A 144,179-nucleotide genomic window follows, 5' to 3' on the forward strand; every position below is an offset into this window, starting at 1 on the left:
TAAAGGCTGTCTGGAAACCAGATTCTCACCCTTAAGACACATCAACACTGTAGTAACACAATTTCAGGAACATGGAGCATATGGGTAGTTGACAAATGTGAAAATGGCCATTCATTATTAAACTGCGTGTAGTTTTGTAAAAAGTGTGAATTTTCCTGATAATTTACTCATCCAAGATGTTCATGTCTTTCTGTAGTCGAAAAGAAATTAAGGTTTTTGAGGAAAACATCCCACTTCAATGTGGATCAATGGGTTAAAGGTCCAAATTGCAGTTTCAAAGGACTCTACACGATCCCAACCGAGGAATAAGGGTCTTATCTAGCAAAACGATCGGTCATTTTCTTCTGAAATCTGAAAATGTACATACTTTTTAACCACAAATGCTTGTCTTTCACTAGCTTGACTTTGTGCATTATATAATCACGTTGGAAATGGTCATGCATGATGTAGGTCCAAGCACCACCCCAGTGTTTACAAGCGGAACAAAGTCAAATGCACCTGTACAAAAAAGGTAAAACAATGATGTCAAACTATTTTGAAGTTGGAGGAGAAATAGAGATCAAGTTTTTCGCCCTGCCTTACCTTTTTGAACCTAAGTACACAGACGAAGAACTAACCACGCATGACTTTTCCAACATGATTGTGCAACTAAACCAGTGATGGGCATAACAGCGTTATAAATAAACGGCTTTACTAACAGCATTACTTTTTTCAGTAACGAGTAATCAAACAAATTACTGTTTCCCCTGTTACCGTTACTGACAATACAATGTGCCGTTACTATAATTTTTGCATTGCATTTTTCTGAGGTAAATTCTGACTTATTCCTCTCAGCGCGTCTTCTTCCAGAAGAAAAGTAGCTGAGATAAACTTGATGAATATTCACGTTTGTTTATGGAGGCAATGTGGACGTTTACCTACATGTTCACACGTCTCACGTAGATGTTTAAAATGTGAAAAGAGGAGCCGCTGGTGTGTGTGATTACATTAAGGATGAGTTTAGATGGGAAAAACCGGAGCTTGCGTTGGTATCATACGGATTAATTTATCAGAGAATATTCGACATGACCTACTTCATTTAAAAGTAGACATTTCAAGCTTTCTATACTTTTATTTTTCATGTCTGAGAGGTACGTATTCAGGTTGTTTTAAATGTCTGTGAAGAGAGGTGACAAAGACCGAGACGGCAGAGAGCGCACCCTGGTTATTTTATTTATTTTACAAAAGCACATTGTTTTCTTGTTTCTTAGCAGTTTCAAAATGACTAAGTATTTTTAGTTATTTTCGCACTGGTGCAGTCTTTGACCCCAGAGGGTTTAACAGTGTTGCTGTGGGATGTTTTTCACCCCAATAACGTGATATTTAGCCCCTGGAATGCATCTCTAACATTGTCCAACAGCAACATTAAAATAGTGTAGATTAGTGTACAATGTTTTATTAATTTACAATAATTCATATTGGGGGCATCCAAGTTATCTGACATATTTGAACATGTTTAAAAAAGTAACACAATAATTACTTTCCCTGGTAATATTTACTTTTATAATGATGTAACTAGTAACTATACTAATAACTTTTTTAAAGTACCATGCCCAACACTGGCATGAACATCACAGAGCATTTGTGTTTTGGTTTGTTGTTTTTTTTTTACAAAATGGCCTATCATTTCACCAGATAATACCCTTATTCCTTGGCTGGGATCATGTAGACGACTTTAAAGCTGCATTAAAACTACAATTTGGACCTTCAACCCATTGAACTCCACTATTTGGAGCAAAATCCTGTAATGTTTTCCTCAAAAACCTCAATTTCTTTTCGACTGAAGAAAGAAAAATACAAACATAATGGATAATATGGATGGGGGTGAGTAAATTATTAGGACATTTTTATTCTGGAAGTGAACTAATCCTTTAAAGGAACACTCCACTTTTTTTGGAAATAGGCTCATTCTCCAACTCCCCCCCGAGTTAATAAGTTGAGTTTTACCGTTTTGAAATCCATTCAGCCGTTCTCCTGTTCTGGCGATATCACTTTTAGCATAGCTTAGCATAGATCATTGAATCCTATTAGACCAATAGCATCACGTTCAAAAATGACCAACGAGTTTCCATATTTCTCCTATTTAAAACTTGACTCTTCTGTAGTTATATCGTGTACTAAGACCGGTGGAAATGCAAAGCTGCGAGTTTCTAGGCTGATAAGATTAGGAACTACACTCCCATTCCGGCGTAATAGTCAAGGAAGTTTGCTGCCGTAATATGGCCGAAGCAGGAGCAGTAATACCACGCAGCACATGTGCAAATGCTAAACTAGCTGGGAACTCATTTCTGATAATACTCCGCCTGCTTCGGCCATATTACGGCAGCAAACTTCCTTGACTATTACGCCGGAATGGGAGTGTAGTTCCTAATCTTATCAGCCTAGAAACTCACAGCTTTGCATTTCCACCGGTCTTAGTACACGATATAACTACAGAAGAGTCAAGTTTTAAATACGACAAATATGGAAACTCGTTGGTCATTTTTGAACGCGATGCTATTGGTCTAATAGGATTCAATGATCTATGCTAAGCTATGCTAAAAGTGATATCGCCAGAACAGGAGAACGACTGAATGGATTTCAAAACGGTAAAAATCAACTTATTAACTCGGGGGGAGTTGGAGAATGAGCCTATTTCCAAAAAAAGTGGAGTGTTCTTTTAAGGTAATTAAGAACCTTTTATTTATTGTTGCACAGAAACAATGAACATTTTAAGTCAACAACCCCATATACGGTCAGTCCTTATCTTATGCTACTAATCAAACTGTGTTCTTACTGACCCGGTAATAATTTTGATAGTAAAACTGTACAATTTGCCATGGTTTATCGAGAAAGTCAGGAGCTATGTGGTTATCGGCTAAATTGCTAATTGAGAATTGTGGAAAATGTGACCATCAAGATAATAAGGTAATCAAGATAATGTCCTTCCCTTTCTCTACTCCTCTTGTTTTTCCAGCTTTGCAGTTTCAATTATCTTTCCTCCAAATAGCAACATGGTGATTTTAAGGCAACGGATATATAAGTACAGTCTATAGCTGCCATGTGAGTTCAAGACAGTCAGTATAAAAAAAGAAGAGGCAAGAATGAAATGGAAAAAAAAGATGAAAAAAAAAAAATCCACAGATAGAAAAATAGATGTTCATGCTCTGTTAATGCGATGCATAGAAAGGTTAGAAGAAAAGACAGATGGATGAAGGAGACGAGAAAGCGTTAGTCAGCATGCAGCAGCAGCCACCGGCGTGTTCTGGAGCAATGTGACCAAGAAGAAGAGGGTGGAGGTGGGCAGGCAGACAGACAGGAAGATGATCATGTCTTGTGTGAAGCAGAGCACCAGTGTGTGCTCCGACAGAGCCCAGTCCAGCAGCACACACAGCAGCAGGTAGTACAGGTGGAACTCCTGCAAGGCCTGCCACTCCGCCCCTGCCACGCCCACGTCACCACTCACCATGGCCTTAACCTCCGTCAACTCTACCTCTTCCTTGGGACGGGCGCGCTTGCTGCGCCCCCGCTCCTCCATCGCCATTGACCTCCTGCTGTTCTCCACAAACTCCTGCAAGAGAGGAAAGTAATAAATCAAACTAGAGTCCAGTACAGCTGCTTGCTAGAGGCGGCTGTCACACTGGGTTTGATTTTTCACCAGCTGAAATCCACTATCTCTGCCACAGTATGTTTGGGTGAATGTTCAAGTCATATTTCAGCCCAAAATAAAAAAGTAATAAAATATTATTAGCTTATGTAAGAAGCATTAAGACCTTTAAATGAGAATACATATACACTGCCATTCAAAAGTATGGTATCAGTAAGACTTTAAATGTTTTTTTTTTTGTTTTTTTTTAAAGAAGTTTCTTATGGTCATCAAGGCTGCATTTATTTGATCAAAAATCCAGAAAAAAATGTAATATTGTGAAATATTATTTCAACGTAAAATAACCATTTTCTATGTGAATATATTTGAAAATGCAATTTATTCCTGTGAAGAGAGCTGAATTTTCAACAATATTACTCCAGTCTTCAGTGTCACTTGATCCTTCAGAAATCATTCTAATATGTTGATTTATTGAAAACAATTGTTGAAAACAATATTTTTCTGGAACCTTTTTTTCAGGATTCTATAAAATAGAAATCTTCTGCAACAATATAAACTACAATTTATAAGTTTGTGGTCAGTAAATTTTACTTCTTTTAAAATTTTTTTTTTTTTATTCACCAAGGATGTGTTACATTGATTAAAAAGTGATAGTAAAGACTTATATTGTTAGAAAAGATTTCTATTTTAAATTAATTTTTAATATTTAATTTAGTAATTTTTAAATAAATGCTACTTTTTTATTCATTAAAGAATCCTAAAAAAAGAATTACACGTTCCAACAAAATATTAAGCAGCACAACTGTTTCCAAACTCGATAATAAATCAGCATATTAGAATGATTTTTGAAGGATCATGTGACACTGACGACTGGCGTAATGGCGAAAAAAAATTCAGCTATGTATCAAAGAAATATATTTTAAAATGAACAAAACATTATTTTAAACTGTAGTAATATTTCACAATATTACTGTTTTTCTATATTTTTGATCAAATAAATGCAGCCTTGATGACCATAAGTATAAAATATATATAAAAAATCTTACTGATCCCCTATTTTTGAACGGCAGTGTATATATATATATAACATTTCTGTGAAATAAATATAAATATACATACATACAAAAAAATATTTAAAAAAAAATCCATTCAGAATAATTGGATTTTTTTTTTTTTTAAATATCCAAAATACACTGGCAAAAAAAAAAATGGTATAAAAAACATTTTCAAATTGTAGTTTTTTGAAGTAGAAGTAGTATTTTCTTTTTTTCTTGTTTTCACTTTTTTTCCTTATGAAATGATGATTTTGCAGAGTAAATGAAACGTCATCAATAGCAGATCACTTCCATAACTAATGGAAGATCGCCTCTATAACATTCGCAAATTTAATCCCGCATTTCTTAGACCAGATTACCATTTTTAAACAGACTAGGATACTGTTCCTCAGCATGCAACTGGAAAACATTCTTCCTCCCAAAAGCAAAAAGGTGCTGAAATGGTGCCAGTAACTGCACACTGAACAGATATTTTTACCCGAAGCAGCTCTGAGAAAGAAAGTAGTTGACATGTTCCAAAGTCTGTTGCTGTGCTACAACCTTTACTGCGAGTGACTTTGCATTTCTGAGGGCTGTGATTCTGCGCAGCACCTCAAGGCTCAAGCCTACTCTTTTGATTTCACAAAGCCGTTGGCTACACAATTTGGCTGACTATGTGAAAAGTAGAAAGCAGCTTTATAAAAGCGCACAAGAAACTAGCCTTGTGTGAGTTTTTTTTCCCCCTTGAAAAATCAAGGAGCTTTTCAAAACAAAAGTTGAAAGTTGTCCAAAGAGAATATCTGGGACACCATCTGAATCTTAAAATATTAACGTATCCAGGCCAGCAGAGAGCCTGCATTCAAAAGAAGGAACGAAGCTACAACACAAAACAGAAACGTGACTCAGATGGCAAGTGCGCTCGCAACAGTGAGACTATTTATGGTGTTCTGATCCAACGGCAGACAGAAGGAGAGAATTGCACAGATAGTCTGCAACCTTTTCTTCAGCGGTGACTCACCATCAGGGCCTTGTCCATGTAGAACTCCCTCCCAGGTGTGCCGTTGTTGTATTTGGTGTCGATGGCAAAGCAGAGGAAGAGCACGTCCACCACGATCTCGAAGATGGACAGGAAGCAGTGTGCCACCAGGAACGCGAACAGACACACGATGATGAGCGGCAGGACCCACTCGGTGTAATCTCTCTGATAGTTCAGCGCTAACACCCCGGCGAACGCCGTGCACGTCACGATCAGGACCTGCACGGGGATAGATATGCAAATGCTTAATTATTCGGTGTAACTATTATGAAAACAGCATGCAGGAAAGACAAGAATAGCTAGTCTCCAGCATGATGTGTCCTTCAAGCTTCTTAACTAGTTGAAGCATCAAGGCATCCTTGGTAACACAGCTTCATCAATAAAATGGTGAACTAGCTTAACCATTTCAATTTATAGTTAGCATACACTGCTGTTCAAAAATTTGGGATCACTAAGAATTTTAATGTCTCTTATGCGCATCAAAGATCCATTTATTTGATCAAAAATATGGAAAAAAGTAATATGAAATGTCGCAATTTAAAAGATCAGTTTTCCATTTTAATATATATAAAATATAATTTATTTTCATCAGCCATTACTCCAGAGTTCAGTGTCACATGATCCTTCAGAAATCTGAATTATAGAACTAGTAATTCTTTTTTTTAGAATTCTTTAATGAATAAACAGTCAAAAAATGACAGCATTTATTCAAAATAGAAATCTTTTCTAACAATATATACAGCTGGAAACAGTTGTGATGCTTATTTTTTTGGAACCTTTTTCAGTATTCTTTGATGAATAAATAGTTAAAAGGACAGCATTTATTCAAAATAGAAATCTTTTCTAACAATGTAAGTCTTTACTATCACTTTTTAACCAATTTAACTGAACTTGAATAAAGGATTAATTTCTTTCGAAGAAAGAAAGAAAAAAAGAAAGAACGAAAAAAACTACTGCCCCCAGACTTTGTAGTTTTTATTGTTAGAAAAGTCCCTTTTAAATAAATGCTGTTCTTTTTAGCATTTTGTTCATTGAAGAATCCTGAAAAAAGTATCAGGTTCCAAAAGAATATTAAGCAGCACAAGTGTTTCCAACACTGATAATAAATCAGGATATTAGGACAATTAAGACTGGTGTAATAATGCTAAAAATTCAGCTTTGCATCACAGGAATACATTCCATCTATAGTATAATAAAAATAGAACACCGCTATTTTTAAATTGCAATAATATTTCACATTATTATTCACATTATTATTATTATTATTGCCTTGAAGAGCAGAAAACGCTTCTCTAAAAACATAAAAATCTTAAATGGTAAAAATAAATTGACAAATTAGAAATGTAATAATTTACTATTTAAACTGGACCTGAATTATTTCTGGGTTTATTTTGTACACATGAACATATACAAAAATGTATAATAGATAGATTGTTTTTGTGTAATTTAACGTCATGCCAGCTACAACTGCTATTTTCATGATGAGAAACAGGCTAAAATGTAGAAAATATGAAAAAAACTAAATGTTTTTTACACCTTCAATACAAAGTTTAAAACTAAATCTGGCTTCACTTTTTCAATCTTGTAATAAATAGTAAGCAATAAATAATGGTTCTAAACAGTGCCATAAACTGAAGGCTACTAGCAATTAATAATGAAAAATTTAAATATAAGAAAATAATAAAAAAGACAAGGGATGCACTGAAATATTAGCTGCCAAAAGTTAATGGACAGAAATGGTATTTTTGTTTTTCGTCCAAAAAAGAAAAATATTTGGCACGCCACACAAACTAAATAAATAAATCGCATAGAACTAAATAAAAACAATACATTGATATATTTTTTTTTTAATCTGTCCAATTTTATTGCGATTTTTTCAGTAAAAAATGGGGTTATTTTATTGGCTTGTGTTTTTTAAATTCAATATCATTCAAATTATTGAGTCAAATTCATTAAAATTAAGTTAAATTAAGTTAAATTGAGTTAAATTAAAAAGTCTTACAAAATTAATTGTTATAACTATGTTATATAAATATAATTAAAAATATGATTTTATAAATATGTTATTTAATGAAATCATAAATAGTTTTCGGTTTTTGATTTCAGTTTCTGTCAAGAATTTTAATTTTGGTGCATCCCTAAAAAAACAAACAAAAAAAAAACACATACACTACCATTCTAAGGTTTGGAAAAAGCTAAAAAAAAAAAATATTAATACTTTTATTCAGAAAAAGTGACAGTAATTTTTTAAAGACAATAAAGATATAAAAAAAAAATACTTTTTTTTGTTCGAATGTTGTTCTTTTGAAATTTCTATTCACTAAAGAACCATGTATCATGGTTTCCACAAAAATATTAAGCGGCACAGTTGTTTTCAACATTGATAATAATAAGAAATGTTTCTTGAGCAGCAAATCAGCATATTAGAATGATTTCTGAAGGATCATGTGACATTGACGACTAGAGTAATGATGCTGAAAATTCAGCTTTACCATCACAGGAATAAATTACATTTTAAAATATATTCAAATAGAAAACAGTTCTTTTAAATCGCAATAATATATTACTGTATTTTAATCAAATAAATGCAGCCTTGCTGAGGTAAAAACATAAAAATAAAATCTTACTGACTCCAGAAATTCAAATAACAGTTTAAATGCTGGACGACCACTATCAAAACTCATCTGTTCTTCACCTTGCCCAGGAAGAGAACAAAATCTCCGACGGTGTTGATGGTCGCCACCCTAAGAGCGTTTTCCACCAGGATCATGAAGGCATCGCGGGCCGAGGTGCAGAAACTGGTGCTGTTTATGGCCGTCGCCGCATATGCATTCTAGAAACACATTGCAAGAATTAATACATCACACAAAAGAGCATCCGAATGAACTACAATTTTTACCTCTGCAAAGTATGAGCTATCCATCGACCAACCTACCTGATTCAAATAATTGAGGCACTTCTCCAGACACCACAGACAGCAGATACAAGCCTTAAGCATGCAGCGTGCACAAGCATTTTCCTGTGAGGTGAACATGGAACAGAATCAGAACACGCACAAACACTATTCACAGTGCATGTCTGTTGCAAATTAGTCAAGCACTTCTTTAATGCTCCAAATCTGCCTTTATAAAGCTGGCACTGATATCTATTAGAGTTCATTATATTCCCAAGATCCTCAGCTATATATCAAGTAAACGATACGTCACCTAAGTGGAACCCATGAGGACAGTAATAAATAGCTTTCAGCATTAACTTCAAAGGATACCCACCCAACACACCAAGATAATGCCAAAATAAGTATTTAGGAAAACTATTTCAGACAACGAAAGTAATGATCGCTTCACTGCTGATTCAAAAAGCAAAAGCCAATTTAACATTTTTTTCCACTTAGCTTTTAGCCATTGCATTAGTCTTAAAAACTGCATATGAAAATTGAGCCTGTTTACTTTAGTAATAAAAATAGCCGGTTTTATCATGCATTATTTATAAGTAAACAGAGAAAATGAAACACAGAGAGAAAAAAAAAAAAAAAAACGGGATCATCCACCCAGGATTATCATCTTTAATTAAAGCCATACAAAAAAAGTGTTACTTGAAAACAAAATAAACATAAGCTTAAATAAAACAAAATATAAAAAGAATTTTAATATAAAAATTAATTTTATTTGATTTAAAGTATTAAAATAACTAAAACTAATAAAGAAAAACTATAAAGACATTCACAAAACTGTTTTAAAAAGCTGGTTTTATTGTGCTTTCCTTATCAGTAAACACAGAGAAAATGTTTATTTAAAAAAAGGATTATCCACCCAGGATTATCATTATTAATTAAAAATAAAAGCATTAAAAAGATTTAAAAATTCAGCTAAAATAAAACAAAATTTATTTTAACTTGAAGTATTAAAAAACAAACTAATAAATACAAAACAATAAACTATAAAGACGTTTAATAAACTGACAAGAAAAAATATTAAAAAAGTAAAAACAGAAAAATAAAAATAAAATAATTTAAACAATTTTTTTTTACTAATTAAAATGAAACAAAATCTGAAAAATAGAAAAACATTTTATTTTAACTTGAAGTATTTCAATAACTAAAACTAACAAATGAAAATCAATAAAAACTATAGGGATTCCCGAAAAATTATAAGAATGACTAAAATCAACAGTAAAATCTGAAAAATTAAAGGATAACTATTGCCAAAATGCAACCTGGGCTGTTTTTTTACTGTAAATGAGACAAAATTATATCTAAAAGCATAATTACGACAAACGAGCCGTTTTTGAGATTGACCATGATTTCGTTTTGTGGTCAGTGGCCGGTGAATGGGAATACTAGGGGCATACATTTGAGCGCATCAAAATCGATATTTTTACAACACTAAGAAGGCTCGACACACCATGAAACTTTGCTCGAAGTATTGCCTGGGTCTCTACACATGAACTCCAGCATTGAGAACATTGTTTGTGTACACAGAGTTTACTAAAAAGAAAGGTTTTGAACAACTCATTTTCACTGTTTGGATTTCCGCTCGCGGCCGTCTTGACAGTCAAGAAGTGTCGATTTCCAAATGCGAATGAATGGACTCCACTGGGCAAAATATTAGGCTTATATGAGGCTCTTTTTACAACTAGAAGATTAATATTGTTTTTCACTTGCGACAAAACAACGAATTAGCCGTGCATTTATATGGAAATATGCTTTAGGAGCTATCCATCCTCGCACTCGGAGATCGACACCTCTTGACTGGCCAGCGGAAACTCAAACAGTGAAAGTGAGTTGTTCAAAAACTTTCTTTTTAGTAAACTCTGTGTACACAAACAATGTTCTCAATACTCAAGTTCATGTGTAGAGACCCAGGCGATACTTCGAGCAAAGTTTCATGGTGTGTCGAGCCTTCTTAGTGTTGTAAAAATATCGATTTTGATGCGCTCAAAGTTATGCCCTTAGTACTCCCGTTCACCGGCCATTGTCCACAAAACGAAATCACGGTCGATCTCAAAAAAGGCTCGTTTGTCGTAATTATGCTTTTAGATATAAGTTTGTCTTGTTTACAGTAAAAAAAAAAACAGCCCAGGTTGCATTTCGGCAATAGTTATCCTTTAAAATAAAATCTAATTCAAAATATTAGCAAAAATTACAATAGTATATATTAATTATACTAAAATAACACATATTTAGTATTAAGTTAATTGTGAATATAATTCTCCCAAAAACACCATCTAAGAGCTGTCTAGTCCTAATAAAAACTGAATGTAGTAAGCATAAATATGCATGACGTCAGTTAAGACTCTTGCAACGAGAGAGATTTGCAATTTAGATCCAACAACCCAAGGACACGTCAAGTGAGCTGCCTCCCTACCTTTCCTTTGAGTTGGTTGTGGATGTACATGAGAATGAGGCGTGGGATCTTGACGAGGGTGATGATGAAGGAGCCCTTGGCCACAGTGCCCAGGTGATACCGCACCAGCCGCAGCACTGATGACAGGATGGGCGTCACCGGGAGTTTGGTTTTGTCCCTGGATGGACATGAAATAAATTACAGCAAAAAATACATCATCTTTCAAGGTTAGAACTGTGAGCTATTTCAAGAACAACTTCATTAAGGATTAGTTGAAGACAAACACAATTACAGGCTTAAAGGAGACGTTCACGTCCAGAACAAAAATGTATAGATAATTTACTCACCCCCTTGTCATGCAAGATGTTCATGTCTTTCTTTGTTTAGTCGTAAAGAAATAATGTTTTCTGGGGAAAACATTTCAGGATTTCTCTCCATATACTGGACTTCTATGGTGCCCCCGAGTTTGAACTTTTTATAATGCAGCTTCAAAGGGCTCTAAACGAACACAGCCGAGGAAGCTGATGCTCGTATTTTCTAGCTCTGCTTGTACTCTGTGTGTAGTCCAGTTTATAACAGTTAGGGTATGACGAAAAACTCAAAAATGTCCTATATCACTGCAGAAATACTGACCTAGAGTTTACAAAGTGAACATGCCAAAAAAAAAAAAATCTGCTGCCTAGTTAGGATCTTTTTTACAAAAAAAGGTAAAACCACAATGTAGAAGCGAGCAAAGGAGTTTTGAAGTTAGAAAAGAAAATGAGATGAGAGTTTTTCGACATACCCTAACTGTCATGAACCGGAATACACAGAGTACAAGCAGAGCTACACACGACGAGCATTTGAGGTTAAAAAGTATATAAATTGTTCATTTGTTTAGAAAATAACAGATCGTTTCACTAGATAAGATCCATTTAGAGTCATTTGAAGCTGCATTTAAACTGCATTTTGGAAGTTCAAATTTGGGGGCACCATAGAACTCCACTATATGGACATAAATCCTGAAATGTTTGTCTAAAAAAAAACTATTTATTTATGACTAAAGAAAGAAATACATAAACATCTTGGATGACAAGGGGGTGAGCAAATTATCAAATTATTAAATTGTAATTTTTTGTTCGGGAAGTGAACTTCTCTAAACGATCCAGCCGAGGAAGAAGGGTCTTATCTTATATACTTTTTAACCGCAAATGCTTGTCTTGTCTAGCTCTGCTTGTACTCTGTGTATTCCAGTTCATGACAGTTAGGGGTATGTTGAAAAACTCAAAATCATCCTATATCGCTGCAGAAGTACCGACCCAGTGTTTACAAAGTGAACAAAAAAGGTAAAACAGCAATGTAGGAGCAAGCAATGTAATTTTGAAGTTGGAGAAGAAAATTAGATGAGTTTTTCGACCTACCCTAACTGCCATGAACCGGAATACACAGAGTACAAGCAGAGCTAGACAATATGAGCATTTTAGATTAAAAAGTATATAAATTGTCGATTTGTTTCGCTAGATAAGACCCTTATTCCTCTGCTAGGGTCGTTTAGAGCCCTTTGAAGCTGCATTTAAACTGCATTTTGGAAGTTCATCCATGAAGTTCACTATATGAAGAGAAATGTTTTCCTCAACAAAACAATTTCTTTACAATTGAAGAAAAAAAGACATGAACATCTTGGATGACATGGGGGTGAGTAAATTATCTGTACATCTGTACATCTTTGTTCTGGAAGTGAACTTCTCTTTTAAAGAAACAGTTCCAACAAAAGATTTACATTTGCAGAAAATTTACTTCCCTCAGACCATGCAAGAAGTGTTTGTTTCTTCATCATAACAGAATTTGAAGAAATTTAGCTTTACATCACTTGCTCACCAGTGGATCCACAGCAGTAAATGGGTACCATCAGAATTTCCAAACTGCTGATTAAAACATCACAATAATCCACAAGTAATCCACATGACTGTTTGAACTCTCATTCTGACAGCCTCCATTCACTGCAGAGGAGCCATTGGTGAGCAAGTGATGCAATGCTAAATTTCTCCAATTTGTTCCAATGAAGAAACAAACTCATCTACATTTTGGATGGGCTGAGGGTGAGTAACTTTTCAGCTGTCTCTGTATATTAAACTGTGACCAATGGAAATATTTTAAGACATCATCAAAACATATTACATACAATCAAGCCCGAAATCAGACAGTTATTTATTTTTTTGACCGGAAATGACACAGGCTTCTCCCAAAAGATAATAAGACGATGTACAAGAGGCATCATTGTGGAAAAAAATATTTCTCAGCTTTTATTTACATTTGAACAAAAAGTGGCATGTCCAAAATTATTCATACCCTTTGCAAACTGTCACAGTCTATGGGAAAATCCAAAGTTCTATACCATTCCAAATAGTCAAAGCTGTTCTAAAGCATCCTAATTACCCTGATTCATTGGGAACAGCTGTTTTAATCAACTCAACAGGTGAAAAACAGAAGCTCTCTGCTGTTGGTTTGTGGACAGTCATGGCTAAGACAAAGGAGCTCACTGAAGACCTGCGGCTGCGCATTGTGGCTGCTCACAAGTCAGGAAAGGGCTATAAGACCATATCTAAATGTTTTCCAAAGTAAAAGTTCCAGTGGCTACAGTGCAAAGTATTATTAAAATAATGGTGGTGGGAACCTAATGTTTTGGGAGTGTTTTTTAGTGGGTGGACCAGGGAACCTAATCACAGGAGCAAAAAAAAAAAAAAGGAGCGATACATCAAAATTCTCAACAACAACATCAGGCAGTCTGCAGAAAAACCTGGCCTTCGGCACCAGTGGACATTTCAGCACGACCCAAAACACACAGCAAAAGTGGTGAAGAAATGGTTAGCAGACAAAAACATTAACGTTTTGCAGTGGCCCAGCCAGAGTCCTGACTTAAATCCAATTGAGAATCTGTGGAGGGAGCTAAAGATCAGGGTGATGGCAAGGAGACCCTCCAACCTGGAAGAGTTGGAGCTCATCGCTAAAGATGAATGGGCAAAAATACCAGTGGAGACATGCAAAAAGCTGGTCAGCAATTATAGGAAGCATTTGATTGCTGTAATAGCCAATAAAGGCTTTTCTATTGATTATTGAAAAGGGTATGAATAATTTTGGACATGCCACTTTTTGTTCAAATGTAAATAAAAGATGGGCAATAATTTTTTCTACAATGATGCCTCTTGTACATCGTCTTATCTTCTGGGAAACGTCTTTGTCATTTCTAATTTAAAAAAAACTTGCTGGTTGAATAAAAGTAACTTTAAGTCAGAATATACCAGGGGTATGAATAATTTCGGGCTTGACTGTACATCACCTTTGACAACAAAAGTAGTATTTGAGAGCATTTTCCCTAAAAATACAGACCTTGTGAAATAGTAGGTTACCACAGCACCAGCGACGGTCATCTGCTGACAAGCCAGGATGAACTCGCTGATCCAGATCAGTCCCACTGCGTGGTACCAGGTCATGTACTGTAGCGCTCCTGAGAGCCTGAACTCAACCAAGCCGGTATCCTCATTCTTCTCCGGGTTCCCTGTGGACATGAGTGTACAAGCCGCAGCTTGAGATTTTTGCTTTTAAAAGAGCTTTCTGCAATAGTAATAGACATTTATATGAGAACGAGATGCCTGAGCAGAGTCGTTAATTTGTGCTGCAGTACATAAATGTCCTACATTATCTGTACAAAATGACTTGAACAGAAGGCTATTTTAAGGCTTGTACACATTGTGTCTGAGGAAAAAAATGCAAAGCAAAGCAGTTCCTAAAACTATATTAACATTTCCTTTTGCAGCCTGTAGTTCAATGTATACAGTCATGTTATTTTAAGGGACAACCAATATAATTATATGATGAGTGATAACAGACTGCTTATTCTGTTTTTAAGCAGAAATACCAAATTTACAAGGATTAGTTTACCTCCAGAATAAAAATGTCCTGATAATTTACTCACCCCCATGTCATCCAAGATGTCCATGTTTTTCTTTCTTCAGTGCAAATGAAACTAAGATTTTTGAGGGAAACCATGATTTTTTTATAAAGTGTTTTAGTTTCAGTGCAGCTTCAAAGGGCCCTACATGATCCCAGCTTAGGAATAAGGGTCTTATCCAGTGAAACGGTTGATCATTTTCCAAAAATATAAAAATGTACATACTTTTTAACCACAAATGCACATCTTGCACATCTTGCACTAGCTCAACTTCACACACTGTGTAACTATGTTGAACATTTGTGAAGTCGAGCTAGTGCAAGGCTAGCATTTGTGGTTAAAAAGTATATAATTTTTTTATTTTTTATTTTTTGAGAATGACAGATCGTTTCACTAGATAAAGACTCTTATTCAACGGCTGGAATCATGTAGAGCCCTTTGAAGCTGCACTGAAACTGCAATTTGGACTACTATATGGATACAAAAATTCGAGAAAGTTTTCCTCAAAAACCTTAATTTCTTTTTGACTGAAGAAAGAAAGACTTCAACATTTTGGATGACATGGGGCTGAGTAAATTATCAGAAAATTTTATTCTGAAAGTGAACTAATCCTTTAATATTTTGAATATCTTTTCTAATGTGAAATCAGACATATGTACATGTCAGGATGGACAACTTTTTAATACATTTAAAACCTGGCAAAAAAATCTATTCTGAGAATAAAATAATAAAACAACAACAATATGAAAAGAAAAAAAAAGAACAACATAAAATAAATCATTAAATAAACAAAAAAAGGAAATACACGCATAAAATAATAATAATAATAAAAATAACCAAAATAAAATTGTCCCAATGGCCAAACTGTTAAATTATGTTTATTTTGCACTCAAAACGTGCAAATAGTTAGTTGTTTAAGGGATATTTCAAGCAAAAAAGAAAAGTCTGACATAATTTACAGATTACAGGATTATGGTGACTTTTTTTCTTCGATAAAATCAAAATAAAAAAAAAAGTTTAAACTAAATTAATGCTGGTTTTTCTCCATGCATTGAATGCAGACTTTGATAAACAATTGTGGAAGAAAAAAGTTTGGAACAAAATAAGGGTTTGTAACTAATGACACAAGTTTCTTTTTTTAGGTGAACTATCCCTTTAAAACCAGCGTTAATTTTGTTGATGAATAATTTTTGTCATAATTTTCATCAACAACATTTTTCACAGACGAAAACAAGACAATACCGAAACAAAAACTTGTTTTTAATGTTAGGGAGGGATGATTCGGGAAGAGATGCGTACTTTTGAACTGTATCATAGCCTTTGGATCTGGCAGGACGTAAACTGGCATACATTTGCTTCATGTATCATATAGCATTCAAAACTGTCAATATCTCAGAGTACGAGAAGCACAGATAAATCTGGTGATGCAAAAGGGAACTCAGTTTGGTCTGGTTTTCTGAGCCCAGGCAACAAAGCAGTGCCTCTCACACAGCACACAAGTACTCTTTCATGTCGCATAAATGAAGAGATACACACAAAATTATGTGGAATTGTCCGTTTTGATGAGTATTCATGTTAACACACTCGGTTACGTCTTAGGTGAACAAAAGCAGTTGGGAGAATATCAGACGTGTATCAGAAGAGTTCGGTTTTAAAGGGACAGCAGCCTAATTTAGTTACTATTGTCTGTGGCATTGACGATCAAGAAACAAAAGAAAGACTGCTTAATCACTTTAGTAGCCCTAATGAAGATTTATCTAAATGCATTTATATAAACAAATATGTCTGCTAGAACGAAGAATGTGTTAAACAAGTTGTTATGAAGAATGCATAATAAGCCTATATAACCATTGATATTTCATTGAAAAAAAGACCATGTTCTTGTTTCTTTATGAGAAGTGGTTTCATTTCATTTTAATATAAAGTCATGTTGCGTGTCACAGCAGGTAAATCTGTGTCTATCAAGATAAAGGCTTAATATCAAACCTATATGAGTTTGGAAATTTTAGAGAAATGCTTAATAAATGCATTACACTGTAAATAAACCCATTCGATTTTAGCTGACTAAATCTACTGTAGATTTAGTCGATTCAAATCTTATTAAATTTAGTTGACTAAAACTTGATTAATATTAAAACAATTCAGATGACCAAAATATGACGAAAACTAAATGGCATTTTAGTCAAAAGACTACGACTAAGACTAAATCTTTAAAACCACAGGAATCTTCATCTTACCAGTTGTGCCGAGGAAAAGGAGGACCATAATCCAGTAGACCCAAAACAGAGAAAGAGCAAGGAACGTGCAGAAGGGCTGCAGCGCCAACAACGGCAGGTGGATGAACACTTTTCCTGCCACATGGAACAGGGCGATGGTCAAAGCCACTCTCTTCCTCATAAACAACATCAGAAGCAACAAAATTCCCTGCGGACCAGAAAGATGGAAATTAGCAGCATGACACAGCAAAAAACACCAGCCGAGATCTCTCTCATATTTCATTTTCCATTTCTCTGAGGGGCTTACAGTGAACACGGTCGCTGAAACGGCGTAGATGAGCAGTCCTTGAGCGTGATCTTTGGTGGTCTTCATGCCACCGTTGGGTTCTTCTGTTTCCCGCAGATCTTTAGTCATGGTCTCGTTCATTGTCATTCTATAGTCTATGTACAGCCACCACAGAACGCTGGTGCCTCCTGAGAAAAGCCAAAAACTGTCACCATATTCACAATTATTGCTGCAAACAGATGTAAGTCTAGAATAAAAACCACACTGTTTATGATGATTCAACTTTGTGTGGGATTGAATTACTGTGCATCCCTTTGGAACAGACACATAATAATTCTGGCTGACAGTCAATATGATGATATGAACAGTGATATTATAAATCTATACTGTTTAGTCTGTTTTTAAAGCAAATATACCATTCACAATAAACAAAATCTCCTTCCTGAAGTAAAATCAGAAACCAATACATTACAATATACGGTATTATCCTATTTAGAGTATAGTTTTATTCAAAAATTAAACTATTTTTGAAACCTGACAATATATATATATATATATATATATATATATATAAAATACAATAAAACAAAAAAAGAGATTTTTTAAAAAATAGAACAGCACAAACTAAAATGAAATGAAAAAAAGAACAAAATAAAAAATTTAATTACAAAATAAGAAAACAAGAAAATAACAATAAAACAAGAAAATCAAATTAGAACAAAAATAAAACAAATTTAAAAAAGAATAGATCAAAATGGAACACCACAAAATAAAATTAAATAAAACAACAAATGAAATGAATGAAACAAATGAAAAAAAAAATAAAAAAAAAAATAAATCAAGAAAACAGATCAAATTAGAACCATGCAAAACCAAATGAAATAAAATAGAAAAGGAACAAAATACAATTACTTAGAATAAAAATAGAACAAAAAAAATATAATAATAATAATAAAAAAAAGAAAATAGATCACAAAAGTACGCAAAAAATAGGAAAAAAATTAAATGACTTTGAAATAAATATAATAAAACAAGAAAATAGATCAAAATAGAACAACGCTAGATAAAATAAAATAAAGAATAAATCTAAAAAGGAACCAAATAAAATGACTTGAAAATAGAACCATGCAAAATAAAATGAAAAAAATTAATTAAAATTACTTAGAATAAATATAGAACAAAATATTGTACAAAAATAAATAAACAAAAAATATTAATAGTAAAACAAGAAAATAGATCACAATAGAACGCAAAAAATAAACAAAATATAAAATACAATAAAAATAGAACAAAATAAAAAAATCTATAAAAAAGAAAATATATTGAAATTAGGGCCGGGACTCGATTAAAAAATTTAATCTAATTAATTAGAGGCTTTGTAATTAATTAATCGAAATTAATCGCATTTTAATCGCATATAAATATTTGACCTGAGAACAGTGAGAAGTAAGTTTTTTTATATGGATTTTTATTATACCATTGAATAATGACTGAATACATAAGCTTATGCAACAAAATATTGTTTATTTTTGTTCAACCAAGTCCAACAGACCAGTGCAATATTGCCATTAAGTGTAGCAATAGGCTCGATGTGCTGTGGTGAGATGCGAATTCCTTGTTGCATAGCTTGCACACAACCATGCTCTTATCGACGCTTCCATCCATTCGTTTTTTATAACAAAATTTCCCATCCACAGGGCCAACCAAAGCGGTCCCATCAGCTTTTTTGTCCATGTTCACTGTGGTTTGTTTTGCTGCTTCCCAATTCGCCTACTTATACTATGCCCTATAAGTATGTACTCTTTTTGTGAAGAAAAGTACATACTTTTGAGTTTGTAGCAGAATAGTAGGCAAGCTTTGGGACATATACTTCGTCATAACTGCTTCTTTAACTGATGCTCTGTTGCTTAGTTACCTGAATCCTGTCACTGTTTAAACTGCCCTGTCAATCATCACAGTTAACATTATCTACATTTCGTTTATTTAATTTCCTACCGTATTAGAGAGAAATTAAGAGGCACGTTCTTTAACGAGTCTTTCATGCCGAGAACTCTGCTCTTGTGTTTGCTTAATTATGCATTTAAACGTTAATGACCAAACCTATCATTATAAATGTTGCTGCACATGGAATATAACGCGGATAACATTTAAAAAATATTTTTATCAGGTTACACACTGATTATTTATCACTCAAACCCCTTTCTCTACATGTCCGTTGGTCGCGCATATCCTCCATGTTTGTAGTTTAACACTTTTTATGCGTGTTTGTAGTTCTAATCGAATCCTCGTTCACGGCGCAGTGTGATGTGGGCAATATTAGCCGTTAGAGTGTGCATTGATCGTTAAGTAGTAGACCATCCGGGAATCTTTGGAATACTTTTTTAAACATACTACGATTTGGGACATACTCTACTATTTAGGACGGACGCAGCTTGTCTGAACGCTAGTTGGTGCTCCAGTATAATCGGTCCGCCGAATCTCATCCAGTGAGAAACGTTCCGCGGTGCAAAACTAAGTTAGATTAAAATGCGTTAAAAAATTTTAACGCGTTATTTTTGTGTAATTAATTAATCTAAATTAACGCGTTAAAGTCCCGGCCCTAATTGAAATAGAACAATGCAAAATAAAAGGAACAAAACACAATTACTTAAAATAAAAAAAGAGAAATAAAAAAAAAAATTAAAAATAGAACAAAATAAAAATAATCCAATAAAATATATTGAAAAAAAAAAAACAATATAAATAAAAAAATAGTGGCCAAACTGTTCAATTAATCAGAATGTGCTATTTTGCACTCAAGAATAGGACGTGCAAATGAAGAAAGCAAGGATGCCGTTTTCATCGTAGGAGGTGAGAAAAGAGCAGAGAAAGCAGACTTGCCCAGAGAACCCAGAACCACCAGTGCAGTGAGGATCCAAACCAGGACAGCAGAGATGTAACGAATAATCACCATGAGGATCATGGACAAAACTGCAGCATGCACAAAACAGGATTAGCAGTTAGAGGAAAAATCAAAATCAAAACACATTGCATTATGAAATTTAGAAGTGTTGCACATGCAGTTTCATGTTCTTTTAAAGAAATCACAACATACTTAAGCCTTCGTCTGATAGTGGCTCGGAATACTGCAATAATTACAACAGTGAGGCTTAGATTTAGATACTTGTTTGGTAAAGCTTAATAGTGTAGAACTTAATTAGCCTTGATTTCATATGGATATCAGGAACTGTAATTATCCATTTGGACTCATTTTACAGATAAACACATAATCAGAAAATTGAATCAAATGAGCCTCAGCAGCAGCAGCAGCAGCCAGAGAGAATAGACGGTTACCTAACGCCAGCAGACACAGCCCAACAATGATCTCTTTGCTGGCCGCCACCCCGGCAATCAGCCTGTTTAACATGCTGTTATCACTGACAAACGTGACCACCGCTTCAGCAAACTTAGCATAGCAGGAGATATCCACCGGCGTGCAGCGGTTAAACACTGGAAGAGCTTTGCTGCAGAGGTAGAAAAGGCCAGAGGACAGAGGACAGATCAAGAGAGAAAGGAAATGTGCTGTACAGAGAGTTAGTTTGTCAAGAATTTGTTTCATACCTCTCTGGTACTGGAAGTTTGGGACACTTATCGAAGCGCTCAGGAAGGCTTGGGTACTTATGACCAGGTAACTCATACGAACAAAGCTCAGACCCTAACAGAGGAGAAAAAGATGCATTATACTCCACATATCACCCCTATAAATGTTATACATTTGATTACTTTATACAATGTAGCATTTCTGATATATTTGTTCTACTGTAGTTTTTTGTCCTATTGCTTATAATTAGTTTAAGGGGGCCTTAAAGGAACACTCCACTTTTTTTGGAAATAGGCTCATTCTCCAACTCCCCCCCCAAGTTAATAAGTTGAGTTTTACCATTTTGAAATCCATTCAGCCGTTCTCCTGTTCTGGCGATATCACTTTTAGCATAGCTTAGCATAGATCATTGAATCCTATTAGACCAATAGCATCACGTTCAAAAATGACCAACGCGTTTAGATATTTGTCCTATTTAAAACTTGATTTTTTTTTTTTTAATTAGAACAAAACACTGATTCAACATGTTGAATTGGGCACTCCCAGCTAAATGAGCCCAACGAGAGCCGACCTGTGGCCCAGCCTTTAATCTTTTTTTTTTCTTTTTTTTTAAATTGTTGACTCCTTTTTTGTGATATTGACACTTGTGACAAGAATCATGAAATTTGAATGTTTTTATCATTCAATTTTGATATTATAAATACATTTTTTAAAGCAAAAATAACTTGTACCAATGTCATGATATGTCATCCAGGATGCTTATGTCTTCGTTTCTTCAGTGGTAAAGAAACTATGTTTTTTAAGGAAAACATTAGAGGAATTTCCCCATATAGTGGACTTCATGGGGTCATCTGGAGCCCTTGAAGCTTGAAACTGCATTTTGGAAGTTTAAACTTGCGGGCACCATAGAAGTCCACTATATGGAGATAATTCCTGAAATGTTTATCTAAAAAAACATTGTTCCAAACGACTGAAGAAAGAAAGACATGAACATCTTGGATGATAACGGGGTGAGTACATTATCTGTAATTTTTTGCACTGGAAGTGAACTACTACTTTGAACACTGTGATTTAAGATTTTGGTCATATTGCCCACCCCTATATATAGTTATTACTATTGTTATTTACAATTACTCATACTATGATATAAATCTTTGGTCATATTGCCCATACCAAAAAGGACCAGCCAGAAACCATATAAAAAGCAACTACCATCAGACACTGCTTTTAGCTAGATTTTTTCAGCAGGGATGAGAAAATTAGATTTCTCCAAAGCATTAGTTCATTCCTGAACTAAAATTTCCTGAAAATTTACTCGCCCCCATGTCATTCAAGATGTTCATGTCTTTCTTTATTTAGCTGAAAAGAAATGAAGGTTTTTGTTAGGAAACATATATTTTTCTCTATATAATAGACGGTTTGAAGGTACAGGTTTCAATGCAGTTTCAAATGGCTCTACACGATCCAAGCCGAGGAATAAGAGTCTTATATAGCAAGTACTACTAAGTAATTTTCTAAACAAAATAAAAAATTATATACTTTTTAACCACAAATGCTCACCTTGCACTAGTTCTGTGATGCACATCTACAACTTCACAGTTCACGCATTGGAAAAGTCACATGCATACATTTTATTTTTTTTAAATGTTTTGCTAGATAAGACCTGTATTCCTTGGCTGGGATCATGTAAAGCCCTTTGAAGCTGCATTGAAACTGCAATTTGGACCTTCAACCCACCGATCCCCACTGAAGTCCACTATGTGGAAAAAAAATCCGGAATATTTTCCTCAAAAACCTAATTTCTTTTCGACTGAAGAAAGAAAAAGAGACATGAAATTCTTGAATTACATGGGGGTGAGTAAATTATCAGGAAATTTTATTTCTGGAGTGAACTAATCCTTTAAATCACCATCAACTCACTAAGCATTTAATATGAATGTGAACTCCATAATGAACTTTCCTTATGTACAGAAAACACAGTGAAACTCCAGGGAAACAATGATGCCATTCAAACTCTCTCTTGGTGTCAGATGGGACGTGTCAAACCCTATAGACAGCAACACTAGACTGTAAACAACAGAGACCCTACAGCAAGACGGGTCAGTGGAACCTTTGTTTAGTTAGCTCAACCCTGACCGGGTCTTACCGGCTGTGCCTGACAGGAACATATGTGTATATTTATGTGTGTGTGTTGCTCTTGTTGGAGTAAAGAAACACTGTTTAAAAGACAAATACTGGGGGTCACGGCCATATATGTGATGAACGCCTTTGTCTCTTCCATGGGTAGATGTCTAGTCAAGGTCTTGCCATTATATCTGTGAGGATGACGTTATATGCCCACAATAGCTAGCTGGTTGACCGACTCACCGTTCATCATGGCAAACCTCTTGAGGTCGTAGTAAGTGGCCAGTTCCTCGGTGGGACACTGTGACACGCACAGCGCCATGGACTTTATCTTCCTCTGAATGATGTCTATGTTGCACGGATCCAGGAAAAAGACAAATCTGTGAACAAAACAACAAAGTCTCAATTTTCATGACAGGAAGAGTATCTAAGCTCAAATCTGATGACAAACCAAATACCAAAGCAGGTTGTTTACTTCACGGAGTCTGATCTGATACCACCGTGGGACTTAAAACACGGCATTGTGCGATAAAGATCAACTCTGAACAGCAGATATTTTTTTGTCACAGGACCGTTCAGCCCAATTTTTTGGCAGAGGGGTACTGAGAGCTTGTTTCTGAGCCAAGCCTCCTCTGCGGCCGTGGCTTTACTTCAGCTTTTCATGCGGTGTGAAGTGGGCACGGCGACCACGCGGGGACGAGGGACCCATTGTCTTGTGTGTTCAGCACAAAAACAGACTGTCAGTAGCAGGGGACGCACGTGCTTGAGGAAAGAGCACTTCAGCATTAGCATAGAGCCTGTCAAAACAGCCTGGCCGAAGAAGAGGTTTACTGTAAGAATGTAGCCCAGATCTGACCTGAGGCTTGTGTAACGCGAAAACATTGGAAGAAATAGCATTTAGATATGCAAATTACAACTTCTGGCAACTAGAACAGCTTTATCTTTTGAAAAATAGGATTAGAGACTAAATTAGTTTTTTAAGGTTAAAATTAAAGCTGCAAGCAGCGATGAACGGGCCCTCGCCATCTGCGCAGTCGCCATCCCAATGGCATCAGGAAAACGGTGCCCAGTTGGCACATACATTCACAGTAACCCTCTGCCAGTTTGGATTTTTCTTGCTTGTTATTATTAGCTATACTTCTACAATATATAATTTTGCACACTACTAAATGCTCCTAAAACACCATGATATAAAACTTTTATGCATAGCTTCTGCACTTTGAGCATGTATTTTTTCTTTTTGTTTTAAGGGCATTTTACGATGATGAAGAATATTTACCTTTACACCTTTCATTACTACATAAAATAAAAAAAGAAGTTGTATTTTATGCAGGACTGCTTTATCTAAGCCAAATATTCATATAATGTATCTCATAACCTTCTACTTTAGTTACATCTGATCAAATGCACAAGACTGCCTGAAATGTTATGAACAGCAGCTATGCTAATTATTCTCCTTTTGATTTTCTATTTGTACCTCAGGATACCAATTCTGAGCTAACTTGATATTACTCAAGCACCAGTTTAAATCTAGCCTTTTAGAAAGATCTTTGATGACTCCAACACATTTGAAGATATAAACCTAACCCCTGCAAGGTCTTCAGATAATGCCAACTGTGAACCATAATATAAAACTGATACATTTTCCCTATATTCTGATGATGATAAGTACATGTAATTCATGATGATAACAAAATGTTATTATTGCTTGCATTACATCCACCATTTCTGCTTAAATGTCATCATTACCTATCTGTACAATTTGTATGTGGATATTGCTTTGCTGGTGACTCCTGTTATAAGACATCACTCTTAAGCGCTACATAACTAAGAATCAAAATAGCCCATAAGTAATGTTATAAGATTAATGTTTTAAATTCAAAACTCTGAATATAGAAATATGTAGGAAAAGAATGTAATATGATGGGAAACTTAAACCCGCCAGCAGGTGGCAGCAGTGTTCATGATTGAATCACTGAGTCATTCAAACGATTCATTCAAAACAGCTGAATCGTTCAGGAGTGAATCAAATGACTGTTTTTATGAATGGCGTAGTGAATCAGTGATTCGCCCAAACCAACACGGATTCGGATTCGAACACAGAAACTAAACAAAACATCTTGCTGACATCTTGTCATATTTCTGAACTGCAGGAGCATTTTTTGCTGGCAAATATTAAAAATTCCAAGTTAGCAGCTTCTATATTAAAACGTATTTATTTATATTGTTTAAAAATATACATATATAATGATTGATAAGAACCAAGTGCAAAGCAAGTATGTTAATGAATGGAATTGCATTCATTATCGCAAAGATGCTTCCAGAAACGAATTATTACTGTTCTAAAAGTGGCCAAATTAATAAAAATACGAAAATACTTTCTTGTAAAACATTTTGATGTTTAATAATTGATTCTTGAGCTGCTATTTTTTAAATAACATTAGACTGTCTGAATCAGACACTCTCTTCTGATAAACTGCAGCATGAACAACGTGCGCATGCAACTTCTCATTTCAAACTAAACCGAAGTGTCGGGAAATACTGAGTTACAGCCTGTACTACACAAAGCACAGCAGAAAGACATTTTGGCAATCAAGTTGTAATGTTTCTGCTGGTGTGCATGTTCAAATGATCGTTTTACACAGTGTTCCTGCCGTGCATACAACATGTCTTACGGTGCTACCGTATGGACGATACTACCGTTTCAAAAATGCAATGGCACCGCGGGTATTTTTAAGCTTTAGTATCGTGATACTACCGTAGTACCGGTATACCGTGCAACCCGATCAAGAATTAAACTGTGTTAGAACAAATTCATCTTGATAATGTCAGATAACTTTGATAGAAAGGTATGTAACAAATCATGGTCAGGTCAAAGTGTCAAATCAAATTTTTGGTCCCAAACTGTTATCAATTTTACTGGTAGTCCACTGTATGAAGAATTTTTTGGTATAATATGTCACAGTTTACCTTATATTGCTATCCTCATTTACAAAAACGTACTATAGTGTCTTGGACCCAGTAGTTAAAAAAAAATAAATTATATGTGGTGTCTAAATTTTTGGTTTGACTTGTAAGACTCAAATGTATGGAAGTCAATTTCAACCACTGAATAAAAAAAAAAAGTAACTGCTTTTTTTTGAGTAAAAAGTAGGAATTGCAAAATACGCAATAAGTTACAATTGCGAGTTACAAAGTCAGAATTGTGATATACAAATGCACAATTCTAAGAAATGAAGTTAGAATTGCAAGACATAAACTCGCAATTCTGAGAAATATGGTCAGACTTGAGATATAAACTCACAATTCTGACTTTTTTCTCAGAATCGCAAGTTTATATCTTACAATTGTGAGTTTTTTTGTCATTCTGACAGACTTCTCGCAAACTTGCAATTCTGAGAAAATTTCTCCTCAAAACTGGATTTTATAATTTGCAATTGCATGTTTATGTATCACAATTGCAGAAAAAAGTCTGAACTGAGATATAAACTGGCAACTGCGATAAAAAACTCTTGCAATTCTGACTTTATAACATGCAATTTTAAGTTATCAAGTCATAATTGTAAGATATTAACTTAAAATTCTGAGAACATATCAGTCTTTTTTTCCTCTCAAAACTGGTCTTTATAACTCGAAATTGCGAGTTTCTCTCACATTTGCGAAAAAAAGTCATTATTGTGAGATAAAGTCGCAATGACATTTTTTTTTTGTTCAGTGGCGCAAACAGGCTTCCATACTTATGCCTACCAAAACTGGTATTAGTTATTTTATTAAAATACAGTAAAATGTGAAATACTGAGAAATATTATTACAATTTTAAATAAGTGTTTTCTATTTAAATATATTTTAAAATGCAATTTATTTCAATATTGGAAAAGCTGACTTTTCATCATCCTTATTCCAGACTTCAGTGTCACAATAACTGTCAGAAATCATTGTAATATGCCGATTTGCTGCTCAAAAAAAACATTTCTTAGCATTGTCAATGTTGAAAACAGTTCTGCCTAATATTTTGGAGGAAACCATGATACACTTTTTCACAAATATCTTTGACTAAAAAGAACATGAGTACGGGGGGCGCTCGCGGACGCTGGAGAAGATGGCTGCCTAAACTGTAGCTCCGCTCCTAATTGTTTAATAAATTGCTACCCTCTATGATCTAAGATAAGGAATCTCCTAATTATAAAGATTAACACACCACTAACATGTCCAAGACTCAAGATCCAAAGGACTTTCCACTTTTCGCAACCTCCCGGGCACAGAAAAAGAAGAAACATCTTCGACTTCAACTGAACAAACGGACCCAATTTTGAAAGAAATACGAGCGCTTAGTACTCGATTGGGGAATATCGACGGTCGTTTCAATACTATTGAAAGTCGTCTTGATGCTATATCGACCTCAGTTTCTGCAGTTCATGAGACTTTATCCAATTTGTCACAAAGAGTGTCTTCGAGTGAATCCCGCTTAATGGAAGCTGAAAACAGAATCTCTACCACAGAGGATGCTCTGCAGGCCCGTGAAAGTGAACTGTCTGCTTTGACACAAACAGTTACTCAGCTTCAAGCTAAAGTGGATGACTTAGAAAACCGTGGAAGACGTAAGAATCTGCGAATCGTCGGTTTACCCGAAAAAGCTTAGGGATCTACTCTGCTCCCCCAATTCTTGAGGGAAATGATACAGAAATGGCTCGACCTTTCTTTTGATCTCAGGCTTGAGATTGAGAGAGCGCACCGATCGTTCGGACCTGCTCCCGGAGTCAATAATCCACCACGAATCATACTGGTCAGATTTCTGCGCTATGCGGACAGAGATCGCATTCTACAGGCAGCACTGAAAAAACAGGAAATTGTTCACGAGGGCAAGCAGGTGTGCTTCTTTCAAGACCTTTCAGTGGATGTGATGAAGAAACGGAGGGAATTCGACGCTGTGAAGAAGACTTTAGTCGATCGCAAAATGTTCCGTGGATTCGCGTACCTGGCCAAGTTGTGTTGCCTTCATGATTCAGAGCTTCGTATGTTCAGCACAGGGGCCGCGGTGGAAGAGTTCATAGAGACTTTGCAAGATAAGCGATAAAGGGAATCTTACTTATTCTCTCATCTTTACCATAATCGGAGGTGTAGTGACTTTAATTTTCCCGGGTTCTCACATGCCATTTATTTGTTTCTAATCTGTTCGAAATGGCAAATGTGACTGTTAGTTCATATAACGGACTTCTCATATTTTCCGTCATTTTTCCCTATATGAGTACTCCGAGATGATGTCTATTTTACTGGAGCGGATTAACGTAGCGTTTCTCAAAATAGGCATGATCCTGAACCGTTTGTTTGTAGTGGGTAAATGTTTTTTTTTTACCCGAGTCCAATGGGGTACAGAGACCTATGTTTAGGGGGACTTATTTGGCCCTGTCAGTTGGGGACAGAGCCGGGGGTGGGGGAGAGGGAGTTGTTTTTTGTTACCTTTAAACATTTGCCCATTAGATACTTTTGTTGTTTTACCTTTTTGTTGAAAATTACATTAACAATCTCTTATTTTCTCACACCTCGCTGTAATGCAGAGCTCGACTAGATTTATGACATGGAATGTTAAAGGATTAGGGCATGTGATAAAAGGAAAAAAAGTACTGACTTTTCTAAAAAAAAAAAAAAGGAAAAAGTTACAGTTGCAATGCTTCAAGAAACTCATCTATCTGATAATGAGCATTTGAAATTGAATCGAGATTGGGTGGGTCAAGTGTATTTTTCTTCATGCATAGCTAACCCTAGGAAAAGAGGTACAGTTATTTTAATTAACAAACACTTGCCATTTATTTTTGAAAACCAAGTTAGAGATACTGAGGGTAGATTTATTTTGGTCACAGGCTTTATATTTGGCCAGCATATTACAATGTTGAATGTTTACGCACCTAACAAAGATTCTCCAAAATTCATGTCCAAAATGATTTTGTAATTTAACGAACACTGCAAAGGTCTAGGAATCTGTGCTGGAGACTTCAATTGCGTGATGGATGAAAGACTAGATAAATCTTCATCAGGTACTCTAGTCAATCCTAAATCTTCTTTGGTTCTCAAAAAATTATGTAAAGAGACGGGTTTAATTGATAGCTGGAGAGAGATGAACCCTCTCACTAGAGACTATACATTTTACTCCCATCCCCATGGTTCGTATTCAAGAATTGATTATATATTTATTCCCAATACTTATTTAAATCTTGCATCTTTTAGTCAAATTGGTTCAATTGCCATTTCACATCATGCTCCCGTTCAAATAGATATTACATTCACTCTCAAAAAGGATGTGTTAATTTTTAACACATTGTTTGTGCTATGTCTATTTTAGCACATTTTGTGTTATTTTGTGTTAAATGTGTGTTAAAAACAAAAAAGAAAAAAGAAAATATCTAACACAGTGTGTCAAACACAATATGTGTTAAATATCAGCCAATCACATTGCTGCTTGCGTCACTTCATGAGCCGTTATTCTACTGAGACAAGCAAATTTCCTCGTGCTTCAAGTTTTCATCGTCAGGACATAACTTCAATGTGTGAAGGTAAGAAATGTTTGTATTGGCCATTATACGTTTTTAAAATGTCTTTTGTGATCGTTTGTGGACGGTCGAGGGGTATTTGGCACATATACGTGGTAGCCGGAAAACTGCCTCACGAATGGCGATGTGAGCTGCGCCCATGCCTTCTGCAGATCTCGGCTGTGGGAGCTTATTTTAACAAGCTTTATAGTTTTTTTTGTTAGATTTATTGTGAACAGAATCGCTTTTAATTAATCATTGACACGTTGTAGCGCTTCACATGAGGCGATCCATGTCGTTCATCGCGTCTTCCTCTTTGAAAATGAACAGATTCGTGGTGCCACTTATTGTGCAAATTGCCCTAAGACGCTAACATAATCTCTGATGCTTAAGCTTTTCTTGCCTTTTTAGCTATCGCTATTTTACAATATTCGTTATATGTATCCTATAAATAACAAAAGTATCTTTATTTTACTCTTGCAGCTTTGAATGGAAGACACTCCTGAAGCGCTTGTGGCAGTTACTGACGAGACAGGAGACAAACGAGAGACTTCATCTCACGACCCTCACCATCACTTGTATGCAGATGAAAATATGTAAATAAAATGATTAATGCTTAAGAGGTTGTCAAATACCACATTTTTAAAAAAACTTTATAAACCATTAACAACTTTTCACTCAAGGAACAATTAAAATGTTGAAATGACTGTATTTTGATTGTTTACCTCTCTTTTTTTAACCTTTTTGAGTTATGTAATTGTTAGTAACAGGTTTAATAAATGGTGTACAAACTATACGTTTGCTGTGTCTTTATTGCATACAAGATTTGTTCAAAAATAACACATACTTGACACAAATTGTGTATTTATAACACACAAAAAAATCAACACATTTTCTGTGTTAGCAGGAATAACACACTGGTTGAGTTAAAACTAACACAAAATGTGTTGTCCTTAACTAGACACAAAGGTGTGTTAAGAAACAACACAGGCTGTGTTGTTTTTAACACATCCTTTTTAAGAGTGTAGAAACTCCACTAACAAGAAGCAAGGTATGGAAACTGAATTCTTCTTTGCTGTTGGACCCAAAATTTTGCAACGTTGTAAGGGAATCAATACAAAATTATTGGTCAGATAATAAAAATTCACCCGTTTCCCCTGCAATATTGTGGGATGCAGCTAAGGCTACAATACGCGGATACATTATTTCTTATAGTGCTGCACATAAAAAAGCCCTTATATCTAAACGGCAAGATTTAAAAAGGAGGTTAAAAGACTAGAACACCTGCATAGTACAACCCCCACACAAATTAACTGGTCCGCTTTATGCCATGCTAGAGCCAAACTTAATCTTGATCATACTAATCATATTAAAAAAACTACTGTTTCTTTCCAAGCAAAATTACTATGAGCATGCAAACAAATCTGGTAGACTGTTAGCATATCAGATTAAAAAGAAACAATCTGAGCGAGCAATTAAATCTCTAAGGATGCCAAATGGTGTCACTACATACAATCCCATTCTTATAAACGACACATTTCGGTCCTACTATGAATCACTCTATTGTTCACAAAACAGTGCCTTACAATTAGAATTTCAAACTTTTTTTAATAATATTTCTCTTCCGGTTATTTCAGATGAAGACAGGGTTTACCTTAATTCGCCTATAACATTAGAAGAGGTCCTGGCTGCAATAAAATCAATGTCATCTAACAAGTCACCAGGACCCGATGGTTTTCCCACCAAATTTTACAAATCATTTTGGCCCGAGCTTTCTTACATTTTTATACCGGCTTTACAAGTTATTTTAGATCAAGGCACAATACCTGAAACATGGAATATAGCAAATATCTGCGTAATACTCAAGAAAGATAAAGACCCACAAGATTGTGCATCATACAGACCAATCAGCCTACTTAATACAGATTGTAAGATACTGACAAAAGTTCTGGCATGTAGGTTAGAGAGCATACTACCCAAGTTAGTTAAGCCGGACCAAACCGGGTTTGTGAAATCGCGTTATGGCACAGATAATATACGCCGACTTTTAAATGTCATTAATTTTGTTCAAAGTGAAGGGCGCCCTGCACTTGTCTTCTCCCTTGACGCTGACAAAGCTTTTGACAGAGTCGAGTGGGACTTTTTGTTTGCCACTCTTAGAAAATTTAACCTAGGGAATAACTTTATTAGGTGGATTCAGTTGCTTTATTCTGATCCTAGGGCAACAGTAATTGCGAATGGTCTCACTTCTACTCCGTTCTGCATAGGGAGAGGTACAAGGCAGGGTTGCCCTCTCTCACCTTTACTTTTCGCTCTAGTCATTGAACCCTTAGCAGAACTCATCAGACAGAACTGAAATTTTCATGGCATTATAGTGGGAGGAGAAGATCATCAAAACATCACTTTACGCTGATGATGTACTTATATTTATGTCTAAACCAGAGCAATCCATTCCAGTATTATTAGAATGCATTTCCTATTACAGTAGTCTTTCTGGTTATAAAATACATTTTTCCAAATCCATTTCATTACCTTTAAATGTATCTTCATTAGAACATTTAAAATTAATTTCCCCTTTCCAATTATCAGAAAATGGCTTCAGATATCTAGGCATTCTTGTCACAGTTTCACTTAATGGTCTTATAAGCAACAATTATATTCCTCTTATAGAGAAAATCAAGCTTAACTTGAAAACATGGTGCTTACTCCCAATTTCATTTCTAGGAAGAATAAATGTAATAAAAATGAATGTGCTTCCTAAGCTTTTATATTTATTCCAGTCCATACCTAGTTATTTAGCAAATTCATTTTTCAAAGACCTAAATAAACACCTCTCAAAGTTGATCTGGAATAATAAAAGGCCACGGATTAAATTTTCCAAATTAATGAAGCCAAAAGATAAGGGTGGGATCGGTCTGCCAAATCTTCAGTTTTATTATTGGGCAGCCCAGATAAAAAACATGATCAGTTGGTGTAGTGAAAGTAGAGCTGGGCGGTATGACCAAAAATTTATATCACGGTATTTTTCAAAATTATACGGTATCACGGTATATGACGGTATTATTTTTTTTTCATGCATGACTAGGTGTTAACCACATTTCCTAATAAATTAGAGAATAATTACTGCAGTATATTGGCTTACATTGACCGGACTAGTATTAACCCAGGTTTGATTGGTCTCACAAAATGCTGCTGTTCACAAAGAAGTGACAGTGGCACTCATAATTGTAATGAGGTGAAGAAATCAGAATTCATGATTTGCAGTCAAAATACACAACACTTTATTGTGCATTCTTCACAAGTTCACATTTACAAGTCTACGCGTTTCTCTTCCAGCAGGAGGCGCTGTCAGAATGGTAGTATACAAAGTAGCGCAACAAATGACTTTGAAACGTGCAGCGCTCATATTTATTCAATGGATAGCCTTTTGAAGTTTCATGGCAATTCTTGTCTTTCAGTCCCCACATTTTAGACCACCTGAAATCATAATTATGACTTTCATAACCCCCTAATAACACTGCAGTCATCAATGAAAATTAAGAGCTTTATTTAAGACTTTCAAAAACAAACCTTACACAAAATACGTTTCTTTTTTATTTATTTTTCCCACCATGTTCGGGGCACAAGAAAAATATTAAGGGACTAAATTAATATCAGCATATGAAGTATAATCGTCTCTCATTGTCTGAAAGAATGCACATCAGATGCTGAAAGTCAGTTTTTACTTTCACTTTAACATATTGATCAGTTTCCACGTTGCTTGTGTGATATCCATTGGCTTTAAAGCATAAATATTAATAAAAATACAGTATATAGAAAAGACATATCTTTAAAATATTGCGACGTAACACCAACATAAAGCCATTGTTTTTCTCTCACTGAAAGCTACATCTGTCTGCGCACAATGCGCCGATCTCTGCTCTCATCTCTGCAGACACACCCCCTCTTGAAATTTCGGCATTACAAGTTTTGCAAATCGCTAACCCTGGGTCTTTCTCAGATATACTGAAATACGTCCACACCTCAGATGTGTTGCTTCAGACAAACACGTGCAAGCTGCGGTTTCTGTTTGCGTCAACATACGTGTTCCCAGCGCTTTGTACGCACACACTCACCGGTATTGGGGTATATGAAAAATGAATATCATTTTTTAAAAAAAAAACACCGGTATTCGGTATGAAAAGGTATACCACCCAGCCCTAAGTGAAAGGATCAATTCTGTTTGGTATAAGATGGAAGAAACAGCTTACCAATTAGATTTTTGCCATTTGTTAAGAACTATGCAAAGCGAAAAAAGGTTTCAGAGCATTTTACAATAGCAAACACTCTTCGAGCCTGGAGGGATGTTAAGACATACTTTAATAATTTCTGCCTCTCTTTCCTTGTCTTCCCCACTTTCTTTTAATCCTGATTTGCCTTTAACGTTGCAGAAGATTGGTCTTTCAGCATGGCTGAAACTGGGAATCTCTCAAATATCTTGTTTGTTTTCTGAGAGCACCCTAAAGTCTTTCCAGCAGATTGTAGAGCAAGATAAAGTTCCAAATTCCAATTTCTATAAATATCTTCAACTGCGGCATTTTTTAAAACCAAAGATAGACAAAGAAGAGTTGAGAACCGAAACAACAGAGATTGAAGACCTTTTACTGAATCCTACTTGTTTAAAGGGATTAATATCAAGGGCATATAATATTTTGTCTAGTAATTGCACTTCTGCCTTGCCGGGACTGAAGAGTGTTTGGGAGAAAGATATTGGTCAAGCCATTGAAGAGAACGACTGGGATATTGTATGTGATAATATGTACCCGAATTGCAGTTCTCTTGGGATCCATGAGCTCAACTTTACATTTTTTAATAGAATTTATCTTACACCGATGCGTATTAAAGAAGATGTTTATCAATGCCACAGGCCTGTGTTTCAAGTGTAAAAAAGATAAAGGTACATTCATTCATTGTTTTTGGTACTGTGATAAAATTTTGCCATATTGGAAAAAAATACATAGGGTAATGAAAGATCTTTTTGAACTAAACTTTGATATGACCCCAGCTTTGTATTTATTGAATCTTAATGTGAACAGTTTGTTTAAAAAAGATGCAATACAGTTATTTATTGTCCTGGTATATTTAGCAAAAAAATGCATATTGTTACTTTGGTCTGCATTACTTTCAAAACGTGGATATCACAGATTGTCACGTGGTTGCCACTTGAAAAGCTCACTTATGATAAACATCAAAAATCTGACAAATTCTGGCTGATATGGTCTCCCCTTTGGGAATACATAGAAAAGCTCTCCTGATGTACATATAACAATTATTTAAACTTTTATTTTCCTTTCATTTTTCTTTAATTCTTTACTTAAGGGCTGCTTTGAAACGGTGTGACCCTTTTTTATCATTTGTTTTTTCTTTGCTTTTTTTCCATTATTTTTTAATTCTTATGTATAGGGTTTTGAACATTCTGTAACATGAATACATGATGTGATATTGTTAATGTTATTTGTTTCTGTAGGCAAACAATAAAAAAAAAGAACATAAGTACAGTGTCTATTTTAGAATAAAAATTCCCCCCCAAAAAAGCCCAAACCTCGACCCAGCCTGATGAACAAGAGTGTGAAAATCAGTGACATCTGGAGGTTAGCCAATTATATTAAAGTAATGACAGTTTATAACAAAAAATCTATTTTGTTTGTATATAATGTGGACAGCACACTATACAGTTTGTACTCCATAGGAACAACACTAATACAAAAACACAACTTTAAGCTTGTAAAATAGATAATTATCATACTGACAACAGGAAAAATGGAAAATAAACACTGAACCTAATCTAACCCAAAGCTTGCTGCACAAAAACTGCTGACATTCTTTACAGTATGCAATAAACTCAGTGAACACACATGAGAGGCAAAAATGGTCCATAACCCCATTAAATAGAGATGGATAAAGTGAAGGATCATGGGCAGTGGGAGCGGGCTGCTGGAGCACGGTATTAGCAGCTGAGAAAGTAAAACTAAGCTAAGTGCATTAACCAGATGAACTTTGCTCGGCTAACAACATTTGCTTGCTAACTCAGACTGTCTCCTGCTCACACATTTACACCCCCAGCATGTACTTTATCCACTACAGCTAGTAAAGGTGTTTGATTTCCTGTTTTTCTGAGTCAACCCCGACCACAGGAGTCGATGGAATTGACTCCATAACTCAATTTACTTTACATCAAAACAGGGTCAGGAACAGAATACAAAACTGCATTTTTACACACTAAATATCTAACTCCTGCTCTGTTGTGAATCAAACATCTTGTCAGTAAATTTAGTACAAACAAGACCTCAGTCTACTATTACTCTCGTCTGAATGACCCACAGGCCTGTGCTAATCTAGTCCATAAACAAAGCAGGCTAAGGTCAGATGTCAAATCTTCCTAACGAAGCACATAATTACTACTTACATGGTAAGTGCCAAGTAGAAAGGTAAAAGTCCACAGATCACAACCCTCCAAGCCAATTAACTGTGCTGTACATATGAGGCTAAAAAAAAGTGAAGGTGTGAATTCGGAGCTATTCGAAAACAACAGAAATTATGAGAACAATTTGACCTTAAGTCCAAGACCTTATGTTTTTCTCTTTTCTTTGACTCATTAGGCAATAGCGATATACAACCCAAGCTCACTGGAAGCGTGTGAGGCGACATCTCTGCTAAATAATATTATAATGCTTTGTGCATGTTTAGTGACACATTCAATGCAAAATGTTCAGGGACTGGCACTAAAAGTGGTTCAGAAAGCAAATCTGGCAACATTTTATTATGCTGGTTGTTGTTCGTATTGCAGTAATTCAGAAACGTCTGGTGAGTGGCACTGAATGGTCAATTTTGTGTTTAAAAATATTGAACCACTTACACTAAACCCCACTCTTAACCTAACCAATAACATCAACAAAGGTAAATGTAACATAAAAACACATTTGCTAAAGCAACCATTCCATTTTTAAAGGGTTAGTTCACCCAAAAATGAAAAATCTGTCATTAATTACTCACCCTCAGGTTGTTCCAAACCTGTTGTGTTCTGTCCATCTTCGGACACAAATTAAGATATTTTTTTGATTAAATCTAAGAGCTCTTTGACCCTCCATAGACAGCAAGGAAAACTTCAACAAAACAGTCCATGTGACATCAGAGGTTCAATCAGAATTTTATGAAGCTACAAGAATACTTTTTGTGCGCAAAGAAAACAAAAATAATGACTTTATTTAACAATTCATCTCCTCTGCGTCTGCCTAGCTCCATTTTGAAGAGTATTACAACGCTAGTTACTAGTACCGGTACCGGTTCAAAAAGGAAAATTGGATGTTTATCTGCTTACCCCCAGGGCATCCAAGATGCAGGTGACTTTGTTTCTTTAGTAGAACACAAACAAAGATTTTTAATTAGGATTTAGAATTAGGATAAGCACAAGTAATTACCATTTTGAGTACCCGCTATGCACTGTGTAAACAATGAGTTATGCATACGCGTGACAAATCGCTTCCGTGTATGCATCTACTATGTCAGATAGCTGTTGTGAACGCGCTTAATACAATTGAACACTGCGGTGGATCAGAGGTAAATAATGATATAAATACTGTTCTGTTTCTTGCACAAACCGATCGTTTTGTGTCTTAACACCTCAATGTATCGTCACAAGCTGCAGGGTTTAATTTGGTTTTGTCTGTGTGGTTTTCTTTTACTCTCAAAGATTTGGTGCCCATTGACTGCCATTATATGACTGACAGACTGCAACGGTTTGAGTTAAAAATCTTTGTGTTCTACTGAAGAATCAAAGTCACCTACATCTTGGATGCCCTGGGGGTAAGCAGATAAACACCAAATTTTCTTTTTTGGGTGAATTATCCCTTTAAGAATGCATTTTGATAAGAGCAATAAATCCTGAGTAAAAACCTGTTTATTTAGGGCCCTATGATTACTGTGAAGTGGAAAACGCAAACGGAGTCACGGCATACAGTCAAAAAAATGGAATTTACTGTTTAACGCGGAATATCACAGAATTGGTCTGTGTGGTAATACAGTACATTGGGCAGGGCATCCAAATGCTCGACTATCATTCATCAACCTCAAATATGGCTTATCGGAAATATGCAAGTATTAGCAACTTTACATGGCCGCTCAATCTAATGTAGGGCTGTGCAATATATCGAACGATATTGTGAGGCGCGTTTAGTCAATGAAGCCGGTGCGATATTAAGCTCGATATGGCGTAGCTTGTCAGAGATTTACGTCTCTGTGTATCAATTGCCGCTCTAGCAGAACCTGAGCGGAACGCACGTGATGGAGATTTACTACTAATCAAAGCACCGGCTTCATTGACTAAACGCGCCTCACAATATCGTTCGATATATTGCACAGCCCTAATCTAATGTTACCCTAGAAAAATTGCTCTCCAAATACTCCCTCATTTTTGGTCATACAGATAAAAGTAATACATCATTCAAATCTGTAAAGACTATACATTTATTTGTGTGTGCTCACAATATCAACGAAACATTGTGCTTTTGTTTATAAAAAAAAAAAAAGCAAAAAGGATGCGCTTTCTGCCGTCTCAGTCTCTGTGAAGTTGAGCACGAAACTCAGAAACTCTGCGTACTTGCCTTACAGTCATGAAAAAAATATATATATATAAAGAGTGAAATGTCCACTTTCAAATTAACCAATTAAAATAGAAAACAAATATTCTCAGATTATGTAATCGTATGTAACATATGTAATAGTATAGGCGCATCCACTACAGCGGAGATGACAAATCAATGTTGCCAACTTTATCTCTTATAAAAGTTGAAAACAAAAAAGGTACCCCTTGCTGCTCCATAGACAGTAATAGAGTAATAAATGATGGAATTTTCTTTTTTGGGTGAACTATTGCTTTAAATTGCAGTGAATTGATATAGCTATATTTGTATTGGTATGTTTTTGGAGTTTGCAAAAATGTATGCAGAGACATGTATCCAGCATCAGTTGTTAATGTGTGTGTGTGTGTGTGTGTGTGTGTGTGTGTGTGTGTGTGTGTGTGTCTAAAGAGAGAATGATATGGAGGCTAGTGTAGTGGTGTTCAGGGGTGATTACACGTCTCTAGTGGTTCTGTATTTGGAGCCAGAGTTAAAGATGTAATAAGAGGAAGCCAAGAAATGAGCAGTCACGCCTCTGACTCCTCTGTAGGAACAACTCACTCCAGGTGGTATTTACCACATCCTTCTCTTTTATGACATGAATAAATGAAGCAATTACTCAGAGCTATATGCTTGTAATAGGATAAGCAAACACCTAGACACGTACTAAATCACACACAGGCAGCATCACCCTTATGAAAAAAAAAAACTGCTAAATGTGAAACGCCAACATAAAATCTGCTAATCACAAAAAAATGATTTTGTAAATGGGCAGTTGACATGACATGTAATTTTGCTGTCCTCCAAGGCTATAATTTTATCTTTTATTTTCATCATGGCTGGACAGCAAAGAACATTCTTAACATAAACATAAAATGATCTACTCAAATTATGCATCGTTTTATTAGCAATTTTACGTCAGATGTGACTTGGAAATTGTCCTGTCCTGTGATTGGGGGCATCATGAACTGTGAAATACAGACACATATCAAAATGATGAACATGGATGGTAATGCTATTTAAATACACTACCATTTGAAAGTTTGAGGTTCACAAGATTAAAAACGAAAAAAATAATCTCTTATGCTCATCAAGTCTGCAGTAAACAAACAGCAATGTTGTGAAATATTACATGTTCTCAAATAAATGTTTCATATTTGAATACATTTTAAAACGTAATTCGTTCCTGTGATGACAAAGCTGAGTTTTCAGCATCATTACTCAGTGTCACATGATCCTTCAGAAATCTTTATAATATGCTAATTTGCTGCTTAAGACACATGAATTATTTATCAGTGTTGAAAACAGTTGTTCTGCTTAATATTTTTGTTAAATTATTTTATTCCAGGATTCTTTGATGAATAGAAATTTCAAAAGAACAGCCTTTATTTGTGTTACAGTAGTGCATGTAGACAATTATTATTATTATTGTTTTTTTCATGACTGGTCATGATTTAGGTACATATTACCGTTCCGTCCATATAAGCTGTTAATGCTCCACATACCCAGGCCATCTGGGAGAATGCGTTCACGGGTTAATTAATTTAAACATGATTATTGAACCCTTGTCATTTGAGATGTAACTTAAAGCTTAATAAAGAGTTGGAAAAAAGTATGTCAAATTATTTATTTGCCAAACAATAGTAATTTTCTGTGTCAGTTACGAGAGCTTCCGGGCAAGCAGATTCTCTGCAGCTTTCTCGCCTCCGCTCTATTGCTATGACTCCTCAGGATTGATGCGCATTCTCTGTGTTTTGCTGGCATGCATGTGATATAATGGACTTCTTTGGTGCCCCCGAGTTTGAACTTCCAAAATGCAGCTTCAAAGGCTCTAAATGATCACAGCTGAGGAAAGAAGGGTCTTATCTAGCAAAACGATCTGTTATTTCTAAAAACAAAAAAAAAATTACAATTTATATACTTTTTAACCTCAAATGCTCATCTTGTCTAGCTCTATGTGTACTCTGTTTAGAGATTAAAAAGTATATAAATTGTAAATGTTTTTATAAAATAACCGATCGTTTCGCTAGATAGGACTTCCTCGGCTGGGATCATTTAGAGCACTTTGACGCTGCATTTAAACTGCATTTTGGCACCACAGAAGTCCATTATATAGAGAAAAATCCTGAAATGTTTTCCTCAAAAAACGTCATTTCTTTACGACTGAAGAAAGAAAGACATGAACATGGATGACAAGGGGGTGAGTACATTATCTGTAATTTTTTGTTCTGAAAGTGAACCTTTAAACCATTAGTAAATAAACTACAGAATGTTATGTTGTCTAATACATGCAGGAATTGTATTCATTCTGACAGCGCTGCACAAGCTTGTTCAGTAGTCCAAATCATGAGGGAAATCTGCATTATGAGAATCATTCATAAATCTGCTGCTGTCAGCAAAAAGTAGTACTGAGGTCTTCTTGCGGGTTTCCGCCAAAATAAAAAAACTCAACATTCATAAATGTTAGTATTGTAAATTTACTGTTATTCTGTAAAATCAAATAAAAAAGTAACACAAAAATAATGATAATAATTATTACAACAGCTCTATTAATACATTTATTATAACATTCTCCTTTGCTCAGCAAGGCTGCATTTATTTGAACATTAAAAACACAGGCCTGATTCAAGAAGGGGGTCTTAATAATGGCCAAAGAATATTATTTTACTAACGCATTTTAAGTTAAATTGTGCTTTGTTGGTAGGCTTTTCTTTGAAAAGCGAGACAAACTGTAAAAAGCTAATATTGGCTAATTCATTTATGCAATGGTGAAAACATTTGGCAAAATACATGGGGGAAAAACACGAAAAACCGTGTTCGGTAATCAGCTTTCGGCCCAGTGTGTAATTTTGTACTGGCCAAGAATTTTCATTTCAGTGCATCCCTAAAATTAACCCAAACATTCTTTAATCATTTAATTAGGTCATTGTAATCCTTAAGACTTTATTTCTTCTGCAAAACATAAAAGCAGATATACTGAACATCATCTTTTGTCTTCTACAGGAAGTCAGACAGGTTCGGAAAGACATAAGAGTGAGCAAATGATGCAGAGAATTTTGATTTAGGAGTGAAGTATCCCTTTAACAGCTTTAAAAACCGCATTTGAATGAAGCCTAAACACCATTAAACACACAGGTAAACCGCACGCCCTCTGCTAGCGCAGCCATCTCTCTTTGACAGCTCCAGCAAGACATTTTCAAGCCATTATTAAGTTCACGTCTCCTCTGACAAGCCAGTGAATACTCCACCAAATGACTCGCTCTGCCTTGTGATGAGTCAGATCTCAGAGCCATCTCTAAAAAGCTACGTACAACTCAGTTCAACCACACCGGAGAGCCAAAAAATTCATTTGACAGCGCTGCAAATGAAATGGCCCGCAATACCTGTCTTTCCTGCAGGCTAGCACCCATTAAGGGCCGCACACTGTGACAGTACCCGTCCTCGGGGCCTGTACTGAATTATTCAAGGCTCGTGTGTGTAGCTCAGATAGTCCTCAGCCATCTCGAGGTGAAACGCCAGCCGTTTGACATTTGCATTGATGTGATAATCGAAGAGCAAGAGCTGGGGTGCTCTGATTTCACCACTGACCATTTACAACAGAGAAAAACGGGTGTGTAAAAGCAGAGAATGAGAAGGAGGGGGAAAAAATGAGGGTTGTGATGGTGCATGCGAGCTGAGTGTCGGAAAAAAGGGTGAGAGAGGGAAGAAAGGTGAGCTGACTCACTTTCTGTCAGTATGGTCGAGACCGCTCAGCCGGACCCCTTCGATGGGCTCGTTGCGTTGGCCACATGTGTTCCCATAACTGTCATATCCGAAGACGAGCCTCGCCGCCCCTCCAGTCGCGATGGTAAACCCACAGATGCCACACTGGAATGAAAGTGAATTAGCAAGAATCGTGAAAAGTGTTTTGTTTTTTTTTAAATGTGGGAAAACTAATTTGCAGCAAAGGCTTAATAATTCACAGGATAGAACTAATTATAGAAAGATTTACCACTAAATCAAAATATTCCTGTGAGCTTTTTCTTCTGGCGAACATCAACCTCATTGCATAAGACAAAAGCTAAATTTATTCAGACACCAGATATAATTTTTTACTAGTGTGCAGGACACTATAGTTCATTTATGTAAGTGAGGATAGCAAAATAAACTGTGTGATTTATTATTCCCAAAAAAACAAATCATAGAGTGGACTACCAGTAAAACTGATAAAAATTTGGGAGCAAAAACTACACTTTGACCTGACTATGTTTTACTTAAGTGTTTTTTCTTTCATTGCTAATGTGACCTTTTTTCACCACAGACTGAACAAAATTAAGCATTGCTACGTAATTGGTCAACAAAGTATTGATATTTGTGTAAATACTGTCATACTAACAGAATTTTGGGTTGACTGTAATCCATTTCATACCTTTATATAAAAGTTATCTGACCTTATCAAGATAACTCTGAGTTCTTTTCAAATTTTATTACTATTTTCTAAACTATAGCGAATAAACTGTGATAATGTGTCTGAATAAATTTTGGTTTGACTGTACATTGAGACATACACTAACACAATGTCTAAAGTCGTTGCGAAACTGCTGTGAGACCACATACGATCACAACCAATAAGAATATAATTCACTTTTTCAAGACAGTTATGTGGAACAGGATTTTTTTGAGCAGTGAGATTTCACACTGGGTGGAGGTACCCTGGAAAACACCACAGAAATAGAAACCAAGTGACGCTCATCAGGGCTGTTCGCAAAAACCACAGCGAGGTGAGAAAACACTATTAATCAAAAGGGACATTTCAAGAAAAAAGCTGAGCCATTTTGGAAAGATCTTTACGTTCTAGATTTGCTGTGCTTAGTTGTATGGTTGCATAATTTGACCAAAATGTATAGATTATATATCACAAAATACAAAATATTACAATTGTAATATAATATATATATGTGTGATCCTGGACCACAAAACCAGTCATAAAGGTTTTTTTTAATTGAGAAATTGTTATAAAAAGCTGAAAGCTGATAAATAAGCTCTGCATTGATGTATTGTTTGTTAGGATAGAACAATATTTGGCCGAGATACAACTATTTGAAAATCTGGAATCTGAGGGTGCAACAAAAAATATCAAAATATAGAGAAAATCGCCTTTAAAGTTGTCCAAATGAAGTTCTTAGCAATGCATATTACTAATCAAAAATAAAGTTTTGATATATTCACGGTAGGAAATGTACAAAATATCTTCATGGAACATGATCTTTACTTAATAGCCTAATGATTTTAGCATAAAAGAAAAATCAATAATTTTGACCCTTACTATGACCCATGTATTGTTGGCTATTGCTACAAATATACCCATGCTGTATAACTAAGGAAACTAATAACTGTTTTATTTCACATTTAATACTAACATTTAAGGATGCCTTAATTACTTCATTTCTAAACAATAGACAATCAAACATTTATTTAAACTTTCTAAGCTGCTCTTTTGTTGATAAGCACTTATGAGAAGATGGCTGCTGCATGTTGTGTTTTCAAATGCACATTAAATCGACCTAAACTCAGAGCACATGCAGAAACGATTTCACATGGAGCAGCATTCACTGCAAACCGAGCCACTTTGAGATGCTGCAAACACCAGCGGATAAAGAGTTGCTCATGTCTAAGAACACTCTGAATCACACCGCACATTTATTTATTAATTAAATCAGACTAAGCCATATTGCCATTTTAGTTTTATTTCAATTATTCCTGCAGCTCTAGCATTAATTATTGTTTAGTTTATTGTTTTATTGTGAGAGGATAAAAAGACCACAGTGTCCAATAATCCTAAATATGCTTTTTACAATAACAACTTAACAAATGCATTAATATGACATCTGTTATTAACATCTGACTACTGAACGCCAAGATAGAGCAATTAGAACTATAAAAAACAACATTAGCATATCTAATCTACTCAGTATCTGTATATGTAAACACAAAGTAACATGAACACTGTAATACACAGTGTGACCACAAGTACTGCATCTATGAACATAATATTGGCTATAAATTATGAATAAGGTGAACTGTTGACTTACCATTCCCACAAGGAACAATGTAAATAACAGGAACCATGGCAGATCCGTGCAGCTTCGGTCCTCCAAAGGTTTCCATTCTCTTTTTGGCCTCTGAAATACCAATACACAATGCTTAGTTCAATCATGCTTTAAATAAAATGCCTCTGCATTAAAGATAAACTGATAGTCAATACTGTCTTAATTGGTTCTAAAATATTAGATAAAGAAATATGAAGAATTCACTGATCAATCATACAGTTTTGGTAGGTCTTTTAAAATAACACATTAAATCTTTAAATCATTGCCCTTTCAATAGAAAGAAAACATCAGTGAATAAATACGTTTACACAAGTTATTTATTATTATTGTATTACTATTTGAATATTATTATCTATATACCATCATAGGTGAGCAATGATAATGAAAACATTATTGTGTCACATACTGGTTATCAATCACTTAAATATAAAAATAATCATGAAAAACAAAATTTTCGTCCATTTCTTCTTTACATAACTAGTTAACATGCTAAAAGGTTAAACAATATTTTCATATAAAGCCTCGCAAATGTAACCTGTCAAAAGGTCTATATTCAAAAATCTATTTCACATAACAAGCACCGTCCATAATTGATTTCCATTTATAAATAACCCCGTTTGTGTAACCAGTGTGTTGTAAGACAGCAGTGCCTGTAAACATGTTTACTAACACACTACACTATGATGATGAGCAGCAAAAATACAAAGACAACGGTCTAACGCGTTGTGTTTTGATGCAAAGGCGAAATCATCCTATAACTGTGATGGTCAAATGCATTCATCGCTATGTGCGACCGCACAGGACATAATAATAGGATTACATGCAGTGCAAGCGACAGTACAGTACTTGATTGGCCCGTCAAAGGCGATCAGCCGTGAAACAATGTATCACAGCGCCAGCAATAATGTAACAATGTATCAACACATCCGCTCGAGATTCGATAAATTGTATCACGTATTGTTGCGGGCAGCATCGCTTACCTCTGCGCTTCCACAGCATCCCATTGCCGGAGGGAGGTTAGGACCGCAAAAAAACTAAACGCTACACCGCAGGAAAACAATAACCCCAACTTGCAGGGAGTTGACGGTGTGTTTTCTACCCTGCATTAATCGCGCGCGTCGATCACATGAATCTAATCGGAGGGCTTTCCCCGGATACACTGCATAATAATGTTTGTTCGCTCCTCTCGCTCCAGGTAAAAGGGATTATTACTTTAGGATTTATCGCCCAGCACTTCCTGGTGGGTTGAGCAGGTGTAGCCGGAAAAGAACGGCAGCCGTCCATTCACAGCACGAGCTGGATGAGGAGGAACGCGCGCTGAATGTAGGGACGCTGGAGGAACCCGGGAACTTTAAACCGCTCTGACTGAATTCTGGGATTTTTTGTCTAGAATAAATCTAGTTTAAAAGATAGCGCTTCATAGAACATTAAATAAAACAAATGTATTTTATTTATGTTTTATTTAATGTCGTGTTAACAATCACATTCTAAACAGAACTGCTTCCCTGCTCGTTTTTAAGAGATTATGCAGAACTACATGCCAACATTTCTAATTTTAGTCAAGGCTAACATCTAAATTAATTGAGAATGATAATTGTTCTGTGTATTTAAGTCATTTTTTCAACCATGTTTCCAACAACAAGCTATTACCGTGTCTCACAGTCAGTGTAAACCTGGAGAGGGGAATAATAAAATTGTGCTTTCCAGGCTTGGAATCACTAAAACAAAAAATTAACCAGTAAATGTCCCTGAAATTTTTATAGTGGATTAGCTCTGAAATGTTTGTGTAATCGTAAACAAGTAAAAAAAAAAATCAGCAGTAAAAAGTTTAGGTTAAAGATTAACATACATCGTAAAAATATAGGTTCCTAAAAGGTGTTTTTGCAGTGATGCCATAGAGGAACCATTTTTGGTTCCCCAGAGAACATTTCAGTGATTCAGAAGATTTCAAAATAACCTTTTTTGACTGCAAAGAACCTTTTCTGCATTTGAAAGCTTCCATGAATGTTTAGCTTCTTTATGGAACCATCGATGCCAATAAAGAACCTTTATTTTTAGGAGATTTTTGCAGGTTCTGCAAAATGTTAATTATTTTACCGAAATAAGAAGGATCATACAAAATGCATGTTTATTTAGTACTGACCTGAATAAGATATTTCACATAAAGTCATATAGTTGAATTTATAAAAATGACCCTGTTCACAAGTTTACATACACTTGATTTTTGTTTAGTGATAGTTGTTCATTAATCCCTTGATTTTGAGATCCATCTTTTCACACTGAGGACAACTGAGGGACTTACATGCAACTATTACAGAAGGTTCAAACACTCACTGATTCTTCAGAAGAAAATAGGATGCATTAAGAGCCAGGAATGAAAACTTTTGAACAGAAAGAAGATGTGTATATTTTTCTTATTTTGCCTAAATATCTTCTTTTTTTTCATTTTGTACTGCCGTTAAAAAACTACAGAAGATACTTACATGTTTCCCAGAAGACAAAATAAGTTAAATTTAGCCTGATCTTCAAATTCCAAATGGTTTCTAAATGGTTTCAAGCTCTTAATGCATCGTTTTTGCTTCTGAAGCAGGTCAGTACTAAATAAAAAATAACATGCATCTTGTATGATCCCTCTTATTTTGGTCAAATAATTACCATTTTGCAGATTCTGCAAGGCGTATGTAAACGATTGACCTCAACTATACTATACAGGAATAGTATAAAGTTTGCTGAAAAGTTTGTTTCTTCATTGGAACAGGTTTTCCCTGCTCACCAACGGATCCTCTGCAGTGAATGGGTGCCGTCAGAATGAGAGTCCAAACAGATGATGAACAACATCCCAGTAATCCACAAGTGAAGCAAACATTTGCAAGAAACAAATTCATCATTAAAATGTTTTGCTTCTGGCAAAAATACGAGTCATCTATCCATAATATTGCTTTCTCCAGTGGACAAGTCGTCTTGTCTGAATTAGGAGAGAAATATGCATAGATCAAGCACAGTTTACAAACAAAAAATGTTCTAAACAATATATCAGTGGATTCCGATGTGAAAGGAGAACAGGGGATGTACTTTTTCACTGAAGGAAGAGTTATTATGGATTATGGACTCATATGTTGGTTTTTATAATTATTTAGTTACTTACAAACACACAGCCAAATGTGTTCTGATGAAGAAACAAACTTTGTTTATAAAGTATCCTATTGTGTACACAAGGAATTTCATTACATTTTTCAAGATGTTATGATGACGTCACAGAAGGAACTAATCACATTCGCAGTTCCTGCAGGGAATTTTTGTGTTTCTCAGAAAACTGCCCATTTAGAAAGAAACTAGTGGGTCCAGCTAGTGTGTTGTGATCTGAGACTGCCAAATAGAGCCATGAATATTCTTTCCCTTTCAAAGCGTGGAAAGGTCAAGAGAAAAATCATGGAAAGCACTGGGTAAAATGTGTGGGAATGACAGTCAAACACATTTGCCCTAACAATAACTGTATTAAATATAATATTTATTATGAAAACTAAAGTTGGCTGTAGCTTCATAAGAGATTTAGTCATAAACATTCCTATCTGGTGATATAAACATGAAATTACCCTAATTGATAGAGTTTAAAATTTTAAATTGGCCTTTGGCCATAACCAGACCTCAATGCACATTTATAGATTTCTATAAAAACAGGAGAAAGGTCAGTGTTTGCTTGACCCCTATAAGCAGCACAAAAGCACAAACGTCAGTCCATACAGTCATCATCACCACCCTGCTGGGAATCTGCGTCACCGCTGCCACTCAGTGTGCTAGTCACTGTAAAAACTACACTGAAACAGGCACATTTATATAGGAAATCGATTTCCACCCAAACTCTTCTTATACTTTACTCCACATTTTAAACAATGCTAGATGATAGTAAATGATCACAGTAGTTGATAGTGTCTTTAAGATTAGTTTAAGAACTACAAAAACAGTTTAAACTCAGAATATTCAACCTGTCACCAAGTAAACTAAACTTAGAAAGTTTATATACATACACTATAAGTGACTTTATTTCTAAGTTAAATCAAAGTGCTGCAAATCACAACCAGCTTTGAAAGTTAACCTCATTGCTTTGTAATTATTGTTTGAGAAATTCTATAAAGTTTCTGTATTGTAACAAGTTAAACAGATGCACATAGCCTAAATATGGATTTGTTTTACAGCGTTTGAGACAGACATACATTCGTGACAAAAACAGTGAGAAATCTTATTTTTTTTCTTCCACGCTTAGTTACTTTTAGAAGTCGCACTTTTACTTTTTGCCTGTTTTAAACTCGTCAATCACTTGAATTGTATTAAGACAACGTCCCACCTTTATCCAGCTAGACCTCGGCCGATAGGAGCTTGATGTTGACCGTCTCACCTCGCTCATCTTCGGCGGTGTGCAGCATCACTGTGCTCAGTCTGTGAGGGGTAGAGCCTCAGCTCAGAAAACGCCAGCCTGGGCCACAGAAGAGCTGCATTGTTCCATTGTTCTTTGTAGTACCAGGGAGAGAGTGAACATAGTGAGTTATTGTGTGTGTGCGTGTGTCACGGAGAGTGATAGGGAGAAAAAGAGAAAGAAAGAGAGAAAGAAAGAGGGGAAAAATCCTCCCACATTACTGTAAACAAAACAAGTGAGTTTATTGTCAAACTAACTGTGATTTAATGAGTCTATCCACTAGAGGGAGCACACATACAACAAATACAGTATGACTCAAAACGGACCCTTTCTTATGCATTTCTTTAACAACCATACCTGTCAGAATATGTTTATCCACTTTATTTTTCCCGTAAGAGGGACACATGGGCCTGGCTTCCGGTCCCATCCGAGTCCAGCTATTTTTAGCAGTACAAAACAGCTCGTTTTGCTGCTTGATATCGCAAATTGGTGTATCCTACCATATTATTCTAATGTATTGTCTTAATTATGAACACACTTGTTTGAAGTTCAAACAGTTTTACCATTACTACACGTTGTTATTCTTCTCGTTGTTTTCCTACAGCGGTGTTGAAGAATAATAGCGTTAATATGTATCATTTTTATAGTTCTAATTTAATAGTTTTATTTGTTTCAGAAACGCATTCCATTCTGTTTGTTTCCGAATTGTATATTGCTAAGTATGGCTAAATTGCAAAGCTGTTTTCTTAAACCTCATCCACAGCTTAATATTAACTAAAATCTGTTTGTTTTTTCATTTATTGTTTCATTGTTTTGCTCGTACTTATTTAATGCCAGTGTGTTAAGTTCTCATTATCTCTCTCTACGTGCTTGGTACTGTAAATATAAGGGTCATGACCAACATTATCTCTCACGACTGGGTGAAACATTCAATTTACTTGCCTACTCTATGTTTATGTGCAATCTTAAGCAGTTTTAGAAAACGTCTCAACTTATTATGCAGAAATTATACATTTTAGAATAGATTTTCAAGTCTCTACAGTATCTAGGAGGCTGTTTTGCTCTTATAACCAAAACAGGCCTTTTACTCCCTAAACCAATGTAGTCTGAACTTTTCCCTTGAATATGATGAAATAGTATTGACGTGTCTGTCACACACTTCCGAAGTCAGCATGTTTGATCTGTTTTTCTAGTTTATTAGTTCATTGTCAGCTATTGTGCTATTACTGTTTCTTAAGAACCTTTACTCTATTTCTGACAAATAGTAATGTGATATTTATGTTTGTATTAACATTTAAGCTCTCTGGTTTGCCTTCCATGTTTCTTTTTCAAGAAAGCATCAGTGTTGCTCATATTTTATAGAAATGAAACCTTGCAAGAGCGTGCCGAAGATGGCAGGTATTTCCCCGCAGGACACACTGACCTCAGAGCTGAGGAATGACCCACTTCACTAAGAAACCAAACTCTATAGCAACTTATAGGAAACTATTATTAACAAAATATTCTCAGACATGAGCCTCACAGTTTATGTCATTTGTATGATTATTAATTCAAAAAAACAGCATATTAATTTGTTTTATTAGGGTGGCCATGGAAAAAGGACCGGAAAAATGATTTCTAAACTGCCTAACATGTCTGGGGTTTGGCTTTGAATGTGAAACAAATCTGAAAAAAAACTTATACTTCAAAAAATCTTTTTAATGAATATCTCTACTAAAATATTTTCCAACAAATTTCCTACAGAAAAAATAGTCAAGCCTAAAAGAAGGCATACACCATAAAATATTTTTATAGTAGCATCTGTACGTTATTGCAGCCAGCGTTTCCAAAGTCAAACCTAACCGACTTCATCTGGTGAATTATGACGTTGGCAACACTTTCTAATCATTTTTTAATGGTAGCAAGTGTAGAGCATGTGTTTCCAGGGGTTCCAGAAGGATGTTTTACATTATTTCATCACCCTCCTGCACTAAAAATGTCAGAAATCTTTCATTACTTCCTTCACCAGAGGCACTGACAGTGGTGGACTGTATGCCAACAGCTGACCCTTCCTCTAGAAAGTGAGATCACAGACAGGTTACTTAAGGTCAGTGGCTGTTTAGAGGTTTTTAAACCTTCGTATTGTCTACTAGATCGGACTGTGTACTAGGAAATCATTTTAGGATTATTGTGTACGAATTGTTAGTGAATTAAAATGTCTGTTTTGTTCTGCTAGTATTATGAAATACCTTCCCTGCCACTAGAAATAAAGATATCACTGGATTGTAGAACATGGGTAAATTTGGATACTGAGCTCTGCAGCGTTTCTGAAAATTAAGATGACTCAGTGTTTGTGTTTCTCACAAAACAAGAATACCGGATCCCAGTCCAGGATTTTCCAGAGTTTCACTAGCTTTCACAATGTCAGTTACATCTATGTTGCAACACCACTGAACACCAAACACAGAAAAGGTACATCTTGGCATATGCCATGGCATTATATTGTACACAGTTTGTACTTGACTTTACTCAATTGTGACCCTGGACCACAAAACCAGTCATAAAGTCTCCGAAATTTCCATCGATGTATGTTTGTATAGGACAATATTTGACCTAGATACTACTATTTGAAAATCTGGAATCTGAAAATGCAAAAAAAAAAAAAAAAAAAAAATCTAAATATTGAGAAAAACTCTTTTACAGTTCAAATTAAGGTCTTAGCAATGCATATTACTAATCAGAAATTACATTTTGGGAAAGGAAATTTACTAAATATCTTCATGGAACATGATCTTTACTTAATATCCTAATGATTTTTGGCATAAAAGAAAAAACTATGATTTTGACCCATACGATTTATTGGTTACTGCTATAAATATTCCTGGTGCTACTTATGACTGGTTTTGTGCAGGGTTACAAATGGTTTATGGAAAATAGCTCCCTGATGAGGATTTAAGCATTAAGAACACAATAATAAGTGTAAGTACATAGCTCAGTACATCTTATTCTGGTCTAGTCCGAAGTATCCACCTACATTTACCAAGAAAAGGCACCAAAAACAATACATTGCCTACCTTGCCATCACGAGCACTCATGCAGATACACCATATACACGATTCCTGATGCCTGGACATTGAGTCCATTGAAAGATGACCTTTGTCACTATTCCCATAAATGGTCTTTTACTTACCACTCCATGTTTGCGTTCATGTATCATTTCCCATAAATACAGATGATTAAAGTAAATCCAAACTGAATGGTAATATTAACTCAATTTACCATCCAATAGCCAAAAAAAACCTTTTCTTTTATGACAAAAATCATTAGGATATTAAGTAAAGATCATGTTCCATGAAGATTATTTTGTAAATTTCCAACTGTAAATATATCGAAACTTATTTTTTAATTAGTAATATAAATTGCTAAGAACTTCATTTGGACAGTTTTAAAGGCAATTTTCTCAGATCTCAGAACAAACCATACATCAATGAAAGCTTATTTATTCAGATTTCATATGATGTATAAATCTCAGTTTCAAAAAATAGACCCTCATTGTCACGTATCTGGTCTATCTTGTCATCATGAACTCTTGCACCACACTTCATGGACTTCATTCCCCACAAGCCACTGCACTAATCACTGCATTCACCTGCTCTCACTTTACTGATTACCGCTCACAGCTGCACCTCATCACACTGACTGCATTTAAGCTTCTCACACACACAGCCACTCTGCGAAGTCTTATTGTTCCTTCTGGTCTGTATTTCCGAGCGTTTATTCCCGTGTTTGATTTCCTGTGTTTTTGATTCCTGGACTCCTTCCCGTGTTTTGATTCTCGCTGCCAGCCCCGACCTTTCTGCCTGTTTTGACCACGATTTCTGCCTGCCTCTTAGTGTTTGTTTTGTGTTTGTTTGTTTTGTGTTTGAAATAAATGCTGCAAATGGATCCGCACGTCTCTGACCCTCCTTGTGACAGAAGACTTCGTCGCACCAGGATCCGGCAGCCTTATCCCACCACCAGCGCAAACATGGACCCAGTCAACCAGCTACTTAATCTGCGACAGGGAGATCTACCCATTGATGAATATGTTCACCAGTTTTGTGAGTTGTCCAAGGAACTACCATTTTACGATGAAGCGTGGCTTAGGGGCCTATTTCGTTATGGACTTAATGAACCTGCCAAATCAATGCTGCCTGGAGGGGAATTTAACTGCTCGCTACAGGACTGTATGCAGTATGCGCTGTTGCTATGTGTCTCACCGTTAACTGTGGGTGTTTTAGAGGAGCCACAGCACAAGATGTCTGCCCTTCCAGAGCCTGTTCACAACATGGCTGCCCTTCCGGAGTCTGCACCCAAGATGGCTGCCGCCACGCCAGAATCTGCACCCAAGGTGGCTGCCGCCACGCCCAAATTTGCACCCAAGACTTATCAAAGATTAATGTCTAGCGTGGAGGACCCACCACTGCTGTCGGCTCGAGCAGCTGGTCTCCCAACCAGCCTTCCAGAGCCTCCGCTGGTTCAGCCCGGCCTTCCAGAGTCTCCGCTGGTCCCGCCCGGTCTTCCAGAGTCTCCGCTGGTCCCGCCCGGCCTTCCAGAGCCTCCGCTGGTTCAGCCCAGTCTTCCAGAGCCTCCGCTGGTTCCATCCAGTCGTCCTGAGATTCCTGTCTGCCCGGTTCTGGTCACAGAGCTCATGCATGGACTGTTCCCACCCACCCTCCCTGCTGCTCCAGTCCCGCCACCTCTGTCTCCTGACAGTCCCTCTGCTCACCCACATCCCACCTTCGGTGCAGAGGACCTCCATCTCCGCCGGGGTCGCCAGAGCCTTGGGTTCCGCCTTGGTCCTCCGGATCCTCTGTGTCGCCCAGGACCATCGACTCTCCAGTTTCGCCTCGGGCTCCACCGGCTCCACCTCCGTCGGTCGGCCCCAGGCAGGAGCCAACCCTTCCTCCACCATGGCTTCTCCCTCCGTTGGCTCCGCCTCAGTTCGTGGTTCCAGTACCCCTACATGGACCTGGCCCTCCATCCCTCCCCCTGTTCCGCCTCCGCTCCACCACCCTCCAGGTTGTATTAGGTGGTTAGAGCGTCTGGAAGCCGCTCCTTGGGGAGGGGCTCTGTCACGTATCTGGTCTATCTTGTCATCATGAACTCTTGCACCACACATCATGGACTTCATTCCCCACAAGCCACTGCACTAATCACTGCATTCACCTGCTCTCACTTTACTGATTACCGCTCACAGCTGTACCTCATCACACTGACTGCATTTAAGCTTCTCACACACACAGCCACTCTGCAAAGTCTTATTGTTCCTTCTGGTCTTTATTTCCGAGCGTTTATTCCCGTGTTTGATTTCCTGTGTTTGATTCCTGGACTACTCCCCGTGTTTTGATTCTAGCTGCCAGCCCCGACCTTCTGCCTGTGTTTGACCATGATTTCTGCCTGCCCCTTTGTGTTTGTTTGTTTGTTTGTTTGTTTGTTTGTTTGTTTGAATAAATGCTGCGAATGGATCAGAACGTCTCTGACCCTCCTTGTTACACTCATGACTGGTTTTGTGGTCCAGGGTCACATTTTGTGTACTCAGTGAATGATGTTCACATGTATTATTTATTATTTGATATTTTCTTAACAGATTGTGGTCATTTTTGCATTCAAATGCTTAATATAGTCAGGCATGGTTGAGTATTTTATCCCATCAACTGTATTCAAAGAAATAGATCCCAATGGAGTAAAAAGAGAAAGTGATTGAGCCAAGTGTTGTAATATGCCTGCTTTTAAGACCCCAGACTGCATAAAAAATACTTTTTTATCATTTAGAAACTTAATAATAAATCTTTCAAATAAGATTCTGTCATTTACGGCCATTAAAAGGCAAACAAAAAATCGTATTTTTCCAAAAACACAAGTAGATGAGGCATGTTTCATCCCTGTGTTGTTTTCATGGCATTCGTTTGTCTGCAGATGTTTGCAGTTACGCCGTTTAAGAGCTGTTTTGGGCTCCACGTGTTGATCCAGACTCAGTTAAAATGAGCAGCACACTGCACTGGATGACCGAGAGTAACCCCGGCGCTCAGAGCGGATGCGCTATAAAACCACTTCAAAACCCTCAGATGCTCCTTCACACGAGAACCACCGGCGTCAGAATCCAGAGGGACGAATATACATCCGATTTATTGGAATTACAGCGAATGTCCATCAAAGGTCATCAGCTGTCTGGTAAGATACATTTATGTTTGGTTTTCTTTAACATCGTTTATGTGTTTTTTAATGTTCTGAGGAGAATGAACGGCAAACGAAACGTTTCAGGTGGCGTATTATTGAAAACAATACAAATGCCATAACAATATTTCAGTATTTTTGACGAGAGAGTAAAAGTTGTCAAAGGAAATCACTGAATGAAAGTTCATTCCATTTTTTATTGGAATAACTTTAAATGAAATTCTGCGACACGCAGTTTTTATTTCGTCTAACTGAAGAACAGCTGTTGAGCCTCAGAAACAAAACCTGACGTTTTTAAAAAGCAAAAATAACGTCAAAATAACAAAAGTTTACAACGTGTGGTTCTTTATCAGAAATATCAGAAGTGCTATTTGAGAACAGTAACAGAACAATGAACCGGACAGACAAAGGTTCAGGTCTGAATGTGTAAAAAACACGAAAAACTTAGGTTAAGTGCCTTTAAGTATTACAGTAATTCAAAGTGATGGCAAATCTATAACCTGCAGTAAAAGTTAACTAGACGTTTGACTATTTTGGGTTGAATTATAGATCAAAACATTTTAGTAGAAACTACAGTCAAGTAGCCTAGAAATGACAGAACTTACTGTGCCAAGCTAAACCAGTGGAAATGGATGTTGAAACATGACAAATGAAAAAGAAAACAGTTTGTACACTTTTATGTGACCCTGGACCACAAAACCAGTCTTAAATAACACAGGTATATTTGTAGCAATAGACAAAAATACATGTATGGGTCAAAATGATCAATTTTCTTAATGCCAAAAATCATTAGGATATTAAGATCATGTTCTATTCACATGTTTTGTAAATTTCCTACCATAAATATATCAAAACTTACTTTTTGATTAGCATTATGCATTTTAAATAGTATTATATCATTTGGACAACTTTAAAGGTGGATTTTTTTTACACCCTCAGATCTTCAGAAAAGTTGTATCTCGGCCAAATATTGTCCTATCTTGATAAACCATACATCAATGGCTTATTTATTTAGCTTTCAGAATTTGCGGAAATCTGAATTTTAAAACAAAATTGACCCATGACTGGTTTTGTGGTCTATCTATAAAAGTGGAAGACAAAACACGTGCAAGTAGGGAAGGAAAAGCTGTCTGAGTTCTCAAAGTAACATGCAGCCTCAAGCATTTCAGCTTGAACATAAAGGGGAAACGCCTGGAATTAATAGTTAATGACCAAAAGAATGTATATATAAAAACCCATAGAAAGCAGTTTGTGTTTGTCACAGGTGCAGTCGTGTTCTTTCTTGATCTGTGCATGGTGCTGGGATTTAAAAGGGCCAGCAGGAACATTGTCCTGGGTGATGAATTGTGTGATAAAGGGTGCGGGCGTGAATATGGTTTTAGAAATTGATAATTGTTTCTTTTTGACTTATTCTTAGATGTCTCAGCTAAACCTAAATATAAATGTGTCAGCTGGTGACATACAGTAAGAGTATAGAGTGAATGATAAGCATAAAATGAATGTGGATAGCAGGTCAGGCCATAAAATTTGATGAAAAACTGATGGGAATTTGTCATGTGAAAGAGATTTTTCAAGTAAAAGTGTCCAGTTGATATTACTGTATATTTCTTTATCGGCATCGATGGTTCTGTGAAGAACCTTGAACATCCATGGAACCTTTCAAATGCACAAAAGGTTCTTTATAGTTGAAAAATATTTTTTAAATGTTGTTCACTGAAAGGTTCTTTGGGGAACCAGAAATGGTTCTTCTATGGCATCAAAAACCCTTTTTGAACCTTTATTTTTAAGAGTGTACCTGTGGCCTGAGGTGATTAATCCTATAAAACCTACTGGATCATATTTAATGCTTTTTTTAATTATATTAAAGCCTCAGCATGATCGAAAAACTTTGCTTAAAACCTGTTGTACAAACCTGTGACAGTTTACACTTTAAAACAAGTAACATTGTAAAAACATCATACCATTTTACTATTATTTCTAACAGGCTTAAGTTTCGTTTTCATCCAAGCTCATCACAAACCTGATCATTTCTGTTTTGGGTTACCTGATTGAATCACTGAAAGACTCAGACAGTGAGAACAATGTAAGCGTTAGATGAAGATCACTCAAGAATGTCTGGACCCGTTTCGCATTTGAATAGCGCCGTTAGCATAGAGCAAGGACACCGATTCGCTCCCTGACTTCCAGCAAATCTGTGCATTTTAAATGAAGCTCTTTGATCAAACGTGGCCATTAAGAGTGAAGCTACCTACCCCAGAGACCCTAATGGCCTGTGAAATTCCTTGCTTGATGATTCTCTGACACTACAAGGTCCACCACTTCCAGGAATTCTGGGAAAAAAAAAAAGGTCGGCCTTCCCTAAAACGAGGCAGGAGAGGAGAGACGAAAAGGGAAGACGTGAGCGAGCAGTAGAGAGGCTGATAGGAGGGCTGCACTTTGTCCTGGACTTTTGAGCTGCTCTGTTGGTCGCTGCTGGATGCCTTTTTCACTCCGCGTCTCCCTTGTGTCGTTGCAGTTGAGAGCTGAGAGTGAAGAAGGACCCGAGTGAAGATGTCTGTCTTTACTCAGCTGGGTCTGCTGCTGTGGAAGAACTTCACCTACAGAAGGAGGCAAACGGTAAGGACAACAGATTTAATATCTATACATCTTTCAGGTTTTCTCATTGATTTTAATCTGCGATCATAAACAGGAATAACACTTATTCAAATGCAAATATTTGTTTTTTTAGTCATTGTAAATTTAATTGATCAACTCTTAATTCCAGATAATATAATTCTAGATTCTTGAGATGTTTACTTTCCAAAACAATCCACATATCAAGTCATTTGAATATAATTTCAATACAGAATGCTGTTATATTATGATTCTCAGGACCACCTGGACCACAAAACCAGCCATAATTTTCCATTTCAATTATTTGAAGCTTTCCACTGATGTATGTTTTTTAGGATAGGTCAATATTTGGCCCGAGATACAACTATATGAAAATCTGGAATCTGAGGGTGCAAAAAATCAAAATGTTGAGAAAATCGCATGTAAATTTGTCCAAATGAAGTTCTTAGAAATGCATATTACTAATCAAAAATTAAGTTTTGATATATTTACGGTAGGAAATTTACAAAATATCTCCATGGAACATGATTTTTACTTAATATCATCATGATTTTTGGCATAAAAGAAAAATCTGTAATTTTGTCCCATACAGCGGATTTTTGGCTATTGCTACAAATATACCCATGCTACTTAAGACTTAAGGTACTTAAAGGGATGGTTCGGAGTAGAAATGACTTCATTGCCATGCACTCCGAAGCCCATGTAAATACCCCATCCGAAGTTTTTTTTACCTTAGTCAAACATTTATGGAGATATTAGAGTTTTTCGAATTGCTTGTTACAGGAGTGAATGGTACATGTGATGTATCTCGTAAATTGCACCACTAAACGTGCAAGTAATCTTACCAAACTTGTACAGTAGTGTAAATAGGTTATGTACTCACAAAACGCTGCATCGGAACATTTGTAAGTCCACCATGAGTGTTTTAAAAACACGTTTTACCCGAGAACTACTAGTCGAAAAAACTACAAATGGCGACACGTCGACGTCACTTCCCTGGTTTGAAAAAAGCACGTAAAAGTCCTACAAGTTGACATGCAGACAGATGTAGTAGGAGGACTTTTACGTGCTTTTTTCAAACCAGGGAAGTGACGTCGACTTGTAGTTTCTGAGACTAGTAGTTCTCGGGTAAAACGTGTTTTTAAAACACTCTTGGTGGACTTACAAATGTTCTGATGCAGCGTTTTGTGAGTACATAACCTATTTACACTACTGTACAAGTTTGGTAAGATTACTTGCACGTTTAGTGGTGCAATTTACGAGATACATCACATGTACCATTCACTCCTGTAACAAGCAATTCGAAAAACTCTAATATCTCCATAAATGTTTGACTAAGGTAAAAAAAACTTCGTATGGGGTATTTAGATGGGCTTCGGAGTGCAATGAAGTCAATTCTACTCCGAACCATCCCTTTAAGGTTTTGTGGTCTAGGGTCACGTTTATGTGGCTCTTCTAGCAACAAAAGTGATGCAAAAATTGGCAGACATAGAATTCAAATCGCCATCTCCTCAAAATGGTATTTTACTCTTTAAACCTTCAAAAAAAAGTTTTTTGGTGTATAACATGCCAATGTAATGTGTATATTTACAAGTTACTTCCAAGATGTCTTAAAACATGGTTATTATATAATACATGTCCATAAAACAGAATGTGGTATTTTTAAAATCTTAAATCCAGTGCTTAATTACATTTTCTATCATTTAATGATTGGAAATGCATCAGTACTGATGCATTTGCATTTTTATGGTTTAAAATAAATAAACAAGTAAGGGAGAATGAGTGGTCAGTTGGCTTACATTTCCCATTGGATCTCAATAGACATGCCATGTTCTAGGGCTGTAACGATACGCGATATGAAACCGAAATCGCGACACTTAGATCCACGAGGAGAATCGCGACACACCCCGTGACTACCTTTCCAATCATGTGACGCCTGCCTGCAAAAGTTGAGCTAGTTGAAAAAGAACGTGAGGAAACATGGTAACCAACCGAGAGATTGCGGACCCTCCCTCCTCATTTAAGGCAGCAGTATGGCAACATTTCGGAGCTGTGTGATACATAAAATACGGAGAAAGACTATTAATAAAGAAAAAAAATCCAGAAAATGCGTGTAGTACAGCCTGCGCAGTAAAAATACAATTATGTGTAAAATGTCATAGTAAACTGACATGAAAACCACGCTAGTCATTGTCCCATAAAATGACAAATAGCAAATAACATATAGTATTTTCTTTACATTTCATTTATTTTGTTTTTGTAAAGTAAAATGAGAGCTTGTTGTTTGCAGCTACGTTTACCCCGAGACCGCGTCGCGAACACCAGCTCGACCGCAAAACACTTTCACTATGAGAGAAAGCGGCAGCCGCGCAGAGATTCCACCGCTTGATGCGTCCCATGTCAAATGGCTTTTAAACGGTCTTCAGACAGAGCGTGAACACAAGCACGGGACAGTTTGAGAACAGCGTCAGCGTGTACCGGATTGAGTCCAAAGAGCAAATGTCACCCGCACTGCACTGACAGATAAATATTATTCCACCGTTACGTCAGGTATAGCGGTTCACCCGTCGGGTAGGACTCTGTTTCGCACACATAGAATCTTGCATCGCTAGCAGGTTTAAAGAATTTGACATCTTGACAATTTTATCACTATCCTGTTAAATAATTAAAAAAAAACAATCAGTGACAGACAGACCTTATCAGTTGTTAATTTTAATACAGAAGGTTTTTATTAAACCTTGTGACCTTGTATGTAAAACTGATTGAAATTGAATTTTTTTTTTTAAATAAATCTGTTGTTTGATTTTCAGTTTCATGTTTTAATTTTTGTTCAAAATATCGTGATACGTATCGCATCGTGAACCCAATATCGTGATCGTACCGTATCGTGACCTAGGCATATCGTTACACCCCTACCATGTTCCCAGCGGATGTCTCTCTCTGCTGTTGTACTATATCTGGAGGGTCTGATCGATCCTCTGTCATGTATTAATAATAAATGTTGTTAATAAAAACCTGCCCTTGATGACATGACACACCAGAAGCCCTTACCTTAGACATTAGAGACTTGAGAGCTTATTTCCTGAGAGCTCTATTAGTCATGTTTCTCCGGGGCAGAAGATGGTCTCTAGTGTCTGCACTTACAGAAAACACTGACCATTTTTGTCCTCATGTATTTGACTTGAACAGCTCCAACTGCTGACGGAGATTGTGTGGCCTCTCTTTATTTTCTTCATCCTGATCGCAGTGAGGTTGAACTACCCGCCTTATGAACAACATGAATGTGAGTATACTCAGTTTTGTATCTGTGAAAAGAGAGAAACACATTTTAGAAGACATAATGTTGTTAAATTCCTGGTTTGGCATTGGAATGGCTTCCACGTGTTTCATGCAAAACAACTTTTGCGATGCATCCTGTGCATATGAATTCCATTGTATAACCTACATGATACACAAAGGGCGAAAACGCACGTTTTGTTTCATTGCATGGTTTTTTATGATGTATCATTATCAGATGTGTCAAACTTGCAGGGCGTTTATTGGTAATATGTCAGTCACACACAATGTGTATAAAGATAGGGTGATGCTATCAGGAGCATGCTGGGATTTAAATAGCACCCTATAGACAAAGTAACCACTATTTTGGCACAAACAGGCACAAAATGGTCTATATTTTAATATTAGCTAGTTATTTTATATTGGAGTGACTTTGATGACTGCATTTATTAGCTTAATTATAAGCTGCTTTGTTCACTCTGTCATTATGTCTTGTTTTATAGTTTTTATTGTGATAAAAACTATAAAATGCTACTCATGCCAGGCTGTAAACTAACCAGGAATTCAAAACACGATCCTTGAATAGCAGCATTTGAAAAGACATGCTACAAAACAGATGATGTTGTGAGATTGTGAATTTTCTGTTCTACTTTGTGGAGCGGGAAGCCTTGATCATGAGATCTTGTTGACGCACAGATGTGTCCGTGCGCTACTGCTTTGGTTTATACAGGAAATAGGAGGTCCTGTGGACAATTTCACTTCTCTAAGTCTGGAGTGTGCTGATGGACAAATAGATTTGTCCTATGCAAGTACAGTCATGTTGCAACCTCTCTTGCTGAAGTGATTAAATGGACAGAAAGAACAATGTCCATCGTGTAGTTAAAAATCAATTTGAAGACTTCAGCACCAGCAATATTAAGTTCCCTACAGCTGTAAATGAAACATTTAATTTCCTAATATATTTATATATGTTTAAAGAAAATTACTACATTACACAAACATATTTAAGACTTTTTTTTAATTGGGATATTTTTGACAATTTATTTTTATGATGCAAAAACCAGCAATATTAAGTTCCTGCTGTAAACACCGAATAATTATCTTCTGCTCACCAAGCCTGCATTTATTTGATCCAAAATACAGCAAAAGCAGTAATAATATTGTGAAATATTTTTCCTATTTTAAATAATTGCTTTCTATTTGAATATATTTAAAAATCCAATTTATTCCTGTGATCAAAATATTTTTTTTTAGCATCTCTTTACTCCAGTCTTTAGTGTTACACGATCCTTCGGAAATCATTCTAATATGCTGATTTGCTGTTCAAGAAATATTTTTTTATTCCTGTTATTAACAATATTTAAAATTCAGGATTCTTTGATGAATGTAAAGATCCAAAGATCAGCATTTATCTGAAATAAGAAGCTTTTGTAACATTATACACTATACCATTTAAAAGTTTGGAGTCAGTATAATTTTTGGGGGGGAATTAATATTCTATTTCAGATAAATGCTGTTCTTCTGAGCTTTCTATTCATCAAAGAAACCTGAAAAAATTCTACTCAGCCGTTTTCAACATAATAAGAATAATACATGTTTTTGGAGCAGCAATCCAGAATATTAGAATGAATAAATTAGAATAAATAGTTATTTTAAATAGTAAAAATATTTCAGAACTGTACTGTTTTTGCTGTACTTTGGATCAAAAAAATGCAGGCTTGGTGAACAGAAGAGAATTCTTTAAAAAACATGAAAAATCTTACTGTTCAAAAACTTTTGACTGGTAGTGTATATATATATATATATATAAAGCAAATAATTACATTAAACAAAACATTTAAGATTTTTTTGTATTGTGATATTGTTGAGAATTTATTTTTATGATGATTTAATTAAAAGAAATCATGCATTACAGTATTCTACAAGAATGTGTTTTTTGTAATGACTTTTTAAATTAAATTAAACATATATTAAATGTAGTACAACAAATATTATCACGATACATAATTTTTAACTCATTAAAACTGAAAAAATTGCATTACATTAATGAACATTTGATGTTTTTTGCATTACTGTAATGATAACTTGTGCTTGATTTTAGTAAAAAATAAATAAATAAATTGACAAAATATTTTAAATTAAATAATATATGTGGAATTAAACAATTAGCCTCTGAATTGATTACTTCATGCTTTAAGTATCTTATCTTTGCTGTGCTCAGCAGCGGAGAAGCTGGCACTCTTAAGGTTGACTGATAGCAAAACCGCATATTTGACTCATTAAAGAAATAACAGTGAGTATGTGCGGGGCCATAGGTCACATATATACCGCTTAGGTAATCACTCGATAAGGTCCCCTCGTAGAGTACACATCCTCCAGCACTGGAAAGTCAGATGTTTGCGTTTTTGAGGTCTGTGGGAAGATAAGACAGTCTAAGGGTACACGTCAATTATCTGTACTGTACTATATATAGGATTGGGCTGTAGCACTGGAACGAAAAAATAACGTAAATCTCAGGCGGTACATCATGTCCATGCAGTTGGATGTCAAGCCGATAGCATATCTGTGCTATCTAGAACCCCTATTATCAGAATCACTCGTCATATAGGAAGCAAATGCACTTTTGAAGTCAAAGATGCATTATCTAGAAGGGAAAAAAAGATGGATTATGGCTTCCCTGGTAAAAAATGCTTTTCGCAACTTTTTCTGATATTATCACTCTACGTCAGTGTTTTGATTATGCTGGTTTTATCGTGTACACTTTATTCTCTTCTGCTCTTCGAGAAAGCCTTAATGTGGAAACTCTTTTCAACCCGTTTCAATGAGGTAGTTCATTTTGTCTCCCTTTGTTTGTTACAGGTCACTTTCCCAACAAAGCCATGCCCTCAGCAGGCACCCTGCCCTGGATCCAGGGCATCGTCTGCAATGCCAACAATCCGTGCTTCCGACACCCAACCCCTGGGGAATCTCCAGGAGTTGTCGGAAACTTTAATGATTCCATGTAAGTTGTTGCCTACAGCTGAAGATTTCGCAAGAACACTATAAGGTGGCCAATTATGTGTAATATAAGACACAGAGTGCAATTTGGCAATAATTCAGACTTCTTTTTCAGAATCTCACGGCTGTTTTCTGATGCCAAGAAGATCTTACTGTACAGTCAAAATGACAAGAGCTTAGACGGATTCAAGGAGCTTATCAATGCAGTTAAACTCATGCAAAACAACACAGCTGGTGAGTACAGTAGAGTTGCCTTGAATAAAGATATCACTTTTTCTTAAAGAAACACAGTTGAGGTCAAAAGTTTACATTCACCTTGCAGAATCTGCAAAATGTTAATTATTTGACCAAAATTAGAGGGATCATACAAAATGCATGTTATTTTTTATTTATTTAATTTATAAAAATGGCCCCATTTAAAAGTTTACATGCATTTGATTCTTAATACTGTGTTCGTTTTGTTCATGAGTCCCTTGTTTGTCCAGAACAGTTAAACTGCCTGTTGTTCTTCAGAAAAATCCTTCAGGTCCCACAGATTCTGTGGATTTTCAGCATTTTTGTATATTTGTACACTTTCCAACAATGACTGTATTATTTTGAGATCCGTCTTTTTACACTGAGGACAAGGGAGCACATCTTCATTCTGTTCAAAAGTTTACACCCTTGCCTCTTAATGCATTGTTTGTCCTTCTGGAGCATCTGTGAGTGTTTGAACCTTCTGTAATAGTTGTATTTGGGTGCCCCTAGTTGGATCTCAAAATCATAAAGTCATTGTTGGAAAGTGTTCAAATACACCAAAATGCTGAAAAACCAAATTTGTGGGACCTGAAGGATTTTAATTTACATTTTGCAGATTCTGTAAGGTGTATGTAAACTTTTTCAACTATAGCTCACCTGAAAATACATCCTCATGTGTTTCCAAACATCAAATGTTGATCTTTTCCATAAAGTGAAAGCATAAAGCTCTAAAAGGAGAAAGGAACATCATTAGTGACCCCTATGAGTTGTGTGTAAGTCTTCTAAAGCCTTATGCTAACTTATGATATTCATTTATATTCCAACTTCGAAAATCCTTTGACAACTCCACAAGAACTAACGGCATGAATATCACAAACGTGACGTTTTCATCAAGTTTGAATATATAATTGACCAAATAATGACTAAAAATACTTACATTTTAGCTTGTTCCTTTTTATGTTCCACCGGGGAAAGAGTGACGTAATAGTGCATAAACGACATGTTTTTTATTTTTAGCTGAGCTATGTCATGTTTTTTTTTTTTTTTTTTTTTTGCCTTTTTCATCAATTCTACTCTTCCTTAGCAAGCATAAAGTGACTAATTTGAATTGTCCTTGTGAATATATATGTGAAAGGTCGAAGCCCATCAGTCTTTGAGGATTTGTTGGGATTGTGCAATTTTTTCCATTGGGGAGAGTAGGTGGCTGAATGAAGGATCAAGCCTTTTATACAAGCCATGGCAAGTTACTTTCAGGGCTAGTGTGGGTGTAAATATGCACACACATCCCAGAATCCAGTGCTTTAGTATTACCTGCCCTATTCACTTAGTGAGCAGCATGAATTGTCTCTTCCTGTTCACAGACTTCTCTTCTCACGCTAAGTGAGCTTTAATTACATTTCTCTGCCTAATGGAGGAAAGGTTGCACAGACGCCATCACAGTCTGCAGTAGCAATTTATAGAATGCATTTAACCAAAAAGTGATGTGCGATGACATTTTTAGGTCTGTGAGAGAGTGAAATTGCTAGATGACTTAATTGTTTTCAGAGGGTCAAATGGATCCAAAATTCCATAATAATGTAACCATAATACACCTTCCAATAATTTAAATATTTGAATTCAGAGAAAAAAGAGCCATGTCAGTCCACCTGTTCAAATTAAAGCTTCATTATTGTGTCTTGCACTGTCGTGCATGACAATAGGAATGCTTTGAACTCGCTATCCAGTCATTGTGGGGCTTTTCGTGGTATCCGCATGCTGCGATCTTATTCATTTCTGTCTTTTGATTACAGCTAATGACAACAGACATGAAAGAGTTGAGGTCTTTGGGTTTAGGTTATAGTTATAGCTTGAACCCATTCGCACCTAGATTATTTGCTATGATTAGCTGCGATGCTGAATTCACAAAGAGCTTTAAATAGCTGCTTTACATTGGCCTCATAATGGGTTGCAGTGTTTATGAAAAACAACACGCCCAAAATATGATGCTAATTGTTGTAATGGCCTAAAGAAAACTGTAATGGTTTTCTCTTTGATTATTGAGGCGTATGACTTGTATAGTCACCTAGCTGTCCTGATGGCTGCCACTTTCGTGCATGGTTTGTGCACTTTCTTGCAGTTTTTATTTAGCGAGGATGCATCAAAGTGGTCGAAAGTGACAGTAAATACATTTATGATGTTACACAAGATTTCTATTTTAAATAAATGCTGTTCTATTGAACTTTCTATTCAAGAGTCACAGTTTCCATAAAATATTAAGCAAAACAACTGTTTTTAACAATGATGCTAAGATGTTTCTTAAGCAAATCAGCACATTATAATGATTTCTGAAGGATCATGTGACACTTAAGACTGCAGTAATGATGCTGAAAATTCAGCTTTCTCATCACAGGAATAAAATACATTTTAAAATATATTAAAATAGAAAGTGGTTGTTTTAAATTATAATAATATTTCACAATTTTAGTACCCTGGAAATCCAGAGGTCTCCCAAGAGCACAATTTGAATGGTCTCTGCAAGACACTCTGGCATCGAGCAATGATGCACATTACTGCATTACGTAAGCAGTTCTGGGAACCAATCAAATTGGTGTATCTGATGTAGGCGGGCCAGAGGCGAGCTAAGCTGATGACGACAGCGCTGCGACGTCCGGAATCATTTCGTAAACATTGAAAGATGGCTACAGATGAACACCAGTTGTTTGAAACGGCTTTGGCCGCTACAGTGAACGAGTTAGACTTGGCTTTCCATATAAAAGAGGAACAGAAAACCGTGCTCGAATCGTTCCTTTGCAAGAAGGACGTTTTTGCTGTTTTGCCGACTGGATACGGCAAGAGTTTAATCTATCAGTTAGCTCCGCTGGTAGCTAAGCGTATGGGGCTCACACGGTGTATTGTTGTGATTGGTCGTGGCGTTATCCAATTGCGTGCAGTGAGAGTTTCAAATGCACGCTTGGTGCCGCCCCTCGAGTTAGGCCCTTTTCATTGCTCGATGCCAGACCCTTAATCTTAATAGATTAGGGTCTGGATTTTTTCCAGGCTACAATTTTAGTGTTTTCATACAAAAGTTTGTGTCAAAAGTTGACAGGAGTATCTGCAAAAAGTTATTTTACCATAATAAGAGGGACCATACAAAATGCATGTTATTTTTTATTTAGTATTGACCTGAATTTCACATAAAAGATGTTTACATACAGTCCATAAGAGGAAAGGAAAGGAAAGGAGGTGAAGGGAGGCCAAGTATGGTGACCCATACTAGGAATTTGTGCTCTGCATTTAACCCATCCAAGTGCACACACACAGTAGTGAACACACACACACCGTGAACACACACCCGGAGCAGTGGGCAGCCATTGCTGCGGCGCCCGGGGAGCAGGTGGGGGATCGGTGCCTTGCTCAAGGGACTCACCTCAGCCGTGGTATTGAGGGTGGAGAGAGTGCTGTACATTCACTCCCCCCACCTACAATCCCTGCCGGACCTGAGACTCGAACCTGCAACCTTTGGGTTACAAGTCCGACTCTCTAACCATTAGGCCACGGCTGCCCCAACTAAGAGAAAATATTTATAAAAATGAGCCTGTTCAAAAGTTTACATACACTTGATTCTTAATACTGTGTTGTTACCTGAATGATCCACAGCTGTGTTATGAACCTTCTGTAATAGTTGCATATGAGTCCCTCAGTTGTTCTTAGTGTGAAAACTAAACAAAAATCACTAAACAAAAAAAACACAGCTGTCAATTATTCAGGTAACAACACGGTATTAAGAATCAAGAGTATGTACATTTTTGAACAGGGTATTATTATTTTCTCTTGTGGACTATATGTAAATATCTTTATATGAAATATCTTATTCAGGTCAGTACTAAATAAAAAACAACATGCATTTTTTATGATCCCTTTTACTTTGGTAAAATAACATTTGGCAGATTCTGCAAGGTGTATGTAAACTTTTGACTTCAACTGTAAGTTAAAACTGTTTGAGAACTGGATTAAGGGTTTTTGAAACCCCTGTATTACGTTTACTTGACGGATATCTTGATTTCACCACAGCTCATTTAGACTCTCTAGACCTTCTCATTTTGAGCTTGCATATACCTGTACTATCTAAAAAGGCCTAACAGATGCAGTTGGCCATGACTTTACAGAAGGTCCCTGCACATGTCTTTTCAGACCCCATTTTGCTCCCCTATTTCTCCCCCTTTACAAAAGAATGATTAGTGGGGAAGCGACTGAATAGTTCAGGAATCTGCCACCTCCTGGGGTTTCGCCCCTCCCTAGCAATGGACACACTTCCAGCCTTTGTTTCCCTGAACAGCACAGATGGAAGACATGGAGACAGTTGGGTGAGGGTTATATCGCAGGTAGTTGTTAGCAAGGTGTGAATGGCTACACTTTTCTATCCACATCAGGTATGACTTCAAGTGTATGGTTTGGAGGAGGAGGTTTAGCTAGGTCTAGCAACATGAGAGATGTCCCAGTATTTACAGACTTGATCCGACTTAGGTATTTCCATCAAACTTTTAATTTGACCAGACTTTGAATTTCAGCAGATCCATCTCCGCATTTTAGAATCTTAGGTCTGTAAGATTTTTGAATGTTTTTGAGAGAAGTCTCGTTTTGGTTACCAAGGTTTTACTTGATCAAAAACAAATTGTGTAATTTTATTACTATTTAAAACAGCTGCTTTCTATTTTAATATATTTTAAAATGTAATTTATTCCTGTGATGCAAAGCTGAATTTTCAGCATCATTACTTCAGTCTTCAGTGGCACGATTCTTCAGAAATCATTCTGATATGCTGATTTGCCACTCAATCAATGTTGAAGATGTTTCTTTGAAGAATAGAAAGTTTAAAAGTTTACTTCGTTTGTAACAATCTCAACTTTTTTTATCACTTTTGATCATTTTAATGGGTCCTTGCTAAGCAAAAGTATTAATTTCTTTAAGGAAGGAGAGTCACAGACACAAATCTGTCCAATTTTTCTGGATGTGTGTCAGCTACTTCAACCCCTGTTTTAGATTCCAGAACATTTAGGCAACTAGACTCCCTGTACATTGTTTGTGGAATCAAACGATGAATCAGTCGACGTTTCTTTCCACGCCCAAGTGAACCACACTTGCTAGCCTGCTCAGACATGCACTTGAACTTTCAAAGAGGAATGAAATTTAAGGAGAGCACACAAGTGTGTAGTTAACACTCTCAAAGGCTCCACACCTGAATGAACAACACTGAGTTTCAGCAAGTGAGCGCATGTACGCTGAATGAAAGTGAGGTTTTGCAAGAATGCAATGTAAATGTGAACTAATGGAAAATGGGGTGCATTTCCAAAAACATTAATCCTAAAATGTGGGGGGCGGGTCTTCTGAAATTAAAAGTCTGGTCATATTGCTGAAAACCGATAACTACAGCCATTGTATGGTGGTTTTGTAAAGCATTGCTTAACACGCACAGACTAAAATGGTATGTTTGTCCTTAGGTTTCAAGCTGAAGGACTTCCTGCGTGAAAATGAAACCCTTTCCACGTTCCTCCAGCAGAACGCCTCCTTTTCCCATAATTATGTGCAGAATATTCTGGAAGCGGATGTGAATCTTGAAAAGGTGAGCATTTGAAAAGCCCACATACAGTTTGTAAGACACAGTCATTGTTTCTGGGTCAGTTTTGATCATTTACCCCATACATGCTGCTAAATTGCCCCTAGGAATCAGTTAAAGTGAGGAAACCAGCATGCTACTTGATTTTTGTTTGTGAATCAACAGCTGTTAGCTGTGTGACATGCCCTTGGGGCATTACACAATCTACAGTCCTCATAAATGACCATAGGCAACCTAGTTTTATCCTAATGTACCCTCACAATGTGTATTCAGGGCATCTAGTCTAAGCGCCTTATAATGTCCTGCTCCTGATAACAAACTCATGGGTCATATGAACAGTTCTATCTCTAAACCCCTCACAGATCACATGAACACCTTTATTTTATCTGCTCTCATTCCTACTGCTTATCACCGATGCTTCTCATGTTTTAGGTGCTGATCAAAGGTTTTGGTGTTCATCTGAGAGACATGTGCAGCACCAGCACACTTGAGGATTTTGTGAGCATCCCAGACGAAAGAGTGGCGAAATTCACCCAGGAACTCGTCTGCAGCTCTCCCAAAAGCTGGCTGGACCAGGCCGAGAGACACTTCAAGTCTAATTTGGATTTCCTCAAACCTATTAGGGTAAGAAACATGGTACAGTGAATAAAAATAAGCAGATTTAACAAACACTTTCAAAGAAATTAAATTAAATGAAATTTTCTTATGACCATATATTACAATTATCATGATCTAATAAAAACTATACAAATATATCCATGTCATAAATTCCACCCAAAAATCAAGAGAAAAAAAACATAAAAGAATAATGATAATACAGATTTCTTTTTTGTATTTGGGTGGAATTTATCAACAAAATAAACAGATTTTTATACACGTTTTTTTTAAGAAATTAAATTAATTTAAATTAATATGGTAATATTTTAAATACCATATATTACATTTATCATAATTTAATAAAAAATGTAAAGAATATGTCCATAATTTGATACACGTTTTCAAAGAAATTGTAATAAATTAATATTTTAAATGCCATATATTACTTATCATAACATATCATTAATTATCATAACATAAAAACTATAAAAAATATGTCCATGATTTGATACGTTAAATTAAATTAAATTAAATTAATATGGCATTTTTTTCTATTATCATATATTACAATTATCATAATCGAATAAAAACTATAGCGAATATGTCCCTGTCATAAATTCCACCCAAGAAAAATAAATAATAATAGTAAAACAGTTTCACAGTGAAATTTATTATCAGAATGAACAGATTTGATACACATTTTCGAAAACAATTTAAATTAAATGAATATGTCTATGTCATAAATTCCACCCAAAATCAACAGAAAATAAACAAAAAATAATAATAATAAAGTTTAAAATTGTGTTATTTGGGTGGAAAGAACAGATCTGGTACACTTTTTCAAAGAAATTAAATTAAATTAATTAATTAAAAATTAAATTAAATTATTCTTTTATTCGGGTGGAAATATTATTATTATTTTAAATAATATTACATCTTATTTATTTTAACATTACATTTCTGTTTCTATATATTTTAAATGGTCATTTTTAGGGTCAAAACAATAACACTGTTAACTTAGATGATAAAATACTTTTTAAAGCAATGAGAATCATAACTGAGATAACATAATTACAAAAAAAAGCTCAGACAAAAATCTGAACACTTTTTTGATTTTAAATATTAAATAAAATAATTTTTACAGTGGTCTTAAAAGAGCCTTTTTGTTCTTTATGCAAAATTTACTTTTCATTTTTTTTATATTCTACCATTTACCACCATCACGAAATGCATCTGGGTGTCCAGATTGTACATAATTAGTTTTGTGTTAGAGAGCACACAAGCAGTTTTACTGTAGGGAAATGTTAATGCCTACAGTAATGGCCAGTGTGGAGTTCTGGATGAGTCCAGATGGTGTGGCTTTGTTGTCAGGAAAGGGTGTAAATTAAACTGTTGCTTAATGAATTCCCCCCGCTGTGTGTCTGAGGGTGCTAGAGGTCATCATCTTATCTCCTAAAGCAGCGCAATAGAGTCCTCCCCTCCTCCACTGCTGTTGCTGAGTTGTTAAAAACAAAACCAGGTGACTTTATCGTTGGCATGCACTGGGCTGAGACAAACAACAACCAACTAAAAGAGAGAAAGAAAAAGAAAGAGCGAGTTAGCTGGTTATGAGGAGCGTGGGAGGACGCATGCCGTTACATGTTGCTCTACACGCCTACCTTAATATATAGCCTGAAGACACAGCTGGAAGTTACAACAACTCTGTTCTGCTTCTTCATAAGTGCATTTAAAAGAAATACGAAGATGTCAGGTTGACTCATAGATCACGCTGGTCAATGAAAGATGGTTTTGACTCATCCTTGGGATTCTTGAAAAGTGAAGTGCAGTGGAAAATTAGAGAAATATGTCATCTTAGTTTGATTTCGCTGGCTGGTGGCACATAGAATGCATGGAATGAATGTAGTCTTACATAACTTTTATAGATCTTTGATCATTTACAGCCATGCAAATTAGATACGAGAACGATATATAATTTTATATATATATATATATATATATATATATATATATATATATATACACAAAAAGCTTACCTAATTTATCAATTTTACAATATATGGATTTATGTAAAATGAATTCTGCATATATATATATATATATATATATATATATTGTAAAAAAATCAATTAATAAATATATTAATTAGATTAAAAATATGCTACATTTAAATTATATAAATTTATAGTGTAAATTTTAGCTTGTTATATACATTTATGTAGTGTAAAAATTAATTAAGCTATATATATATTATAATAGATTATTAATTATAATAGAAATTATAATAAAAATATCCAAAATATATATTATATTCATTTATATATTGTAAAAAATAATGTGTGTGTGTGTTTGTGTATACTATATAACTATATGTATAATATGTATAAAACTACAAAAAAATCTAAAATTCTCTCTCTCTCTCTGTTTTACAGTCAGACATAAGGACTAATGCCACTGATATCCGTCTAGTTTCCAAAGCTACAGACAACCTTCTGGAGAGCCTGGGATCACTGGCTGTGGAGGTACACCTCATATTTCCTTATCATTAAAGTCTATGAGTTACTCACTACAGACAAGGTAGAACAATCCTGAGCAGATCTGTGAAATGTCAAACAACTGCATGCGAAAGTTAACTATCGTATTTCAAACAAACAGCACACAGTAAGGCTCTAAAATCATCCCACGAGACTGAAAGTGACATTTAATGGCGAGGACAACTGCTGGGCCTGTGACGCAGCAGTAAAAGTGTCGCACTGGGCCTGATTGTGTCGATGGGTTCGGCGGTGTCTCGTTTGCCAGCTGTAGCAGTGCACAGTGGGAGGAATAGAAAAGTTGTTTCAGCTCCCAGCTGAACAGATATACAACCAAGCACAGCTGAACAAGCATCCAGAGAGAGAGTAACACTATCTACTCAGCAGTCAGTATCCAAAAACCGCAATAAAGACGTTTGCTTAACACAGTGAGATGGGCGTTCGTGACCTGTTTGCCCATACAAAAGCCGCTCTGTTTTCTGTTCAACCGAGAGGGAAACCTTTGGCTGTGAGTCTAAGTGAATAGAGCATTAAACTCAACCCGCCGCTCTAGTTTGCTGGCTTACTTTCACGTTGGAGATAGATGGTGAATTCCAGTAACCTTTCACTATGTTGGTATGAGACTGGATAAAGTGCAAAATTTACTTGATTAGTATTTGCATGTTGTTTGCAAGTAAAAATATCTAAGCAATACTTGAAAAGCACAATTATTGAAGAGATATATTTATACACTACCAGTCAAAAGATTTTTTTTATGTTTTTTTAAAGAAGTCTCTTCTGCTTACCAAGCCTGCAAAACAGTACAATTTTGAAATATTTTTACTATTTAATATAACTGTTTTCTTTTTGAATATATTTTAAAATATAATTTATTCCTGGGATTTCAAAGCTGAATTTTTAGCATCTTTACTCCAGTCACATGATGCTTCAGAAATCATTCTAGTATTCTGATTTGCTAGTCAAAAAAACATTTATTATTATTATTATTATTATTGTTATTATTATTATGTTGAGAAATATTTTGTATCATTATAAATGTCTTTATCATCACTTTTGATCAGTTTAAAGCATCCTTGCTAAATTAAAGTATTCATTTCTATAATTTCTTTTCACAAAAAAAGTGTATAATGTTACAAAAGTTTTTTATTTCAGATACGTGGTGATCTTTGGATCTTTCTGTACATCAAAGAATCCTGAAAATTTCAAATATTGATAATAATAACAATAAATATGTTTCTTGAACAGTAAATCAGCATATTAGAGGATTTCTGAAGGATCATGTGACACTGAGGACTGGAGCAATGATGCTGAAAATTCAGCTAGGAAATCACAGGAATAAATTACATTTTAAAATATATTCAAATAGAAAGCAGTTATTTTAACTAGTAAAAAATATTTCACAATATTACTGCTTTTGCTGTGTTTTGGATCAAATAAATGCAGGCTTGGTGAGCAGAAGAGACTTCTTTAAAAAACTAAAAATCTGACTGCTCAAAAACTTTTGACTGGTAGTGTATTTGGAATATATTATAATTTATATTAACAACATCAGTCCAAACTTTGAAATAATTAAGTGTGTTCAATGTTTTTGAAATATACAGTTAAAACAGTAATACTATGAAAAATTATTAAACTAACAAATAACGGTTTTCCATTTTAATATCCTGTAATACGTAAATTATTCATGTGATGCAAAGCTGAATTTTCAGCATCATTACTCCAATCTTCAGTGTCACATGATCCTTCAGAAATCATTCTAGTATGCTGATTTGCTGTTCAAGAAATATTTTCTATGATTAAATTAATAATACTAATCTTCAATGATCAATTTACTGTTCTTGCTAAATAAAAGTATTATTTATTTTTTTGTTTTAAATCTTAATTACCACAGATTTTGTATGAATGAAACCACATTTTCTTAAAAAAAATAGTATTCAGCCAAAACTTGTTTCATGTGCAGAAATCAGCTTATTAAAAATAGAATGAGATTCAGTAGGCCTATCTGTTTTCTGAATTCTAATTCAAAAACTTGCATGCAAGTTGATCAAGCTTTGTTATGTTAGTTGGCACATTATTCTTTCTTGATTTCTTGCTCTCTCTCCCCCTCTGTGCGAGTGTTTTGTTTATGCAGTAGGACATCTGTTGCACCCTCCGCCCTCCATTCTCTGTGCACTTTTACACAAAATTAGCGGCACCTGACTTTATTTGCTTGCTGAGTCAGATCCGTAAGGCTCACATGGGTTTATCCTGCACAGCTTTGTCCACACCTGCTTTAAAATGAATGACCTGGAGAAGCATTTCTCTACTCAGTGGATGTGTTCGAAATACTAACCCAGTGCTTACTGCATACTACTGTATATGCACAGTATACATACTATGTATGACAGAAATAGTAAGAGCAGTGTGCTTATCCGAACATAGCCAGTTTTGGTATTTCCCTTACAGTACCTCCTAAAATTCAAGTTGACTCGAGTTTGAAAATCTACCTATAGGAAAGAAAAAAATCAGTTATGTTTCAGTTTCTCTTTGACAGCAATTAGATTAAATAGAGGCACACTTAAACTAGTTTTAAGATTTATAATAAAAATTTAACGGTGAGATGTCGTGACCAGCACAGAATAACATTTCTTTTCCTGTCAGCCAACCTCGAAAAGCAAACCTCCCAGCTTAGAAATGCATTTATGATAGACTTTTATTTTATGTTTGACAAAGCCCTTTGTGTGTTGAAAAAGCAGAACCAGCTTTTCATGGGAGGGTTTGTTTGTCTAAAGCTAGTTTGCGTTTTGACAGGCCCTTGGGGCATTGCCTTTCTGGATTTGGGATTGTTGGGTAAAAGACCTAAACATGAGTTAGACAATGACAGTAGCTTTCAAGGATTAGGTGAACACAGCCTGCACTGGAGTGAATAATGAAACACTAACATTATCTCTCCTAATAGTTCTGTCAATTTTCTGTCATGATGTACTCCCAAAATTAAAATTCTTCTTATTTACTCACACTTATGTTGATCCAAACCCGTATGACTTTCTTTTTCTCAGTGAAACACAAAAGGAAACACTTGTTTCACTTCTTTACAATTAGAATGAATAGAAACTGGAGCTTTCATGCTTTAAAAAGCACACAAAAGCACCATAAAAATGTCATGATAGTAGTCCAAACTACTTGTGCACTGTATTTCAAAGATCCTGTGGAGTCTGAATGATGAATAATAAGAAAAACAAAAACAAAGGAACATACGGGTTTGGATCTACATAAGGGTGAGTAAATGATGACAGAATTTTCCCTTCCACTAATTGTTTTAAGACACATTAACTTGATATTAAAGGATTAGTTCACTCCTGAATTCAAATGTCCTGATAATTTACTCACCCCCATGTCATCCAAGTCATCCTTTCTTTCTTCGGTCGGAAAGAAATAGGTTGAAGGTCATCTTCAAAGGGCTCTACACAATCCCAGCCGAGGATTAAAGGAGTAGTTCACTTTCAGAACAAAAATTTACAGATGATGTACTCACCCCCTTGTCATCCAAGATGTTCGTGTCTTTCTTACTTCAGTCGTAAAGAACAACGATGTTATTTGAAGAAAACATTTCAGGATTTCTCTCCATATAATGGACTTCTATGGTGCCCCTGAGTTTGAACTTTCAAAATGCAGTTTAAATGCAGCTTCAAAGGGCTCTAAATGATCCCAGTCGAAGAAAGAAGGGTCTTATCTAGTGAAAGAATTTTTCGGTTATTTTCTAAAAACATTTACAATTTATATACTTTTTAATCTCTATACAGAGTACACACAGAGCTAGACAAGACATTTGAGGTTCAAAAGTATATAAATTGTATTTTTTCTTTAGAAAATAACCAATCGTTTTGCTAGATAAGACCCTTCTTTCCTCGGCTGTGATCGTTTAGAGCCATTTGAAGCTGCATTTTGTAAGTTCAAACTCGGGGCACCATAGAAGTCCATTATATGGAATGTTTTCCTCAAAAAACATAATTTCCTTATGACTGAAGACATTAACATCTTGAATGACAAGGGGGTGAGTACATTATCTGTACTGAAATGTATGTTTGTTCTGAAAGTGAACTAGCATTTTAACCACAAATGCTCATCTCACACTAGCTCGATATCATGCATAACGTAAACACATTGGAAAGCTCACACATGTTTAGTTCATCATCTTAGTACACTGGTTCAGAAAGGTAGGGTAGGGGGAAAAACTCGATCTTATTTTCTCCTTCATCTTCAAAATCATCCAACATTGTTGGTTTACCTTTTGTTTGACTTTCTTTGCACGTTCGCATTGTAAACATTGGGTTTCTGCATCTGTCATGCGTGGCCTTTCCAATGTGATTATGTAATGCATGAAGTCAAGCTAGTGCAAAAAATACGTAAATTCTTTATTAAAAATTATAAATTCTTTTTTTTTGAAAATGACTGATCGTTTCACTAGGTAAGACCCTTATTCCTTGGCTGGGATTGTGTAGAGCCCTTTGAAGCTGCAATTTGGACCTTCAACCCATTGATCCCCATTGAAGTCCACTATATGCAGAAAAATCCTGGAATGTTTTCCTCAAAAACCTTCATTTCTTTTCGACTGAAGAAAGAAAGACATGAACATCTTAGATGACATTGAAATTTGAATTCTCTAATAAACTAATCCTTTAAAAAACAACACGCCTGTTTAACAAACTAATGTAAACTTCTTAAGTAAATTTGTTGTGTGATGACATATTGATCAGCCTTCTTGACTTTACGATTATAATTGTATCCTCTCTTACTCCTTCAGCTGGCCAGTATGAGGAGCTGGAGTGACCTGCGAAACGAGATCCTGTTTCTGACAGAAAACGCCACTGGTTCACCAAGTCTGATGTACCAGGCAGTGTCCCGTATTGTGTGTGGACACCCGGAAGGTGGCGGCCTTAAGATCAAATCCCTCAACTGGTACGAGGACAGCAACTTCCAGGCACTGTTTGGCAGCCACAATGACAGTGATGATGAGCCAGTTTCAGTCTATGACAACACCACAAGTACGTCAGAACTTACTTAGTATTTTTTATATACTAGATTAATGAGGAAATTTTAATTCTGGAGTGAACTAATCCTTAAATGTATATTCTCATGTATTGCTTTTCTAGCTCCATACTGTAACAACCTGATGAAGAACATGGAAGCCAGTCCCATCTCTCGAATGATCTGGAGAGCATTGAAACCTCTCCTGATGGGGAAGATCCTCTACACGCCACACAACCCTGCAACACAGAAGATCATTCATGAGGTACCTATCCTAAAAGACACACATATGTGACCCTGGACCACAAAACCAGTCATAAGTAGCACGGGTGTATTTGTAGCCAAAAATACATTGTATGGGTCAAAATTATTGATTTTTCTTTTATGCCAAAAATCATTAGGATATTAAATAAAGATCATGTTCCATGAAGATATTTAGTCAATTTCCTACATTAAATATATCAAAACTTAATTTTTGTTTAGTAAAATGCATTGCTAAGAACTTAATTTGGACAACTTTAAAAGCTATTTTCTCAATATTTAGATTTGTTTGATTTTCAAATAGTCGTTTCTCGACCAAATATTGTCCTATCCTAACAAACCATACATCAATGAAAAGCTTATTTATTCAGCTGATATGTAAATCTCAATTTCAAAACATTGACACTTATGACTGGTTTTGTGGTCCAGGGTCACATATGTTCATTGTACTTGCAATGATTTGTTGATTAACATCCTTGTTGTTTCCCAGGTCAACAAGACATTCCAGGAGCTCGGAATTCTACGAGATTTAGGCGGAATGTGGGAAGAAGCCAGACCGAAGGTTTGGAACTTCATGGAGAACAGTGAAGAAATTAATCTGATGCGGGTATGATCTATCTTACTCTCATTACTGCCCCTAAATGGCTGGAGGTTGCAGTGTAGATCGGAAACTACCTCATTTTAATTTCCATTTCTTTATTCTTCCAATTGCAGACGCTTCTTCGAAACAATGCCACTGCTAATTTCTTTAGTGCCCAGTTGGCTGGGACTCAGTGGAGTGTGGAGGACGTTATAAGCTTTTTGTCTAAGCACTCCGAGGACACGCGTCCCCACGGAACGGCGTTTACGTGGCGGGACGTCTTCAATGAGACCGACCAGGCCATTATGAGCATATCCCGTTTCATGGAGGTCAGAACAGCTCTCTTTCATGCTACCTTTTCCCTTTTTTCCCCTCCTACAGGTTTCCTTTCTATCTCATAATCCAACTGTCTCCCACATACATACTTTCACATAAAACAAGTCAACAACCAATCATAAGTCGCATAGCACATGCATGTCACAACCGGCTGGATTTCGGGAGAAAGACACGTGCCAAATGTGTTTGCATGACCTGTTTCATGAATTGTATGGGTTTTTGAGTTTTTATTATATCTAATTCAGAAAATGACGCAAGTTAGTTTGACAAAATGAGATGTGAAAGATAAAAAGGAAGTGAAAATTAATTTAAGAGATGTCAAACATGACTGAAGAAGACAAACAACACGCAGTCTTTTTTTAATGGGTCAAAAGTTCCCTTTTACAGTAATACAAGACTATTACAGGTCAAATAGATTATTTTAGGTCAGTGATAAAAGTTATTGATTTAATCACACACTGTAGCGTGTTTATAGTCTAATTCAGCCAAATAAAATCAACTCACTATCAATAAACAGATAAAGCCACATTGTGACTGAATGGTGTTGTTTTTTACAGTGTGTAAACCTGGATAAACTTGAACCTGTGAGCACAGAGGAGAAACTAGTGAATGAATCCATGGGTCTTCTGGATAACAGAAAGTTTTGGGCGGGAATTGTGTTCCTGGACGTTCAGTCCAACAGCTCTGAACTCCCTCCACACGTCAATTACAAAATCCGCATGGACATCGACAATGTGGAGCGTACAAACAAGATTAAAGATGGGTAAGTCACTGTTTTCTTTTCTTAAGTGCACATTAATGGAGACTAGATAGTGTGCTATGAAATCAAATGCTTATTGTTCTTTTCTATTGATTGGCAGGTATTGGGATCCTGGTCCCAGGGCTGATCCGTTTGAGGATTTGCGTTATATTTGGGGAGGATTTACTTACCTTCAGGATGTGATTGAACACAGCATCATCAGAGCGGTTACTGGGACCAAAGAGAAGACTGGAGTTTACATCCAACAGATGCCTTATCCATGTTATGTGGACGATATGTAAGTATTCCACTGCACTGCAAATAAACCTAATCAAATAACAGAGCTGACAAATTATAATTTATACATTGCATGCTTGTCCAGACTGTTTTATGCTAGTCTTTCTGTAACAGTAGGAACAATTATTAAAAATGTTGCTCTTCTTCTGTAGTTTCCTTCGCATTATGAGCCGTTCCATGCCGCTTTTCATGACTCTGGCCTGGATGTACTCGGTGGCCATCATCATCAAAGGAGTCGTCTACGAGAAGGAGGCCCGGCTCAAGGAAACCATGAGGATTATGGGATTGGACAATGGGATCCTGTGGTTTAGTTGGTTCATTAGCAGCCTCATTCCTCTTCTCATCAGTGCAAGCCTGCTCGTTCTTCTACTCAAGGTGCTAAAAAAAGGCAGATCTTAAGACAGTTTGCAATTTTGACTTTTTCTATCTTAGGATTGTTTATGTTAAGAGTGCCAAGTGACTTTATGGCCATTATTCTTTCATCATCCCTTAGAGTTATTTAATCGGAATATTATCTTTTTATTGTACTACTTATCATAACAACAACAATAATAATAGAAAAAAGAATAAAAATAATAAAAAGCCAAGGGGAAAAAAAACAGATAAAAATGTGAAATTTTGCCTTGACCATAACTGATGTAAAATAAGCTAAATAGAAATATGAAAATGAATAATATATGAAATATGAAAACAATAAAATATATGACAGATAATGACAAAAGCACATAAAATGACTACAAACAGAAATTTTAAATATAAAATATCAAAATTAAAGCTAGTATATTTGAGATACTATTATAGTTTTTATTATTTTTATATTATATTTTATTTTTATTAATATTATTTTAGAAATTATTTCAGTCATTTCATTGTGTTTTTGTAGTTTTAGTACTTACATGTGTGTGTGCAATATGTAATATTATGTGTAATAAATGTGTGTGTGTGTATATATATATATATATATATATATATATATATATATATATATTATTTTTTTTCTGTTAGTTTTAGTTGTATATATAAAATATACCACGTTTTAGTGCCACGTAAAAAAAATAAATTTTAGATTAAAGTCGTAAAATTTTGAGAATAAATTTGAAATATTTCGAGAATAAAGTCAAAATTGCGAGAAAAAAGTTTACATAAAAGCTATAAAACTGACAGATTTGGAAAGCTGAGACTTTGGAATATCTCCCAAAATGCTCCCAATCTTGGCCATTTGTATATGCAAAAGGCTAGAATATACTGTCAAAATATTATAACTTTAATATCATAATTGCTACGAATTTATTCTAATAATTTTGACTTAATTCTCGAAAAGTATATCACGACTTTAATATTGTAATCTTACATTAGTTATATAGTACATTATTATTATTTTTTTAACATGGCACTAAAACGGCGTCATAGTATAGTAACCCTGATTATTTTTATTAATTTTAATAATGAATATTATTCATTATGTGGCATTCTTTAAAAAAATCATCTTCGATAGAAGCAAAACAGAAATAATAAACCTTATTTCTTTTATTTTTCCAGATGGGTAATCTCCTGCCCTATAGTGACCCTGGGGTAGTCTTCCTCTTCCTGGGCTCATTCGCTGTGGTAACCATCATGCAGTGTTTTCTGATCAGTAGGGCGTTCGCACGAGCCAACCTGGCAGCGGCTTGTGGCGGCATTATTTACTTCACCCTCTACCTGCCGTATGTGCTCTGCGTGGCTTGGCAAGACTACGTGGGCTTCAGCGCCAAAGTCATAGCTGTAAGTAAATATCAGTTACAAAGTGCAAATGCAAATGTGTGCAGCGTCATGGGTTGTTGGCCAAGTGCATTAGGTTATCATACAGTATATTGCATAAGGAAACTACTTTATACTGCTCCCGTTATCTAAAATGCCTTACAGGTGCGATGAGAATATCTTAACTGTAAAATCGCACTTTAAACCCATTGTAGGCTTTGGTTCCTGACACTAGATTACAAGGAATCTTCACTGGGGTGGTTCCTGTTTAAACTAGTTAAATGCTGGTGATAGATTACATATCTGGGCTATTAATACAAGAGTTCAGTTAGAGGTGAGTCAGCGCTGAAGAGTACTGAGATTACTGTGACCAAGGCACTTAAACCCTGGGGTCTACCAAAGCGGATTGATCCTGCGCAGTACTGGTTACTTGTCATTAAAGTGACTTATAGTAGGCTTATCACAGGTCCTGCTGGAATAACCTGAGATTAAGTGACAGAGAGCTAATAGGCAATCTCAGTCTGTACATTTTTATCTCATTTTGCTTGGAGTAAACTTGATTTAAAGGGATAGTTCACCCAAGACTGAGAATTCATGTCATTCCAAACCTAAGACTTTCGTTTTTCTTCGGAAGAAAATTTTTTGATATTTTTGATGAAAACCAAGAGCTTGTACCAGAAAATATTTTTTTTGCAATGTAGTACATGAGGTGTAAAACTAAATTATTAATTTTGGTTCAACAAACCTTGACTAACATTATACGTGTACTTCAGGGCAGAAAAAAACAGCACCACTAACATTTCGTTTGGTTGTGTCCACAGAGTTTACTGTCTCCAGTAGCGTTTGGATTTGGCTGTGAATATTTTGCCCTGTTTGAGGAGCAGGGAGTGGGCATCCAATGGAATAACCTCTTCTCCAGTCCCATGGAAGAAGACAACTACAACCTCACCACCTGCCTCATTCTCATGTACTTTGATGCCTTCCTGTATGGGGTCATGACCTGGTACATTGAGGCCGTGTTCCCAGGCCAGTATGGCATTCCCAGGCCGTGGTACTTCCCTTTCACTAAATCCTACTGGTTTGGAGAAAGCAACACAAACAATACTGCAATTCATGGAAAGAAGGGCAATGCTGGAAGTAAGAAAGTTGTTTTTAGGGATATATCAATAGTACAATTCTGAACTGATGATTATTTTCATATTATGACCTTATACTGATTAAAAAGCTTTAAAAAACTGCACAATCCTTGTTGAAAAAACCAACATATTCTGTTTGGAAGCATGGCAGCTAGTTTGAGCTGGTTCTTAGTTGGTCCTGAGCTGGTTATGAGCTGATCCTAAGCAGTAGTTGCTTAGGACCAGCACAGGACCAGCTTAAACCACCTCAAACTAGCTGCCATGCTTTAAAACAGCATATGCAGCTATGTTTAGCGGCATATCCGGTTTTCAAAATTGACTAATTGTGTTTTGTTTTGTTTTTTAAAGCTGTTTGCATTGAAGAGGAACCCACTCACCTTGAATTGGGAGTTTACATTGAGAATCTTGTGAAGGTCTATCGTCATGGCAGAAAGCTAGCAGTCGATGGCTTGACACTTGGCTTCTATGAGGGGCAGATAACTTCTTTCCTAGGTCACAATGGAGCTGGAAAAACCACCACAATGTAAGTTCACATTTGACTTTATATTCATCAAAGAATCTTGAATAAAATGTATCACTGTTTCAAATTAGCATATGTGACCCTGGACCACAAAACCAGTCATAAGGTTAAATTTTTAAAAACTGAGATATATACATCATATGAAAGCTCAATAAATAAGCTTTCTATTGATGTATAGTTTGTTAGGATGGGACAATATTTGGCCGCGATACATCTATTTGAAATCAGGAATCTGAGGGGGCAAAAAAGTCAAAATACTGAGAAAATCACCTTTAAAGTTCTCCAAATTAGGTTCTTAACAATGCATATTACTAATCAAAAATTACATTTTGATATATTTATAGTAGGAATTTTACAAAAAATCTTCATGGAACATGATCTTTACTTAATTTCCTAATGATTTTTGACATAAAAGAAAAATCCAAAATTTTGACCCATACAATGTATTTTTGGCTATTGCTACAAATATACCTCAGCGACTTAAGACTGGTTTTGTGGTCCAGGGTCACATATTAGAATGATTTCTGAAGGATCATATGGATTGGAGTAATAGCTGCTTGAATTTCGTTTCTTCTTTTTGGTTTCAATATCTAACCTTCCAATTTGCTTTCAATGATTTAGGTCTATCCTTACTGGCCTTTTCCCTCCCACCTCTGGCACGGCATATATCATGGGCAAAGATATTCGCTCAGAACTCAGTTCCATCAGACGGAGCCTCGGAGTTTGTCCACAACACAATGTCCTCTTCAGCATGTAAGTGCCTTAATCAGACCTATAAGAAAAATCATTGGAAAACAACACAAGTCAAATATTAGTTGATATTAGTTAAAGGGATAGTTCAAACAAAAATGAAAATTCTGTCATTAATTCCTCACCCTCATGTCATTCCAAACTTGTAAGACCTTCGTTCATCTTCATAACACAAATTGAGATGTTTTTAATGAAATCCAAAAGCTTTTTGATCCTGCATAGACAGCAATGCAAATGTTTCAACGATTTTAACTATTTTAACTATGTCCTTACTATCTTTCTGGGCCTTGAACATGTCAGTTGCATTGCTGTCTATGTAGGGTCAAAAAGCTCTTAGATTATTCAAAAATATCTTAATTTGTGTTTCAAAGATGAACAAAGGTCTTACGGGTTTGGAACGACATGAGAGTAATTAATGAAAAAAATTTAATTTTTGGGTGAACTTTCCTTTTGAGGTTATAAATATAGATTAGGTATAGATATGTTCTGTGGATGCTAATCTACCTGTCGTATTTCAGGTTGACAGTAGAAGAGCACATCTGGTTCTACGCTCGTCTGAAGGGATTGTCTGAGGAGGAAGTGAAGGCTGAGATGGAGCAAATTCTGACTGATACTGGCCTTCCACACAAACGCACATCCAGGACCAGCCAGCTGTCAGGTGTGTGGCATTACGACCTCAGACATTATGATTTGTTAGTTGTTTGATTTGTTGCAAACTTACATTTTTGTTCTCCTTAGGTGGTATGCAAAGAAAGCTCTCAGTAGCCCTGGCTTTTGTTGGAGGGTCAAAGGTTGTTATTTTAGACGAGCCCACTGCAGGTGTGGACCCTTACGCTCGAAGAGGCATCTGGGACCTTCTTCTGAAATATCGTGCAGGTAACTACCCCATATGTTGTATTTAAAAGCAAAGAAAATACCATCAGATCTGATTGAAACATTAAGGACTACGTGGTATTTTTTAGGTCGGACTATCCTTCTTTCAACCCATCATATGGATGAAGCGGATATTCTGGGCGATCGCATTGCCATCATATCCCATGGAAAGCTTTGTTGCGTGGGCTCTTCGCTCTTTCTTAAGACTCAATTGGGAACTGGATACTATCTTACCTTGGTGAAGAAAAACACTGAGCCTTCTCTCAGTTCTTGCAGGAACTCGAGTAGCACTGTGTCCTTTGTTAAGAAAGTAAGTACACTTCAAGTTGCAAGAACACTCAGCAAACATATTGATTTTTTTTTATAGCTAATATGCCAACACTGTTGTTTCATTGGTTTTCTAGGATGACAATGCATCTGAAAGCAGCTCGGATGCTGGTCTAGGTAGTGATCAAGAGAGCGAAGCCGCCACAGCAATTGGTAAGCAACCTCAAAACTTAAAAATAATTGATAGATTTTCAGTTCATCACATTATAACTGAATCTTTACTGAGGTTTTCAATATGTTCTGCAGGAACTACATGGCCTGAATCTCCCGTTGTTCCTGTTGATGTGGCCCTCATCTCCAGTCTAATCCTGAAGCATGTTCCTGCTTCCCGCATGGTGGAAGACCTCGGTCACGAGATCACATACGTGTTGCCGTACGAGTCTGCCAAAGATGGTGCTTTCGTTGAGCTCTTCCATGACCTGGATGATCGTCTCGCTGACCTTGGCATTTCGAGCTATGGTGTCTCAGATACTACACTTGAAGAGGTACGTGTAGCTTTAGAATGTTAGCTGTGATTTTTGACTACGTATGCAAGTTATTAATGATCATTCTTGTCTTTATAGATTTTCCTTAAAGTGGCAGAGGACAGTGGAGTTGACACTGAAATCATCTCAGGTAAACTTGTACCTCAGTATTAGCTCTCTAGTAAACTGAGTAAGCAGTAGAAAGAAAAAGATTTAATCTTGGATTTATAATTTTGTTAGATGGAACTTTGCCGGTGCCCAGACATAGACGACACGCATTTGGCGCTGACCACCAGAGCTGCCTCAGACCCCTAACTGAAGACGATGACTTTGACTGCAATGACTCTGATGTTGATCCAGGTAAATCTTCATACCCTAAACATCTATTCTGTATCTTTACAGTTGAGTCAGGCAAATATCTGTTGTCACTTACTGGAATATGTAGTAGAAAACCCATGAAAGATTTACTTTATTTAAAAAAATCCACATCTATTTATAATATTTTGGACTTTGGAGCACACAATTATTTCGATGACCTCAAATGGTTGCACTTGGTGAGCTACAGATGCTACATGTTGCTATTTTTACCACAACACAATTTGGAAAAGAAAATAATGATACGATGCCACAGTGTGTGGCTTTTAGTTGTAATTTTCAGTTGAAGGGCAACAAGAGAAGCGAAGTAAGTCTTCGCTGCTGAATAGGAGGATGCCTGAGGATGAATAAAACTTCCGAAAGACCCATGATTTTATTCTCTCCACTTTAGCCCTAATGCCTTTGAGGCTTTTAGTAGACCACAGCAACTGAAAGCTTATGAAGGGCAAAGATAAGAAACGCTAGATGCCATACTGGCATTCACTGAAGGAGTTTCTCAGCATGGATTTCACTCAATATCCGGGGTGTTTAGACTCCTTGTGGTACGGCATTTGGTTTAGGCCTATGCTTACATCCATCGCCACCTGTAAACACTTTAAGTAGCTGTGGTCGTTGTATCAGTATTTTATTTTCTGAGTTGTGCTGTGGTAAAAATAGTGAAAGGAAGCACCAGTAGCTCACCAAGTGCAACCATTTAACATCAATGAACTAATGGCACCCCCCATAGTCCAAAATATGTATAAAACGATGAAAACGTAAATATTTCATTGTTTTTCTACTACATATTTCAGTAAAATACATCATTCACACTATATTAGACAATACAAGTCTTAATACCTGTGGTTTCTTTTAAATGTGCTGTTGCTAATTCCTGTTGTTATATTTTACCACCAGAATCAAAAGAGACAGACTATTTGAGTGTTTCCAATGGGAAAGGATCATATCAGGTGAAAGGCTGGAGTTTGACGAGGCAGCAGTTTGTGGCTTTATTGTGGAAGAGATTTCTTTATGCTCGGCGCTCAAGGAAAGGCTTCTTTGCACAGGTAGGAATGGAAAATATAGTTAATTAAATAAATAAATAAATAAACCTAGGCTGCGTTTACCAGAAGCATCGTAAGACTAAGTAGATCACAGAAACTGTTGGTGCCAGAGGTTTCTATGATTCCCCAAAACATTGCAAGCCTAAGTAGATCATAGACACTGTTGGTGCCAGTGGTTTCTTTGATTCCCAAAAACAACGCTAACTATTTGTGCCAATGGTTTTCCCAAAACACTGTAAACATAAGTAGGTCGTAGAGACTACTAACACCAGTGGGTTTTATAGTCTAATTAGGCTTATGATTTTTTTTTATCAACTCTGATTCTCTTTGCAGATTGTTCTTCCTGCTGTGTTTGTGTGCATCGCTCTGGTATTCAGTCTCATTGTGCCACCATTCGGAAAATATCCCAGTTTGGCTCTTAATCCCTGGATGTATGAAGAACAGTTCACATTCATCAGGTAAGACAAGGACAACGTACTACTCAACATAAATTTAAAATGCTTGCACGGAACCATTTAAATTAAACGTGGTCTTTCTTTCTCACAGTGATGATGCTCCACATGATATAAGCACACAAAAATTACTCAACGCTTTGTTAGATGATCCTGGCTTTGGAACACGATGCATGGAAGGAGGACCAATTCCGTAAGTAACTTACATTTTATGAAACTGCAAATATTATTTTTTAATTTCAGAAAAACTAAGCTTGTCTTCTCGCACGGTTTTAGTGAGGCTCCCTGTACAATGGGCGATGAGGAATGGTCTACTCTAGAAGTGGCAGAAAGCGTTATGGACATTTTCACATCGACAAACTGGACCATGGACAACCCATCGCCTGCTTGTGAGTGCAGCTGTAATGGCAAAAAGAAGATGCTCCCAGAATGCCCTGCTGGTGCAGGTGGACTGCCGCCTCCTCAGATGAAGCTCAGTGAAACCGAGACCCTCCAGAACCTAACCGGACGAAACATCTCAGACTATCTAGTGAAGACCTACGCACAGATCATTGGGAAAAGGTATGAACTTATTGTCTATCCACATGAACTGGAATAGTTTAAACTGCGTTATTCAACATATTAATGGATTGTTTCTTTCATAGCTTGAAGAACAAGATTTGGGTGAATGAATTTAGATATGGAGGATTTTCATTGGGCGCTAGAAGCACTCAGGTACTTCCTCCTGCTGAGGAAATCGATGATGCCATTTCTAGAGTCAGGGAAATCTTTCAACTGGGGAAGGTAAGCCAAAAAGTTGACTCTTAGGATATTGATCAAATAGCTCTTAGGAATAGTGCATGAAGTATTTCTTCTTATCATATGGGTTTAGGACTCTGGATCAGCTGCTGACCGTTTCTTGAAAAGCCTGTCTGCCTTTATCAACGGTCTGGACACTAAAAATAATGTGAAGGTGGGTGACAAATGGACAAATGCTATTTTTCATCCAATTATAGACATTGTGAGTCTACTTGGAGTGATCGTAACTGGCATTTTGTTTTTAGATATGGTTCAATAACAAGGGCTGGCACAGTATTGGAGCCTTCCTCAGTGTGATGAACAATGGTATCTTGCGTGCCAACTTACCACCTGGCAAAGATCCCCGTCAGTTTGGCATCACTGCGTTCAACCATCCGCTCAATCTGACCAAGGAACAGCTTTCTCAAGTGGCCCTGTAAGGATTGAAACATTGATTAAATTACATTTAAGTAGAACATTGGTCATGTTCTTCTAACCTCTGAACCCTGATTTGTGGCATTTCAGAATGACTACCTCAGTGGATGTGCTGGTTTCCATCTGTGTGATCTTCGCCATGTCCTTCGTCCCCGCCAGCTTCGTTGTCTTCCTCATTCAGGAGCGAGTGAATAAGGCCAAGCACATGCAGTTTATAAGTGGAGTGCAGCCATACCTTTACTGGTTGGCCAACTTTCTCTGGGATATGGTGGGTGTCTGGTGTCGCTTTTAAATCTTATAATGCACCATTTACCTACTTAGCTGTTGACACAAAATCTCTAATGCATATTTCTGTCTGTTTTCTGGTACAGTGCAATTATGTCGTTCCTGCTACTCTGGTGATCCTGATCTTCGTGTGCTTTCAACAAAAAGCCTACGTCTCTGCCACCAACTTGCCTGTTCTTGCCCTTCTACTGTTTCTTTATGGGTAAGAAAGACAGATCATTCATATAAATGTAAAATATGCGTATATCAATAAAATTATATCAATAATTCCAGCTCAAAAAGGAGATAATTTATGGACCGACAAAATATTACATAAATAGAAACTGAAAAAACAGGTTATGAACTGTATTTATAATTGAAATAATATAATAAAACAGCAAAAAACTTTTTTACAGTAGTATTTAGTAGATTTTTAAAGTCATTTTTTAAAGAAAATAGGAAAAAAGCGATTGGGAAGGATTTTTGGGGACATTTTTTAAAGAAAATGTCAGAAATATAATAGAAATAGGAAAAAAGATTATAAAGTATGTTTAGGGACATTTTTTAAGAAAATATTAAATAGAAATATAATAGAAATAGGAGACAATTATAAAGTACATTTGGGGACATTTTTAAGAAAATCTTGAATAAAATAAAATAGAAATAGGAAAAAAAGATTATAAAGCATGTTTGGGACATTATTTAAAGAAAATGTCTAATAGAAATATAATAGAAATGGGAAAAAAAGATTATAAAGTATATTAAGGGACATTTTTAAGAAAATATAAAATAGAAATATAATAGAAATAGGAAAAAATATAAAGTAAGTTTGGGGACATTTTTTAAGAAAATGTTGAATAGAAATATAATAGAAATGGTGAAAAAAGATTATAAAGTATGTTTGGGTACATTATTTAAAGAAAATGTCAAATAGAAATATAATAGAAATAGGAAAAATATAAAATATGTTTGGGGACATTTTTTAAAGAAAATGTCAAAAATTTCAAATAAAATAGATAAAATAGAAATAGGAAAAAAGATTATAAAGTATGTTTGGTACATTATTTAAAGAAAATGTCAAATAGAAATATAATAGAAATAGGAAAAATATAAAATATGTTTGGGGACATTTTTTAAAGAAAATGTCAAAAAGAAATATAATAGAAATAGGAAAAAAGATGACAAAGATGTGCAAGAGTAAAAACACCAGATTTTTTAATGATAAAGCACATTTAGGTATATTTAGGAAAATGTGATCCCTAGATTTGGCTGGGGGTCCCACATGGGGCCTCTGTATATTTCCTGTAGTAAAAGAGCCCACCCTCATCTATCCATACATTGTGTTCCGCAGATTTGATTAGACCCCTTTGAGGCCCATATAGGATTATACGTTATTCTTTTCAAAGTCAAAAGAGCCCACAATCTGGGAATCTTCCCTAGTGAAAATTTCCCACCCTCATGTCTCTATGATATTGTGGCACCTAGATATGCTTAGGGCCTGACATAAGGCCTCAATACAAGGCCAATTTGCACATTTTCCCTGGTAATAAATACTGATTCTCATCTCTCTTCAGATGGTCCATCACTCCTCTCATGTACCCAGCTTCATTCCTCTTCAAAATCCCCAGCACCGCTTACGTGGTCCTCACTAGCGTCAACATCCTCATTGGAATCAACGGCAGTGTGTCCACTTTTGTCATGGAGTTATTTGGAAATAATGTAAGAAATTACTTTTTTGGTTGCTCTTGCTATTTGCTATTCACAAGCACATATGATTTCTAATGCGTTCATCCTCTGCTCCAGGAGATTGGTGGCATTAACGACATCCTGAAGAACGTTTTACTCATCTTCCCGCATTTCTGCCTGGGTCGGGGTCTCATCGACATGGTGAAGAATCAGGCCATGGCTGACGCTCTGGAGAGATTTGGTAAGATTGCTCTACTTTAAATAAATATTTTTGGCAAATTGCAATGAAGTTCAGAGCTTAAAATCTTAAACTCGATCTACGTTCACTGTATGCTGAATGCTCTCTTATATTGCATTAGGTGAGAACCGTTTCCGTTCTCCATTGGAGTGGGACATGGTGGGCAAGAATCTTTTTGCTATGGCTGTGGAAGGAGCGGTTTTCTTCATCATTACAGTCCTTATCCAGTACCGTTTCTTCTTTGAACCCAAGTAAGCAACATGACATTCTGAAACAAATATATTTATATGAATTGATTTAGAAGATCTAAAATGATGACTGGCATTTTCTGCAGGTCTTTAAGTGCCAAGTTGAGTCCGATTGGAGAGGAAGATGAGGATGTGGCCAGAGAGAGGCAGAGAATCATGAATGGAGCTGGACAGGGAGACATTCTAGAACTCCGACAACTCACTAAGGTCAGCAGAAATCCTTGGCCGATGATCACAGACATCAACTTTAGCATTTGCCCTCATTGATCTGTCATCCGTTTGTATTACAGGTGTACAAGCGGAAACAGAAGCCCGCTGTCGATCGTCTCTGTGTTGGCATTCCTCCAGGAGAGGTAATTCATAAACAGTTCACAGCTGCCTCATGATCAGATTTATCCAAATCAGTCACGTCTACTGTAAGACCACAAACTGACATGTTTCCTCCTTCTTTCAGTGTTTTGGCCTGCTTGGTGTCAATGGAGCTGGAAAGACCAGCACTTTTAAAATGCTGACCGGAGACTCTGTGGTCACCAAAGGAGAAGCATTCTTGGCTGGGAAAAGGTACAGACAGTAAAATACAAGTAGTTATTATTAAGTATGATGTATGATGCTATTTGCCTACTATAGCTTGGTCTATATAGAGAGTCATAGGTTCATCTTAAAATCCTGTGGAAGCATTTTTGATGATGCTGCTCTTTCTTATTTCCAGTATACTCAGAGAAATAGATGAAGTACATCAGAACATGGGCTACTGCCCTCAGTTTGATGCCATCAATGATCTGCTGACAGGACGGGAACACCTGGAATTCTACGCCATCCTACGAGGTGTACCTGAGAAGGAAGTTTGTGAGGTGAGCAGAGCATATACTAACACCCGTATTTAAATAATGATATACTATTTTTTATATAATTTTTTGGTTTGTGAATCACACAGCTTCAGGTTAAATATTACCCCCAAAATAAAATAAAAAAAACACCATAATGGGGCCAACATAATGTTAAATTAATTAAATAAATAAAACTATTTATACAGGCAGTTTATGCTGTTTTACATATACTGTGTATATCAAAAAATTATTTAGTACTAACATTCTCCACTGACAATAAAGTGAATTACAAATAAATAAATAGAAATTATATTTTGCATAAATATTTAGCATTTTGATCATTAAGCACATTTCCCCATTATTCCCCAAGTATTTATACCTTATGCTGATTTAAACTTAAAAATTGTCTTTTTTTTGCTGTTCAAGAAACATTTATTATTCATTTATTATTATTATTATTATCAATATTTAAAACAGTTGAGTACTTTTTTTTTCAGGATTCTTTGATAAATAGAAAGATCCAAAGATCAGCATTTATCTGAAATAAAAAGCTTTTGTAACATAAAAAGGTTTTTGTAACATTTTTTATAAACTATACCATTCAAAACTTTGAAGTCAGTATATATTTTTTTTTAATTAATACTTTTATTTAGCAAGGATGCTAAATAAGATTTCTATTTCAGATACATGCTGTTCTTCTGAACTTTCTATTCATTATAGAAACCTGAAAAAAACTCTACTCAGCTGTTTTCAACATAATAATAATAAAAAAAAATGTGCAGAAAATTAGAATGAGTTATGAAGGATCATGTGACTGGAGTAATGATGCTAAAAATTCAGCTTTGAAATCACAGGAATAAATTACATTTTTTAATATATTTAAATAGGAAACAGTTTTTTTAAATAGCAAAATCATTTCAAGATTTCACTGTTTTTGCTGTACTTTGGAGCAAATAAATTCAGGCTTGGTCAGCAGAAGAGACTTCGTTAAAAAACATTAAAAGATGTACTGATCAAAAACTTTTGACTGGTAGTGTAAATGTGACCTGGTTTTGTGAGATTAACCCTAATAGTAACTAAAGTGTTGTTTTACTGACGTGTTATACCTTGGATAGGTGGCAGAGTGGGGAATCCGTAAACTGGGCCTCGTGAAGTACGTGGACAAAAACGCAGGAAGCTACAGCGGTGGCAACATGCGCAAACTCTCCACCGCTATATCGCTCATTGGAGCCCCACCAGTGGTCTTCCTGGTATGTGCATTTCCTCAAACACACACACGTACACTCAAAGACACTTGTACACAACTGGCTCAAAGTCTTGTGCCTCCAAGGGTGAACGTCTGCAAACTAATCAACAAAAACAACATAAGTCAGGATCATATGACCATTGTTTGATTGTTCTCTCCATTGGGTTTCCACTCTGGTTATATAAGGAGTTCAAGACTATAACACCCCTAGAGCTAAATTACACTGAACTCTTTAGCCTTCACCTTCGGAGAGGCTTCATAGTGGGCTGATTACACAAAGATCACATAAGAATGCTCAAGAGTCAGCAATCCTGTTTCGGTTCACTTGAGTGTGCAGATACACGTGTGAGGAAGAGATGTTCTTCCTGCTGATCTACTGTGTTTCCTATGGCTGAAATTGAGTGTGGCTGTGCTTTTGGTTACAGGACGAGCCCACCACTGGAATGGACCCCAAAGCACGACGAGCACTGTGGAACTGCATCCACAGCGTCATCAAAGAGGGGCGCTCTGTCGTACTTACCTCACACAGGTACATTCACCACAATCAGTGATTATGCACTTAAACTGAACACTGACAGTTTGCTAATGTTATTATTAATGCACCCAAAAATTATAATTTACTCAACCTCAAGCCATCCTAGGTGTATATGACTTTCTTCTCTCAGATGAATACAATCTTGAGTTGTATTAAAAAATGTCCTGGCTCTTTCAAGCTTTATAATGGCAGTGAATAACTGCTGATATTTAATAGTCCAATAAAGTGCATCCATCTATCATAAGAACTCCACACAGCTCCAGGGGGTTAATATTAGCCTTCTGAAGTGAATCTATGTGTTTGTGTAGGAAAAATATAATTTTTTCAAACTTTATAAATCGTAATCTCTAGTTTCCACTAATGGTCGTACGCACGTTAACGAGAGAGTGGTGATGACGTAGGACGTAGGCGAACGCGATGACAATCGCAGAAGTGCAGAGGAGAGAGAAAAGTGTCGGAGGATTTTGATATAAACCAAGACGAGACTGGTTTTTCTTTGCTGTAAACAAAACTTGGTTCTCACAAGACTAGCATATTCTCACCAGTGCTTACGCTACGCTTACGTCCAACGTCATCCGTTGGAATGCCACTCTCTTGTGAATGTAGGATTACAGTTTCTAAAGTTTTAAATATGAATACTTTTATTACAAAAACTCATTGATTTGCTTCAGAAGGCCTTTATTAAGCCCCCAGAGCCTCATGGAGCACTTGTTATGATGATGGATGCACTTTTTTGAACTTCAAAATTTCAGCACCCATCCACTGCCATTATAAAGCTTGGAAGAGCCAGGACATTTTTTAATATAACTCCGACTGTATGCATCTGAAAGATGAAAGTCATATATTCCTAGGATGGCTTGAGCGTGAGTAAATCATGGGATAATTTTCATTTTTGGGTGAATTGTCCCTTTAAGTGAGCTACTGCTTGACAATAGTGCTGACAGCATTGATGATAGTATTGTTTTTCTCTAAAATTTTCATGTCTTCTTAGTTTAGCTGAGATTTTTGCTAATCTTAGACTTCCATTTATCACTAGGGGCAGTGTTTCATCTGTTTTTTTTCCATACTAACCTGTGTTCTATTCACTCTTAGCATGGAAGAATGTGAAGCGCTGTGCACCAGGATGGCCATCATGGTGAACGGCAGGTTCCGTTGTCTGGGCAGCGTCCAGCACCTGAAGAACAGGTAAGATCATGAATAATATAGAGCGTATCAGGCAGTTTTTTTCAGTCGGGAATTGGTTTATAGATATATAGACAGACCTACTGTGAGATATATTTATTTTGAAATAATCAAGTGTAAAAGTGAAATTCTTGGTGGAAAAACTACATTACCCATGATTCAGTGGAGAAATCTCCACCAATCAGAGAACTGAAACAAGCCAACTGTAAATAATTATACAGAACAAAAAACAATGACAGATAATGTACTCACCCCCTTGTCATCCAAGATGTTCTTTCTTTGTTCAGTCGCAAAGAAATAATGTTCTTTGAGGAAAACATTTCAGGATTTTTTTCCATATAATGGACTTCTATGGTGCCCCCGAGTTTGAACTTCCAAAATGCAGTTTAAAAGCGATCCCAAATGCGGTTGTAATCCCAGCCGATTTTTTTTTTTTTGTTGTTAAATCAACAGATCGTTTCGCTAGATAAGACCCTTCTTTCTCGGCTAGGATCGTTTACAACTGCATTTGGGATCGTTTGAAGCCACGTTTAAACTGCATTTTTGTAAGTTCAAAATCGGGGCACCATTGAAGTGCACTATATGGAGAAAAATCATAAAATGTCTTCCTCAAAAAACATAATTTCTTTATGACAGAAGGAAGAAAGACATGAATATCTTGAATGTCTTGGATCATTATCTGCAATTTTTTGTTCTGGAAGTGAACTTTAAGTACACACTTTGTGTCTAATTTTCATAAATTTTTAGCTCCAAATCAAAGTTTGTGATATGTGATTCAGCTCAGTTAGTTTAGTTCATGGCTTATTTAAAGGTACAATTAAAGGTACAGTCTGTCAGTTCTCCACACTAGTAGCTTCATTGAATTGCAAAAATAATGACCCAAATCAAGTATATTAAGCAAAAAGCATATATTTTTAGACATGTTTAGGAGAGTTTTGATGCATATGTATTTGTGACATCACTTGCTTTTCTTTCTGCAGATTTGGCGATGGGTACACCATCATTCTGAGGGTTGGGGGGCCAGATCCTGACCTGCAGCCGGTGATGAAGTTTATTGAGAGCGAGTTACCGGGAAGCAACCTGAGAGAAAAACACAGAAACATGCTGCAATACCAGCTTCCCTCCTCCCTCACCTCCCTCGCTCACATCTTCAGCATCCTCGCTAAGAACAAAGAGTTTCTCAGGATAGAGGACTACTCCGTGTCCCAGACCACTCTGGACCAGGTGAGGGGGCATTTCCAAACCTAAAATATGGCACATTTCTGAATAGAGTTTGATGTGTATGTAGCACAGTGACCTCTACTGGGGATAAGAGGTAGTTAAAATACAGTCAACTGTTAAAGAGACAACTGTTATGTTAGTAACCAAAAAGTTTTGGGTCCCATTGACTTCCATTGTATTTTCATTTTTGGACACAGCACAATAATAATATTCAATAAATACATTAAAAATGGTCTCTCAACAAGGTTATTATAGTTAATATAACTAAAACTAAAACCTTTAAAAACTTTACTTAAAATAAAATAAACACTAAGTTAAAAAAAATACAATATAAAACAAAAAATAAAAAATAAAAACTTTATTTTAGCTAGTTGCCAAGGCATTTCTAATTTTAATTTAGTTTAACTTGATATACTGATGTACTAAAATAACTCAAACTGAAATACAAATTAAAAAAACTAGACATATATTTATATATTAAAAAAACTACAAAATATGACAAAAAACACAACTACTACTACAAAAAAGAGAGAAAAGGGGCATTTTAAAAATAAAAAATAATTCAAAATATTAATTAAAAAGTATTTTAATGATACTTAAAATAACACTGATTCACAACACATTTAACCCCTATAAAGTGAAAAGTGAATATTTTGGGTAATTATTGGTTAAAATTACTTTAAAAATATATTAAAAAAATAGAATTTATTACATTTTGTTTAAAAAGAAGGAAAATAAACTTTTTTTCATTACAGTAACATTCAGAGATACATAGTGTACAAACACTTTTTTAAAAGCATATAGGGACTATTTTTATTTAATGTTTCATATTAACTTTTGAATTTAAATCTTATAAATTAATGCAGTATTTATATAGTTATAAATTCAGTATATACACTACCAGTCAAAAGTTTTTGAACAGTAAGATTTTTAATGCTTTTAAAGAAGCCTCTTCTGCTCTTTTTTTGGAAAAGAAATTATAGAAATGAATACTTTTATTTAGCAAGGATGCTTTAAAATGATCAAAAGTGATGATAAAGACATTTATAATGTTATGAAAGATTTCTATTTCAGATAAATGCTGTTCTTCTGAACTTATTGATCAAAGAAACCTGAAAAAGCTGATTTCAACATAATAATAATAATAATAATAATAGATGTTTTTTGAGCAGAAAATCAGAATATTAGAATGATTTCTGAAGAATCATGTGACTGGAGTAATGATAACAGGAATAAATTACATTTTAAAATATATTCAAAGAGAAAACAGTTATTTAGAATAGTAAAAATATTTCATAATGTTACTGTTTTTGCTGTATTTTGGATGAAATAAATGCAGGCTTGGTGAGCAAAAAAGGCTTCTTTAAAAAAAAACATTAAAAATCTTACTGTTCAAAAACTTTTGACTGGTAGTGTTGTATATATTTAATGTTATTTAATTATATGTTTAGTTTTTTTTTTTGGTCTTGCTATAATACTGTTTTTCCCAATCAACAGGTATTTTTTAACTTTGCCAAGGACCAAAGTGACGACCACTCGGACAGCTCCATTCGTCGTAAAGAGACATCGGTCAACATGGCCCTCCTGAGCCCTCTGTCTACTAAAGAGAATATGGAGAAGCCAATAGAAAGCTTTGTGTGAGCCGGAGTCTCCCTTTACACTACATGCTAACTGGAGCCAGTGGATTCCACATATTTCACAATGTTTTTGTGGCCTTTGAGCTGCAGTTTGCCATTCTGACCTCTGTCTGAAGATAAACGTCTTCATCGGTCAGCTGAGAGGCAGATACTGCAGCCAAGACACTCAATGCAAGTCAATGCAAAAGAAATCGAAAAGACTTCTCTCGTGTTTCTAGCATGGCTGAATGCGAACCATGTTAGTCACAGTGCTAAAAACTTGAAGCCATAATTTCTGGTGTAGTCCGACTGCACAGACTGTATTTGATAGCGCAGTCTTCGATAGAGATCGATTTTCATCGTGCAAGATAATCGGGCCGATGGAAAAAAGCCAATGATCATTAATTCAGGGTCAGTGTCTTTACATTTTACGTTCTTAAGACTAGAAGACTAGGAATCACATGCTGAAGAATCAGAATCGTTTGCATAGCCAATGGCTGAACTGCAAAACGGATATAATTGTACTGTTCAAATGATTTTGTTTTTAATATGTCTTTATTTATAAACAAGCAATTATTTTAGATGTTTTAAAAAGTCAGAAGGGGCATTATTCCATAGGCGGTCCTATCCGAGAGTGCCTTTGTGCAATGGCAAAACAAAAAAGTGATTGATTTTGTAGTTTTTTTTTTTTATTAAATAATAAAAGTTTATAAAAGTAAGCTTTATGGTTACAATATGTAACAAATACCTCGACTGACACGGTCATCCTAGAGGATGCTCCAGGAGTCGCATGAACAACCTAGAAGGAAATCAATTGAAACGTACCGATTATGTGCCTTCTTTAGTAAAAGGGCATCTGATGTGCCCTTCACTGGAAATACAGAAATCCACTAACACAACAGCTGTATTACATAGCCGTTCAGTACAGTAAGAGTGATCTGTCCATACATTTAGTTTGGATTGTTAAATCAGTATTTTGGATCTCATTGGGATTGGCGACAACATTGTCTGCCTTTCATCCAAGCACTTTACTTGCTGTGTTAATTGAAATTTAATTTAATGTCAAAATGTGTTAATCTTTTTGCACTGGATTCTCCACAGACAATGTTTTTGCTGTTTTTGATTTACTGTTTCGTTTTGGTTCGAGTTCGACCAAAACGATAGAACAAAAAAACCCTAAAAGGACAAAAAGATTTAGTACCACAGTGATGTTCCTCATTTAATACCTGTTTACATGTCACATTTATGGCTGTGGATTGTCTGTTACTCCCTTTGTACACTTACTGTATTTACACAATAAAACATGACAATTCTACAACCCTAATACTGTTTGATTAATCTGTGACAACATATTGGGAAATGTGTCAATCTGCTTAAACTCTAACCAAAAGAAGCTAATTTAACAAATGCTGAATTTATTGGCAGGTAAGCATTTATTGTAGAAAAAGAATGACATGTTGTAAAACACTGGCAATAAATACCTGCAGTAGTTTGAGGTTAGAAGTCTTAATGAGATGATTCACATTCATTTGACCATCAGCAAAAATGTCTTTAACTTGCTAGAATTAAATCTGTTTAATGAAATTTCACTCTACATTTTCCTTAGTCTGGAGTCAAAGCATGAAGCTATGTTATTTCATTGGTGAGAAAGCACAGGGGAACAGGAGTTTGTTCTTCTGTGACACCAGGTATGCTGCACTCTCCCTTACTGGAGAAAAAAATACAACATACAGGTGAATGGTCATTTTTAAAAGGACAAACATTTCTTAGAATGCTGATAATAATGGCATGATATTGTCTGGTTTATTGAGCTATATTAAACATTTACCTGCCGCCACCACTCTGGCATCTTGATGAGATGTATGCCGTATCCCTGCCCGCTGGTCTGCGCTTTCATACCAGCGTAATACATGCACTGTGCATGGAACAAAATGGCAGAATATTTGTCATATATAAAGTATATTATATATATATATATATATATATGGGTCAAAGATGAAAAAGGGTTTAAGCATTATAACAATAAATGTAATACTGCTTTAAATTGTTTTTTGTTTTTTTTTCAAAAAAAAACTATTAAAAAGTTTTCACTTTAATTTAATTGCATTTTTGTTTTTCTGAGCAAAAAATAAATCTCATACATTTTCCCTAATTTACAGAAGACACCCACCAAAACTACATTCAGTGTAACGATCAGGCATATTTACAACAAAAATTCATTTATGACAATTTATTAATGATATTATCAATTTATTCATATAAGAAGACAAATTACTTTCACACCAAATACTATAAAATACTATTAACTATAAAAAAAAATTAAATGTCTCTTAAGCACACCAAGGTTGCATTTATTTGATTAAAAATACTTTCATATTGTGAAAAATGTCATTACTATTAAAATGTTTTTTTTTAAATGTCATTAATTTTGCTGAATAAAAATATTAATACACCGCCTTTCAAAAGTTTGGGAACAGTAAGATTTTTTATGTTTTTTTTTAAAGAATTCTCTTTTGCTCATCAAAGTTGTATCAAAAACATCAGAAATACAGAAAAAAACTTAATATTGCGAAATATTATTACAGTTTAAAATAATGGTTTTCTATTTTTATATATTTTAAAATAGATTTTATTCCTGTGATGCAAGGCAGACTTTATAATCAGCCATTACTCCAGTGTCACATGATCTTTCAAAAAACATTCTAATATGCAGATTTATTACTTTTTCTTATCCATGTTTGAAACAGTTGTGCTGCATAATTTTTTTTTGCAACCTGTGATTCTTTTTTCAAGATTCTTCGATGAAAAGTTAAAAAGAACAGCATTTATTCAAAATAGAAATCTTTTTTTACAAGAGTACATTTAAATTACAGGCAGTAACTTTGAAAAAGATGATTTAGTAATTTTTCAAAACACCTCTGCTTTCTTGTCTCACCTTGATTGAGCGGTCCAAATTCAGAGTGAAAAACACCAACTGCATGGGCGTATCCTGACCCGATGTGAGTGCTCACTGCTACCTGAAACGCCTTGCCCCACACCGCCGGGCCTCCCGGCTTCATCTGGAAGGTGGCCAGCTCGAAAACTCCTACAAAAAACAACATATTTGAACAAAAGCTGTTTAGATCAGTTTGCCTGGAGCATTTATTTGCATATTTATAATGCCAGAATAAGGACTATTTTATACCTCTTTGAAAACAGTCATTATGATCAATCAATAAGTTGTAATTTTTTTCTTTGCTTATGTTTTATATTATCTGTAGTATCCCAACATAGCTCTCACCTCCATCTTTGGGTGGCTTCTGAATTTTGCTCCAGGGAACAAGATACGTCACCTCATTATCCTGAGAGCTCAGCATGGGCATCGCTTTAGAGATGTACTGCTCAATCCAGTTGGGGTCTTGAGCCAGAGCTGCCCGCACAGATGCCCGCTGGGCATAGCTGTCTAAAGACAGAAAGGAGTGTTTCTTATCGAGTAGCATGTAAGCTGCATTGTGTTTTTAGACATTTTAAATTAAATAAATACATATTAGCTTAGTAAGATTACTTGTTTAGTCTATTAACGCTAACAATGTTATAAGAATGCAAAATCCTAAACCCTCATGTTGCATTATGGTCATTCAGACCTGGAGAGGATTTTATTTTTCCAGAAAATGCTTGTTAATGTCATCACATTAGACTAAAACTTGACCGGCATACAGAAAATTGCTTGTAAATTTTTTGTTATGCTATATTCTTACCAAATACTAGATTCAATCTCTTTTATCAACTTGTTTTCTTTTAATTAGCACAGATTTTGTTTTTCTTCCTGGAACTGATTAATTACAGGCCTCATTGATCTGAACTTATGCACCTCAGTTTTTGACTAAACAATGCCAAAATCAACCACAATGCTTTTTCACTCAAAACCTAAAGTGGATAAGCTCAGATCAATGAGGTCTATGAGAAAACAAGTTGACAAAAGATTTAATCCAAGATTTGGTGATAATATCCACCTTAATTTTCCTGTAAGAGTGGGCACAGCAATTTGTGAATATGGCTTGTTTTGCTGCTTGATATTCCAAACTGGTCTGTCTTACCATATTGTTATTATTATTTTGTTTGTTAGGTTTGATTTTTGGGTGTTTTTGTATTTTTTTGGACAGGACAGTGGAGATATGACAGGAAGTGGGAGAGAGACAAGGGGGTGGGATCAGGAAAGGTCCACGAGATTCGATCTCGGGACACCCGAGGCGCAAGTGCACCATGTGTTGGCGCATTGCCCAAAAGGCTACCTGCGCCAACCTTAGCATATTATTTTAATGTATTATCTTAATTATGAATACAATGGTTTGTAGTGCAAACCGTTTTATCATTTACTGCACTTTGCTATTCTTTTCGTTATTTCCCTACAGTGGCCTATGAACCGGAGGTCTCACACATAACAAGAAAACAGCTTTCGCATTGTAAAATAAGGTGAGTAGCATAATAAGAGATTTACAAGCATTTTTGACCAGGGAGAGAATTTTCAGCACAGCACAAGTATTTTAAATAAGTAGAAATAAAGCTAAAATGGGACACCTGCCAACCACTATAAGGAAAGATTCCGGTTCCTTAGGTCAGAAATATTAATGTTTTGCTGCATTTTACTTATTTATGAATCCTGCAAAGTTTTAAAAGCATAGATTAGATGTTTAAAAATTCAGTAGTCTTTCTCACCATACTTCCAGATGTGGAAAACCTGATTGAGACCCCCATATTCCACACTCCAGTATCCGACGAGCTCTGAGTGGGCTGTCCGCAGGTGGATCTTCTCACTGGTGAGTTTGAGAAAGGCAGCGTTGAGATGCGGCTGGATGTAATAGGTGCGGAACTCATAGAAGGTTGCATGCTGCTGCTGAGGTCCAGTGGAGATAGATACCCTGGGCTGCTGGGAAAAAAATTTAAAGAAACTGCTAGTGACACCATGTGGTTATTACTGGAACTGTTAGAACTTAGAAGTTCTACACTTGTAGGAATCTATTTGTGCTATGAGATAAAATGGACTTATTATTGAAATGGCAGCTCCAGTCTTCTGCTTATGTTTTTTTTTTTATTATTATTTAAACTTCCTAAGGTTAAGGCACAGCCCCAATCCAAAACCTTGAAACTACCATTTGATGTTAAAGATAAACTGTTCAAATGTTTACGTTCTACATTCAGACCAACCAATTCCCACTTTAGTACAAAGGTCTGCAAATTATGTCCCAATATCCCATGTTTTGTTTTAAAAGAAGACAACTCTATACTTAACTCTGTGCAAGAACATGTTAAAAACTGAACTGCTAGACACAGTAGGCTAGGTATTAATACAGACAAGTCAAAAAGTCTCAGACCGCATTGCTTTTTCTTTTGGACCTTTAAAGATGGAAATAGAAGAAGAAAGACATTAGGTTTTGCACTATTTTAAATTCACTAAATCAAATAAGCAAGGCCATGTTAACTCACTTGCACAAAAGGTCCGATTTTCATTTTTACAAGACGCTCTTTGGATCTTTCTCAAATAATGCTACTGAACAAGGTCAGGTTTTACGCAAACATTTGAAGTTCATGCAGATAAAAAGTCTTATTAAACCATTTAATAATTTGTAATTAGCCTAATTTGTATAGTAGAATGTAAAATATAAGCATTTTACCAGTACTCTCAGACATTTTGACCTCATTGTATAATCAATGCATGAAAGGCTTCTAACATTAATGAAACACATTATTTGTGTCTGTTTGAATTGTTAAACTCTTTTGCAATGATTTCATGCTTTTGTAACTCCTGACATTTCCAAGGTCTAAACAAATAAACAATGGAGTTACATGATCATATGTCAGACAATGGGAATGGGGGGGCGTCCTCTGACACAGCTCCAAAAAAACTAGCGTTTGTCTTTTACTTCAATGTCATTAAAAAGTCACACATGTTCAGTATCATCAGCATGTTCTGTAAAGAAAACTTACACTGATGAATGTGAGTTATTTCCCACTTTATAAATCTAGTGACTTCTGATTAAACTCACCGTAGGACGGCTTTTCACAGACAGACAGTGTTCTGCGTGACGTGACGCGTTCCGGAAAATACCGCGTAATTGTATCATTTTACTCAACGTGAATCTGAACTGTACCTGCAGCGTGATTGACAAGCCAGATAAGACGTGCAGCTCTGAACGGAACGAAGTTCACTCAGTCAGTACGGAAGCCGAAAAGTAACGTTCAAGTTCGCTGCATAAACACTGAGCTCTTGTGCAATATGTTAAGGTGTTTTTTTTTTTTTTGTTTCAGTGGGCCGTTTTTTATTTATAATATGTGACCATGGACCACAAAAAGAGTCATTTTTTAAATACATTTTACATAATACAAAAATAATAAATAAGCTTTCCATTGATGTATGGTTTGTTAGGATATTACAAAATTTGGCCGAGATACAACTATTTGAAAATCTGGAGTCTGAGGGTGCAACAAATATTAGAGAATATTGTCTGTTGTAAAGTTGCCCAAATGAATTTTCCACATTGAATGTTCTGATATATTTACGGTAGGAAATTCGCTAAATATCTTAATGGAATGTGATCTTTATTTAATATCCAAATGATTTTTGGCATAAATCGATCAATGATTTTGGCATCATCGATCATTTTGACCCATACATTGTATTTTTAGCTATTGCTACATATATACCAGTGCTATTTAAGACTGGTGTTGTGGTCCAGGGTCACATATTTCAAAAAAATATTGTACAGATGTAAGGATTAGTTAGGTTGTTGTCAACCTTTGTAAACTTCTGACTTTCTAACTATTTTAAATATTTGCTTCTTTCTCCTGCAGACAGCAATAGATGTATCAGACATAAACAAATACTAATCCTGTGAACATTAAGGAAACTGTTTGCCCTAAAAAGGCTAGAAATGTTTTTAAAAAGAAGTCTCTAATGTTCATAAAGGAAGCATTTATTTGATCAAAAATACAGTTTAAAAAATTATATTGTGAAATATTATTACACTGTAATTTACAACTGTAACTCATAACAAATATAAATTAACTTATTATTATTATTGAAAACAGTGCTGCTTAACATTTAGTGGTAATGGTGATACATTTATTACCACATATTTTTGATGAATAGCAAGTTCAATATTACAGCATTTATTTAAAATATATTTTTGTTTTCAGTTTTGATCTATTTAATGTATTCTTGAATAAAAAAAAAACATTCATTACTTCAAAATTAATTCTGAAATTTTGAAAAAAGTATACAAATATATATATTTATATATTGGATGTTTGTATTTATTCGGCCTCATGGTGTTAAAATGGTGATTTTATTTAATTATTTAGTTAGTTTTACAGTCTTTATGTATTTTTACATTCTTTATTTTTATTTTTATTTTACTTTATTATTATTTTATTTTTACAGAACACAAAAGAAGAAATTCTTAAGAATTTACACACTCTTATTTTTTGATATTCACTTCACATCTATAACACTACATAAATGTTAAAACCAGGAGTTTCATTCTGCACTTTTTCATAAAAATGTTCTCTTTTGATACACAAATACATTTTTATGTTCAAAGTGTTTTTAAGTGCCATATTCCCTAACTTATGTAATTATTTATAACATTACATAATTAATGTTAACTGCATTCCATGTTTAGTGGAATTCCATTCATTTGACTTTGGGGGCCAATAAACAGGGACACACCTCCCAGCCAGACCTGTTTTGAGGGATATTATACAGACCAATGCATTTTGGATTGTGCTCAGCAATTTTTGGACAGACTGGAATGTTTATCCCTTAATAAAGAGAGAGACAATAGAGAGGCTCTAGTGTTGGAGGTTCTCAGTGTTGTTGACGCGGGACGGCGGGTAGGTGGGGCAGACAGCCGTCAAAATATCAGCACCTCTCCTCCTCCTCCTCACTTTCAAAATATATGTTGCTGGTCACCAACAATACAACACTCAGAAACCAACTGGAAGTCATCAGTTGCGAAGTAAAACCTCTCAGCCTGAACTTACAAACCGATTTCACTTACCAGAGTTACTTCATTTGAACATCATGACTGGAACAGCAGTGGTTATGATAAGCCTGGTCCTTATCCTCTCTGTGGGTAAGTCACTCCCATTGAAATTTTTGATTTAATGAAGAATTACTGCAATGAGATTAATCTGACTGTACCAAATTTTTCAGGCGCAGAGGATAAATCAAGACTCTACCGCAGGGTAAGTCCATTTACGCACTAAAGCCTAGAACAAACACTTATCAGATGATGATTTGCGATTCATAACTGTGAATTATGTGTGTGTGTGTGTGTGTGTGTGTGTGTGTGTTTTTAATCTGACAGCCTGCATGTGGGGGTTTGAGCATCAATCAAGCATGCCCTCTCAACTACTCTCCCGTATGTGGTAATGATGGCATCACATACGTCAATGAATGCACCCTGTGTGTGCAGAGAATGTGAGTCCATTCATTTGCTTCTGTTTATGTAGGATTACAGCATTACTGTATGGATTTTGCTGTTAGTTAGCAAGTGTTGTGGTATGGATGCTGGGATTTTGAATCACTGAAAGGATGTTTGTTTTTTAGGCACACTAATGCAGACATTTTGATTGTGAAAGAAGGCCAGTGCTGAGGTGGAGGATCCTGTAATATCACTTTGGTTTTCATATCTATGTTTGTTGTTTGCTATGCTCATCCAGAGGATGTAATCTGTATACCTATAAACAGCAGATGTGTGAACACCTACAAAAATACTAGTACTAAAAAGCAAGTACTAAAACAAATGTGTAAGTTTGATCACAGCTGAGTGACTTGGAGTGAATATCTATTATCTGAATATCTATTAAGTCAGTTGGTTTTTACTATACTGTCCTGTCTTTCTTTAATATATTTCTTTCTATAATTTACATTGCTTGCTTTATTTTTGTAGGAACCGCTTTGAGTGCAATATTTTAGGAGTTTTGGAGTTTCAGCTTGTTTTTTCTAAATATCTTTAAAAATCTAACAAAAATAGAAATGTAAGCTGTGGGAAGACCATTTATACTTTGATTTTACATTTTTTGCTAATAAAATAAACATACCTGGCCAAACAAATGTAAGTCTGACTAGATTCACTTGCTGTCTTGCTTCTCTTTGCACTGCCCTTAGAAAAATTAACCATGGTTTTATTATAGGAAAAGTGTAGTAACCATATTTTTAGCGTAGCTAATGATTTCTATTTGTATAACTATAAAGTTTAAACTATGTTTTTTTTTTTTTGGTTTTATTTGTAGTAAAATTTAAAAGTGACTTAAATAAGATATTTCACATTAAAGATATTTACATAGTCCACAAGAGAAAATAATAGTTGATATTTATTAAAATGACCCCATTCAAAAGTTTATATACACTTGATTCTTAATATTGTGTTGTTACCTGAATGATCCACAGCTGCATGTGTGGTTTTTTTTTTTTTTTTTTTTTTGTTAAGTGATAGTTGTTTGTGCTGAACAGTTAAACTGTCCGCTGTTGCCCCTTCAGGTTCCACAAATTCTTTGGTTTTCCAGCATCTTTTGTGTATTTGAACCCTTTCCAACAATGACTGTATGATTTTGAGATCCATTTTTTCACACTGAGGAAAACTGCGGGACTTGTGTGCAGCTATTACAGAAGGTTCAAATGCTCACTGATGCTTCAGAAGGAAACATGATGCATTACGAGATAAGGGGTGTAAACTTTCAAACAGAATAAAAATGTGTACATTTTTCATATTTTACCTAAATATCATATATTTTTTCATTTAGTTCTGCCCTTCAGAAGCTACAGAAGATACTTGCATGTTTCCCAGAAGACAAATAAGTGAAATGTAGCCTACCCTGATCTTCAAATTCAAAAAGTTTTCACCCCCCAGCTCTTAATGCATCGTGTTTCCTTCTGAAGCATCAGAGAGTTTTTGAACCTTCTGTAATAGTTGCATATGAGTCCCTCAGTTGTCCTCAGTGTGAAAAGATGGATCTCAAAATCATACAATTATTGTTGGAAAAGGTTTAAATACACAACACCATATTAAGAATCAAGTGTATGTAAACCTTTGAACAGGGTCGTTTTTACTCTTTTGGACTAAATGTAAACATCTTTTATGTGAAATATGTGAAATTTTGGTCAGTGCTAAATAAAAAATAACATGCTTTTTGTATAATCCCTCTTATTTTGGTAAAATAATTAACATTTTGCAGATTCTGCAAGGTTATGTAAGCTTTTGATCTCATTGGCTGTATTTATCATTGGCACTAAAAAACAACTACAGTGGACACAACTACATATTATTCTGCACGATGTTTTCTCATTCAAAACTGGCAACGAAACATCTTGTTTTATTAAGAACATTGCTAAAAAAAATTCGATTTGTATCGGAGCGGCTGATGTTTTTTAGACTGTGTGGCGGAACACAGTTTTCAGAACTGTGGTCGAGGGACTGTATAAGCTGTCGTACCAACACAATGACCGCTTACTCACATGTGAGTTTTCACACAACATACTTCCGGTTAAGAAATACTATTTTGTAAACAGTATACTGTTAAATATTTAAAAAATACAACGCGTTTTAAGATAATCACTCGTTTGATTTTTTTGTGAGACATGAATATTAAAATTTAATTCATGACGATGCGCTTTCTAGATGACAGCTAACCAGTTAACGTTGCGCCTCATAAATATTCCGAACTAACAGCATGATTTACGTTAAACATATTAAATAACTCGTATTTGTCCTGAAATCCTTATGCTGAGACTGTTACCGCTCAACTTTCGAGGGCTTACAGAGCACAAGACACTCTTACGTCTTAAATTCAGCACTTCGTCTGTCATGGCCAAAAGCAAATTTGAATACGTAAGGAACTTTGAGCTCGACGACACATGTTTGAGAAACTGTTACATTGTGGTTCGACTAGATGGACGCAACTTCCACAAGTAAGTGCTTCTGTACAATTACAACATGCTATTGCAATACTAACATTGTGTCCTATGGGTGTACAATTTCGTAAAGGGAATGAAAATGAGTGATGAGTGAAGTGATTTTTAACATGGTGATTATGATTCCAGGTTTTCAGAGCAGCATAACTTCATGAAACCCAATGATAACCGAGCTCTGGGTTTGATGAGCCGCAGTGCCCGTTCAGTCATGGAGGACCTGGAGGACATCACTATAGCCTATGGACAGAGTGATGAGTTCAGCTTTGTGTTCAAAAGATCAACCACTTGGTTCAAAAGAAGGGCCAGGTACAATGCCGACACACTGACATAAATAAACTTGCCGGATGGAAGATGGTTTTCCAGGGTTATGCTGTCTAGGAAACTCACCTATTAAATGTGTTCTTTCTTTCTACAGTAAACTGATGACCCATGTGACTTCCCAGTTTTCCTCTAGTTTTGTTTACTACTGGAAGGAGTATTTTGGGGAGCAGGCACTGCTGTACCCACCCAGCTTTGATGGCAGAGTGGTTCTATATCCAAGTAACCATAATCTAAGAGACTATCTAAGCTGGAGACAGGCAGATTGTAAGTAAATGTATTTTATAGTAGATTTAGTAATGGAATTCTTGACTTCTGAAATTTCCTGTGATTATACTTTATTTCATGACAACCCTGTGGTTTTTAATATGTTTGTACACATGCTGTATGTTAATAACATAAATACAGCTGAAGTCAAAAGTTTACAGAATCTGCAAAATGGTAATTATTTTACCAAAATAAGAGGGATCATACAAAATGCATGTTGTTTTTTTTATTTGGTTCTGACCTGAATAAGACATTTCACATAAATATGTTTACGTATAGTCCACAAAACAAAATAAAAGTTGAATTTATAAAAATGACCCTGTTCAAAAGTTACTAATACTGTATTGTTACCTGAATGATCCACAGCTGTTTTTTAGTTGTTGTTGTTTAGTGATAGTTGTTCATGAGTCCCTTGTTTGTCCTGAACAGTTAAACTGCCCGCTGTTCTTCAGAAAAATCCTTCAGGTCCCACAAATTCTTTGGTTTTTGAACCCTTTTCAACAATGACTATGGTTTTAAGACCCATCTTTTCACGCTAAGGACTATTACAGAAGCTTCAAATGTTCACTGATGCTCCAGAAGAAAAAAACTATGCATTAAGAGCCAGGGGTGTAAACTTTGGAATAGAATGAGAATGTTTACATTTTTCTTGTTTTGCCTAAATATCATATATATATTTTTTTGATTTAGTACTGCCGTTTAGAAGCTACAGAAGATACTTACATGTTTGCCAGAAGACAAAATTGAAAAAGAAAATTTTACCCTGATCTTCAAATTCAAAAAGTGTTCACTCACTGGCTCCTAATGCATCGTTTTGGAGCAAAAATGCTGAAAAACCCAATCCCGCCCCTATCTCTCTCCTACTTCGCTTCCTGTCAGTTCTGATCTGTCCTATCAAATAAAGGCAAAAGTGCCAAAAAATCCAAAACAAAACTATCACTAAACAAAAAAGGTAATTTTTAGAAATTCAACCATTATTTGAATTCAACATGTACATGTCTTTTATGTAAAATATCTTATTTCGGTAAGTACTAAATAAAAAATGACATGCATTATGTATGATCCCTCTTATTTTGGTAAAAAAAAAATACATTTTGCAAATTCTGCGAGATGTATGTGAACTTTTGACTTCAACTGTGTATTGCATTGTAATTATGCATTAAAATATAAATATGAAATCCATGATTTTTTCATTCTAGATGTGTTAGAAATAAACGTCTAGCTATACAGACTAAATAAAAATGTAACAATGGATTTAGAGTTGTTTCAGAATCTCTCACATTTTTTATTTCTATTCAGGTCACATTAACAATTTGTACAACACTACGTTTTGGACCCTGGTGCAGAAAGGTGGACTGACCACAACGCAAGCTGAGGAGAGACTCAGTGTATGATCAATTGAAATACTATTTGTTTAAATAAGTATTTTTTGTTTGTACTGTTTGCTTTTCTAGACCAGTTATCAATATAGATTTGGGACATGCTTGTCACTAATGCACAAGTTTCATCCAAAATAATATAAACAGAATACGAACAGAAACATAATAATTATTTCCATATCAGTTTAATTAAACACATTATCTGTTCACATTGTGTAACTGGAGTGTAATTTACAAGAAGAATCTAAAAAGTTGCATTTTTTTTCTATATACAGGGAACACAAGCAGCAGATAAGAATGAAATCTTGTTTTCTGAGTTCAATATCAATTACAATAATGAAACTCCAATGCACAAAAAAGGCACAACTTTAATATGGGAAAAGGTAAGCTGCATTTGCAAAGCTTTTTGTAATTTAAATTGTTATCTTTAATTATATTTTTAATTCTCAAATTCTTTCCTTCAGGTGAATGAAACCACAACTAAACAGATCAAGCGGCCGAATGAAGCAGAGACAGAAGTCACTGTAACACGGACCAGAAAGAAGGTCACAAGTCATTCCTGTGATATCATTGGAGATCAGTTCTGGGAAGAACATCCAGACATTCTGGAAAGCGACCAGAGTTGATCACATGGTTAAAAGACTATCAGACCAAATGCTAGTTCGTTTTTCCTTTCAGTATTTTAATAATAATAAAAAAAAACTTTCAGTGTTTTATATGTCATTGCCTATTTTTGGAGGAAAGAAGGCGAATGAAGAGGGATGTTGCCATGTTAGTCCCCCCCTAAGATTCCTAGTGGAGATAAGGAATGACACAGGGATCTTATTCTCTCTTGCAGGGATGAGCATCTGTTTCACCTCACCCCCACTGTTTCCTCTCTTTGTGGTGATGACTTTGAAAGTCAGTTTTTCTCCAAACTTCTGTTGCTACATATCCTGTGCAATGGGGCACATTTAATGAAATGCAACTTAAATAATTACTTAAAGAAACATTCCAAAGCGTTTGTGGCATAATGTTGATTACAACAAACAATATTCGATTTCTGCCCTTTTCAAAAGAAAAAAAAATGGTTATGTTGAGACATTTACAATATAACTGAATCTAACTTTTCCCCCACAGTATATAACTTTATACTTTTAAAACTGAGAAATTCTGTGTAAGTGTCACTCTGTAACCTAGATTTCTGCTTCAAAAAAAAAATCTCAAAGCTTTGACAGATCTGAACATCCTAGAGGATGTAGTGTGTGCTGGTCTGCTCCTTCCTGTACTTTGATGTTGGTTGCAATTAGATGAAGTCACAGAATTATTGCTCACGCAGCATGTAGTCTGATCAAGAAGTCTCTCTCTCCCCTTATCTGTGCTTTTCATTTTAATGAATCACTGCAGGGACACACATCTTCCCTCTACACTACTCTCTGTGCTGGCTGTTTTGAAGCCAAGGTGTATATTATTACACGCAATGTTGTGTGTAGTGTGTAATATGGTATCCCTGACCTCCTTTCGTGCTTAAATTATAACAGTGAATGCACGCCGTCACTGTAACAACTGTAAATGCCTTTCAAGACCAAGCATGACCATGATATTTTTACCACTAATATTTTAGCAAAGGTCAATATTACAGCTCACTCAGCATGCATTCTGCTGATAGAAATCTCTTTCATTTTTAATGAATTACACTACACTCTGTGCTAGTTATTTTGGTGCCATGGTGTTTTACGTCACATAAGGTTATATTGGGTATCTCTGGCCTCATTTTGTGCTTAAATTATAACAGTGAGTGCTGTAGAACTGTGTGTAGTGACTGTAACAACTGTACATGCCATTGATGACTGAACACGTCTATTAGTTCAGGTATTTTTAAAAAATTAATCATGTGTATTTGATAGATAGATGGATGGATAGACGGGTATATAGACAGACAGATAGATAGATACATACATAGATAGACAGACAGAAAGATAGATAGACAGACATGCAGACAGACAGATAGATAGATAGACAGACAGACAGATAGATAGATAGATAGATAGATAGATAGATAGATAGATAGATAGATAAATACAGAGAAAGAGATAGACATACAGACAGACAGAGATAGATACATACATAGACAGAAAGATAGACATGCAGACAAATAGATAGATAGACAGACAGATAGATAGATAGATAGATAAATACATAGACAGAAAGAGATAGACAGACATGCAGACAGATAGATAGACAGACAGATAGATAGATAAATACACAGTCAGACAGACAGAAAGGGATAGACAAACATGCAGACTAGGGGTGGCACGGTTCACAAAACCCACGGTTCGGTTTGTATCATGGTTTTAGGGTCACGATTTTCGGTTCTGTACGGTTGTTGTTATTTTTTTTCTTTTAAACTTTAACACTCCAGAAATGTACTTCAGCATATGATATACAGCTTAATTATCCACAAGTTAGGATACAGTATTAAAAAAGTTATATCATGTAATCATGCATAAACTGAATTTGACTTGACTTTAAGCACATTATTGGGACCATCTCTGAGGAAAGCTAGGGGAGATTTCATCAATGTCTTCTCTCTTGATACAGCAAGAGAGAAGACATTGATGACATGCTTTTCATTTATTTGGCAATTCCAATGAAAGCACATTGACAGATAGATAGATAGATAGATAGATAGATAGATAGATAGATAGATAGATAGATAGATAGATAGATAGATAGATAGATAGATAGATAGACAGATAGATAGACAGATAGATAGATAGATAGATAGATAGATAGATAGATAGATAGATAGATAGATAGATAGATAGACAGACAGGCAGAGACAGATAGGTAGGTAGATATACAGACAGATAGATAGAAAGACAGATATAGATAGACATAGACAGACATGCAGATAAATAGAAAGACAGGTAGATAGATAGATAGATAGATAGATAGATAGATAGATAGATAGATAGATAGATAGATAGATAGATAGATGATTTTATGAATGGTGGAGGCAGGCTGAAGGGAGGTGCTTGTATTAGAGGCATAGTGGGCTGTAAAGATGCGCTCCTCTCACTGCCTCTGTCGGTCTCTCCATACAAACACACACCGGTGCTGTTCATCATGAATGCTGTTCATAATCGATAATAATTCATCGTGCACGGCTAATTTATTTCGTGCATTTTTTTATTTTTACATTTTATGATGCTTCGGGGCGTGCATTTGTATCGCTGCACGATCGCGGGCGCAGTGCAGTTCCGATTGTTTTTATTATGTTGTTGTTTACATCTCTCTTTAAGATGCACTGCACATGGCGAGGGCATACATACGGGTAAGTGTTATTATATTACAGTATTTGTAAAATAATAGCGGATGCTCGTTGTTGTGTTTCGTAGAAGTCTACGTGGAATAGAAGATGCTGAGCAGTGCAACTCGTTGAAATTGTGTCAGATTGATTATTATTGCTCACGTGATTGATTTTTTTACACTATTAGATCAACGTTGGCATAGAGACTCTCGCATCCATGACAACCCGGAGCACTTTATCACTTATCCACAGTGGATCAGCCCAGCCAGACACAAAAGATCTCATGAGGGCACTAAGGTAATGCTGACTGGAAGTAGTGTTGTTTTGAGAATGAGAAGCTTACTAGTAGTGCATCAGGGGTTCATTGTGTTTCATACTGTCAAACGGCTTAATTTGTCGAAAAATGGCTTGTGAACCAAACATCTAAGACCATTTTGGTTTTATAAGGCAATACATTATATTTCAGCCTAGCCATTTCAATGAAAAGTTAAAGTTAACGTGTTTTGAAAAGTCTTAGTATTTTGTATACTGCCATGAACTCCACGGCTTTGTGTATATTAACCAGATTTTAAAAATAATCGAAAAATCATCCTGTATATTTCGAAGCAAAAACATTTGACCTTTAGTACAAGGTTCAACTAAACAATTTGACAAAGTTGCTTTTGTGATTAAAGGAGTAGTTCACTTTCAGAACAAAAATTTACAGATAATGTATTCACCCCCTTGTCATCCAAGATGTTCATTTCTTTCTTTCTTCAGTCGTAAGGAAAATATGCTTTTTGAGGAAAACTTTTCAGGATTTCTCTCCATATAATTCTTCTTCTATGGTGGCCCGAGTTTGAACTTCCAAAATGCAGATTCAAAGGGCTCTAAACCATCAGAGCCGAGGAAAGAAGGCTCTTATCTAGCAAAACGATGGGTTACTTCCTAAAAAAAAGAATACATTTTATATAATTTTTAACCTCAAATGCTCATCTTGTCTAGCTCTGTGTGTACTCTGTAGAGATTAAAAAATATATAAATTGTAAATGTTTTTTTTTTAGGAAATAACCAATCGTTTCGTTAGATAAGACCCTTCTTCCTTGGCTAGGATTATGTAGAGCCATTTGAAGCTGCATTTAAACTGCATTTTAGACGTTCAAACTCAGGGGCACCATAGAAGTCCATTATATGGAGAGAAATCCTCAAAAAACATAATTTCTTTATGACTGAAGAAAGAAAGACATGAACATATGATTTCGAATTATAAATATTAGAATATTCTTAAGAACCTCAGATTATTTCTTCTTTGTTTATAGCTTATTTTTATTTAAAATTTGTTTTAAATTCCTAACTTCCAGTGTGTTTTTGTTGAAATATCGAAAAAATGAATATGATGCTCTCATGTTTTTGAGCCCCACTGTATAGAATAACTAAACTACTTGCCTCAGTTTGTATATTTTCTAACACTATCATGTATCTACCACCATTTTTGCATAATGGAATTTATTGGGTAATTCTATTCTAACCTGATTGATTTACCTTCCCAGCATCCATCTGAGGCAGAGGTCAAGATAACGGTGGCAGGAGAAGATCTGATTCTACAACTCCAGAGAAATGAGTGAGTTTGTACACGTAGTCTTATAAATAACCATCTCCATTCACTGTCCAGCTTTACTCTACTGTAGCCACATATCACTTACCCACTGAAGGTGTCGTGATATATTCGCAAAGAAATGCTGTTCATAGCGTTGTGCCAAAAATACACATCTATGTGGATCCCTTTTCATCTTGGCACAAGCAGATGTGCATGTGTTGATGGAGAGCGTTTGCACCGCACAAGTATCAAACCACATGGGAGTGACATTTGATATGCCTGCTCCAGGACACAGGAAGCTGAGTGCGTTGCATGGTTTAGTATCTTCTCCTGGAGCGCATTGCCATTAGGGAATAAGTTAATTAGTGGACATGAGAACAGGTTGATAACAGAATAAATCAGGTTGTATCATTGGCATTAAAAGGCCAGTGACAGGACTTCAGACCTCTTGTTTTGCAAAAACTGGGTTGGATACCTTAGGAAAGCCAAGCTGCAACCAGCACAATAATGACTAGCTTTGATGTAAAGAAGCAACTTAGGATATTTTTGCATTTCACCATTAAACTTGAATGACCATGACACTGAACCCTTAAGAACAAATTGTTAAATTGAATAAAGTACAAAGTACTAGCTAGTAGTTACTAAGCCTGTAGTGTGGACTTTATCTTCAGTTGAAGTAAGAAGTTAACGGCTGTTGCGACCCTACCCTTGTCTAAGTGCTGTCATTTTAGTAAAGGTACTATCTAGAAATCAGAGCAGATGGAAAAGCCATAGGCTACCAACTGAAGATCCATCCAGAGCACGACTCCATGGTGTCTGGTTGAGATAAGCCCAGGGGACGACACCCTGCTGTGGGCATTTGTCACAGATGTAACTTTGGTGGGAAGAAAACAGTTAGCACTGTTTCACGAGCACTACATTGTTTCAGGCTATTTTTGGGAAGGATGTGGTTGATAATTTGCAAGAATTTAGTCATGATTTACACATAGTATTGAGCAACATCCTAATTCAGAGAAACAAGTTGTTCTTGAATTCCAGTGTGATGCCATGTCCAACTATTAAGAAGACATGTTGACCGATCAACAGCAATGTTTTGAAGAGTAGCACCAATAGATAATGTCCATAATATCGTATGAGTTCTGTTGTGTGGTAGATACTTTGAAAATATAGAATTCATTGTAATCTCAACATTTTTGTCAGTGTCAGCATTTGTTCAGTCTATATTCAGTATAAAGTGCTGCTGTCCCTGCTGAAAAACAAACAAACAATAGAAACCATCAGAGAAATTCTAATGGTTTCCAATACAAATACCATTACAAACATTACGAACCATCAACTTTTACCCATTAAAACCATTAACAATGGCTTCCTTTTAATGTGTTTTGGGACATATTCCATTAAGATTTAGTGGTTTTAACAAGCCAGCAATACAAGGCGACCAATTACCAATAGAGACCAACAGGCACCCTTACAGTTTCCATTAAATCCAGTACAATTCCCATTATAACCTTGGTGGTTTCTGTTGTTTTTTTCAGCTGGGGTGATGACCCAATAGGCTTTTTGAATTATTGCAGAAAATAAGTTCTCACAAGCTTAAATCCAGTCGGCAGTAATAAAAAGATAAACATAAGCTATGAAAAAACAACAAAAATATTTTCCCTGAAAGTTTGAGTTAGAATAGTTTGCAAAAGTGTGATTATAACCTCTGTAGTGCCAACAAAAATCACAGATAATGTATTTTATTCATTAATGTATTTTATTGTGTAGAATAAAATGTGAAAATATTTAAATGTGATACATTTAACTAAAAACCTGTTGAAAAAACCTACTGACCTCAGAATAGTGAAAACCAGAAATACTGAAATGAATTTAATGTTAACTAATTTTCAGGTTATCCGCCTTTTTCTTCATGTAAGTGTGGCCATTTATAAATTTTATGGATTTGGCTTTCTGTCTCATCCGCATCCAGCTATTTTTAGCTGTACAAAACAGTTTGTTTTGCTGCTTGATATTGTAAATTTGGGCTGTTGCTAACGATTATTTTGGTAATCGAGTAATCAATCGATTATTCTAACGATTAATCGAGTAATCAGATCATTTTGTTTGTGGTAAGACAAATACACCTAATCGAAAAATAGTTTTTAAAATGACTTCAAATACATATATGTGACCCTGGACCACAAAACCAGTCTTAAGTCGCTGGGGTATATTTGTAGCAATAGCCAAAAATACATTGTATGGGTCAAATTTATTGATTTTTCTTTTATGCCAAAAATCATTAGGAAATTAAGTAAAGATCATGTTCCATGAAGATTTTTTGTAAAATTCCTACTATAAATATATCAAAATGTAATTTTTGATTAGTAATATGCATTGTTAAGAACTTAATTTGGACAACTTTAAAGGTGATTTTCTCAGTATTTTGATTTTTTTTGCACCCTCAGATTCCAGATTTTCAAATAGATGTATCTCGGCCTAATATTGTCCTATCCTAACAAACCATATAACAATAGAAAGCTTATTTATTGAGCTTTCATATGATGTATACATCTCAGTTTTGTAAAATTTAACCTTATGGCTGGTTTTGTGGTCCAGGGTCACATATAATAGCAATGAGGCAATAATAATTGATGATTGTCAAATAAATATAAAAAGCATGTCATTAGGTTTTATTGAACAAAACTAAAAATACTTAAATACTTAAACTTAAAATACATAAGGCCCAGTTTCACAGACAGGGCTTCGACTAAGCCAGGATTAGAACACTGTTCAATTAAGACATTTAAGTCATTTTTATAAACGTGCTTCGAAAAAAAAACCATTACTGGTGTGCATCTTGAGCCAAAACAAAAGCACTGTTATATTTTTAAGGTCATTGCACACTGAGTCTGAAATTTTCATATGCGTTTTTTCGTATTTGTTATCCTTTCTTATCAAAATGCTTGCTACAGAAAACGCAGAAAATCGAATGATCTGAACTTTTTTATGATGGACGAAGGTTTTGGAGGCAGTTTGTAAACATGACTGAACCACAACGTGAGGCTGTACTTATTTTTAACGTGCGAAAAATTCGGACAAAAATTTCAGACTCAGGGTGCAATAACCTAAAGATTAGTTTCAGTTAAACCAAGTTTATTTCAGCTCAGACTTACATTTTAGTCTAGGACATTATATATTACATCAAATAACTGCAGAGGACGCCAACGGCCTGACGATTGTTTTTACACTTTACGGCACGATCTAATCCTTGTTTAACAACATTTAATTTGAATGTCTACTTAATCTTTAATATTTGGCCACTTTATGAAAGAACTGTTACAGCAACTGTCATTTCTTGAACAAGAACATGTGGACATCAAAACATGCCAACTCAGAGCAAGGGTTCAAACCTTTGTTTTGAAGTCGCGATATAGAAAGATAATGACGTATATATTGAACTGAATCGCAGCCTTTGTGAATTCACAATAGCAACTATGCTCTTTTGTGAATTTTAAATGGATTTAATATTTCATGAAGCCTAAAAAAACGGTCTAAATGCTTTTCATGGATTTTCGTCCATGGAATGTGCCACTTCGGGATTTTGCCAGTTAATCAACACAGGCAAAATCGAGGATATTTTATAATCAAGTACTCAAATTATAATCGAGCAATCGTAATATTCCTAATTTTAATGTATTATCTTAAATATGATCACATTGGTTTGTAGTGCAAACAGTTTTACCATTTACCACATTCTTCTCGTTATTTCCCTTTAGCAGTTAATGAACTGAAAGTCTCACTCGTAAGCTTACTTCTGTCCTATTTGAGTAGCACTGATATGACGTATTTCTGTTTTAGGTGTCTTGCCAGAGCTATTTTTGTATGTCGGAGGTTTGAACGCTAGTAAGATGTTCTTACATGTAGACATTTTATCGATTAAGGCTGTTGCAAAATCAATGTAGTGTTAGCTATACCATGCTCATCCCTGCATTCATGTCCAAGCACTGAATAGTAATACAAGCTTGTGTGGGTAATTTTAATATTTAGGCTATGCGACAAGATAAAAGCAAGGGAATTGGCTTTAAAGATATCCATCTCTGTACAAAGGCTAATTGGGGTCAAGTTTGTCAATAATTAGAGATATTTTCTGTCTTTGGTAGGTTTACTATGAGTCATCCTACATCTCATAGCCTGTGAACTAGTGTGTTTCCCTCTCTTTAGCTATTTAACCTCCATCCACCCATGCGTCACTCAGTGGGAAAAAGAATCCATGCTAATTAGGTTTCTTGACAGATGATTTCGAGTATCAGACATTTCAGCTTCTCTCACGTTAAACTGCCACGGAGCTCTCATTTATAAGCATTTACATATTGAACTGATAAATCTTAATAGTTAAAGCCAGTTTGTTTTGTTGACTGTCCTTGTTTATATGCAAATTATCTTATATCTGCATTTAAATATAATGCTTAGTTAACAAGTTTCTTAGGTTTGCAAGGGTTGTAGCTGCAGTATGGTTGATTTCAGGGGAATGGTTTGGTTGTCAGTGATGGAAATGTTAAAGATTTTCCGCGACAATGTTATGAAGTTAAATCTCTGTGCTTTCTGCCTTCTTGTTTAGTTGAACGTCTTGTTTGCTCCATTTAAAAGTGAGCACTCATGCATAGAATATCAAAAAGCAGCTGTGAATCTCCAGGCATCTGTAGTCAGTGGCCGTCATCCAGGATAGATCCATCACAGTCTGAAGGAGAAAGCTTTTGTGTGTGTGCTGGCCGAGTCTCCAGGCTTTTATTCTAATGAATGTTTGCCCTCATGGACCCAGAGGAGGTGATTGGGTTTAGATCCAGGCAGGGCACTGCTGATTCAGGTTTTCTGAGGGGGGCGAGACTGGGGTAGCATGCCTTGAAGGTCAGTGGAGAGATAATTTTTAGGGCTCAAGTATTCTCAAGTCGCAGGGAACCCCACAACCCAACTGATTCTCTAGAGCCCTCGTTCTCTTTTGCACCAGTATACATGACAGACTCAAGAATATGTCTACTGACCTGCCAGTGAAGTTTCTTTCACACTATCCCTCTTGTGTTTCTGTCTGTTTTCTTTCTCTGGAGGGCTGACAGATCTCAGAGGAAACATTAGTCTTGGGTCTGAGGCTGTGTCCTCCCTAATAGTTTCAGTCAAAATGCTGGCTTGTGTCGTTAAGGCATTATTAGGTTACTAGTGGTGATTTATTTAGTCAAGCTGAAATGTCATCCACAACCATTTTGCTTTTATAGTGTCAACATATTTTAAAATCAAATAGAGATTATTTAGAGCAGGATTTTACCATCTGGAGTTGATTGAATTGTGAAAAATGGGTGTCAGGTAGAAAACTGGAGTTAGGCGTTTGGCAGTTTGACTTATTTTGATGAAGTATTACAAAGACAAACATTTGTGCACTGACGAATCATTCACAATAAGTCAAGGAATGTTTGGTAACCCTGTAAAGTCTGAAAAATAGCCTGGATGATCTTTTTTTTAATGGAACATTTAGTTGAACTTTTAGACAAAAATATTAAAGAAAAAGATTTGCATTTGTGTTTTTTCCCCCTCAAAATCCTTATGGCACACTATTTAATACTCACATTTTAACATGATTTTTTAAAAATGATATATGGATAATCAAGTAATCCTAAATTGCTTAAGTCTTAAATGTTTATTTTAAAAAATCGGTATGGATTTCACAGCAAAAAACCAAAACAAAACATGTGTACTATGACCTGAAGGGGGATGTTTTGCTATGATTTAATTCTCATAATTTCGACTTTATTCTCAAAACATTTCAAGTTTATTCTCACAATTTCCACTTTTTTCTTCAAACATTTTGAATTTATTCTCATAATTTCGACTTTATTCTTGAAACATCTCAACTTAATTTTCTAAACTTTTAGACATTATTCTTGCAATTTCGACTTTATTCTCGAAACATTTCGGCTTTATTCTCAAAACATTTTGACTTTATTCTTAAAATTTCGGCTTTATTCTCGAAACATTTTGACTTTATTCTTAAAATTTCGGCTTTATTCTCGAAACATTTCGACTTTATTCTTAAAATTTCAGCTTTATTCTCGAAACATTTCGACTTTATTCTTGAAATTTCGACTTTATTCTCTAAACATTTTGAATTTATTCTCGTAATTTTGACTTAATTTACGAAACATTTAGACATTATTCTTGAAATTTCAACTTTATTCTTAAAACATTTCAAGTTTATTCTCACAATTTCCACTTTTTTCTTCAAACATTTTGAATTTATTCTCGTAATTTCGACTTTATTCTTGAAACATCTCAACTTAATTTTCTAAACTTTTAGACATTATTCTTGCAATTTCGACTTTATTCTCGAAACATTTCGGCTTTATTCTCAAAACATTTTGACTTTATTCTTAAAATTTCGGCTTTATTCTCGAAACATTTTGACTTTATTCTTAAAATTTCGGCTTTATTCTCGAAACATTTTGACTTTATTCTTAAAATTTCGACTTTATTCTCGAAACATTTCGGCTTTATTCTCAAAACATTTTGAATTTATTCTCGTAATTTTGACTTAATTTACGAAACATTTAGACATTATTCTTGAAATTTCAACTTTATTCTTGAAACATTTCAAGTTTATTCTCACAATTTCCACTTTTTTCTTCAAACATTTTGAATTTATTCTCGTAATTTCGACTTTATTCTTGAAACATCTCAACTTAATTTTCTAAACTTTTAGACATTATTCTTGCAATTTCGACTTTATTCTCGAAACATTTCGGCTTTATTCTCAAAACATTTTGACTTTATTCTTAAAATTTCGGGCTTTATTCTCGAAACATTTTGACTTTATTCTTAAAATTTCGGCTTTATTCTCGAAACATTTTGACTTTATTCTTAAAATTTCGGCTTTATTCTCGAAACATTTCGACTTTATTCTTGAAATTTCGACTTTATTCTCTAAACATTTTGAATTTATTCTCGTAATTTTGACTTAATTTACGAAACATTTAGACATTATTCTTGAAATTTCAACTTTATTCTTGAAACATTTCAAGTTTATTCTCACAATTTCCACTTTTTTCTTCAAACATTTTGAATTTATTCTCGTAATTTCGACTTTATTCTTGAAACATCTCAACTTAATTTTCTAAACTTTTAGACATTATTCTTGCAATTTCAACTTTATTCTCAAAACATTTCGACTTTATTCTCAAAACATTTCGACTTTATTCTCGAAACGTTTTGACTTTATTCTTAAAATTTCGGCTTTATTCTCGAAACATTTTGACTTTATTCTTAAAATTTCGGCTTTATTCTCGAAACATTTCGACTTTATTCTTAAAATTTCAGCTTTATTCTCGAAACATTTCGACTTTATTCTTAAAATTTCGGATTTATTCCCAAAACATTTTGACTGTATTCTCGAAACATTTTGACTTTATTCTTGAAACCTTTAGACTTTATTCTCACAATTTCCATTTTATACTCGAAACATTTCATCTTTATTCTCAAATCATTTTGACTTTATTCTTGAAACATTTCAATTTTATTCTTGAAACATTTAAACTTTATTCTCGTAATTTCTAGTTTTTTTTTTTTTACATTTCGAATTTATTCTCGAAAATTATTTATTCTCTAAGCACTTAGACTTTATTTTCAAAACATTTCGACTTTATTCTTGCAATTTCCACTTTATTCTCTAAACATTTAGAATTTATTCTCGTAATTTCGACTTAATTCTCAAAACATCTCGACTTCATTTTCGAAACTTTTAGACATTATTCTTGAAATTTCGACTTTATTCTCGAAACATTTCGACTTTATTCTTTATTCTCGAAACATTTTGGCTTCATTCTTGAAATTTTGGCTTTATTGTTGAAACATTTCGGTTTTATTTTCGAAAATTTCGGCTTTATTCTCACAATTTACATTTTATTCTTGAAACATTTCATCTTTTTTCTCGAAACATTTTGACTTTATTCTCGAAACATTTCAACTTCCTTCTTGAAATTTCGACTTTATCCTTCAAACATTTTGGCTTCATTCTTGAAATTTCGGCTTTATTTTCGAAAATTTCGGCTTTATTCTCACAATTTACATTTTATTCTCGAAACATTCCATCTTTTTTTTTTAAAAACATTTTATCTTTATTCTCTAAACATTTCTACTTTATTTTCAAAACATTCAACTTTATTCTCTAAACATTTTGTCTTTATTCTCGAAACATTTCAATTTTATTCTCTAAACATTTTGACTTCATTCTCAAAACATTTCAACTTTATTCTGGTAATTTGACTTTATTCTCAAAACATTTCATCTTTATTCTCAAAACATTTCGAATTTATTCTTGTAATTTTGACTTTATTCTCAAAATATTACAACTTTAATCTTGTAATTTTATATTTTTTCATTCTTTTTTGTGGCCAAAATTGATTTCATGCCGAGTTTAATGTGTGCCTCCTGCATTCTGCTGCTTCTGTTTATTTTCTTATACATCCATTGGCTTGTTTGACTTTCAGACAACCCCTTTGGGAGGCTGACTGGCTGTCAGTTAGAGGGCAGAGCGCTCGGCCAAGCTTTTAGCCTCTTATACGCTCTTGCATAGGGCAATAAAAGCCACTCCATCATGGCGATGGCCGAGGCAATGCCCTCAATTACATCATCCTCCTCTCCAGCCCGTCTCCTCTCCTCTCTTCACCCTTTCCAATCATTCTCTGTCTGTTTGTGATGTCCCTATTTCATCTTTCTCGCTTTCCCTCCTCCCTCGCCCTCCTTCTAGAATGATGTCATTTGATATGAGGAGAAAATGTGGCCCAATGACCCTTGAGACGCAGCTCGTCTATACTGAAATGAGCTCTTTGTTTCAGCTGCTGCCAGACGGCCGTGTCTCAAACACACAGCTCTTCATCACTGCATCTGTCGGGCCTCGGGCCAACCCTTTTAGTGCTCTGTGGGTCGAAAATCATTCCATTTTGCATCTTTGTGGTGTAATATATGAATATTCTTTTCCTAGATTATACAGAGGGAGGAAGAAAGAAACTTTATGCAGTTATGCAGCAAATTTGAGTTAAGGAATTTGGCAAAACGCTAATTCGCATTCAATCCTGTTCAGATTTGACCAAGACTTTACCACAGAGATTTTTTAGAATTATTATTTTTTTGATTCTGATAGACAGGCAGATAAACTACCAGTCAAAAGTTTTTGAACAGTAAGATTTTTCATGTTTTTTTTTTTAAGAAGTCTCTTCCACTTACCAAGCCTGGATTTATTTAATCCAAAATACAGAAAAAGCAGTAATATTGGGAAATATTTTACTATTTAAAATAGCTGCTTTCTATTTAAATATATTTTAAATTGTAATTTATTCCTGTGATTAAAGCTCAATTTTCAGCATCATTACTCTAGTCTTCAGTGTCACATGATCCTTCAGAAATCATTCTAATATGCTGATTTGCTGTTCAAGAAACATTTTATTTAACACATTATTAATATTTAAAAAAGTTGAGTGAATTTTTCCAGGATTCTTTGATGAATAGAAAGATTTAAAGATCAGCATTTATCTGAAAAAAAAAAATATATTTTGTAACATTATACACTACATCATTCAAAAGCTTGGAGTCAGTGTATATGCATATGTATATGTTTTTCTTGATCAAAAGTGATGATAAAGACATTTTTAAATGATGTTCTTCTGAGCTATCTATTCATCAAAGAAACCTTAAAAATTACTTACAGCTGTTTTCTACATAATAATAAAAACAATAAATGTTGAGCAGCGAATCAGAATCTTAGAATGATTTCTGAAGGATCATGTGACTGGAATAATGATTTCAAAAATTCAGATTTGAAATCACAGGAATAAATTACATGTTAAAATATATTCAAATAGAAAACAGTTATTTTAAATAGTAAAAATACATTACAGTTTTACTGTTTTTGCTGTACTTTGGATCAAATAAATACAGGCTTGGTGAGCAGAAGAGACTTCTTTAAAAACATAAAAAATCTTCTTGTTACACTACAAAAACGTAGTGTGTATTGTAATAAAGATTGTGTGAAATATAGTTTAATTGCCGGTAAGAAATATTAATGGGTGGTCATGACCATTAACAAGTTAGGCAAACAGTTATTCAACAGCTCCTTGTACAGTTAGTCTTGTTAGTTTGGACCACAGTCAAACTCTCTGCAGGGTCTATTTTTGCCAGCGTTTGTTTTATAGGTGTCTTTCTGTAAGTGTTTGTTATCGTGTAGCTAAAACAACTGCCAAGGCGCCACTTAAAATTTCTGTTAATCGCCCACCTGGTAAGCACAACATCCTTCTTTCTGTCTGTAAAATTCTTGCTATCTCTTTCTCACTCACTCTACTTTTCCAGAGCCTAAGGGACAATAGCGTCATGCTCAGCCAGAGTCAGTTTATTGTTAATGTATGAGTCTTCTTGTTGGCCCGGTGGCTGTTTATGGCTGGGCTCTATATAGCATCACATATTGGGTCATTGGGTGGTGGTGTGGCAGATTAAGTGCAAGCCTTGTTTTAGTTCCCTCTTACTGCAGAGGGTTGGGTCAACAGGCATGCATTGTTTGAAAGGGTATTAGATACACTCAAGAACCCCTCTGGCCTACTGCCCCAAATATTGTCCTGAGTGCTATTCCACACTCGTGGAGTGTATTTGGAAATGAAATGACCTTGTTGTGTTCGCTGTCAAAGTTGGAAATTATACGCCTTCATCATTTGTCTGTCAAAAACTAAGTGTGCCTGAAATAGATGTCGTGTTTCAGTTTGCCGTTGTCTGTTTAAAAGGTGGTCACTACATACTTTTCTTTTCAAAATGAAGACTGTTCATGAAATGTCAACCTCTTCAATTCCTATACTTAACTAGATGTCAGTGTTAACACATTTGATTACAGGGTGAAAAATGTTCATGCGTAAGTGTCTGATTCTTATGGTTTATTTGGTGGAATATAAAATATACAGTGCCTTTGCAAAAGTAGTCATACCCCTTCATTTATTCACATGTTGTTACGTTGTTGCAGCCTTATGTTAAACTGCTTTAAATTACTTTTTTTCCACATCAATCTACAGTCAATACACCATTATGACAAAGCAAAAACAGAATTGTCACAACTTTGTAAATGTATAAAATTTTTATTTATTAAAATAAAAAAGCTGAAATAAGTACATTGCATAAGTATTCATACCCTTAACTCAGTACTTAGCTGAAGCCGCTTTACAGCCTCAAGTCTTTTTGGCTATGATGCAGCAAGATTTGCACATCTGCATTTGGCATTTATCTGCCATTCTTCGCCTCACCTCTTCACCTCTCAAGCTCTGTCAGGTTGGATGGGGACAGATGTACGTTTTCAGGTTTCTCCAGAAATGTGTGATTGAGTTCAAGCCCAGGCTCTGGCTGGACCACTCAAGGACATTCACAGAGTTGTCTATAAGCCACTCTTGCTGTGTGTTTAGGGTCATTGTCCTTTTGAGACATGAACCTTCAGAGTCTGAGGTTCTGAATGCTCTAGACTGGGTTTCTTGCTGTGTTGAGCTTTTCTATTACTCTGACGAGTCCCTCAGTCCCTGCCACTGAAAAACAGCCCCACAGCATGAGGCTGCTACCAGCACACTTAACTTTTGGGATGGTATTCTGCAGGTGATAAGCAGTGCCTGGTTTCCTTCAAACATGATGCTTGGAATTGAGGTTCATCAGACCAGAGAATCTTGCTTCTCACAGTCTGAGGGCCCTTTAGGTGCTTTTTTTTTTTGCTAATTCCAAGTGTGTTTTCATGTGTTTTCACTGAGGAGATGATTGAGTTTTGCCCTACCACAATAAAGCCCAGTAAGTTTCTCCCATCTCCTGCATATATGATTATGGAGCTCAACTAGAGTGACCATCAGGTTCTTGGTCACCACTCTAACCAAAGCCCTTCTCCATCAATTGCTCAGCTCTTGCCCAGATGTGTGGCTTGATGCAAACCTGTTTCTGAGCTCTACAGACAGTTTTTTTTTTACCTCAGGGCTTGGTTTTTGCTCTGATATGCATTTTCAGCCGTTAGACCTTTTTTTTTTTTTTATTAAGATGTCTTTCTAAATCATACCCATTCAGTTGAAGTATCCACAGGTTAACTCTACTTGGAGTGTAGTAACATCTACAAGCAATATGAATGCTCCTGAGCTAAATTTCAACTGTCTCAGGTGAGGGTTTGAATACTTTTGCAATGGAATAATTTCAGTTTTTTATTTTTAATACATTTCCAAAGATGTTAATGCTTTGCCATTATGGTTTATGGAGTGTAGAATGATGTGGGGGAAAAAAACAATTTAAAGCAGTTTAACACAAGGCAACAACAAAATATGAAATAATGAAGGCACTGTATGCATATGTCTTAAGTTAAAATCAAACAGGAGAGGCATTTATTTAGTAAATATTAATCATTTAGTATTATACTAGTATTAGAATTGGGTGTTTCCTCTCATACACCACAAAAAAAAAAAAAAAAAAAAAAAAAAAATCACTTATCATTTACTCACCTGTTCCAGATGTACATGGCTATCTTTCTTCAGATGAATGCAATCAAAGATTTGTAGAAAAAATAATCCATCTCTGTAATGCCATAATGCAAGTTTATGGGAAGTTGAGGCTTCAAAAACCACACAAAGTGAACACGGCAGTAATGCATACGACCCTAGTTGATAAATCAATGTCTTCTAAAGTAAACGATAGGTGTCTGTGGGTCATTCATAGGGGTTTGCTGAAAAAAAAGAGTAATTTTAGTCTTAACAGAGGGAAAAATTGATTGGATGACATAATCCTGACCAAATATTCTGTAAAACCTGAGCAAATATTTCTGTTACAGTACAGTTTGGCAGCAAGTTTTGCGCCGATGTTTCTTAAAGTGATAGTTCACCCAAAAATGAAAATTCTTTCATTAATTACTCACCCTCATGTTGTTCCAAACTTTCTGTAAGACCTTCGTTCATCTTCGGAACACAAATTAAGATATTTTTGATGAAATCCGAGAGCTTTCTGACCCTGCATAGACAACAATGCAACTACCACATTCAAGGCCCAGAAAGGTAAAGTTTAGTCCATGTGACATCAGTGGTTCAACCTTAATTGTATGAAGCTACAAGAATACTTTTTGTGCACAAAGAAACCAAAAATAACAACTTTATTCAACAATTTCTTCTCTTCCGTGTCAGTTTTCACAAGAGTACCACAACGCATGTGTGTGGTGATTCTGACGCAGGAAAAAAATCTAGTTAATATCTACGTAATTGTAAAAACAACCAGTACTACTGACATAGTAGTTTCTATCCAGAATTGCCCTCATATTAGTATTAGGGGATTCAGTTTATGTTAATGCTGTGACTTATACTTACATGACCTTAAAGGACCCATGTGATAGTATTTCTGAGCTAAGGCTCAATGTATATCAAAAGGGTGTATGACCGGTATGTCTCTGAGGGCCTCTTTGCACTCGCGTCCATGACACTTTTTTTTCTCCCTGGCAGAGATCCAGGGTCCTGCAGGGCCAGTGCAGACTTGTGCTGCCTTGTGGGTGTTCCTGCGTGGGGGTGATGGAGGCTGCGGCCTAGTAGGTCTGGACTGTGTCCAGCAAGTGTTGTTGGGCCAACTTATTTAAACAAAGAGGGACAGACGCTTGAGATCTATGTGTTTGTGTGTAATAGAGAGAGAGAGAGAGAAAGAGAGAGAGAGACAGAATGAGACCACAATGTGTGGTTAGGTTCAGACAGACTCAATTAGCAAGTCAAATTGTTATGTCAAATATACTTTTAGTGTAAGACTGTATCAGTTCCCATCTTGTTGCAGGTGTTCATAATGCATCATTTCTTTCAACAACCTTTGCTGGTGTAAATTTTTATTTAAGATGTAGTGGTACAGAACAGATTTTAACTTTAACTTCACTTTTTAGTATACACAGTACTGTGTCTTCAAAGTATATTGTATGTACAGAATCAAATCAAATATTTACATACATCTTGCAGAATCTGTTATTTTTTTTAGCATATTAGTAGATATTTCACAAAATAAGACATTGCATATAGTCCACAAAAGAAAATAATAGCTGAATAAATAAAAATGATCCCATTCAAAAGTTTACATACACTTGATTCTTAAAACGTTGTTGTTACCTGAATGATCCACAGCTGTTTTTTTTTAATTTAGTGGTTGTTGTTTATGAGTCCCTTGTTTGTCCTGAACAGTTAAACTGCCTGCTGTTCTTCAGAAAAAATTCTTCAGGTCCCACAGATTCTTTGGTTTTCAGCATTTTTGTGTATTGAAACACTTTCCAACAATGACTGTATGATTTTGAGACAACTGAGGGACTCATATGCAAGTTTTACAGAAGTTTTAAATGCTCACTGAGGCTCCAGAAGGAAAAATTACGCATTAAGAGCTGGGGGTGAAAACTTTTGAACAGAATGAAGATGCATACATTTTTCTTATTTAGCCTAAATATCATATTTGTATCATTTAGCACTGCCCTTCAGAAGCTACAGAAGATACTTACATGTTTTCCAGAAGATAAAATAAGTTCAATTTACCCTGATCTTCAAATTCAAAAAGTTCTTGCACCGTGTTTCCTTCTGAAGCATCAGTGAGCATTTGAACCTTCTGTAATAGTTACATATAAGTCCTCAGTGTAAAAAGATGGATCTCAAAATCATAGTCATTGTTGGAAAGGGATCAAATACACAAAAATGCTGAAAAACCAAAGATTTTGTGGGACCTGAAGGATTTTTCTGAAGGACAGCAGGCAGTTTAACTGTTCAGGGCAAACAAGGGACTCACGAACAACTATCGCTAAACAAAAACCTTTCAAACTTTGAGGAGAAAGAAGAGTATATAAGCAAAATAAACAGACTGTTCTCAGACTGTAAGCACACTTAATGAGTATCTCTGATTCTCAAAGCATTCAGCTACTTTTAATGAATCTTTAATGAGCTCAAGGCCATTAAAGGAAAGAGACTTCACACTGTCAGCCATTTTCTGTCTAGAAATCCTTTGAAATAAAACCAGTCCTTTTGGTTTCTTCTCTCCAAATAACCTACATCTGATGAGGATCAAATCCTGATTCATGTCTAACTCCAGAGAAGGAATGGAAACAAGTTGGAAGTGTTTATGTTATTTCTTTATGGACGTGATGGAAGTTGTCTGGTTATATACCAGCTGTGCGCTGATTAAATGTATAGCTGAATTATTTTGTATGTTCTTCTCCAAGGGAACTGTTCTCCTCTGAATATCAGGAGATATGGTACAATCCAAATGGAGCCCGTCAGTTTTCCAGGCCTTCCAACAGGGTGAGTGCAGGAGCCGTATCACAATCGTTCACAGCTATATTACACATGAATATCTCATATTGTCATGGTAATCTTATGATAAACTGGGTTGTCACAGTAAACTAATAGGCTCTAAATCACTACATAAACAAGTAATTTGTTTTGCTTTGCCTTTATCAGTGTTTAAAATGATTCAGTATGTGTGATGTCAATGTTGTGAAAGTAATTCTAGATTAGATAAAGCAATAAAACATCTATTACGGATAATCTTTTTTTTTTTTTTAATTCAGAGTGAGTTTTCTCCTTTTCTCTGATGTTATATTATGTTGTTTTGGTTCCAGGATCACTGTTATTATCATGGGTCAGTCAAAGGGATCCAGGGCTCAAGTGTGGTCATCAGCACCTGTGCTGGACTCAGGTAAGAACTACAGCTTTTCTCTTCATCTTTTGATATTTCGCTATATTGCACAGCCCTAATATATATACAGTAGTCAACATTTGAAGTGGATCAAAACCTTTCATCAAAGTTGTCCTTGAACCCAAACAATACCTGTTCTTGTCTTAGGACAACTTTGATAAACTTTTTTGATCCACTTCAGATGTTGACTACTGTATTACACATATATACATTGCCATTCAAACGTTTGATTTTTTTTTTTTTTTTTTTTTTTTTTTTTACAAATTTCTTATGTTCATTAAGGCAAAAAAAATAATATTGTTAATTATTATTATATTATGTGAATATATTTTAAAATGTAGTGTTTCCTGTGAACTCCTCTGATTTTTCAGCATCGTTACTCAGTGTCACATGACCCTTCAGAAATCATTCGCATATGCTGATATATTATCAATGTTGAAAAAATGTGTGCTCCTTAATTATTTTTTATAAATACTTTTTAGGATAAAAAGTTAAAAAGAACAGCATTTACAGGGTGTCCGCGGGGTTGTAAAAGGTAGTAAATAAAATTAGCCAAAATTAAGGCCATTAAAAAGTATTAAAAAGTAATAAACGTCATCTGACGAAGTATTAAATTTTCGAGCCCATTTTTTGTTTTATTTTTTGTAGATAAATTTTCTATTTGTGTTAAGTGAAGGCCTTTCTTCAAAAATTTGCGTGGATTTATTTATATGTTGAGAGTAGGACCTGAGCGATATCATGTGAGGTGGTGTTCGTTCGTGCGCGCGCTGAAACAAACTGGGTAAGTTAGCGGCTGGCTTGCTGGCAAACATGTAATGTTAGGCGAGCTCGCTTCCGTTCAAATCGGAATATGGAATCAAATAGCCACCAAGCCAGGATGCGCGGACATAGCGAGCAGCTTTCCATATCAAAAGAGGCTTAATTATAATTTTAAGAGGTCTTACATTTGGGTACAGAAAGACGAGAATCGCGATAGGGCTGGATAAAACTAAAAGGCAATGATGTCATTGAATAAATATGCATGCTTCACGTTTAAAACTTAAAATGCTGCACGGATGTCTTTATATGAATGTATCTGAAGGGTACTGACTGTCCTCAGAAAAGTGTCGTTGGCATTTTCATTTCTTGCCTGATAAAACAGCGTTAATGCTGATTTCATTTGTGTGCACCGTTACTAGGGAAACCGTAGTATTTCAGCGCTACTAAAGCGCCCCCTCGTGATTGAGAATGAATTTGCACGTCCAAATTTTCAGCTGTTTTTAGTCAGATTATTGTAAATATCGTCCAATGTTTTTATGCAGTAAAAACACATAGAGTTGTAAATGTGAAAGAAGTTAATGTGCTTTCTAAAAATCTTAACAATTATTAATAAATATAATGCATTATATGCTTGATTTATCCCTTTTAATGGTATAAAGGCTGAAATGCCATTGTATAAGATTTTTTGCTTTTGTGAAAACCTGTATCTGAATTGTAAATCATGTAATTTTATGCATTTATGCAGCTCTTAAAAAAGGGTCATAAATTGCCTTAAATTGATATTTAAAAATTCTGCAGATACAGTGTAAATAGTTAAATAATTCATTGATATTTGATAATATTTGTGTATTTAAAATATTTTTGATTGACATTTAGTCATTTAGTGGAGGTTGTATAGGGAAGTGTGATTGCAGAGAACCGACTGGCACATAGTTAACGAGATATTCTGCACTTTATTAATTACTATTAAGGCACTTTATTCTACTAAGAGCCAAATGAGTAAACATGCCAATAACTGGTCAACATAGGCTCAATTTTACAGGCAGTGAAATCTGTCACATACTTATATAATTACAGTGTAAAGTTGCACTTTATTATTATCTGGTTGCTTCCTCTTTTTATTTTTAAGGCCCTAATTGAACCACTGTTCATTCAAATATCAAACATTGTTATGCAATTGTTACTTTTTGATGTTGATTAAAAACTATGGTCAAAGGCCCATTGTGACATCTTGATTAATCCCTCTGCTTTACTTAAATGTATCAGCTTAATTTATTTTAATAACACCTGTGCTTACTTTACGACCACCTCTTTTAGATTGCTCACACATCAGACTTACTGACTAATGATCTATGAAGAAGATGACTCCTTCCTCTTCTGTCTTTTCTATTCTTATATCTTTGGGCAATTTGAGTCCAGTGTTGATAAGTTATAATGTGATGCAATATGTTATTCCATTTGGAAAGATATTTAATTTACGCCACTACAGTTGCAGCTCTAAGTTGCGCTGGTATTAAATTTTTTTTTTGAAGGTATTAAAAAGGTAGTAAAAGGTAGTAAATTCAACTTAAGAAGTTCTGTATATACCCTGATTTATTTAAAATGGAAATCTTTTGTAACATTATAAACTACTATTTAAAAGTTTGTGGTCAGTAAATTTGTATTCTTTATTTTTTGAAAGAAATCAATACTTTTAAATACCAAGGATGTGTTAAATTGATAAAAAGTGATTGCAAAGACTTATATTGTTAGAAAAGATTTACTATTTTGAATAAATGCTGTTTTTTTTTTTACTTTTTATTCACCAAAACATCCAGAAAAAAAATCACAGGTTCCAAAAAAATATTAAGCATCACAATAATTTCCAACATTGATTATTAAAGTAATAAATCAGCATATTAGAATAATTTCTGAAGGATCATGTGACACTTAAGACTGCAGTAATGATGTTAAAAATTTAGCTCTGCCACAAAGTATAAATTATATTTTAAAATATATTAAAATAGAAAAAAACTATTTTAAACTGTAATAATATTTCACAATATTGCATTGTTTTTCTGTATTTTTCATCAAGTAAATGCAGCCTTGATGAGCATAAGAGAATTCTTTAACTGATTACAAACTTTTTAAAACCTTTTTGTAAAAATATTTTTTGCAATTCCTCTTAGTGCCACTAGTGGGTCATCATGATAACTCATAGCCTACTGTCAGCTATAGCTTCATTTTTTTTTTCATTTATACAAAACACTTTTGCATTTTTGCATTTATTTAGTCTTAATTTTGATTCAGATTTACATTTTATAGTGTATTTTTCCCGACATTATCATGCAAAACTGTGTCCTGGTTAGTTATTAGGACTTTAACAAAACCATTTACTAAAATGTCAGAATCTAAAAACGTCAGCGTTAGTGACATGACTAAAACATGTGCATCACAAGGGCATGTTTTCATTGTGCAAAAGTTGAAGTTTATTAGCCCAGGAAGTGAGTTCAGCAAGTTCACTGTAGCAGCGTGGCCAGGTCTCCGGGTTTCTGAGTGGGCCGAGGGTAGATGTATAGAGTCCCGTTGAGCGCATCAACTCCTTCAGAGACTCAAACCGGAGAAGAACAGACATGCATTGACTGATCCAAAAAGATCGATGAATATTTAAGCCAGCACATCTTGAGTGAGTGGGGTTTGATTGGAGAAAGGAAGAACTGGAGCATTTTATAGCGTGTATACACACACCCTTCCAGATGATCTTCACAGCTGCAGTGTATGATTCCACTAAATAAGAAGAATGAAAGCATTTTTGTCTAGTCATTTATGCATCATGGAAATGTCAACACATATGCCAACATGTTTTTAGTTGACATTCAAAAATCTGGTTTACATCATTAGGCATTCTGCAACTTCTGCAGGACGCTCATTTCTACAGAAAGAAGCACATTTTTTACATTTATAGGCTAGAAGCGGTCTCATTAAGCTTAATCTTATTTGATTTGGCTTCTTTTTATGCCTTATTACTTTGCATTTCTGCAGTGGAAGCATTTTCATTGATAGTAGGTCATCACTGCACATCTGTGAGGCGTTGTGTGTGTAACTGCGCTTGTGTTTGGGAAAAACTGTGAGATCCAGGAAGCAGGGAAATCTGTTTTTGCTTAAATAACCCAGTTCAGCATAAACACAAGTTGGCTATCAATTCAGTTTTATTCCCTTCTTTCTTCACCCTCCCATCCGGGATAAAGATCATTTTGTGTTGTGAAGCTACTTTGCTTCCCGTGCAAAACCCAGCTGAGCGGTTTCCATCCTGTTGGCCTGTTTAAACATCCATGACTGTCATTTTTCCCTTGATCAGAGAATCTCAAAGTTTTAACCTCTTAGTGATTGACATATTGTCTTCTCAATCCCCAGGGGCATGATAACAGTTAATAACAGTGTGAGCTACATGATCGAACCGCTAGCAGACCAAACACACTCTCAGGGACATGCTGTATTCAACGCTCAGAGCCTGAAAATGCCAGTGGGCACCTGCGGACACTACCATGGAGATGGGAATCACTCGGAAAGCCTTCAGGAGCTGATTGATGTCATGGCACAGCCTCAGCGGACCAACAGGGTGAGATCATGGGTAACATGGGATTCCTGTACAACAACCCTTAAACCCAAATCCAAACTAGAGAACCTCTCGGATCAGTGTATGTTTTATTTTGAAGAGGTTTATTGTCATCTTATGGCTGCTTTACCATTAAAAAAGTCCTAACAGCACTTAATGAATATGGTACATTTTGGTTGCCCCAATGGCATTTTTAAAGCATTAGAAACACATTTCTCACTTTTTTTACATCAGTTACATCAACCTAGCAACATAAATCAACCTAGCATAGTATTAGAAACAATAAATATCTATATACCACTTTTAATAATGATACATTTGGTCTGTCTCACCGCAGAGGTCTTGACCTTCTATATCCAACAATTGAAAAATCAAAATGTAAAATCTCTTAAATTATTCCCATACAGAAAAAATGCAATTCTGTACATTATGTACATTACATATATTTGAAAGTAGACTAAAATAGACTTTAAAATATATTTGTGTTAATGTTTCATCAATAGCTGCGTTTCCATTACCCTTTAAATTGCACAAATTGAAATTTTGAAACGCGTCAATTGCGCAAAAACTCTCATATATCGCAAAAAAGCTTGCATGATGTGGTTTTTCAGGCAATTCGCAAAAGGAATATTTCGCAAAACAGCAATGGAAACTTTTTTTTGCATTTACAGGTCACATTCGATTAAATATAGCTTATTATATGACTTATCGCAAGAGGAAAAAATTAAGTTTCATTCGCATAACATCGGTTAATGGAAACGCCGTCATTTCGCAATACTGTTTAATCGACATTTAGAAAATAGCGCCAAAGTTTCGCACAAATCTGTAATGGAAACGCAGCTAATGATCATTCAAAAGTTTAGGAACAGTGAGATTTTTTATGTTTTTTTTTAAATACGTTTCATATGCTTATCAAAGCTGCATTTATTTGATCAAAAATACAGAAAAAAATGTAAAATTGTGAAATATTATTGCAATTTAAAATAACAGTTTTTATTTTAATATACTTTAACATATCATTTACATCTGTGATCAAAGCTGAATTTTCAGCATCATTATTCTAGTCTTCAGTGTCACATAATTCTTCAGAAATCAGTGTTGGAAACAGTTGTGCTGATTAATATTTTTGGAACCTGATACTTTTTTTCAGGATTATTTAATGAATACAAAGTTAAAAAGAAAGCATTTATTAAAAATAGAATTTTTTAATAAGACTTTACTATCACTTTTCATCATTATTAATTGTTAAGTATTAATTTCTTGCCAATAAAAGAAAGATAAAAGACCCCAAAGTTTGAACGGTAGTGTATATAATTACATAAAATATATTTGTAAAAAAATGCTGTTCTTTTTTTTATTCATCGAAAAATCCTAAAAAAAAATCTCACAGGTTCCCAAAAAATTCATATTAAAGTGATTTCTGAAGGATCATGTGATGTGACACTAAAGACTGGGGTAATGATGCTGAAAATGTAGCTTTTGATCACAGGAATAAATTATATTTTATATATATTATATTAAAATAGAAAATGTAAAATTGTAATAATATTTTACAATGAAAAATGTTTTCTGTATTTTTGGTCAAAAGAGATGTTTAAATGTTTATAGCTAGAAAATTGCAAAAATCACACAAATCAGGTTTTGAATTTTAAATACAATATTTACACACATTTTGTTAACAGTTTCGCAAAACTTTATAGGAAATGAATATAAAATATTAAAATAATTAGTTTAACCTCTTAAAGTTGACACCACATATTTCCTGGTTAAGCACCTCCTTTCAATGGCGATTTGTTAAGAAAAGAAAAAAAGAGTTCGTTTTTTAAGAGTTCAGGCCCTATTTTGTATCCCATTCATGGAAAGTACCAGATAATAAACTTGTTATTTAAATAAATGTGAAGAGCTAACTAAAGTGGTACTAAACCAAGGACACATTGTTCTTGCATTGGCATACATGAATAGAGTGTCTGTCCCTATCCAAAGACACAGGATGTCTCCCAGTCCCAATTAGTCATGTCTCACAGTATTTAAATTCATAAACTCAGATTTTAAAGCAGTGGCTCAGCACTTCTTCTCTGGTATATCAAATTAGCCTATGTTCAGTCATATCTGTTTATCTCTTCCTGCAGGAAAGAAGGGATGTCAGCAGTAGCATGAAATACGTGGAGCTGATGGTGGTGGCTGACCATGCAGAGGTAAAATCACTTAACTTCATGTATCTGCTGAAAAGAAGGGGTTTCTAGGGGAGCTTTGAGAGATGAGAGAGAGACTCTTGTCTTATTCACCTCAGTGTAGATTTACTCAAACAGACTGCCAAAATTAGACAAAAATAATAAATTATATAGAAACACCATGTTTAAAATGTTTTATCTAGGTGGTTGCTTACTGGCCCTAATCAAATAATTCCCTAGAAAAGTAGTTCTTTAGCAAACACTGCTAATACTAATCTCAGTATTTATTTCTGTGATTAAAGGATTCAGACTGTTTGTTCTTGGTTTTTATCAGCATTTTTGTAGGACATACAAATTAACAATTTTACTCAAAAAGAAAAAGTCAACATATTAGAATGATTTCTGAAGGATCATGTGGCACTGAAGACTGGAGTAATGATGCTAAAATTGTACTGTTTTTGCTGTACTTTGGATCAAATAAATGCAGGCTTGGTGAGCAGAAGAGACTTTAAAAAACATAAGAAATCTTACTGTTCAAAAACTTATGACTGGTAGTGTATTTATCACATAAATCATCACAACTGTAAGACGGCTGGTTGCATTGGATAAAAGTCTCTGGTGAAAGTCAATGACAGTTACCTGACAACTCTGGAGCTTCAGATATCATCTGTTTGTTGACTCTCTCCACTGCACCTCTGCGGATAAGGCTTGTTTCCTGTCATGACTCAGAATAGCTGACCTCTGTTCTGATAGAGTCATCTCTAATCACCACCTAAATGACACAAAGTTAATTTCAGCCAAAGTAAAAAGTTGCATCCTAATAGTGTCTCTTTTTTAGTTTGTGAAGCATGGTCGGGACCTTGAAAGGACCAAAACGAAACTGCTTGAAGCAGCTAACTTTGTGGATAAGGTAAGATTGCTGTGAACTGTAGTATTAAACAAACCTGTTTAATCACTTACCTATTTCTGGACTCTAATATATAATTTGTTTTGATGTTCACAGTATTATAAATCACTGAACATCCGTGTGGCTCTGATCTGGTTGGAGATCTGGAATGATCAAGACAAGATCACTGTGACCGACAACCCCTACAGCACCCTGGGAGCCTTTCTGGCCTGGAGGAGGAAACAGCTGCCACAGCTGCCCAATGACAACACTCAGCTAATAACGTCAGTCTTACTATAGCTCCTCATTACCATATGATCTGGGGCTGTATGATTAATTAAATGCGTTTGTCATGCACATTGTTTTTTCAGTAAAGCCGATTTGTTTAATCAGTAGTAAATCTCCAGCAGGTGCTTTCAGATGTAGCAGCATTTAGTACACAGAGCCGTAATTCACTGTAAAGCTACCCTATATCACGTTCATTTTCGCAGACGATTTAATTGCACGATTATGAAATCGAAAGAAATTGTTCGTGATAATGACAGCTGTTTGCGTAGCTTCTCAGTGACCTACGGTTCTGTGTAGAAATGCTGCTACATCTGAAAGAACGTGAAAATACCACATTTACTCCAAACTCACTTCATAACGTCAGTCGAGTGTTGCTGTGGTCTACTAAAAACCTCAAAGGCATCAGGGCTAAAGTGGAGAGAACAAAGACACGGGTCTTTAGGAAGTTTTATTCGTCCACAGGCATCTTCCCATTATTTTTCCCTCTTCTTATCTCTTGGAAAGCAGTAGACTTACATCACTTCTCTTGTTGGCCTTCGACTAAAAATTACAATCAAAAGCCGCACAATGTGGCATCGTATCAGTATTTTATTTTCAGAGTTGTGTTGAGGTAAAAATAGCAACAAGTAGCAGCAGTAGTTCACACAGTGCAAAATGTCTAAAAAAACGATGTCGATTTTTTAAATAACGTAAATCTTTCATATTTCCGTAAGAGACATTATTTATGTTATATTAAGCCATACAAGTAAACTCTCCATTTTAATGTAATTTTCAGTTCAGCTAGTCAATTGGTCTGATTTGATTCTTCCTTATTTGTATTGTCGTTTCAACAGTTGTTTTTGTTGTGTTTGTAGGGGTGTTTCTTTTCAGGGCACGATCATTGGTCTGGCTCCCCTTAAAGCCATGTGTTCTGAATACCAATCTGGTGGAGTCAATTCGGTAAATTGACCTACAGCATTATTCCATTGAGTTTTTATACGCCTGTGGACTCAGTTTTTGTTTAATCTGCCTCTCTCTTTGTAGGACCACTCTAACAGTGCTGTAGGAATCGCTGCCACCATGGCTCATGAGATGGGGCATAATTTTGGTATGAGCCACGATAGTCCAGGCTGCTGTCTCGCTCAGCCCGAGCATGGAGGCTGCATCATGGCTGCTGCCACAGGGTGAGAACAGGAAAAAGATGACATTTTTGATGAACTGTCACTTTAAAATCAACATATCGACATAAAAGTCTGTGTTCTTCAGGGATCCGTTCCCTCGCGTCTTCAACCAGTGCAATCAGAAAGAGCTGAAGCGCTACCTGAGCTCTGGTGGAGGGAAGTGTTTATTTAACCCTCCCAACACCAGGGTCATGTACGGGGGCCAGCGCTGTGGAAACGGATACCTGGAGGAAGGAGAAGAGTGTGATTGTGGGGAAGTAGAGGTCAGGAGAGAGTTTCATTGCTTCCTCTGTCTTGTTTTTTCCCATGCTATGATTCCAATTGATCTTTCACTCTCACATTTTCCGTTTCTGTTTCCTTCACTACAAAGGAGTGCTCAAGTCCCTGTTGTAATGCCAACAACTGCACGCTGAAGATCGGAGCAGAGTGCGCACATGGAGTTTGCTGTCATGAGTGCAAGGTGACTCATCTCACACTCTCTACACCCTTAATTGTGGTGCAGCATCAGAAAAACTGAGAAGTGAAAAGTTCGTCACATTTTTAAAGTGGTGAATATAATTAAATAAGAAGAAAACAAACAAACAACAAAAAATAATTTTAGTGTGGTATGTATGAATGAATGAATGAATATATAGAAATTTTTTTAATAGTATTTTAAAGGGATAGTTTTTAGGATTAATTCCTCACCTCCATGTGATTCCAAATCCTTAAGAGCTTCAATCATCTTTGGAGCACAAATTAAGATATTAATGATGAAATCTTTGAGTTTTCGGACCCTCCATACAGTAGACAGCATTGCAACTGACATGTTCCCAGGCCCAGAAAGTAATTAAGAACATCATTCTCTTGTGAATGGTGGCAGAGACTGACGTGGAGGAGAAGAAATTGTTGAATAAAGTAAAAAGTTTTCTTGTCTTTTCTTTCAAGGCCTTGAATGTGTCAGTTGCCTTGCTGTCAATGTAGGGTCAAAAAGCACTCAGATTTCATCAAAAATATCTTAATTTGTGAATAATTATGAACAAAGGTCTTACGGGTTTGGAATGACATAAGGGTGAGTAATTAATGACAGATTTTTTATTTTTGGGTGAACTTACCCTTTAAGTAATACTTTTATCCTTAATTATTGTGTCAACTAATACAACTCAGTGTTTATACACAGGATTTGATGTCTGCTAAATGCTTTGTCCTTAAATTGTTATAATAATAGTATTATTTAAAATGTAGACAAGCATTTTAGAATATCCTTGCTCTCAAATGTCCATTGTTGAAAGTGTAGTTCTCTAGCTCTATTGTAAATTAACACAGTGTGATCTGTTTATTTGTTCCTGTTTATCTGTTTATCCAGTTGAAGAGTCCAGGAGTGATGTGCCGTCCACCTTCAGGCTCCTGTGATCTGGCTGAGTATTGTGATGGGAAATCAGAGTCCTGTCCTGCTAACTTTTACTTGCTGGATGGCAGCAGTTGTGCGAGTGGCAGTGCCTACTGTTACACAGGAATCTGTCTGACACTGGAGCAGCAGTGCCTCTCTCTCTGGGGCAAAGGTCTGTGTCTGCCAAAGTCTGCTTAAAGTCACACAGTTTAAAAGTAACACCTTAAAACCAAGCACCCAATATTCAGTGAGTCACGGTCTCCACAAACATAGCAGCACAACATTGATGAACAGTAAATTACCATATTAGTATGATTTGTAATGATGCTGGAAATTCAGCTTTGCCATCACAGGAATAAGTTTCATTTTCTTTTATTTTTTCCATTTTCCAAAGGAAATCCATGTGGGAGTGTACTGTAGTTTACTGTACGGCATATACTGTGCTTGGCTGTGATCTTAGTTTCTGAATGTGAGGCCATCTGCTGCTCTCTTTAGCTATCAGAGAAAGCCTTTGAGTCCAGCTGAGTTATACTACGGATTATAACATTCACATAACCATTAACATAAACATGAGATGTGAGTAGATGTGTTTGTTCTGTTCTGTTCTTGTTCCGCAATAAAGCTAATGTTTTGTCTCTGTGTCTTAGATGCCCGTCCTGCTCCTGATCTTTGTTTTACTGAGGTAAATAAAGCAGGCGATCCCTATGGAAACTGTGGGAGTTTCATGGGTACATACAGGAAATGTACTGAAAGGTGAGATGCATTTACTTAGAGCTACACTAACGGTCAAATGTTAAATATATTAGGATTTTTTTTTGCTCTTATGCTCACCATGGCTGCATTTATTGGAGCAAAAATTCTGTAAAATCAGTAATATTATTACAATTTTAAAAAACTGTTTTCGATTGCAATATATTTTAAAATGTAATTTATTCCTTTGATGCAAAGCTGAATTTTCAGCATCGTTACTCCAGTCTACAATACAATACCATTCAAAGGTTTGGGGTCAGAATTATTTTTATTTTTTTTAAAGAAATAAAAAGAAATTCACCTGCATTAAAAATAAATGAATGAGACATTAAATGCTGTTCTTTTAAACATTCTAGTCATCAAAAAATTCAGAAAAAAAATAAGTAGCAAAAGCTGTATTCAACATTAATAAAAAAGAGCTATTATTAATATCTGAGCAAATCAGCAAAGGCTTTCTTGAAGATCATGTAACACTGACATTCAGCTTTGTCACCCCAGGAATAAATTGCAATTTAAAATATATTTAAGTAGAAAACTGTTATTTTAAATTTTGATAATATTTCACAATATTACTGCTTTTAATGTATTTTTGATTCAATAAATGCAGTGAACATAAGAGATTTCTTGTAAAAACATTAAAGGGGTCATCAGATGCCAAAGTTCATATGATTCTTTAGGGTCTTAATGAAAAGTCTATAATATACTTTGGTTAAAAATTGTCAGTAGTAGTGTAATAAAACACCCTTTTACCTTGTCAAAACCAGCTCTGCAAAAAATCAACTCATTTTATTGCATGGGCCCTTTAAATGCAAATGAGCTTTGCTTGCCCCGCCCCTCTCTGATGTGGGATTATGAGCCATAATGCTTACTTTAGCTGCGTTTTGCAGCTAAACTTGCCAACAAGCACATTATTAAGAAAGTCCGTTTGCAAAGAAAACCTATATACTCACTTCTGCTGTGGGTGAAGCTGCATCAGGAACGTTTCGCACGAACTAGATGCATATGTAGATCGGGATTGCCGCTTTCCTTTTTAAAATCAAAAGTAACCTTATCCTCTCCGTCTTCAGCGGCTCAGATGTCGGGAGTAAATGATGACTGCTATGTTCGTTATTACATCCAAAAACAAAACACCTCAGTCGCTCAATTTGAGACATTCTTGTCTTCTGCTGCACCTGAGTCACACAAAAGGTGATCGGAGTCGGACTGTTTCAGCTCGTTGAGGGCGGGTCTAAGGTAAGGCGCTCATGTCAATCAACTGTCGTAGGAGCGGACTCTGTCGGTGTGCCGTCACACTGACAAGAAGCTGAGAATGACCTGATTTTAAAAAAGGGATATTACTTTTAACAAAATTAAAAAAATACCACTGGGTGGATTATTATCGTTGTAGGGTGGTTGTGTACACAAAACTGCCAACACACATTAATGTTCAAACAACATGTAAAAGTTAGTTTTGCATCCAATGACCCCTTTAATAAATCCTAATTATTCCAAACTTTTGACTGGTAGTGTATGTCATCATCATTTGGGCCGATCAAAGACTTGGTGTTGGTTCTCTGTTTCAGAAATGCTAAATGTGGGAAGATTCAGTGCCTGAGCACTGCCAGCAAGCCTTTAGAATCTAACGCCGTCGCCATAGACACCAACATCCGGAATGGT

General features: G+C 35.5%; 6 protein-coding genes across 9 annotated transcripts in view; 4 read left to right on the forward strand and 2 right to left on the reverse strand.

Moving 5' to 3' along the window:
• Window positions 1-3,253: 3,253 nt before the first annotated feature.
• On the reverse strand, window positions 3,254-48,929 carry slc44a1b (solute carrier family 44 member 1b). 2 transcript variants are annotated; one of them, XM_073821126.1, is made up of 15 exons: window positions 48,781-48,929; window positions 44,421-44,510; window positions 42,074-42,216; window positions 23,415-23,551; window positions 21,068-21,161; window positions 20,801-20,970; window positions 20,348-20,437; window positions 17,489-17,655; window positions 17,203-17,389; window positions 14,404-14,572; window positions 11,059-11,215; window positions 8,631-8,714; window positions 8,391-8,528; window positions 5,678-5,914; window positions 3,254-3,589 (listed from the first exon to the last, which is right to left on the reverse strand). In XM_073821126.1, exons 1-15 carry the CDS (start codon window positions 48,838-48,840, stop codon window positions 3,254-3,256), a joined length of 2,259 nt encoding a protein of 752 aa, XP_073677227.1. In that variant the 5' UTR covers window positions 48,841-48,929. The 2 variants fall into 2 exon arrangements, with proteins under 2 accessions (XP_073677227.1, XP_073677228.1); XM_073821127.1 differs by lacking the exon at window positions 48,781-48,929 and adding an exon at window positions 45,419-45,675.
• An 8,665-nt stretch (window positions 48,930-57,594) lies between these two features.
• abca1b (ATP-binding cassette, sub-family A (ABC1), member 1B) lies at window positions 57,595-99,370 on the forward strand. Of its 2 annotated transcripts, XM_073821033.1 has the most exons (46): window positions 57,595-57,660; window positions 60,847-60,940; window positions 63,793-63,934; window positions 64,046-64,164; window positions 69,645-69,766; window positions 70,193-70,384; window positions 72,787-72,876; window positions 77,669-77,909; window positions 78,018-78,157; window positions 78,644-78,760; window positions 78,868-79,062; window positions 79,627-79,832; window positions 79,930-80,106; window positions 80,258-80,480; window positions 81,645-81,866; window positions 82,664-82,979; window positions 83,327-83,501; window positions 84,120-84,251; window positions 84,767-84,906; window positions 84,987-85,124; window positions 85,211-85,431; window positions 85,526-85,601; window positions 85,695-85,933; window positions 86,012-86,063; window positions 86,153-86,272; window positions 87,182-87,330; window positions 87,661-87,785; window positions 87,874-87,972; window positions 88,056-88,340; window positions 88,424-88,562; window positions 88,651-88,731; window positions 88,823-88,992; window positions 89,082-89,259; window positions 89,363-89,478; window positions 90,830-90,974; window positions 91,059-91,182; window positions 91,301-91,430; window positions 91,514-91,634; window positions 91,718-91,780; window positions 91,882-91,988; window positions 92,137-92,278; window positions 93,370-93,504; window positions 93,926-94,029; window positions 95,128-95,220; window positions 96,198-96,441; window positions 97,936-99,370. In XM_073821033.1, exons 1-46 carry the CDS (start codon window positions 57,595-57,597, stop codon window positions 98,077-98,079), a joined length of 6,849 nt encoding a protein of 2,282 aa, XP_073677134.1. In that variant the 3' UTR covers window positions 98,080-99,370. The 2 variants fall into 2 exon arrangements, with proteins under 2 accessions (XP_073677134.1, XP_073677133.1); XM_073821032.1 differs by having other exon boundaries at window positions 85,526-85,933.
• Window positions 99,371-99,468: 98 nt separating this feature from the next.
• nipsnap3a (nipsnap homolog 3A (C. elegans)) lies at window positions 99,469-104,234 on the reverse strand. 2 transcript variants are annotated; one of them, XM_073821031.1, is made up of 6 exons: window positions 104,078-104,234; window positions 102,750-102,957; window positions 101,335-101,496; window positions 100,990-101,139; window positions 99,883-99,969; window positions 99,469-99,762 (listed from the first exon to the last, which is right to left on the reverse strand). In XM_073821031.1, the coding sequence occupies exons 1-6, from the start codon at window positions 104,153-104,155 to the stop codon at window positions 99,686-99,688; spliced, it is 762 nt and encodes a 253-aa protein (XP_073677132.1). In that variant the 5' UTR covers window positions 104,156-104,234; the 3' UTR covers window positions 99,469-99,685. The 2 variants fall into 2 exon arrangements, with proteins under 2 accessions (XP_073677132.1, XP_073677131.1); XM_073821030.1 differs by having other exon boundaries at window positions 102,750-102,960.
• A 1,693-nt stretch (window positions 104,235-105,927) lies between these two features.
• LOC141289031 (probable pancreatic secretory proteinase inhibitor) lies at window positions 105,928-107,148 on the forward strand. Its single transcript, XM_073821218.1, has 4 exons — window positions 105,928-106,165; window positions 106,246-106,277; window positions 106,400-106,512; window positions 106,642-107,148. The coding sequence occupies exons 1-4, from the start codon at window positions 106,114-106,116 to the stop codon at window positions 106,685-106,687; spliced, it is 243 nt and encodes an 80-aa protein (XP_073677319.1). The 5' UTR covers window positions 105,928-106,113; the 3' UTR covers window positions 106,688-107,148.
• A 1,388-nt stretch (window positions 107,149-108,536) lies between these two features.
• Window positions 108,537-111,685, forward strand: thg1l (tRNA-histidine guanylyltransferase 1-like). Its single transcript, XM_073821010.1, has 6 exons — window positions 108,537-109,002; window positions 109,135-109,311; window positions 109,421-109,590; window positions 110,890-110,978; window positions 111,245-111,352; window positions 111,434-111,685. The coding sequence occupies exons 1-6, from the start codon at window positions 108,815-108,817 to the stop codon at window positions 111,593-111,595; spliced, it is 894 nt and encodes a 297-aa protein (XP_073677111.1). The 5' UTR covers window positions 108,537-108,814; the 3' UTR covers window positions 111,596-111,685.
• Window positions 111,686-114,043: 2,358 nt separating this feature from the next.
• Window positions 114,044-144,179, forward strand: part of adam19b (ADAM metallopeptidase domain 19b) — a 40,196-nt gene continuing 10,060 nt past the window's right edge. Inside the window, exons 1-16 of the mRNA XM_073820370.1 lie at window positions 114,044-114,285; window positions 114,449-114,558; window positions 115,791-115,861; window positions 131,070-131,148; window positions 131,469-131,545; window positions 135,698-135,902; window positions 138,029-138,094; window positions 138,909-138,980; window positions 139,074-139,240; window positions 140,099-140,183; window positions 140,268-140,407; window positions 140,490-140,667; window positions 140,775-140,864; window positions 141,750-141,945; window positions 142,421-142,526; window positions 144,086-144,179. The exon at window positions 144,086-144,179 is cut by the window's right edge and continues 120 nt beyond it. Of these exons, the coding sequence (XP_073676471.1) occupies window positions 114,156-114,285; window positions 114,449-114,558; window positions 115,791-115,861; window positions 131,070-131,148; window positions 131,469-131,545; window positions 135,698-135,902; window positions 138,029-138,094; window positions 138,909-138,980; window positions 139,074-139,240; window positions 140,099-140,183; window positions 140,268-140,407; window positions 140,490-140,667; window positions 140,775-140,864; window positions 141,750-141,945; window positions 142,421-142,526; window positions 144,086-144,179 (1,866 nt within the window). The 5' untranslated portion in view covers window positions 114,044-114,155. The remainder of the gene's footprint in view (window positions 114,286-114,448; window positions 114,559-115,790; window positions 115,862-131,069; window positions 131,149-131,468; window positions 131,546-135,697; window positions 135,903-138,028; window positions 138,095-138,908; window positions 138,981-139,073; window positions 139,241-140,098; window positions 140,184-140,267; window positions 140,408-140,489; window positions 140,668-140,774; window positions 140,865-141,749; window positions 141,946-142,420; window positions 142,527-144,085) is intronic.

This window comes from Garra rufa, chromosome 16 (assembly GCF_049309525.1).
Source record: "Garra rufa chromosome 16, GarRuf1.0, whole genome shotgun sequence".
NCBI classification, from domain to species: domain Eukaryota; kingdom Metazoa; phylum Chordata; class Actinopteri; order Cypriniformes; family Cyprinidae; genus Garra; species Garra rufa.

Excerpts from the sequence above, each read along its gene's own strand:
- thg1l (XM_073821010.1), top strand. The coding sequence starts at position 108,815 with ATGCTGAGACTGTTACCGCTCAACTTTCGAGGGCTTACAGAGCACAAG. Across the intron at positions 109,591-110,889 it reads AAGCTGGAGACAGGCAGATT|GTCACATTAACAATTTGTAC; the intron begins GTAAGTAAATGT and ends ATTTCTATTCAG. Across the intron at positions 111,353-111,433 it reads CAACTTTAATATGGGAAAAG|GTGAATGAAACCACAACTAA; the intron begins GTAAGCTGCATT and ends TCTTTCCTTCAG.
- slc44a1b (XM_073821126.1), bottom strand. The coding sequence starts at position 48,840 with ATGAGCGAGGTGAGACGGTCAACATCAAGCTCCTATCGGCCGAGGTCT. Across the intron at positions 17,390-17,488 it reads TTTCAGCGACCGTGTTCACT|GGAATTTTGTTGCTTCTGAT; the intron begins GTAAGCCCCTCA and ends TCTGGTCCGCAG. Across the intron at positions 8,529-8,630 it reads GCCTCAATTATTTGAATCAG|AATGCATATGCGGCGACGGC; the intron begins GTAGGTTGGTCG and ends ATGTGTTTCTAG.
- nipsnap3a (XM_073821030.1), bottom strand. The coding sequence starts at position 104,155 with ATGATACAATTACGCGGTATTTTCCGGAACGCGTCACGTCACGCAGAA. Across the intron at positions 99,970-100,989 it reads ATTTGGACCGCTCAATCAAG|TGCATGTATTACGCTGGTAT; the intron begins GTGAGACAAGAA and ends TTCCATGCACAG. Across the intron at positions 99,763-99,882 it reads TGCCAGAGTGGTGGCGGCAG|TAAGGGAGAGTGCAGCATAC; the intron begins GTAAATGTTTAA and ends TTTTTTCTCCAG.
- abca1b (XM_073821032.1), top strand. The coding sequence starts at position 57,595 with ATGTCTGTCTTTACTCAGCTGGGTCTGCTGCTGTGGAAGAACTTCACC. Across the intron at positions 85,934-86,011 it reads CAGATACTACACTTGAAGAG|ATTTTCCTTAAAGTGGCAGA; the intron begins GTACGTGTAGCT and ends TTGTCTTTATAG. Across the intron at positions 91,431-91,513 it reads CGTTTCTTCTTTGAACCCAA|GTCTTTAAGTGCCAAGTTGA; the intron begins GTAAGCAACATG and ends CATTTTCTGCAG.
- LOC141289031 (XM_073821218.1), top strand. The coding sequence starts at position 106,114 with ATGACTGGAACAGCAGTGGTTATGATAAGCCTGGTCCTTATCCTCTCT. Across the intron at positions 106,278-106,399 it reads AATCAAGACTCTACCGCAGG|CCTGCATGTGGGGGTTTGAG; the intron begins GTAAGTCCATTT and ends TTAATCTGACAG. Across the intron at positions 106,513-106,641 it reads ACCCTGTGTGTGCAGAGAAT|GCACACTAATGCAGACATTT; the intron begins GTGAGTCCATTC and ends TTTGTTTTTTAG.